Below are 121,896 nucleotides of genomic sequence, written 5' to 3'. Positions count from 1 at the left end.
CATAGCTGAGAAATGATACCCAGTAATGTTTTAAAATGCAAATTTAATGGTCCTGCCCCAGACCTACTGATTGAGAGTGTCTCCATCCAGGGCTCAGTATTCAATCTCAAGCAAGTTCTCGCAGTAATCTTCAAACACCAAAGCTTGAACACCTCTGTGTTTGGAAACATCCAGGTGCCCAGAGTCCACCACAAAGCCTTCTAAGTGTAAAACATGCAATCTGTAGGGGGCAGGGGTGGAGCTTGGTGACAGAATATTTGTCTTGCCTGTGGGAAGGTCTGGCTGGGTTCAACAAGCATGCACTTCCCCACTGAACTACTTAAACCTAGCTAGTCCAAGTTCCTCTGCGTGGGAGTAAGACCGAAAATTGATACACAAAGGCATTCTTCAAAGTGAAGTTCTTTATTAGAGTACTAATAATTGCAGATAAAAAACCGTAGAACACTCCAAAATGTTGTAACAGATTAGGCAAATTAGTCAGAAGAAAAAAATTTCTTCAATGTATACAAAATGTAAACATTTGCCCTGGGATTTCCCACAGATGGCATAGTCCACAAGGACTTATTTGGAACAAAATATGTCTATGGAGTCTCCAGTCTGCAAACATGCTAAGTGAAAGCTCACCCAATTTTAGCACACCCAGAATTGTCAATGCAAAATGCTAAATGGCTCCAATCAAGGCAACTTGTGCATCAACTGCTACAAATGGAACAAGTGGAAACAGAGACACAGGCAAATCAATCTTCCAACTTCTAACTTCCACTCTCTATGCTAATTGTATTTACATTTACCTTGGCAGAGACTATAAAAATATACACGGTATATAAAACCCCTACTTGAGTCTGGATGAAAGATGAAATATTACTCGCATCAGTCACTTGTACCGAGGGAGAGAAGACTAAGAAGAGGCCCGCTTCTGTTCAGAAAATGGGGATTCATAAACTTCCATGGGCGGACAGGTACAAACCAGGTGCTGGTCGCCGTAGATGTCGTCAATACGGGCAATGGTTGGCCAGAATTTGTTCTCCGGTTTCACAAAGGGCTGCAATGGACAAAAAAACGGAGATGTGTTATTATCTAAGAGACTTCTTGAGGATAACATGACGGCAATTCCTCTATCTTATAGTCCAAGATACCATTAGCCCAATTCACACTCAAAAAGTACAAGAAACCAAAACCCACCCTTTCATTATTATTCACAGATAATAAGTTTGGCCGTGTCCTCACCCTGCAAATAGATTGCAGAGTATCTTGTTTCATATGAGAATAAGAAATGGAACCAATGAGATAGTACAGGAGTTAAGGTATATGGCTTGCATGCAGCTGACCCAGTTTTGCAGCCCTCATCACACATGTAACCCTGAGCACAGAGCCAGGAGTATGCCAGTTGATCAGTGGACCAGAAATTCTATTTAGACCCCCAGGCCTGTAGCTGACACTCAGAGCTCTAATAGCCAAACTCTATGCACTGTGTCCCTGGGCATGACCCAGGTTTCACAAGATGTTTTATATACAGCTGTTGTAACAAGACACAGTGGTGACAATGCCACTCTGTACACGTGACCTCACAGGGGACTTGGCACTTCCAGGGAAAACTTACAAGTGGGAATGCTGCCACTTCTCTGGAATATGGCCGATCCCAGTGGGAGGATGTGACACAGGTCAGGGAGTGCGGAGACATCTGAGACAGAGACATGAACAGAAAAGGGATCAGGGCAGAAAACGGCTATCTCCACCATGTCCCCTCAACCAACGAGCTAACCTGTGAGACCTTTTTGTATCCCCAAAATCCCCAGGGCCTGTGCCCCTCTTCCATGAGTAGCTCTATCTTTTATTTTTTCAATCTATTTTTTTTTTAAGCCTTACAAAGCCATTTGTTCATGACTGGATTTCAGTCACACAGTATTCCAACACCCATCCCTCCACCAGACCAGTGTCCCCAGGTTCCCTCCCATCACGCCCCATCTCCTTCTCCTTTCTTCTGCCTGACTTTATGGCAGGCACTTTTCTTCTCTCTCTCTCTCCCTCTCTCTCTCTCACCTCCCTCCCTCCTTTTGACAACCTCGATCTTGAATTTGATTTTAACCATTCTCATGATTTGATATTACTACTATATTAATAAACAGCACAGCATTTGGTTTGACACATTTGTAAACTATAATATTCTACCAATATTATTTTCCACTCTGTAACTGCTTTATGGTCTTTAAATGTCTATTGCCATCTTAACAATAAATAGTTCAGTGGGTAGAGCATTTGTCTTGCACATGCCCAGGTTCCTTTTCCGGCAACCCATATGGTCCCCTGAGCACTGCCAGGAATAAGTCTTGAGCATCACCAGGTGTTGCCTCACCCCCATCCCAATCCCCCCCCAAAACATAGCCTAAATTTTGAGGAAATCAGCATATCCAGAGAAAAGAGAACAATATTAGTCATAAACAGTTGAGTCCTCTTTCTCCATTAGCCTGCCAGACTCAGCAGCCAGTTTAAGCAAGCCATTTCTCTTCTCTGCCCGCCACTGACCCTTGCATTCTGCCTTCAGCTAGTTTTAAAATTTGCCTGAGCTTCCCCAGACATCTCAGACTTGTTTTCTGCCCTGTAACCATGACAACACAATCAAAGTCTTCATGATATTCTTGGTCCTAGCATCATTATGTCTGGATCTAATGAGAAAACTTAACCCTCTAACCAGATATTACAACATTCAGGCCAAGTGCCAATTCAGTTCTTTCAAGAAATAATTGCTCTGATTCAGTGATCCACAATTTATACAGTAAATATATAGACTTTCCCAACTAGACCATCTTTTAGCTTCTGTTCTTTTGGCAATCAGTTCAGTGTAGTGTATGGGGTAGGCATCTCTCTATAACCAGGAATTATCACATTTTTTAAAGGGGGGAGGTGAGGGCTAAAGGGATAGTACAATAGGTAGGTCATCTACTTTGCATGCAGCCAACCCAAGTTCAATCCCCAGAACCCCCTATTGTCACCCAAGTCTTGCCAGGAGTGATCCCTGAGCATTACCAGGCACCCCCCACCCTCCCCAAACAAAGGATAGGGATTAGAGAGAGATAATACAGGGGTTAAGGGGCTGAAGCAATAGCACAGCGGGTAGGGTGTTTGCCTTGCATGCGGCCAACCTGGGTTTGATTCCCAACATCCCATATGGTCCCCTGAGCACTACCAGGGGTAATTCCTGAGTGCAGAGCTGGGAGTGACCCTATGCATTGCTGGGTGTGACCCAAAAAGAAAGAAAAAAAATACAGGGGTTAAGGCTCTTACTTTACATGCGGCCAAACCTGGTTCAGTCTCCAACATCACATATGGTCCCCCAGATACCAGGGATCACTACTAACCAAAGAGCCAGGAATAGCTCCCTGGGTGCCCCAAAGATAGGGAAATTAAACATATACAGAAATCTATTTAAAAAAAAATCTATAACCTATGCACCCTGAAAATGACTCATTAAAGTAGGAAGTATTAGGGAAAGCGAGGCCAAGAGCTAGTGCCATGCTGAAGTAATAACCCTGACAGTCCATTGTCTGAGCCCCATACACTGACTACTCTTAATATATGAGTATATGCTATCATGGTCACTGTATCACTGTCATCTGTTGCTCATCGATTTATTCGAGCAGGCACCAGTAATGTCTCCATTTTGAGACTTGTTGTTACTGTTTTTTTGCATATCCAATACGCCACGGGTAGCTTGCCAGGCTCTGCCGTGTGGCGAGATACTCTTGGTAGCTTGCCAGGCTCTCCGAGAGGAGAGGAGGAATCAAACCCAGGTCAGTCGCATACAAGGTGAACCCGCTACCACTGTGCTATCACTCCAGCCCAAGTATATGCTATACTCATATATATATATATATCATGTACTAATTATGTACTAATAACTCCTGATATGTTGACCAAAAAGAGTCAACCTTTCATACAATAAATGTGCTCGTCTTAGGGAGAATTTCAAAATCTGATGTGTAGGGGTTGTGGCACACCAACCAGACACCAAAATGTGCTGGGAGAAGAATGTCCCGCCACTGCCCACAGACCTTCAGGGGATTGACCCTAGGGTCAATGCGCCCTTCCTCAATGTCTGAGATTTCCTGCCGAATGCTGATCATGGCGTCACAGAATCGATCCAGCTCAGCCTTATCTTCTGACTCCGTGGGTTCCACCATGAGGGTCCCTGCCACGGGCCAGGACATGGTAGGGGCATGAAATCCTGCAAAGCAAATGGGATACCAGTGTCATTCATGTTGTCCTCCCTGCTGTGGAAGGAGAGACCCTCCCCATCCGACACGGGAGGAATCTGAAAATTGATGTTTCTGTTTGGAGATTTAGCTCCACACTATTTGTGGGAGAGAAGCTGAGGAAATCTAACACTCAACAATAGACACATGGTTCCTAAATGCCAAAGCAATACCCATTTTCTTTGGGAATGTTTTATTTTACCAACTTATAGACTCACCCACCCCCGCCCAAGCTCCTGATTGATTCCAGGTACATGATTTAATATCTGGAGGCAGCAATATCTAATGCAGTCAAAAAGGCAAATGTGTCTGTTGCTATTAACATTGCTGCGAACCCTGGGCTCTCTGTGTATCCTGTGGAACAGTTTTCCTCTGGTGACTGGACATTCAGTTTATGCCTCCAGTGTCTCGGCCCAACGGCCAAAGAGTGTCCCTAACCCAAGTCTCCACCCGCATACCACACTCTCCACATCACTCACCATAATCCTGAAGTCTCTTGGCCACATCCACAGCCTCAATGTTTGCAGACTTTTTGAAGGGTCTTGTGTCCAAAATAAATTCATGAGCCACATAACCTGTTCAGGGATATTGTTTCAACACAAAATCAGTATCAGCTTTGTTTTAACCCCAACAAATGAGTAAAGAACCCAGCCTTTTTAAACCTACCAATGAGGAACAAAAAGAACCAAGAGCATGTGGTATGTTTATAGTTGGCAATAAAGACTTTAGCTATTCTTAATAAAAATAAAAACTGTGAGCCAGTGTGACCAATCCTTAGCACCACACACCCAAGGAGCCAGAAAGCAGACCGGAAGAGGAACTTGGATGCCAAGGAACTGCTGAAATGTCATCTAGGCCCAATTCTCTTACAGAAAATACTTCTAAGAAATAAAGATATTTTCACATCTCAGCAGCTTCACAACCACCACCGCCCCCAGCATCAATTTAGTTTCTTTCTATGTATATGTAAATAGTACAAAACATATCCATCAGACACTTTCAATTCTATGTGATGCTTCAAAGAGAATTTTGAGGATTTTTTTTCCTTTGCTTCAGGCTTCTGAGAATGAAGACATTGACAGTGCAGGGTGAAAGACAGAGCTTAAAGGGCCGATGTGAATGGTTGGAACTAACCACAAGTGTGTGTGGGGCTGAGGGTAGGTAAGATAGAGAAGAGACCAGTATGACAATAATAGCTGGGAACGATCACGCTGGACAGGATCTGAGTGTTAAAAGTAGGTAAGGGCTATTTTCCCCCCCTGGGAGGCAATTGTCTTTTTTTATTTTTATTTTTATTAGTGAATCATCATGAGATACAGTAACAAACCTACAAACTTTTGTGTTTCATTTCAGTCATACAATGATCACTTACCCATCCCTCCATCAGTGCCAGTGTTCCCAATATCCCTCCTACTACCCCCACCCTGCCTCTGCGGCAGGGCATTCCCTTTTGTTCTGTCTCCTTTTGGGTGTTGTAGTTTGCAATAGCGGTATTGAGTGTCCATCGTGTTCGGTCTATAGTACACTTTCGTCACGCATCTTTCAACCCGAGTGGGTCCTCTCAACATCCTCTACTTGGTGTTCCCTTCTCTATCTCAGCTGCCTTTTCCCCCAGCATGCGAGGCCAGTTTCCAAGCTATGGAGCAGACCTCCCGGTCCTTATCTCTAGTACTCTTGGGTGCTAGTCTCGGTAAGGAATATTCTTGATAAGATTTCAGTATTAATACTGCAAACCAAATGCCCAAAAGGAAAGAGAAAAAGAGAAGAGGGGGGTGGGGGAAGAAGAAAAGTGCATGCCATAGAGACAGGGGTGGGGATGATGGGAGGGAACCTGGGGACACCAGTGCTGGAAAATATACACTGATGGAAAGATGGGCGTTGGACTACTGTATGACTGAAATCTAATCATGAACAGCTTTGTAATGCTCTATCTCACAATGATTAATAAAACAGTTTTAAAAATAAATAGATAGATAAAGGGCTGAGTGTGGTTTTGCAAGGAGGAGGCAGGTCCATTTCCAGTATAATGTAGTCAGAAGCAACTCCAAGCACAGCAGTGGGGTAGGGTGGGGTTGGAAGGGGAGAAGAGCGCCTAAGCACCCCTCCCAGGTGCAACCCCCAAACATAAACAAAAGCAGACCATGCAACACAGCACACATTAAAAAGTGAGGGGGGGAGGGAGGAATCAGTCACTTTGTTCTGGTCTAAACTGCATTCCAGAGGGTCGCCATTGTCACAGTAAGCACCACTGAACACCCACCATCAAGAACAAAACACCAAGTGTGCATCCGTGAGATGCTAGTGGACCCCTTCTGTGTAGCCCACTTTCCTGACTGAGCAAACAAGGGATCTGCCACCAGGCATAGGGGGAGGAGACAAAGTGCGGGTAGCTAGTGCATCTGGGATGCCCTGCGACCCTCCCCGAGGGTATGTGCGCTAGTGAGCTAGTGAATGCAGGAAGGTAGGCTTTGTTTGACAAAGCAAGAGACAGCAATGTCGCTGCATTGTTTAACAGTGCACTTTCTAACAAATGATGGAGAATTAACGCCTAAGAACTTCGATCCAATAGTAAAATATTAAATCCACAGTCACATAAACTTAAAAAGAAACCAAGAAAAAACAGTAGTGCCCACAATGTTGTGACCTGGGAGAATCTTTCAGGGGAAATTACAAAATGATTATTCACAACCACATTAACTGTTAAACCCAAGAATGCCCAACTATGCCACCCCCATTTTGGGGGTGCAACTTCAACCAGTTACCTTTCTTCTCTGAGCCTCTAGCAGGGGTGCTGAGAATGAGGGGGAGGGGACACAAGAAAAATGGCACTGACTCTCAGGGCCTGAGGGGAGGGGAGAGGAGGAGGGAGAGGAGAGGGTAGGAAAGCAGGGGAGGGGGGAGGGGAAAGAAGGGCAGGAGAGAGCAGTTCCCCAGCCTCAGGCCACAGGGCCTGCTGAGCAGAGGGCAGGGTGCGAGAAAGGCCTTCAGGCCAGCCCAGCACTGCTCCAGCCACACTTCATCTCCCAGGCCCTCGGCACAGCTGGGAAGCGCTCCACTGCGAAATGAAGTGCAGATGTGCAGCTCTAAACCCACATTCTCGAGTGTGTGAAGGGCAGTGGCCCCGCTCTCCACCCTGAAAGAAGTGTGATATAGATGCCTGCCTGTTGGAGACCGATCCCCAAAATATTTGTGCTTGTTCACCGTTTCTAAAGGGCCAAGATAGGTGGACCTTTGGACCTCATGGACACAGGGTGCGTCCTTGCAGCCGGAAGCGGAAACTGTGTAAACTGAGCAGGGCCTGGTCAAAGCTTCACTGTCCGGCTTTTCCTACTGCAACAAATAGTGCCCACAGCTGAGTCTGAAAAGCGAGCAAATCAGGCCCGGCCCTGATCCCCACAACCACAGCCCCCACCTCACTCCCCAGGCCCTAGTACTGACTGACCCATCAGACCAGCACAACGAACGGGCTGAGAATTGCTGGGAGTAGACCTGTGCCTCCAGAGCACTGTATGGGGAGTGCCCCCACTCCAAGGGGGGGGGAGCAAAAAACCAACACAAAGGAGCAATAAGAAAAGAAAGGGTAGGGTTGGAGTGATGGAAAAGCAAAGGAAAGATCTGAGCTTGAAACCTCATCCCTCCCCACCCCCACAGGGCAATTTTCTTCTGGGGCTCTATCTCCGGCTTCCTGTAACTCTGTCTGAGCACAGGGACCAGCCAGACCTTGTTCATCCCACACATTCTCAGGGGCTGCTGAGAAAGAAGGGGACTTGTTAGCGAGCTGCTCGAATTCAGTCCAATCTGGCTGCAATGCTGGGCTCAGGACTAAGAATCAAATCGTCTGGGGCTGGAGCAATAGCACAGCAGGTAGAGCGTTTGCCTTGCACGCGGCCGACCTGGGTTCGATTCCCAGCATCCTACATGGTCCCCTGAGCACTGCCAGGAGTAATTCCTGAGTGCAGAGCCAGGAGTAACCATTGTGCATCCCCAGGTGTGATCCAAAAAGAAAAAAAAAATTAAAAAAAAAAAAAAGAACCAAATTGCCAGCTTCCGTGGGATGAGACCTGGGCCTCTGGGCCTCAGAAAGGTTGCTACCAGGGCAGGTTTTGGAGGTTCAGTTCCAGAGGGGCACATCTACCCATGGAGAACGCTGGGAAACCTCCTTAGAGACAGGGATTTCTAGGCAGAGTTGGATACGGTTGAAGACAAAAAGGAATGCAGGCATCTAAGCAATGAAAATAGGAATGGAACAGGATACCACATGGTACAGACTCCAAGTTACATTTAGATCGCACAGTGCACTTGACTTCCCAGAAGAATGAACACTGGCAGGCTTATTTTTAATTTCTTATTTGGGGGCCATAACCGGCATGGTGTTCAGGGATCAATCCTGGCAGGTTCAGGAGATCATGTGGGGTGCCAAGGCTTGAACCAGGTTGCCTGGGTGCCAGGCAGGTGCCCAACCCACTGTACTATTGCTCCAGTCCCCTAGGTGAAACTTTCTTCTCCCTCAAAAAAGAATAAGGCTCATCAGGAGTGATGCCTAAGCTCAGAGTCAGGAGAAAGCCCTGGGAACCCGGTGCAGAGCCCCTGCGTGGGAGGGAATTACTGAGGCTGGGGAGACGGCTCAGAGGCCTGCAGCATGTGCTCTGAAGGCAAGAGGCCCATTTGCTGCCCAGCACGGCACGATCCATGAGCACTCCAGGGTGAGGGTATCCCTGCCAACAAAGTTTCATCTAGGGTCAGGGATCGGGCTCAGCAGTAGAAATGAAAGACACACCTCAGGTCCTTCTGAATTAGATCCCTGGGTACACTCAAACAACACCCCCTGCCCCATCCGTGCCCCCCCCAAAACCAACTGGGGTTGGAGAGATAATCCAGGGGTTAAGAAGCTTGCTCATATGTAAACCTAGTTTGGTCCCCTGGGAATTACCAGAGCGGGCCCTGGAGAAGACTCAAATAACACTGGGTGAATTCTGATGGTCCCTGGCAGCTCAGGGGCTTTGCATAGGACCATTAACCGTTGCTGAGGACCCCCTGTGCCCTCTGGGCACCACTTGGAAGGCGCCCCCTCCCCCATCTTACCTCTTACCTAAAATATTCCCTTCATGGAGCTTAATCATTACTGCTCCCCCTTCCTTATCCCCCACACCCAGTTCACTTGTCACTTCTCTGCTTTGCAAAAACTAAACTCCGTTGTTCAGCCAGTATTTTCAAGTCTCAACGAACTGGTTTGTGAAGACAAGCCTGGAGTTCATTAAACTGATTGCCTCATAGTTATCTCTAATTCCAGAGGCCTGAAACAAGTAAATATGATTAAGAGGAATAACAGCCTTCTAATATTGGCATTAGAAATTAGGGAGCATAATGTGTTTATTAAGGACATGTCAACTGAGACTGGCCTTTAATAGGAAGCACATCACTGTCGGGAGAGCAGGGAGATAGGACGAGGGTGGGAAGACACTGGGACATGGTGGAGGCATGCTGACACTGCTGGAAGTTGTGCTGTCCTTTCAGGGGTCCTTTTTTAGAGGCCCCAAAACACTAAGCCTCAAGTGATATAATAAATGTGCTTAGTACACCAAGCATGACACAGTTTTTGGTTTTATGAAGTCTAGAATTAGGTAATAAAGTGGAATTGGGCAATAAAGTCTGTACTCACCAATTTAGGCTTGGGATGGGAAATACGAGTCATTATTTAATTCTGGGGTAAAATGTCAAAACAAATGGAAACTCCATCCATCTTTTAGTGCTCAGAATTCCCTAGCAATGGCCTAGAATTTTAGTGCTGAGTGCATGGCAGCCTCCAGAGAAACATGCTTCATCTGCCCTCCTCTATCCTGGAAAGAATTAGACTGACTGGAGTGATGGTACAGTGAAAAGGACACTTGCTTTGCGTGTGACCAACTCTGATTCAATCCCTGATACTGAATAGAGTCCCCTGAATTTCTCCAGGAGTTAGCCCTGAGCACAGTGACAGCAGGAAGCCAGGAGTACCAATGGGTGTGGGCCATAAAAGAAAGAAAGAAAGAAAGAAAGAAAGAAAGAAAGAAAGAAAGAAAGAAAGAAAGAAAGAGAGAGAGAGAGAGAGAGAGAGAGAAAGAAAGAAAGAAAGAAAGAAAGAAAGAAAGAAAGAAAGAAAGAAAGAAAGAAAGAAAGAAAGAAAGAAAGAAAGAAAGAAAGAAAGAAAGAAAGAAAGAAAGAAAGAAATGCCCAAGAGGTGGGGTGGGGGACACCACACAGTGCCTAGAATGGAACCCAGGGATTCTACATACAAAGTGTGAGCTGCAGCCCTGTGTGGCTGTTTCTAGATCTTTCTCCAGAGCCTTTCAAGACCCTCCCCACAGATATATCCACTGAAATAACTATGCAGCTACAAGAAATGATGAAATCATGTCATGCAATTTGCTGCAATGTGCTTGGAACTGGAATATATAATGTTCAGTAAAGTATGCCAGAAAAAAGAAAGACAATCACATGATGATCTCACTTATCTGTGTACTGGATGAGAAAATGTATTGTAATAAAGAGGGGATGCCTAGATCACCCTTGATCCCAGTGTTTAGAGAAGATAATGACAAAAAGGAAAGAAATCAAGGGGATGAAGAGACTGGGAAGCAATGGGTGAACAGGCATCAGGGCTTCATTTACACTGGTGATATGGGTGAGTGGAATAACAATATATACAAAACTGAGACTTTCAACAAAAATGAAAATATGAGATCTAAGCTGCAACCACTGGAATTTTGTATTGTGCCTGTCAAGTTGACAGGCAGGGATGGAGGGTGTTGGGGCTGCGGGTGGAGAGGAAATATGAGAACACTGGTGGAGAGAAGTTGACACTGGCAGTAGGACTGGTGTTGAAATATTATATGCCTAGGGGGCTGGAGCGATAGCACAGCAGGTAGAGCATTTGCCTTGCATGCAGTCAACCCGGGTTCGATTCCCAGCATCCCATATGGTCCCCTGAGCACCGCCAGGAGTAATTCTTGAGTGCATGAGCCAGGAGTAACCTCTGTGCATCGCCGGGTGTGACCCAAAAAGCAAAAAAAAAAAAAAAAAAAAAAAGCCTAAAACTCAACTATCTATAACTTTGTAAATCACAATTCCTTAATTAAAAAATAACAAAAGAATCACTACCATGGAAAAAAAATGGTCCCCGCTCCCCCCAAGCCATGCTACCTCTCTTGCCTCATCCTCCTTGGCATCCTCTTCTCCCAGTGGAGCTGGGAGAAGTGAAGCGTGGAGCGCTTCAACCCAGCCAACTCTAGTCACCCTCATGCTCCTTTCTGACTCGCTCCGTATCTGTGTTTACTGATATGGACACACTTCTCTCTAGGCTCACCTCAGATGGCTCCTCCCCAAAAGACTCTTCAACTCCTCCACCTGCCTGAGCGAGTCCACTCAGGGGACATCCGCACAACACTCTGAGCTGAGGGGCTTGGGGTGTTTATGGGCACATGCCTCAGTGGTGTAGGATTCTTGTGAGCCTTGGGCCGTGCTAACTCAGGATCTCACAAAATGGAGTACCCCCCATTGCTCATTAAAGCTATTTCCAATAAATGCCTTTTTTTCCCTGTCTGTAGTACAAAACAGAAGCTTCTCACCACTTCAAAGACAGAAACTGGTAGATGTCTCAAAACTAAATCTACTAGGTCAAACTTTTGGTTAATAAAAAAGTGAAGTGGGGGGCCAGAGTGGTAGTACAGCAGATAGAGCACTTATTTTGCATGTGGCCAACCCAGATATAACCCCTCCCACACACCCTAGCATCCCATATGGTCCCCAGAGCACTGTCAGGAGTGATTCCTGAGTGCAGAGCCAGGAGTGACCCTTGAATACCACCAGGTGTGGCTCAAAAACAACAACAACAAACAAAAAGTGAAGTGGTAGAAGACTGAAGTTGATACTTACCTCTTGCACCTCTGAAAAGAACTCGGTAGTGTTTTTCTAACCTCTTGGCCATGTAATTGGCATTTAATATAGCAACTTCTGTGGCCTGCTTAAGGCCCTTGCCTCCCATCATCTGCAACAGAGAGAAAAAAAAGAGTCATCAGCTGTAAAACAGCTCACCCCAACTGGTCACTCACCAAAGCCACTTATAGATGAACCCCATCCACAACAGGGAGTTAGTCCACAACCACCATCGTACAGACTGCAGATGACTCAAACACCCAAACAAGGACATCTACCAATCCTCTCTGGAACTGGAAGGGCTTATTATATTTTTCTTGTATCAGTAATTTTACATTTTTTATTGTTGTAACAAATTCCAATATTGGGTGAATTGCTGACTATTACATATCTACATAGGAAAAGGGATCATTCTTGGAACTATTCTACTTTGGAGGTTGTTTTTTTTTTTTGCTCACTTGCTTACTGTGAATCTGAGGTTTGGCTTTGTTTTGTTACCATTGCCAGGAATCCCAGGGGATCTTGGCCAGAACCCCCCTCTCAGTCCTTTGGTGTGATTCACCTTTCAACTGTCCTAATCAAAGCCATTTCTGTTCCAGTGCAAATTCTCTTTTTATTTTTCTCTGGTGGTAATAAGTTCCTATGATCATATGAGTTAAATGTCATCACCAGCAAAGAGCGTAAGATCAAAGTTGCATCCACTTTATTTCTCCCCCAGAATTCCTCATGAATGATGGAGGCTATGACAAATACATAATTACTGCAATACAGTGAGAACACACCAAACAGACCTCAGACACCCAAGTCCCAAGGAGAGGAAATACTGTGTCTCTGTGGTCGAAGCAGAGTTGGTAAGGAAGAACTCTTGAGTAGAAAGTTAAAAGAGGATAGAGCACGGTCAGGTAAAGGGAAAGGGGAAAACTTTCTCTGTGGGAGATAGGGTCCCCTTTGTTGTCAAGTGGGTTGTGACTTTTGCTTACAAGCTTTGACCCTTTATGCTAGGAAGCACCCAGCAAGTGGCACTAAGCAGCTTGATGGTTTAAACTGCGTCCCGTGCGCTGGATATTATTATTATTATTATTATTAATAATTTTGCTTTTTGGGTCACACCCGGAATTGCACAGGGGTTACTCCTGGCTCTGCACTCAGGAATTACTCCTGGCGTTGCTCAGGGACCTATGTGATACTGGGAACTGAACTGAGGTCAGCTGCATGCAAGGCAAACGCCCTACCCTCTGTGCTATTGCTCCAGCCCCAACTGGGCCCTGAATTTGAACCTCCTAGGAGGGAGGCTAGGCATACAAATTGTAGAAAAATTCTATAAATCCTCTAAGGATTGGGCTGGAGCAATAGCACAGTGGGCAGGGCATTTGCTTTGCATGCGGCAGACCTGGGTTCAATTCCCAGCATTCCATATGGTCCCCTGAGCACCGCCAGGAGTGATTCCTGAGTGCAGAGCCAGGGAGTAACTCCTGTGCATCGCCAGGTGTGACCCAAAAAGAAAAAAAAATCCTCTAAGGATTCTGTGAGAATAATGAGTATCTTTCTTGTTTTCTTTGCAGGGCCTTTAGGTAGGTCCTCACTGAGCTATATCCCCAACCTTTACATCTTTAAAAAAAAAAAAAAATCTGGGGGACCAGAGATAGTATAGTGGGTAAGTCCTTGCCTTGCATGTGGCTGCCTGAATTCAGTCCCCAGCCCCATATGGTCCTCTGAACCCCCTCCTTCTTCCCGCCCCACCCCCCACTCCAGCGATCCCTGCACACAGAGCTGGGTATATTCTGAATTTTTTTTATATTTTTAGTTTTTGAGCCACACCAGTGGTATTCAGGGCTTACTCCTGGATCAGGGCTTAGGGGTCACTCCTGAGTGCCTGGGGCTTGGGGAGACCAGATGCTGATATATGTGCCTGAGATCAAACAGGGCCACTGTACTATCTCTCCAATTTATTTAATTTTTACTGAGGCTCTGGGCAAGAGAGATAGTACAGGGCTAAGATGCTTGCCTGACATGTTGCTGACTGATCTGATCCCTGGCACTGCTGAGAGCAGCCTCCAACATGACCAGGTGTGATGCCAATCACTCCCCTCCAGAAAATAAAAGTGATAAAGTAAAAATTTAAACTAAGGCTCTATCTACTCCGTGGCATACAGCAAACTCCATCTGGTGCATTTATTCTTTCAAAGTGGAAACTTTTACTTTCAACCCAAATATGCTCTGAACAAACAACATCTGTTCACAGTGCCTAAAAACCCAATGGGAACTAGGAATAAGATTCTATATACAGTGCCCCAAAACAGATGAATGGATAAAGAAACTATGGCACATCTGCACAATGGAATACTATGAAGCTATTATGAAATATGAAGTCAGGAAATTTGTCTATAAATGAATGGATATGCTGAGTGAAATGAGTCAGAAGGAGAGGGACAGATATAGAATGACTACATTCATTTGTGGTATATATATATATATGTATATATATATGTATGTATATATAAAATATCCAAGGCCAGAAAAAACAGGGGCTAGTAGGACTGACTGGTCAATGGTTGGAATCTACCACAAGAGCATACTGAGCTGAGGATATGTAAGATAGAGAAGGGAGCAGGATGACAATAACAGTTGGAAATGATCACACTGGACAAGGACTGAGTGTTAAGAATAGGTGAAGGAATATACATGATCACCTTTCAGTATACATGATCACCTTTCAGGATCTGTATTGCAAACCGCAGTTCCAAAAGGAGGGCGGGAGGAAGCAAGGGAGCAAGGGAGGGAGGGAAGCAAGGGGGAGAGAGAGAGAGAGAGAGAGAGAGAGAGAGAGAGATCTGCCATAGAGACAGGCTGAGGGTGAGGGGTGATGGAAAGGAAACTGGGGATATTGGTTCTGGGAAATGTACACTGGTAGAGGGGTGAGTGTTGATTGAACTTATGATTGAAACTTAATCATAAACAGCTTTGTGAGAGCCATAGTGATTCAATTAAAAAAAATCTATTTAAAGAAAAGGTTCTATTTACAAAGAAGCAGCCCTTTATTGTACTTGTTTTTGTTACCACTTCTTGCAAAACAATGCATATAATTTTTAAGAGCAGGTTTTGGTCTCTGAGGCCGAGAGTATTTGTTCCAGCTTCCCGGAAAGTTTTCATTCCGAATCATCAACGCTGTATTGTTCAAGACTCAGAGCCAGCCCGGAGAGCCCGCACAGAGCTCTCCAGAGCCCAGCTTTGGTGTCGGCTTGCACCAGCAGCCACCTTTGTTTAAGAGGGAGATTGTTCAGGAAGGCCGCTAATTAGCCGCTAAAAAAAAACCCCTGCATTCCTCTCCACTGCACAGGCCCATCAGGCTCGGAGCTAGCCAGACAGGCCAGTTTGAATAAGAACCGTGTAAAATAAACTCTGGCCCCATTGGCTCCTTAGAGAAACACAAAGGAAGGAAGCCCATTCTCTGACACAGTCTAATCGCCCATGAGAATACAGCTCCTTGGCTGAAAGAATGAAAAGCTTCGGGAACTCAGCCCATAAGCAAATATCCCTGACTTTTTATCTTATCCTCCAGGCCGCTAAGAAAAAGAAAGCGGAGCAAGATGGACTCCGAAAATGCACCACGAGCTCTCAACTAGGAGGAACTTAGGTTAACTTGGGCCCTGGATTTCACTTTTAAGGGCCGTGTAAATCCGACAGGAAACCAAATGACGTGGCTAGAACATCCCCATGACTCATGGGCTTGATCTCTGTCTGGAAAAAATATAGCTGGCGGGTCCATTTTCCTGATGTTAAACCCACAAGGAGACCCCAAAGGAAACAGCCTAACAAAGCAGCAATGAGAAGAAATGAATTTCAGTTGCACACAGGAAGGTGGCTCCACCCCGCCATCCGCAATCCTCTCTGGGTTTCTTCTCTTTGAAGCCAACGAGGCAGGCTGCAGCCTCGATGCCCTCCTGTCAGCCCCCCTGCCCCCCTACCCCCGCCCCCGCCCCTTTCAGGGCCTCACCTTAATGTACGCCCAGGAGATGGGCAGGATGCAGCTGGAGCCCCAGGGGGCGGCGCTGACAGTACCCACAGGTCGGGCATCTTCCTTTGGTGTTAATGACAGGATGGGATGGTTGGGCAGAAAAGGAGCAAGATGCTTCTTCCTGTATTTTTTTAAGGAAATTTTTAGATGTCAAAAAGATAGATTCACAAACACAAGATGCATTCACAAACAAGGCCATCTCAGCAGCTGCTGTTGCCAGCAGAGGAACCCTGGCTATGCGGCACATGTTCCAGAAGCGTTGTTTCTCCTTCCTTTCCAGGAAGCGGGGCTGACTGACCGCCCACCAGCACCCCGGGGCTCGCCCGCGCATGGAGACGGAGGATGTGGCAGAGGCACGCGGCCATGGATCAACATGCCACGGCGTGGGCTCATCAAAATATGGGGACTTCCCACCCCACCCCCGCCCCACCAGGAGTGACCCGTAGGCACAAAGCCAGGAGGAAACCCTGAGCACAGCCAGGGGTGGCCCCAAAACAAAACAAAAAACTGAACATCTATGGGGCATTCCAGACCCTCTCCCCAGTCTCTTTTCCCCAGAATCCAGGGGGATTTATACACATATATTTATTAGAGCCTCATGGAATTACTCATGAACACTATTATTCACCCCTTCCCCTCTCCCCAGGGAAGCACTGGACACCTCCATTTACTGGAAAAGTCTTCCTCAAAAAGAAAATCAGAAAAATGCAAGCAGACCAGCCTCTGGCCAGCTGAGTTAGCTCAGCTGATACTGAGACAAAGCATCATTTTCACACGCTCATTCCATTCTGCAGTGTAAAACATGGCTCACAGCGGCGGCGGCCGGAGATTCCTTTGGTCTTGCTCTGACCTTGAGCTGTAAGGTTAGTTTCTTACTAATTTCAGATGCAGTAGGAATTCCAGCTACAAAGTGTTCAACACTGCCGAGCCAATTCAGTTTTGGTGGAGGGAGGGCTGGTGAGGATATTTAAATCCACCTCTCGGAAAATTTCTGTTATACAAAACAGTGTGACCAATCCTGCGTTGATGCAATCATGTTATAATGAGATTCTCTGATCGGATTCATGTTATAGATGAAAGTTAAATAAGTAAATAAATAACAGCAACAACAAAGAAAGAAGCCTGTTGTTTTCGGCGAGGGAATGAGTTCAGCAGGCTGAGACGCATGCGCCCTGTGAGTCTGATCCCTGGTATCAGATACTCCTTCCTCACCCTCAGCACTGGCAGAAGTAGCACCTGGTGGCTTGGGGACTCACCCGCTAAAAAAAAGTTTAGTTACAAAAAAAAAAAAAAGTTTAGATCCACCAGACTGGCTAAGACTGGCTTAGTATAGGGCTGACCCGGGGTCGATCCCTGCAATGCCATATGTCCCCAGCCTGCCAGGAGTGATCCCCGAGCACAGAGCCAGGAGTAAGCTCTGAGAAACCTCCAGGTTGTAGCCCCCAAGTAGAAAATAAAATAAGTTTAGACCCTTTGTGATATCTTTTTATATGTCCTCAACCCCAGACAACTACTTTTCTACTGAGTCCTTATAGTATTACTCAGTGTCACTGTAACTATATCAGCTTACTTCAAAAAGAAAGACAGGACTGGAGAGAGAGAAGAGTGGGTAAGGCCGCTAAGGTTCAATCCCCGCAAACGGGTAAGGTATCCCCGAGCAATTGCCAAATGTTAATGTTCCAGTTCTTATTCATACTAGTCCTGTGGAGACCCTGTTGATTACTCTGTGAATTAACCAGCTCTATCCAGGCAGGACTGGGAACTCAGTATAACCACACTCTGTGGTTACATATCCAAGGAGAGCTCTCCGTGGACGTCCCTGAAAGGCCTTTCTAAGGCCCCCACATGCAGCCCCACAATACGCTCCACAGGCAGATGCACTCCATGCTGGCAGCAGGGTCTGTGTCCCTGGATGGGAACAGCCGGATTGGGGCTGAGCTTTTATACTTGGGGCAGCCCAGAACTCACACTCCAATGGGCCCCATGCCAGGGCCGCCTCCTCCATGGGGGATGCAGAAGGTCTTATGGAGATTGAGGTGCGAGACATCGGACCCAAAGTCTCCAGGACGACAGAGTCCCACCTGCCACAAGGGGAAGAAACAAAGGCAAACGTCAGGAGCCTGACAGGGGCTCTGGAGAGGCAACAGAGTGGCCAGTGTTCACAGAAGGCACCTCGGGACAAGCGAGTTCCATAGCCCCAGACTGATAGGTAGCATGGCTTCTGCTTTCTATAGAAACAGTGGGGGGAGGGGTCATTTCACCTAATTTAGATATAGATTTGAATATTCCGTCCATTCTTAATTACTACTGCAAAGAGGAAGAAGAGGCAGTGGTACTGTGCTGAATTCTTTTTTTTCTTTTTGGGTCACACCTGGTGATGCACAGGGGTTACTCCTGGCTCTGCACTCACTGGCGGTGCTTAGGAGACCATATGGGATGCTGGAAATCAACCCGGGTTGGCCGTGTGGAAGGCAAATGCCCTACCTGTTGTGCTATCACTCCAAACCCTGCACTGAATTCTTGCCCCATAAGGTCTTACCTTCTCTTGGAACAGCAACTTTTGGACATGCTATGCTTTACCCCTGGTCCAACAGAGTATGAAAGGTGATTGACTTGCAAGAGGCCAACCTGGGTTCAATCCCCCAATCCCATATGGTTTCCCCCAGCACCACCAGGAGTGATTCCTAAGCACACAGTCAGGAGTAAACCCTGAGCATTGCTGGGTGTAACTCCCAAATAGAAAATAAACAATGACCAAGAAGTTTGACCAGTCTCAAAGATAATCTACTGAGTTTTCTCCAAAGGCCCCCCAAGAAGTGCATATCACACTCCTCACCCTAAGGGCTAGAGGGGATGGGCCCTCCAGGAAAAAATTTGCCAGCTGTTTCCCAGGAGGAGGCTGAAGCCAGATTACAGAAGATCCAAGGCCAGAGGATAGCAACAAGCACTGTTTAAGGATCACAGGTGTGAATTCCTGCAGGGTGTCGGGACCTTGCCTGTGGCACCCCAGACAAGACAGGACAGCAGAGATCACTCCCTGCTTCTGTCATCGCCTCTCCAACATCATCTCCCCTAACCCCCATGGCCATGAAAGTGAGGTACAGAATTCAAAGTTGGCATTAATTAAGAAAGGCAGCCTCTGCTCTGATTTCACTCTCATGTTTCAAGACAGCTGCCAAGAAGTCAGAGAGGAATGCTTGTTTCTCAGCGGGAAGCAAGGGAGCTGCTCTTGCTCTGCCCACCTGGGCGTTCATGTTGGCCCCGTCCAAATAGACCTGTCCCCCGTGTTGGTGGATGAGGCCGCACACATCACTGATGTTCTCTTCAAACACCCCGTTTGTGGAGGGGTATGTGAGCATGATCGCCGCCAGATGCTCCTTGTGTTTATCCACCTGTGGAACCAAGAGGCAGGGGGAAGGTAAGGGAGGAAGCCAAACTCTGGCCTTTCAGCTTAAATGGATCATTAGGAAGATAAAGTCTGTTTTGTTTTGTTTTTTCCATTCTTGGCATTGCCCCAAAGTCTGATGACAATAGTAAAGGATTCCCGGAGGCTACAAGTCCATGGTCAAAACCAAAGACTGGAAGGATTACGGTGGTTTGGCCTCAACTCTGAGGGATTTCCCCCGCAATCCCTCAGTCATCTTGATGATCATTTCATAGCTTTTTGTGAGTCATGCCTCTTCTCAAGAGCTAATCTCTTCCTATTCACAATCTATATGCCCATTGCCTTCCATGCTATTAGAAATTAGAATTCCCACAAGGAGTATATCTGCTCTGATTAGAACAATGAATTTTTTAGACTATAGACTGAACATGATGGCTACTTAATACCTCTATTGCAAACCACAACACCCAAAAGGAGAGAGAGAGCAAAAGGGAATGCCCTGCCACAGAGGCGGGGTAAGGTGGAGACGAGGTGAGGATGGTGGAAGGGATGCTGGGACCACTGGTGGTGGAAAATGGGCACTGGTGGAGGGATGGGTACTCGATCATTGTATGACTGAAATGCAAGCATGAAAGTTTTTAAGTCTGTTAACTGTAACTCATGGTGTTCGGTAATAAAAAATTTTTTAAAAAAAGAATTTTTTTACAGAAAGGAAATTATTATTTTACACATAAAAGGCAAATTCAAAGTGTTCTGGCCAGTGTCAGAGCAGACTCATGTGGCAATGGAAACAGAAGAGGGAAGTGGTCCTATCCTTTATTAGAGAGACTTTACAAGGATGGACTAGTGACCCTGAATATTTGTGGAGCAATGGAAGGGTGGTGAGGAGGATGGGAGCAGTGAGCAGCCTTGTGAATTTTCAGCTTTCCTTTGAAGCTGTTACATGAGTTGACTCGATGCCTAATAACCCCGACAAAATCACATTGCTATTCAGCTGATTTCCTTCCCTTTTAAGATGCAGCCTCCAGTCCACCAGTGGAAGCAGATATGGTTGCTAAGCAACCTCTTCCTGGAGGTTGGGAGGTTAGGAGTGGGGGTTGGTGATTCAGGAAAGACAGTGGAAGCCTGCCCAGCGTGCAGCAGGTAATAGCTGGGAAAGTCACTGACATTTGCTAAATTCTACATTTAGATTCTCATTCCCAACACCCAAATTGAGGGTAACTGTGACTGCCAGTTTGGTTATTAATGTGGGGGGCGGGAGGAGGGGGGTTGGGCTGAAAGAAGCAAGCAGGTCCTGTGAGGGAGGACCATTACCTCTGTCATAAATAATTCATTTGGTTTCTTACACATGCATGAATTAGAGGGTGAAATTTTAGTTTAAAGGAACTTCTTCCTCTTGTTGGTGTAGGAAGAGGTAGGTTATGGTTGTATTAATTCTGGACCAAAATTGTGACTATTACTCTTTATATTTTTCCTACAGAGACAGGGTTTTCGGTTGTTCACCATTTCCCCAGACTCTATCAGAGAAGGAATTGCAGTCTCTTCATTAGAATGCAGAAGAAGATAACAAATGCTGATCTAAACCATCTTGTGCCTGACCCCCTCCCCACAATACACACACACAGACACGTCTTCCCAGCCCCTATACATTTGTTAAGTAAAAAATGGGTACCATGGCCTTGAGGTGAGCTACATCGATGCTTCCATATTTATCTACTTCCACGGGCTGAATTTTCATGCCTGCCATGTAGGCACTTGCAGGATTGGTCCCATGTGCTGATTTCGGAATGAGGCAAACCTTAGAAAAGCATTAAGAAGAACCAGTGAAGAACAGAAAACAACCACAACAAAAGAAATCAATTCTTTGATTGAAACAAAAGAAACTAATTCACTGGCAAGTCAGTGAATTAGTTCCAAAGTGTTGAGTCCCAAAACTGAGTCCGGATACCACAGGCCTCCCACCTAGCACGCTGGGTATAATCATGGTGGTTCTGAGTATTCCTGGGGGCTCCCTCCCTAACACCCTGCAGAACAGGAAAAGAACCAATCAAACAAACAGAAACACCCAGCTATACATAGTCACAGACAATTTCTCCACCGGACTTAGAGCCCAAATTAAATAGGCGCCACATACTTTTCTTAAGCTGACCACTAATGCCTTAATATCTGCTGCAATTTAATTATTTTTGTATGACAAAACAATGTGCAAAAGAGGAGATTGCATTTGAATCCTCCAAATACTGTTCCCTAAAGGCCTTCAGAACAAAAAACTTCCCTCCTTTATCCCAGAATATTAAAAATAAGCCTAAACTTATTCCGACTTTGTTTCAGTGAGAACAGATAGCAAAAACATGAGATTGGAAATTAAACTATAGAACCCAATCACCCACATCACAGCTTCAGTTCTCTGCTTCACTTGGTTGAGATCCAAAAGAGATGGTAGATATGATACTCAAATCTCCCGGCACCAGTACACCAATTGTCTTATAATTTATTGAATGCTTGTCCCATGTAATAAATTATACACTGAACACAAAAACATACCAACCTCCAACCTGTATTCACTTGGCCTTAGCTGAGGACAACTAACTGCCGAACTCTTGCTTAATTCTACGGAAATAGTTCTGTATTGTGACTAAACTGATAATGATATTACAATAGTCATAAAAATCTAATACAGGTGCCAGAGACATAGTCCAGCAGGTAAAGCATTTGCCTTGCACGTGGCCGACCCGGGTTTGATCCATGGCATCCATGGTCACCCGAGCCTCACTCAGAGTGATTACTGAGTGCAGAGCCAGGAGTAACCCCTGAGCATTACTGAGAGTGGCCCAAATACCAAAAGAAAAATTTAATATACTTCTGATAAAAGACATAATGAGGGGCCGGAGCGATAGCACAGCGGGTAGGGCGTTTGCCTTGCATGCGGCCGACCCGGGTTCGATCCCCGGCATCCCATATGGTCCCCCAAGCACTGCCAGGAGTAATTCCTGAGTGCAGAACCAGGAGTAACCCCTGAGCATCTCTGGGTGTGACCCAAAAAGCAAAAAAAAAAAAAAAAAAAGACATAATGAAATGAAGATCTCAGTGGTTTTGTTAATGAGATATTTACATGTGGGTGTAAATGTAAACATTCGTATTTCCTTTGTGGACTTAGGGACTCTATCATGGAAATCTTTTCATTGCTTTAAATTGTGGGGCTAAAAAGTTATTAATGTAGCTCAGCTACTCACACTTTATCGTGGTATAACAAAAGAAAATAAATAAAATGTTGTGGTGTTTCAAGAGTCATGGAACTAATAGGATCCAGATGTTATGCTTTAGTTTATCCAATACTAATCCAAGTTGGTACATTTGTGTCCACTAAAGTGGATGCTGGGTTTTTCTAATTCCCAGGGGTGCTTGGTAAAGACCCACATAGATCCTCAGACACTTGCTGTGAAGTATTAAAAAGAACAATGCCCCTTTGCAAGGGCAATCAATTTCTTCTTGACGAATGAAATCTAGAAAAGGATGCAACTTTACCTCAGGCAATTGGAAAGAGAGAGAGAAAAAAAATTTAGGTGTGGGTGCTATTTTAGGTGGTATTTTTACCACCTGAGGTCAATGTTTTCCCCTTGTACAAAAAACTCAGTGCCTGATCCTGATCTATAGGCTCAAATTAATCAATTGACTAGCAAACTGAGTTATTAATTAAAAAGTGCTCAGGATTGTGCCTAGTAGATGTAATTGCTTTATCAGTGCTTGTTTGGATAAATTTGTATTCTCTCAAATTAATCAGATAATCAAGAACTTGGGGTGGGGTGGGGTGGGGTGGGGGGTGCCAGGAGAAGGGGAGTTGGAGAGATAGCAGTGCAGGAGTTGCACATGAGAGGCCTGGGTTCCATCCTTGGCCCTGCCGGGAGTGGCACCCCTACCTCCAGTACAGTCAGGAGTAGCCCCTGAGTGCCAAAAAAAAAAAAAAATAAGACTGTGAGTATTGCAATTTAGGATCCTCTAAAATTTAACTGCATGGGAACGTGACTTCCCAGAGCAGCTTGAACAAGCTGAACAAGAGGAACTCTGAGGCCAGGCGTGGGGGTGGGGCAGGCGGGAGGATGTGCCCCACCCCGCTTTTCATACAAGGATCCACATTCCTGGGTCCCAGCAGAGCCTGGTATGCAGGGGCAGCTGTCTCAGACATCTCCGATGTGGAAAGACTCTCCCTGATTATGTGAATAGTAAAACATTTTCTAACGACAACAACAAAAATTCACTCCTAATGAAGACCTTCAGTATAGACAGGATGTCAGCTTGGCGGCAACTGCATGGCAGCAACTGCATGGCAGCAGCTCGGTGACCAGGCGGCCTTCCCTCCCTCTCCTTCTCCCTCTGTGTCCCCTCCAGAAAATGCAGCATCTGGTGCCCCTGCCTGTCTCGGAGGGGAACAGCCCCCTGTGACATGAGCGGGAAAATCCAGGACAATGGCCTTTCAGGCAAGGGAGCTGGAGAGACACCGGGAGGGGAAGGGACCCGGAAGCTGAACGCTCCTCAGCCCTTCTGGGTCGATTCCCAGCTCCTGGACTCTCCGCAGCCTGCGCAGTGCCAATATCACGAAGTGAGTGGGCCTCGGCGTTAGTTGGCTATTGGCCTTCCACACGCGGCGCCCCTGTACATCTACACAAGGAAGGCAGTGGGGGTAGGAGGTCACAGGGGAGTGACAGTTGCCTTCCTAGGAGCCCCAGGTGAGCAGTCCTGATGAGGAAGGGGACCCCTCACTACATGGAGGTCATGCAGGAAAACCAGGAAAGGGGAGCTCGGTGGGGTTTTGTTTTGTTTTTCAATTTCTTGCAGCGCTGGGGATGAGAGCGCAGGGCTGGCAGGACTGTGCTCAAGCACAGGAGACACTGGGGGTTTGAATGACCGTGAGCTTGCTGTAGGCCAGGGTTCTGTGCATTGTGCTATTCCTCCTCTGGGCCTGGAAAGGGGATAAAGGGACAAGCAGACAGTAGTGTCCAGGAGGAGGGAAGGGGAGAGAGAGGAAGAGAGAGAGAAGGAAAGTGCTTTCCACGGAGCCATAGAGGCAGGCTGGGGGAAGAGGCGGGGCAGGAGGGAAACTGGGGTCACTGGCAGTGTGAAATGGACTCTGGCGGGAGGGTGGGTGTTGGATCATTGTCTGACTGATACCTGATCATGCACAGCTTTGTAACTGCGTATGTCACAGTGAACTCAATTAAAAAAATGAAAATTTAAAAAAAGAAAAATGAAAAGGGTTAAGCGGGTGGGGTTGTTTGGGCCACCCTGGACAGTACTTGGATGGAGGCAATTCCTGTCATGCTCAGGGAACCATGTGATGCCTGGGATTGGACTTGGGTCTCCTGCATGCAAGACACGTGTCTGGCCTATTGAGCCATCTCTGGCCCCCAGGAAAAAATGGAATGTGGGCTTCTGCTCGTTTGTTTATTAGCAGTGCTTAGAGCTTACTGCTGTCTCTGAGCTTCAGGATCACTCGGGGGACCACATGGGATGCCAGGCTTGGGCCTGCACTGGCTGAATGCAAGGCAGCACTCTACCTGCTGTACTATCTTTTCATTCCTGAAAACATAGTTTTTAATGTCAGCCATCTAGCAGCCTTTACTGAGCAACAGGAGACCCTGTATTTCCTTTCTGGTTCCCTGGAAATGTAGGCACTGTGGCAAAGGCCAATTATAGTTATAAAGTCATCTTTCTCAGAAAGTTCAAGTACTCAAAACCATCAGGAAAACCAAGTAGAAAAAAACCCACACACGTTGGCATATCTATCTGATTTTAGCTTGATCTCTTTCTGGCTTGGCACACATGTGCCATGTATGTGGCCGGAAGTCAAAGTTTTCTTCAGTTCATAACTATTCAAGATATCTGAAAATCTAATTCTGTTCCCCAACCACGACACAGACCTGGAAAAACACACCTGTGAGATTCGAATGGACACACCATGACAGGAGAAAAATGTGTGTTCCTCTCCCTTTTTGTGAAAGTGAAAGTTTGAAAATCTATCACAAAATTCAGGCAACTAGCCATACGCTATTCTCTAGTTTCAATAAAACCACAAACGGAAAAGGATTGGGCTATCACCTTCCCCACCCCACGAAACTGAGCAGCCAGGCCATTTGGCACCCTTCTCTCTAACTGCCTGGGTCAAGCAGATGCCTTTGTCCCGCCCCTGAGCCCTGCCGCCTGGCTCCCCATCAGAACTCCATAGCCAGTTCAGTGCAAGCTGGTCATCGCCGAAACGAGCTTCAGAAATACAAACTCCACTCCAACTTAAAGCCTGTGTCAGAACAACTGCCAAGGATGTGCTTTGGGGGATGAGAATCGGGTCAGGACCACTGGTACCTACTGGCACCCACAGGGTATCAAGAGCACTTAGGGTCATGGGGACTAAATTTCCATATCCAGAGAAACTACAAACCAGGACTCTGGATTGTTCTTCATCTCTTCTGTGTTGCTTAGAACTGATGATCCCCTGGTACGGATATATTTATTCAATAAATATTGTTTGAGCAGTCACATGACCAGCACTGTGCTTCGGCACAGTTGGAGTTACAGCAGAATGAAAGTTGCGTCTCTGCCTTTGTCCAGCCCTTCTCTGCCCTTTGCTGAGCCAAGAGCAGGTGGCTCAGAACTACGACATTCCAGCCACCGCCTCCCTTGACCCCCTAGGGAGAGTCTGGCGTTTACAGACTGGCTTTGAGCCTTTGATCTCTGAATGTTTACCCTCAAAGGGATCCACTGAGAGGTGTTGGAGGCAAGGGTTGTAATGAGAAGTTCAGTTTTGGGGATATGTTCTCCCTGCGGCTTCTAAGAAGGCCTGGAGGAAGGAGGGCTGTGGAGCTGGGCCCCTGCGGCCTGTCCATACTCACGGTTCGGTGTCTCTCTCCCTTCCCGTCCAAGTAAGCTCGGATGGTGGTCAGCCCCGCATACTCGCCCTGGGCTCCACTGCAGAGACAAGAAGAGAAGGATCAGGCCTTGGTGACTCCACTTCCCTTTACTCTTTCAGTCTTCTTTGGACATAGGCCAAATGTTCACCAACACGTGGCACACAAAATTGACACAGAGGCACTAAGGGACTCAGATTTCATACGGTCCCTTCCCTATCCATCTCAGGACTGGGGTTCCCAGCCCCATGCACATGGCTGCGGGAGACGGGCCAGACCATCTGCACAGTCCTTGAAGGCACCGAGTTGGAGCACATTTAATGACTAACATTTCAATGAGTCCATCATAAGCAGTTATTGTTCTCAGTGCTCCATGCACAAAGAAAAGGAAAGTGAGTAATAGATTCTAAAATCTCATTCAAAATGTGTGTGTCATCCAAAAGAACAAAAGCAACCGCTGTTGGAGAGGATGTGGGGAGAAAGGGACCCTTCTACACTGCTGGTGGGAATGCCGGCTAGTTCAGCCCTTTTGGAAAACAGTATGGACGATTCTCAAAAAACTAGAGGTTGAGCTCCCATTTGACCCAGCAATACCACTGCTGGGAATATATCCCAGAAAAGCCAAAAAGTATAGTCGAAGTGACATATGCACTTATATGTTCACCGCAGCACTGTTTACAATAGCCAGAATCTGGAAAAAACCCGAGTGCCCTAGAACAGATGACTGGTTGAAGAAACTCTGGTACATCTATACAATGGAATACTATGCAGCTGTTAGAAAAAATGAGGTCATGACGTTTGCATATAAGTGGATCAACATGGAAAGTATCATGCTAAGTGAAATGAGTCAGAAAGAGAGAGACAGACATAGAAAGATTGCACTCATCTGTGGAATATAGAATAATAGACTATAAGACTAACGCCCAAGAATAGTAGAAATAAGTACCAGGAGATTGTTTCCATGGCTTGGAGGCTGGTCTCTCATTCTGGGTAACTCAGGGAAGGGACCACCAAGTAAAATGTGGTTGGAGGTCATGTGGGGGAAGGGTGATGTGGGCGGAATACAGACTAGAGACTGAACACAATGGCCACTCAACACCTTTATTGCAAACCACAACACCTAATCAGAGAGAGAGAACAAAAGGGAATTCCCTGCCATAGTGGCAGGGTGGGGTGGGGGGAGACGGGACTGGGGAGGGGGGGAGGGATGTTGGGTTTACTGGTGGTGGAGAATGGGCACTGGTGAAGGGATGGGTTATCGAACTTTGTATGGGGGAAGCATGAGCACAAAGATGTATGGATCTGTAACTGTACCCTCACGATGACTCTCTAATTAAAAATAAACTAATAAAAAAATTATTTGGAAAAAAAAATGTGTGTGTCCTCCACTTCAAATAAATTACACCATCCTCTGTGTGGGAGACCCCGTGGCACGGGCGCTCATCCCTTCTCCCAATTTGAGATGGGACTCTAAAAGTGTGTGATGGGGCTGGAGTGCTATTACTGTGGATAGGGTGCTTGCCTTGCAAGCAGCTGACCCAGAATCTATCCCTGGCATCCCATACGATCTTCCAAAACTTGCCAGGAGGAATTCCGGAGTGCAATGTCAGGAGTAAGTGCTGAGCACCACCAAGAGTATGGCCCCCAAACAAACAACAAAGAAAGATGATTTCCAGACTCTGGCACTACTGAGCAAGTGAAGAGGCTGGGCAGGCTAACTAATAAGGATGAGGGACTGGAGCAATAGCACAGCGAGTAGGGCGTTTGCCTTGCACGCGGCCGACCCAGGTTCGATTCCCAGCATCCCATATGGTCCCCTGAGCACCGCCAGGAGTAATTCCTGAGTGCAGAGCCAGGAGTAACCCCTGTGCATAGCCGGGTGTGACCCAAAAAGCCAAAAAAAAAAAAAAAGGATGAATGGTTGGCCCAGTATATTTATCTGGCACTCTGTACGGGTAAAGGCAATACATGTGGACACTATAAGCATTTTACATCATCTATATGGTCCTCCAATACCTCCAGGAAGTAGATATCCTCACTGCCACTGCCCGCCCACCCTGCCCCCTTTTCACGTGCCTGAAGGAGGAGTCTGGGGTCCTGGGGACCAATAATGAACAAAATAGCTGGTCATAAGTTGCTTCCTTTGTAAGTTTTGCCTCTTATGGACTGAAACTAGGAGGACACATGAGGTGTTTGGACATCAGATCTTTATCACCTATCTATTCCTGAAAAGGAGGCAAGTGCAGCTCATGGAAAATCACTGACTCGTTAGTTGTTTATTCTTAGAATGTAGAGACCAAGACCCAGCAACTCACTAGGAATTTAAAGAAGCAAACTCTACCAAGAGTACCTCTAGAATACAGAGCAAATAAGCTTGTTCAAAATAAAGTTCTGGGGGCCACAGCGATAGCACAGTGGGTAGGGCGTTTGCCTTGCATGCAGCGAACCTGGGTTCAATTCCCAGCATCCCATATGGTTCCCCTGAGCACTCCCAGGAGTAATTCCTGAGTGCAGAGCCAAGAGTAACCCCTGAGCATTGCCAGGTGTAACCCAAAAAGCAAAAAATATAAAAATTTAAGAAAATAAATGAAGTTCAGTTCTGTTCCCTATCCCAGATAGTCAGTAATAATGTGACTTTGGGATGAAGAGAGACAGTACAGAGGGTAGGCCACTTGCCTTGCATGTGGCCAACTCAGGTTCCATTCCTGGCATCCGATATGGTCCCCCAAGCCCACTAGGAGTGATTTCTGAGTGCAAAAGCTGAAATAGCCTGAGCACTGCCAGATGTGGCCCAGAAACAAAAAAACAAAACCAAAATGGATTATATATTCCCTCTGTGTCTTTCTCAGGACTTTTATTCATGTTTTGTTGAAAGACCAATCAAGGTGTTTATAGAGTAAGAATGAAAGAAGAAACTCAGAGCTTATACGCCAGATATTCTAGAGAAAGGCAGAAGTATGTTAAAGACTTGGCCATAAAACTGGTGGGTATTATTATTTTACCTCGATTGTCTTAAAATCAAATTTTAGGGAGCTGGAGCGATAACACAGTGGGTAGGGTGTTTGCCTTGCACACGGCCAACCAAGGTTCGATTCCCAGCATCCCGTATGGTTCCCTGAACACCACCAGGAGTAATTCCTGAGTGCATAAGCCAGGAGTAACCCCTGTACAATGCTGGGTGTGACCCAAAAAGCAAAATAAATAAATAAATCAGATTTTTTAAAGTGGGTCAGGGTTAGGGAAACAGATTCCTAAGCTCATGCTTCGCCTGCAAGAGTTCGATTCCTAACACAGCATGGTCCCCTGAGCATTGTTGGGTGTGGCCCCAAAACAAAAGAAGAAACAGAAACAAAGAAATCCCACATATATTCAAAAAGTGCAAAAACTATGTTTTGAATACCACATAAGGCATACTTCTGCAGTAATATTTAAATGAAGAGAATTGTTGGTGCCACCTACTGGTGGAAATTTATTATAAAATTATTATAAAAATTGCAGATTATTCGGATAGAAAGCACCAGAAAATGAGAAAATGACCACAATGACCACATTAGAGAGGCATCTAGGATAATGTAGGATAGTGTGTGTGTGTGTGTGTGTGTGTGTGTGTGTGACCAGATATATATGGTTTTGGGGCTATGCTTAGGACTTACTCCTAACAGTACTCAAGGGACCATATAAGGTGCTGGCAATTCATCCAAGGTTAGTGGCATGTAAGGTAAGCACCTTATTCAGTATTATTTCTCCAGCCCTTATTTATTTTTTAATAATTTTTAGTTATTAAAATTATATAACCTCACATGTTAGGTCATACTAATGTTAATGTCAAGGAATTGATGTATAGCATTCCTGTATCTCCCCTGCCAAAGTGCCCTCTGGTAGAAGGTCTGGGATACTTTGGTGGTGAGGGTGGTACAGTGACTGCCCATCAACTCCATAAACACTAACACTGCTATAACCACACACACTTTACTACTGAGGGAATCTCCCCTTTTGTAAGTCTAGGGGAGAGGGAGGGGACTAAATCCCCCAAAACAGGAAACATTCTTAATTACTGCCTGCCCATTAAGCATTTAGACATGGGACCCAGATTTAGCTCACAGAATACCATGAGCAGGGAGGGAAGTGACTCTTGCACTGTCATGGTCTCAATTTGCTCTCCAGTGGCTTCCTTGAGTCTAGCCCTGAAGCTTTTTCCCTCTGCTTTTCCATCAATTCTGAACCACCGGTATCTTCTCCATAGACCCCCTTTCTGAAAGCTTCTAACCCAGAGCATTTACTGTTGCTTTCTACGACGGTGTTAGGAGGCCCCACTACACTGCTGTCCCTTATCTGTGGACAGGTCTAACAAAGGGAGTCATTGTTGCTCACTGGGAGATTCTCCTGCCTCTAAAATCAAAACCCTCTTGATTTACTGCATGCTTTGCAAGAGCTGGCCCTAAGAAAAGTGCTCCTCTGGATCTCACTTGCCTACTCTTTCAGAAGGAGATATGCAACCTAGTTTATTGATGAATTTTTAAAAGTGATTTTAATGAGATAGTGTACTGGAAAGGCACTTGCCTTGCACGTGGCCAACTCCAGTTCAATCCCCAACATGGAGCACAATTCCCCAAGCATTACAGGAGTGACCAGGAGTGGGCAGAGAGCCAAAACTAGACCTAAGATAGGGGCGGCAGATAGAGTCCATGCCCTGCCAAAGGCGCAGTGCTTCACCCACCCATATCCACTCCCACTGCCGATTGCCACAGCTTCAGGACTGATCTCAGAGGCCACAGAGACACCTGCAGTTGATTGTCTCAGCTCCAAAGTCCCTGAAGCATGTGTCTGCATATTAGCTGTTGAAAACCTCCAAACTTCACAGAGCTGACAGCCCAGGAGAAAAGAGAAAATTGGATGGAAAACTGAGTAGAAGTTCCAGTAAGTTCAATGAGTGAAGGCCCAACTCTCACCTAACAGCTTGGTAAACCTTCAGGTCATGCCATTAACAACCCCATTATGAGATATGTAATAATTAGGAACATAAAGTAAATTAATTGGTGCCTGCTAAGGGAGCAGGCTTAGGGCATGCTAGTGGGAAACTAGGGACATAGATGAAGGGAAAGGCACATTGGTAATAAGACTGGTGGTAGAATATTGAGTACTTGAAACAACTATTGCTAAAAATTTTGTAAAACACGGTGTTTAAATGAAGTTAGAAAAAAATTTTTTTTTCTTTTTTGGCCTTTTGGTTCATACCCGGTAATGCACAGGGGTTACTCCTGGCTCATGCACTCAGGAATTAACTCCTGATGGTGCTCAGGGGACCATATGGGATGCTGGGAATCGAACCCAGGTTGGCCGCGTGCAAAGCAAATGCCCTACCTGCTGTGTTATCACTCCAGCCCCTAGGGAAAAAAAAATTTTTTTTAATAGGCCCTTGCATTCCGCCGACTGGGGTTGGATCCCCAGCATCCCATATGGTCCCCCAAATCTGCCAGGTCTGGTCCCTGAGAAAAGAGTCAGGAGTAAGTCCTGAGCATCATGGAGTATGACCCGCAAGACAAGTCAAAAAACAAACAAACAGTTAGGATGGAGACCACCCCTCAGTATTCAGAGAGACAGAGTCCAGCAGGATTGCAAAACACACACTGAGACTTTATTATTCCAGCTAGCCAGGGCCGAGCTGTCCTGCCGAAGCAGGAGGTCAGAGCTCGACCCCGAGGGCTTACAGCCAAGGGTTTATATAGCCATCCTGGGCACTCAGGCCTCAGGAGCAAGCATAAAGATAAACAATTCCAAAGGCAGAAATAACTTCAAACATTTCATAAATGAACAAAAGCATACTAGAACAATATATCAAAAAAACATGTCCAATTAGGAAGATATTCCCAATTCCCATACATGAAGAAAGCAAGGCATTCCCATACGTCAAGAAAGCATCTTATCAGTTAGACACAGGATACAAGACACGGTGTACCGGTTCCTGACGCTCCAGCTCCGTGTCTGTATAAACACCAGGTAGTTCTTTTAGTCCATTAGCTCAGTCATATATCCTTCCTGGCCAGAGCTGCTGCTCACCAAGTGGTACTGTCAACCAATTAGCTCAGCTAAGTCATATATCCTTCCTGGCCAGAGCTGCCCCCCTACAATCTTTACGACCAGGGTGAGAAGAGATGAGCTAACTGCTTCTCACACAAACAAGCAAAAGAACCAAAAAGGGGACCATGGCTGGGGAAAGGTTGAAAAACACTGAACTAAACCTCCTGCATTATTTTTTCTCAGTGGCAAACTCCCTCCCCAAGCCAAGGCTGCACAGGAAAATTCCCTGGAGGCCCAGAGTCCCCCCACCCCCCACCCCCCACCACCCGCCGCCCACAGATCCAGACTCAATCCTGGACCACATGGTTCCCAAAGGACCACCAGGGGTGACTCCTAAGCACTGAGTCAGGAGTAGGCCCTGAACATCATTGGTTGTGACCCAATAACCAAAACACACATGTGCACATGCACCCAAATCACCCAGGGAGCTACTAGTCACCCTCAAGGACATTATGCAGCTTTATAAAAGGGAAAGTACTCTCCAAAGGCTCCCCAGGAATTCTAACATGCAGAAATAACTGAGAACCCCTGCACTGCACCCCTGGGTGTCTTCATTATGTGGGAGCCAAACCAACAAATTAACATCACAGTGAAAACTGTTAGCTAAGCCAGTTCCCAGGCCCCAATTCATATTTACTGATTGAGAACCTCTTGGAAGCAATGATTCAGTGAGCCTCACACATGAGTTTCAAAGACACAATAAACAATAACCAATGATCATGCCCTGTTCACACCTTTTTTTAAGAATCCTCCCAGGAGGGGATTCTGGAGAGCAATTGTCAGCTTTATTTACATTTGGGATCCCAGTTAGCAGCTTTCAAAGGGAAAAACAACATCCACTACTCTTACAAAACAAGTGACCTTAACAATTACAATTTATCTTTCATTTGGATACCCATGGAAGATGTTAATTACTGTTTCTATCTGTTTGAACCTTGCATCATGATTCTAACACAGTAGTTCTGAGCTGGGATTTGTGATTGGCTGAATGATTTTAAGAGAGTGACAGTGCCATGGGGTACACGTCCAAACAAGCCATGCTGGACACAGCAGGAAGCTGAAAGGCAATTATGTCCTACTTGGCTGATTTCTCTGCAAGCTGAAAATGCCTTCCATGTTTGTAAAATGAACATATAAATAGAAGGCATGGTGAAAAGTTGCTTGCTTCAAGTACTCGATTTTTGTAGACTTGTTTGTGGTGCTGGGGATAGAACCCACACTCTACCTCTAAGTCACAGCCAACTCTTTTAAGTTTTTTTTTTTTTTTTTTTGAGCTTTTTGAGTCACACCCTGCGATGCCCAGGGGTTATTCCTGGCTCTGCACTCAGGAACTTCTCCTGGCCATGCTCAGGGGACCATATGGGATGCTGAGAATCAAACCCAGGTCAGCCAAGCACAAGGCAAACGCCCTACCCACTGTGCTATTGCTCCAGCCCCTCTTTTAAGACTTTGAAACAATGTTGGGATTCACACCATAGCTGTGTGTCAGTGCCACAAAAGGCTGTAACCCCCAGAAGCACAGCAAGTTAAAACATTTTTAAATGTGCAAGCGAGCACCACGGCCAGAATGTGCTGCCCCTGAAAGCACATATGAGCATGGCAGGGACCCCCAGACGCAAGCAGAATGCATGGCTTCAGTTACATGTGCCCCTGGGGAGCTGTGTGCAAACATCAGGCTTAGCAATTCTCAGTAAGCGGGAGCACTGCATCCAGGGAGGCACCCCGAAAGCCCCACAGTTGTATGTGGGACCACAGCCAAGTATATATGCATCCCCTAGTCAAAAAGAACAACTTCAATAGGAAGTTTACCATGGTGATGTGCTACAGGGGAGAAGGGGAGCTAGGGCAACTGTGGAGGGAAATGACACTCTAGGTGCTGGAGTGTTTTATGCATGAAACCCTATCATTTGAAGGGACAGGTGTTGGAACATTATATGACTGAAACCCAATCATGAACAACTTTGTAACTGTACATCACTGTGATTCAATTTTTAAAAATTAGAAAAAGAAAAAAGAAACACCTACCATCAACAGTATTGTAAAGCATGGTGCCTAACATCAGTAATTTTTAAAAAATTCTCGAATGGCCAAAAGGCGCATGAAAAAAAATGTTCTTCATCACTAATCATCAGGGAAATGCAGATCAAAACAATGAGATATCATCTCACACCACAGAGATTGGCACACATCTAAAAGAACAAGAGTAACCAGTGCTGGTGTGGACGGGGGGAGAAAGGGACTCTCCTTCATTGTTGGTGGGAACACCGACTGGTCCAACCTTTTTGAAAAACAATACAGACATTCCTCAAAAAAACTAGAAATTGAGCTCCCATTTGACATAGCAATACCACTTCTGGAAATATACCGTGGGGACCCAAAAACACACAGCAGTAACACCATCTGTACTCCTATGTTCATTGCAGCACTATTCATAATAGCCAACATCTAGAAACAACCTGAGTGCCCATGAATGGATAAAGAAACTATGGCACATCCACACAATGGAATTCTACACTGCTATTAGGAAAAATGAAGTCATGAAGGGCTTGAGCAATAGCACCTCGGGTAGGGCGTTTGCCTGGCACGCGGCCGACCCAGGTTCAATTCCTCCGTCCCTCTCGGAGAGTCCAGCAAGCTACCGAGAGTATCCCACCCACCCTCACGCAGAGCCTAGCAAGCTACCCATGGCGTATTCAATATGCCAAAAACAGTAACAAGTCTCACAATAGAGACATTACTGATGCCTGCTCAAGCAAATCGGTGAACAATGGGAGGACAGTGCTAGAGTGCAGTGCTATGAAGTCACAAAATTTGCCTACAAGTGGATGGACATGGAGAGTTAAGTATCATGCTGAGTGAAATTAGTCAGAAGGAGAGGAACAGATATAGAATGACTGCATTCATTTGTGGTATATAAAAAATATATATAGTAGTAAACTATCCATGACTAGAAAAACAGGGTAGGAGGACAGGTCAATGGTTGGAATCTACCACAAGTGTGTATGGGACTGAGTGTAGGTGAGTTAAAGAAGAGACCAGTATGATAATAATAGCTGAGATTGAGAAGAACTGAGTGTTAAAGGATATTTCTGATAATGCTTCAGTGTCAATATTGCAAACCACAATGCCCAAAAGGAGAGAGAGAGAGAGAAAGAAAGAAAGAAAGAGAGAGAGAAGAAAAGTTCCTGCCATAGAGGCAGGTTGAGATTGAGGGTAGGGGGTGGGGGGTGATGGGAGGGAACCTGGGAACACTGGTGCTGGGATATGTACACTGGTGGAGGGATGGGTGTTGGAATACTGTATGACTGAAATCTAATCATGAACAGTTTTGTAAGAGTCACAGTGATTCAATTAAAAAATAGTAACATATTTTTTAAAAACACCAAAATTTCAAGAGTGAATGGGAGTAGAAAGAAAAAGAGGAGAAAAAAGTATAAAAGAATTAGACTAAGAGTTGTGGAGAGCTAGTACAGTGAGTAAAGTATTTACCTTGCACGCAGCTGAATTCAAATATGGGGCACCATATATGGTCACCCCCGCTGCCAGGAGAGGTCCCTGAGCACAGAGGAGTAAGTCCTGAGCCCAGCCAGGTATGGACCCAAAACCAAATCTCCAAACCTGAATTAGACATGGAGGGGTGGCGAGAATGCTTGAATGCATGCGTTAGCATGCAGGAAGCCTAGATTTCATCCCCAGCACTGCATGGTCCCCTGAACTCTGAGCACAGAGTCAGGAGTAGCCTCTGAACTGTGCTTGATAGGTGCGCTCCACACAAAAAATGGTGTTTTGACACTGAATTTTTCAAGTTCATGATGGTGCAACAGTGATAGATATTCAGTAGAAATTATTTTCAATTTGGAATTTGAACATCCTGTTTCCTTGTTTTGCTTTTGTTTCTGGCCCATTCCTGGGGGTGCTCAGGGGTTATTCTAACAGAAACCACTCCTGGCAGGGTCAGGGGACCATATGAGATGCCAGATCACTTCTGGTAGTCAGGGGATATATGGGATGCCAGGTTCGAACCCCGGTGGGCTGCATGGAAGGCAAACACCTTACCCTTTGTACTATCACTCCAGCTTCTAAATGCTCTGGTTTTCACTTTATGTAGAGTAATTAATAAATCACATAAGATAGCCAGTAATTTACCACAAAATATGTTTTTTGCAAGATTACTTTCTCTAAAACCTAAGCTAATACAACCATTCTAAACACATTTAAGTTAGGCCAGACTAAGTTATGATGTTTGGCAAGTTGGATAATATTAAATGAATTTTCAGCTGATCAGGGTGTAACCTGTATCTTGAAGATCTTAATTCTTGATGCTGTATCACTAATAGTTTACAAAGGTGATCCACAATAAACCACAGTTCTCAACATCTACAATCAGTCAGGGCTGGGTACAATTTTTGGTAGCAGAGAAGATGTCGTAGGAATAGCATTGTAAAACAAAATAAGAGATTTGCATCTTATACATCCTTCCATCTCAGAATATTCCATTTTGAACACAGACATCATGGTGCAAGAATACTTAAGCAGCCACAAGGAGAGATCCACAGAAGAACCAAGCCCTTGATCAAGACCCTCAACTGCAGTCTGGTCACCAGTTCATCACTGACTTTCCAGTGAGGTGTATGAAGCCACGTGAAACTGCCACTCAATTCTCTGAATGATGTGATATTACTGCATCAAGCCTCTAAAAGTTGGGCCAAATGTTGTATAATAGATAACTGAACTAAAGAGAAGAAATTGCCTCACCTGTTTGGTTGGAAAGAGAATCGGTCATAGCCTGTAAGTTCACACAAATCCTTCTCAAGCTCTCGGAAAAGCTGCTGGTACCCTTGAGCCTGGTCCAGAGGCACAAATGGGTGGATGTTTGCAAATGCATCCCATGTGATTGGCTGAAGAGCAAGGGGGAGGAAATAGATGTGATTATAATAGTAACAAGAAAAACAATTTAATAATGGTGATGATACCATTAGTTAGTACATAGTACTTTCTAAGTCCCAGTACTGGTCTAAGCATAATAATCTATTTAAATCTCAACATAGTGCTGGAGAGATGGCTAAAGAAGGTGGAGTATATTCCTTGCATGCAGAAAGCCCTGGTTGGATCCCTTACACCACGTGGTCCCTGGAACACCACAGGGAGCAATCCCGAGTGCTGAGCCATGAAGTCCCCTAAGTATGTGTGTCTGTCAAAGAAATGCAGTCTTGTTTTTTGAAGTGTTTCTTTGGCCTTCAGTTTACAAGTGGGTCCAGAGAAAAAGAAAGGGAATGTGTATAAAAATCTCTTCAGAAATGCTAGAGAAAGAGAGGTTACAGCAATTGCCTAGCAAGTGGCGGCAGTTGTGGTAATGGTATCATCCTAGCACCACATATGGTCCCCAAGCACTGCCAAGAGTGACCCCTAGTCACAGAGCCAAGTGTGGTCCCTGAGCACTGCTGGATGTGACTCCAAAATTAAGACAAAAAAAAAAAATAAGGCCAGAGTACATATAGCAGGTAGGGCATTTGCCTCGCAAACAGCCGATCTAGGTTTCTTTCCCAGCATCCCACATGGTGCCCTGAGTACTGCAAAAAGTAAGTCCTGAGCACAGACCCAGAAGGAAACTCTGAGCGTTGTTGGGTATGGCCCCCCAAACAAACAAAATTTTAAAAATAGATAAAATTTTAAAATGTTTAAAATGTTTCAATGAATGGGTATGGCTTCCTCACATTCTCATGCAGTACTTCTGTCACTTTTTTTTTTTCAATTAGCTGAACGAGACACCAACAAAAACTGCTGAAAATGTAAAATTATTCTTTTTCCTGAAGTGATTTTCCACATAAGAATAAACTCAAGAGCAGGAGTGAGGGGCTGGAGCACTAGCACAGCAGGTAGGGAGTTTGCCTTGTATGCAGCCGACACGGGTTTGATTCCCAGCATCCCATATGGTCCCCCAAGCACCACCAGGAGTAGTTCCTTAGTGCATGAGCCAGGAGTAACCCCTGTGTATGGCTGGTGTGACCCAAAAATGAAAAAAAAAAAAAAAGAGCAGGAGTGATAGTACCATGGATAGGATATTTGCCTTACATGCAGAAAACCTAGGGGTCAAATTTTGGCATTCCGCATGATCCCCTGAGCCCTGCTAGGAGGGATCCCCAAGTGCAGAGCCAGGAATAAGTCCTGAGGACCATCAGCTGGGACCAAAATTAAATAAAAACTGAAAATAAATAAACCCAATGGAATAAAAGAAAAATGTAGTTTGCTAAAGTGATTCCTAACCTAGTAGAATTATCAAACCACAAGAGCAAGTTACACAAATCTCCTGTTAGCAGAAACAAATTAAGACTTAAAATCTCTACCCTTCCAGCATAATGAATAGATGTCTAGAAAGGAAATTGAAGGTTCTTAATTCTACCTGAATTTAAACAACTATAAGTGAATCAAAGTAAATCCTTTTAGCACAGCAGGCTTGTGCCCCTGTACCCCCTTTCTTTGGTATTATTGACAGGTAAAGGGTCAGAGATGCCAGTGTGATGTTTGCAACGCTGTGGCACTAGCAGTCACCAGACAGGTGGACAGCTGCTGGGGAGTCAATGAGTGGGGACTGGCTACTAGGGAACCCCGACCCCAGGCCTCTCTCTAGCACTGAGCCACATCACTGGGTGCCAATATGGCAGGTTTGGACAACGGTGTGAGGGAGAGAATGAAAACAAAAAGACCAACTACTAGTAGTATTCCGATGACTCTAGGGCTTCTGCCAGCAATTTTTCATAGATTTAGACAATCAAGTTGTTATAATTAAAACTTTTTCTTATGGCGGGAGGACTTTGCTGGTGGAAAACGTACCTTTGTGAAGGACAGGTGTTGGAACATTGACTAACTGAAACCAGTCATGAACAACTTTGTACCTGTTTCTCACTCACAGTGAAAGAATCTCTTAAATATCAAAGTAAGCAATCATTAAAGTAGTCATAAAACCAGGGTCCAGAGAGGCAAGGGGTAAAGTGCTTGCTTTGCATGTGGCCCATGACTGAGCCAGCTCAATCGACCACAGTTACTCCTGAGCAGATCCAACCCTTGAAGACAGAAAGGTGCGGCCCAACTCCCACGCCCCCGCCCCCAATCTCACACACACACACACACACACACACACACACACAAACCTTTAAGAAGTAAAAAAAAGGAGCAGCCACGACATAGTCCCAGGAGCTTTCTCTAGTTACCTGCTTGAATCTATAAGCTAGAACACTCTAGAACACTGTCCCTACTAAGTTCCATCTTTTTTTTTTTTCTTTTTGGGTCACACCTGGCGATGCTCAGGGGTTATTCCAGGCTCATGCACTCAGGAATTACTCGTGGCAGTGCTCGGGGGACCATTTGGGATGCTGGGAATCGAACCCAGGTCAGCCGTGTGTAAGGCAAACACCCTACCCACTGTGCGATCCAGCCCCCTCTAAGTTCCATCGAAATAGAAGTGAATACTCACTGCGAGTTCAGATGCACTGTTGAGCTTCATGGTGCAGGACCCCTTCAAGAAACATATCGCAAATGAACCGTGTTAGTGATTTTAGTTTCTGTGGCCCATCTCTCAGCCCTCCAGTCTGTCCAAATGGCCACCCACTTCCCTCCTGCAGCCTGTTAGAGATGACTGAAAGAGGAGGCATCAGAATGGGGTTAGAGGTAGAGGCAAGGGGGAAAACCAATCATTACCAGTGGAATCATGCTGTGAACAAGGGAAATGTCTTTGTTTTCCAGTTTCTTCATATATCGAACTATATTTGTTTCTGAGTGATAGCTGTGAACATAAAACACCACTACTGATTAGGACTAACAAAACAGCAGGAGCTCAGCACATCCTTCTGAAGCACAATAATTCATACTGAGAATCACTTCAAGCACACAGGTCAAATGGGGCCATGGGCAACATGTCAACAAGGCACTCGAGGGAGAGTCTGAAATCCCCTTGAACCTCAGGAGGCACCAGGGCAACATCTGCCTGTGGGCATAAGAGGAAGGCCAGGAAGAAGAGGTTGTTGAACCCCTATGAACTTCAGCCTGATAGTAATGCATCCTGTTAGGAAATAAGGTGTCATCTGCCCAGGTCAGGACTGGAATCTCTACCATGCTAAGGCGCAGCACTAAAAGCACAGACATACAAGCCATGCACACCTGTTGAATACTTGATGTGTGAGGAATGGGCTGGTCCTCTTGAAGGCAGTCCCTGGGATCCCTCTCTGCTCCTCACCCATGCTTTCAGCTACCAGCTCCTGAGTGGAGAGAACACAGAAATGAAAGGGCAGGAATCGTGCCTAAATCCACTTGCAGATTCAGGCATCTGCTCAGTGTGCATTCTGTCAGGACCCTACAAATACTTCTCTGATAGTATTTGTTATTTTGTAATGAGGTTCAGTCTCAAAATTAACAGATAAGCAAGACAGACACCAGGCCCAGATTGCTCAGGACTCTGGAAGCTATTTCTGCTTCTATAGGAAATGTTTCCTTCCACTCATTAATTCTAAAACCACTTATCCTGCACCATATCATGGAGAGCATAGTGGTTAACACCATGACACAGGTCTAGGAACCATTCTGTCTTCACTTTCATTCCAAGGAGTCAAAACATTTCCCCTCAAGTCCTTGTTAAATTTCATTGTTTTGAAACCATGTTAGTTACAAAGATCTACTTCCAGCTCTCAGATAGCATCTCTGCTCCTGGTCTCTGTAGATGCTTTTCCAGTATGAAACACCTGTGGCCCCACCCTCCTTCTCAGTTCTGCATCAGTCTAGAGCAGAGCTTCTTAATTTTTTTTCATTCATGACCCCTTTCACACAAGCAATTGTTAGCAACCCTGGGTTCACATGCTTTTGAAATAGCATACCATCATTTTCATAGAATCTATGTAACCAAGACGGCAATGCCAGTAGCGACAGCTTCTGTTAAACACCAGATGTATGTGCTAGACATGGTACAGCAGGTAGGTTGTTTGCCTTCCACACAGCCGACCTGGGTTTAATCCAAAGCACCCTACATGGTTTCCTGAGTACTGCCAGGAATGATCTGAGTGCAGAGCAAGGAATAAGTCCTGAGGACACCAGGTATGGGCCCCCTAACCCCTCAGAAAACACCAGATGTAATCCGTCCAACTAGCTGCTGTGTGGTCCTCACCAGAGTCCTCAGCAGTGACCCCCAGCTTTATCAGCTGTCACAGGGATGATCAGTGGCAGAATTTTGATAAGATACCCAACCTCAAGCCCCCCCCTCTCTCCCTCACACTCAGACCCACAGAGATAAAGCCATTTTTGATACCAGTTTCAATAATTATGATGAAAAGTGCAAATTTTTTGTTTACTTACTGCAGATGACTCGCAGCCAAAGATCCACAGCAAATCATCCAGATCTTTCTCATTGACTGTTTCATCAAGAGAAATACCAAGCTACAGAGACACAGATGAAAGGGAAACCATCAGCTCTAACTCCTAAATCAGTAGAGAAACCCCAAGAGAGGAAAGGAAAGAACTGAAGGAAACTACCACCCCTTCCAAAGTACTAGAGAACCAGCACCCCATAGAGTCCCTTGCCTCCTCCCAGCCCAAGCTCCACCCACCAGAAGTGATTCCTGAGCTCTGGGCCAGAAATAAACCCTGAGCACCACTAGATGTGACTTCCCATAGCAAACAAACAAACAAAAAGAATACATTTGCCTTTATTTGAAATAGTTATGATGTTGCAAACCAGAAATTGTTAAGAAAAAAATAACTAATTGTCCTAAGGGCCAATATTCTTGTTTTAAACCACTAAGAAAACATGACATATATAACGAATTTGTGGTGGAGAAGGACAAAGGAAAGGTGAACTTACTGTGCCATCCTCAAAATGCCGAAAATTGATTTGGCGCTGGGCAGCCCTTTCCAAGACCTCTTTCACGGGGCAGCCGCACTGAACCTTCAGTGTATCAAAGAACAAGTCGTGCTGGAGCTGGTGGCCAGCTCGCTTAAGACCTGGACAAAACACAATAGTCACCGCCAGCACGGGAGCCTCCAGGACTGATGGAGACAAGACACAAAGGCTTCTAAATCTGACTTCAGTTTGTTCCTGGTCGACCCAGGGTCTGGGTGGTCTATCTTATTTTATTTTTTTTTATTACATTATACTTTGAACCACATCTGGAAGAGGCCAGGTGTCTCTCCTGGCACAGCTCAAGGATGGGAAACTGGGTGCCCAGCATGTGTGCCAGCTCTCTCTCGGAACCCCTGTTGGTCGCTTACAAAAAAATCAAAGATTTAGGGGGCCAGAGCAATTATGCAGCAGGTAGGGTGCTTGCCTTGAATGCAGCCAATCCAGGTTTGATCCCCAGCATCCCATATGTTCCCTCGAGCCCCACCAGGAGAAATTCCTGAGTGCAGAACTAGAAGTAAACCCTGAACATAAATGGGTGAGACCCCAAAACAAACAACAAGAAAAAAGTAAACGTTAGGGGACCAGAGAGATAGTACATTGGGTAGGGTGTTTTCCTTGAATGTGGCTCACCTGGGTTTGATCTTCGGCATCCTATATGGGCCCCTGAGCAGTGCCAGGAGTGATCCCTGAGCACAGAGCCAGGAGTAAGCCCTGAGCACCACTCACCATCCAGAAATACTGACTAACTACATTTAGGTGTATATTCCTGCACAAGAGTTATAAAGGTGTGTGTTTAATTACATATATCTCCAAGGGTATCACAAATGGTGTGCTAAAGAGGTCATAAGCCACCCCATCAATGCTCAGGGAACCTCATATTGCCAAGAATCAAACTTGGAATCTTTGCATACCAGGTATGTGCTTCAATCCTTGAGTTATCTCCCTGAACCTACATATGTTTCTTTACTCTTTTAAACAGTAGTTATATGATCATCCTATAATACACCTTTTACAGATTTATACTGATATTTTAATGGCTCTATAATATTGAAAAACATGGATATCCTATATATTTAACAAGTCACTTTCAAGGTTGTGCTATTATAACATTTCAATGGACACTCTTAAATTAAATATATTCCTAATACTAAAAAGTCTTTATCAAATTTTAGGCACATTGTAAAAGCTTTCTTGGGGGCCAGGGAGATAGCTCAAAGGGCTGACCACATATTCTGCATGCAGGAAGTTCAAATTGGAACCCTGGCACTGCACAGTCCCCTCAGCACTGTCAGGAATATCTCTGGCAACAATAGACCCAGAACCAGCTGGATGTGACCCAAAAACAAGCAAAGAATAAACAAAAGAGCCAAAGAGACAGTATAAGGGGCATGGTGCTTGCCTTGCATACAGCCAACCTGGTTAGATTCCTGGCACCACATACGGTTCCCTGAGCCCCACCAAGAGTGATCCTGAGCACAAAGCCAGGACTAAGCCCAAAACTCCAAAATAAAAATCATACCGATATTACACATAAAATCTTTTTTTTTCAATATAATGGGAAAATACTATCTTTCTGTTTTAATTAATATTTCTTGCTTACTGGTCCAAATAAAAGTTCCTATGTTTAAGCCATCTCTTTGCACACTTCCTTTAAAACTACATTTAGGGGATCTGGAGATATAGAAGAGGTGTTAAGATGTTTGCCTTGCATGTGGCAAAACTCAGTACAATCCCCAATACTGCATATGATCTCCCACACATTGCCAGGGGGGTAGCCTGAGCACTGCCAGGTGTAGCCCAAACCACCCTTTCGAAATTATATTTAGGGTAATTTTCTAACTGTGGTCACCCGCATCTAAAATTTGGATATGTACTTCCTTTCTTTCACATTATGGGGTACTTTGACCCCTTACCTGTAGGGAAGCCCACTGTTCTCTGTTAAATGAGTTACTTTATCTATATCTCTCCTCCCTCATATCCTCTAAACCAAACTATTTTAAGGGCTGGAGAGTACAGTGGGTAGGGTACTTGCCTTCCTTGTAGCCAATCTGGGTTTGATCCCTAGCATCCCATATGGTTCCCCCCAAACCCCACCTGTAGTGATTCCTAAGCACAGAGACTAGAATAAATCCTGAGCACTGAGGCTGGAGCGATAGCACAGTGAGTAGGGTATTTGCCTTGCATGTTGGCAACCCAGGTTTGATTCCCAGGATCCAATATGGTCCCCTGAGCACCACCAGGAGTAATTCCTGAGTACAAAGCCAGAAGTAACCTCTGTGCATCAGCAGGTGTGACCCAAAAAGAAAAAAAACTCCTGAGCAGTGCTGGGCATGGCCCAAAACAAAACAAAAATCAAAAAAACAAAGAACTATTTTAATTCAACAAATAAATAAAATTACATGTAAGGGACTGGGAAGCTTGCTTAGTGGTAAAGCACTTGCTTTGTATGTCTGATGCCCTGAGTTTGAATCCAGGTATATTCCTCCCACAAGTAAGTACATAAATGAAGTAAAATCTTCCCCCTCGCCCCAGTAGCATGTGAGGTTACTCAGTTGTGTTCACAGTTTACTCCTGGCTCTGATCAGGGAGCACTCCTGGAAGTGCTTGGGGAACTATACGCAGTGCTGGAGATAATATAACATGATGTAGCATGTTATATTATATCATGTTATAATATAATATATATACATATATAATAATAATATAGCAATATAATATTGCATGAATATAAACCCAAGTTATATTCATGCTAGGTGAGCACTTAATAGGCTGTACTATCTTTTGGCTCTGCTAAGAGCTCTTTATATTAAAAAATATAAACACTCAGCTATCATAGATGTTGAAAATAGTTTCCTTAGTTTATTTTGCTTTTAATATTGTATATAGTATTGGATGGACATCCAGTTTGCTTTCAGTTTTTTTTAGACTTACCAATTTTTTTAAATTTAATTTTGTTTTTGGGTCAGAGTGATAGTACAGTAGGTAGGGAATTTGCCTTGCCTGTGTCTAATCCAGGTTTGAACCCCAATATCCCATATTGTCCCCTGAGCATCTCTGGGAGTGATTCCTGAGCACAAAACCCTGACCACCACTCGCCTTGGGCCAAAACCAGACAAAATTTAGTTGTGTTATGTATTGGGCCACACCCAGAAGAGCTCAGGGGCTACTTTTAACACAGTGCTCAGGGATCCCCCTCAGCAGTATTTGAAAGATCATGTGGTTCCAGAAATAAAACCCATGCACCAGCATGCAAAGTATGCACTCTAGCCCTTTGGGCTATCTCCCCAACCCCAAACAATCAATCTTATTGTGCCCAATTTTAAACTTACCTTCAGACAAAATCAAAGTGGCATTATGGACCCTTCTGGCGATATGCTTCAGCCCACAGGAACCATGGTAGATGGCAAACATGGCAGCCATATTCGCCAGAAGAGCCTAACGGGGCAAAGGGCATTTAAAGGATTATGTGCAAAACTGTGACAAAAGACAATCAATGAAAAGGAAAGTTCCTTATGCGAGACAGGAACAAAGAAAAAAATATCAGGCAGCCTGTATTCTCTAAGTGCGTTGGGAACAATCAAAGCCTGTCTGAAAACAAAAACAACCTGCCTGAGCGCCCATGGAGGAAAGTGCTTCGAAGATACTTGGAACACCTTGTGATTTGAACACCTTGGGGCTTGATCGATAGTATAGTGGCATCCCATATGGTTTCCCCCAAGCCACACCAGTAGTGATGCCTAAGCACAGAGACAGGAATAAATCCTGAGCACTGCTGGGTGTGGCCCCCAAACCAAACAAAAAACTATTTTAATTCAGCAAATAAATAAAATTACATGTAAGGGACTGGGAAGCTTGCTTAGCAGTAAAGCACTTGCTTTGTATGTCTGATGGCCTGAGTTTGATTCCAGGCACACTCTTCCCATGATTAAGTACATAAATGCAATAAAATCTTCCCTGTCCCCTCTGAATCTTCAAATTTGAACACCTTGGGGCCTGAGTGATAGTATAGTGGGGAGAGTGTTTGCCTTGCACACAGCCAACCTGGGTTCAATCCCCAGCATCCCATATGGTTCCCTGAGCACTGCCAGAAGTAATTCCTGAGTGCAGAGACAGGAGTAACCCCCAAACATCGCTGGGTGCGGCCCAAAAAGCCAGAAAGCGCCCCCACCCCCGCCAAATTTTTTTGAACACCTTCTGAACAGTGAACTAATGCTTCAAGTTTAAACACCATAAGAATTTCTCTCCATGCCACATAAATAAGTCACAAAAAGAAGTTTAGAGAAACGGAAACCAAGAAAATTCCCCAACTTTTTAGGAAATTTGGATAAACTAATCATGACACTTAAATACTCAAAAGCTAATGATGAGTCTTTTTTCCTCCAGAGAAGCTCAACTTCTCTGTTGAACTGTATCTCTCTCTCTTTTTCTCTCTCCTTCTTCCAAAAGTTAAGTATGCATATTCTCACTAGGGAATGAGTAAATGAGTGAGCTGATCTCTGAGTTTAAGGCTGTCAGAGGTGCAGTGTGGTCTACCTGAGCTGTGCAGATATTGCTGGTAGCCTTATCTCTCCGAATGTGTTGTTCTCTGGTTTGAAGAGCGAGACGATATACTTCTTTCCCAGTGGCATCTCTGGGCCAAAGAGAAAATACCAGTTAGTCCAGATACTAAAGCATCAAAAGTTGTCACAGATTGATCTGCTTCATTCCTGTCCTGCCAGCAGTGAATTGATTAAATGTATTTGGGTACAAAGTGAAAAATAAATGGTCCTCTTCTAAATAAGGACTACTAATTTTTAGTTCATGCTTTATAAATTTGAGATTATAAGACATATACTTTATAATCCTAGGAACCCTGAAAGGAAAAATTTCAAGAATTATCTAGTCTGAATGATGGTGATCAAAATCAGTTTTTGGGACCAGAGCAATAGTACAGTGGGAGGGTATATGCCTTGCATGCAGCCAACCCAGGTTTAATCCCTGGTATCTTATATGGTCCTCCAGCACCTAAGTGTAGAGACAGGACTAACTACTGAGTATTGCTGGGTGTGACTCAAAAGGAAAAAAAAATTAAAAAGGAGAAAAGGAATAAAATCAGGTTTTGTTTGTGCTTGTTTTGGAGCCATACCTGGCAGTGCTCAGGGTTTACTCCTAGCTTTGTACTCAGAGATTACTCCTGGCAGTATTTGGGGGCCATATGAGATACTGGGGTTGAACCTTCATCAGTCACATGCAAGGCAAGTGTTTTACCTGATGTACTATCTCTCTGGCACTCTTGATCTAAAATTCGATTAACAAGAAGCACTCAAAGTACAACTGGAAATCATGCAAATAGCTATGGTTTAGGTCTCTGGGAAACTACACCACACTTAATATGTTCAGGGAATTCTCAGAGTGCTTGCTTTCATATAACTGTGTGCAATGTTAAATGGTATTTGAGGGGGAAAAAAAACAAGGTAGACATAAAACACACACCAAAAACAGTTTATCCTTTTAACCTTTCATGAGCCTAAATAATTTCACTTATGTGACTCCAATGCAAACATGTTGTCAGTTATATACATGTATTTCCAAATGCATATAAATGTACAGGGTTTGAGAAAAAGTAGTAGATTATACACCAAGCAGAATCTTTAGATTTCTTTAGAATCTATGTTGGGGCACTTCCTTAACCACCCTAACATGGTCTAGTTAAATCCCAGCAGATATCAATGAAATCTGTATCAGAGAAGCAACTGGAAAAACCACACCCACAGTCAAAGGGGAGAAATATTTTTACGAGAAAAATTTACCTCGTCACTCCCACCATCCTTCCAGGCATCATCCTTACTAAGTTTTCTCTGACAGCGAAAAAGGCTGCATGTGGTCCCCCGTAGCCCAGAGGGACTCCAAATCTCTGTGAGCTGCCCAGGGCGATGTCTACGCCAAATTCTCCAGGAGGTCTCAAGATGCACAAGGCTAGCAGGTCAGTAGCACAGCAGACCAAACTCTAGGAAAGAAAGATGAGAGAAGGTCAGACAAAGTGGGAGACGGCAATTTCTCCATGACAGCAGATTGACTGTGCTGGCTGGGATCATGGGAATGGCATTTCTGAATGAATGTGCAACTAAAAAGCAGCAGAAGTCACTGGAACAAAGCAAACTCAAAAAGAAAAGGTAGAAAGGAGACAGCTTTACTGCTCCAGTGATAAAGGTACAAACATTTTAGATTCTCGCACATGTACAAAACAGTAATTCCATGTTGGGACAACCTTCAAAGACCCCACCATAAGAGAGGATTGCCTACTCCAGTCTCGTGGGCTCTCTCCACGAGTTCTGTGAAGTCTTCCACCTTGCCCTCAGTGTCTGGGTACTGGAAGAGTACACCACACACATCTTTCCCGCTGAAGTCCATTTCATGGGGGAACTTCAGCTCAACAAGGACTCCAGTAAATCTGCAAAGACAGAAGACAAAGAGCAATCAAAACTTGGGTTTTCTGAAGCTGAAGTGATAGTACAGCAGGTACAGCAAGGCCAACCAAGGTTCGGGGCTCACTTGAGCCCCAAAGCACAATGCAGGAGTAACCCCAGAGTGCTGTAGTGGGTGCAGTCCAGAAACAAAACCAAAACTATAATTTTCAAAGGAAAATCAAATCACCTTGTGTAGGATAACATTGGTTTGTCCTTTCTCCCTTGCCACAGGGAGCTTAGGTTTATCAGGTTACACCCATCACAGTGCTCCTGAGGCACTTCCATTCCACTATATTTATCTGTAAACTCCTCTCTATGCTCTCTTCTCCAACCAGTTTACCACCTTTTCCCCCTAATCAGACTGTTAACTTGTAAGGTCAGATTCCTCAGAAATCTATGATTTTCTATGTATGAGTGAAATATTGCCTTTCTCCTCTCCTTATGTCTTTTGAATAGTTCACATTAAAGCAATATCCTTTTGTATGGACAAAAGAAGACCGTTAATATTATGCTTTTATAACTTCGGAGTAAATTGTCTGAACAATACGAACTCCGGGGCATTCTGCTTCCTCAAGTTAAGCCACAGTTGCCCTTAGTTCCTAGCACCCCAAAAGCAGGGTCCCAATGAGGGAATGAATGGACCCAGGGCAAGCTGTGAGCTACCCTGGCATCGAAATGGGCCAGGCCAAAGTGCCACGATACTCAACTATAAGTTGAGAGTATGGTCATGAACAAATGCTGTCATGATCCAAAAGTAATGCCAAGATTAGGACCCTGCTAGGGATAGGAAAGACTAATCTGGCCTGAGCACTGTAGTTTGAGATCGAGATGACCCCAGGAGAACAATTCTATAAGCTTAATGTATCTCTCACTCTGTTCATAGAAAATGATTATTATTATGAATGCCTATATGTTTGTTGGACAAGGAGAGGAGAAACACACCCATGGGATTCGGCTCTTGGGCGGGTCATCCTGCTGAATGAGTATCTGTCCTACAAGAAGCATCCCCTGAGGGAAAGACTTTACCTGTACTGATTGTATGACCTTCGTGTAATTATTACCCAAACCCTTCATGCTTTAGGATTTAACTAGACTATAAGAGGGGGCTGGGGAATCCAGAGCAAGAAGGAGAATGAAGTAGCACGGGGAGGAAGAAGCAGGAGGAGTATGGAGATGGGAATGGAATAAATTGCAACTGATACCAACCAGTCAGGCCCTCATTTCCTCCTTTGTCCTCCCTTTATCATCAAACCTCTCCCCCCCCCCCACCCCGGGATGAAAAAAGCAGCCTAAGACTACCGAAGGCAGGCGGTGGTGGAGAGAGAGAGCCTCCGCCCAAGGCCCCTTCTTATTTTATTTTTAGTAAATATACAGCCTCGTTTCTGTTCACTTGCTGTATTTCCTTGATGCTCCCTCCACTAATAAATAAATAGCCCCCTCATACTGTTCACCCCACACCCCACAGACATACTCCATCCCTAGCTAGCCCTTCACATGTTCTGTTTCTCTTTCACTCGTACATCCCCTCCCTCTCTGTAATAACCTGCTGTAGAGAGAGGACTGGAATATCTTTCTAAGACTAAAGACACTGAGCCCTGTAACAAGAAAGCTATCGCCTCTATCCCTGTGGACCAACTTCAGGTGAATGGGAAGCCATGAGCAAAACAAGGAGGAACACTAAGACTTTCCTCACTACACAAACCATCTAATTTCAGACATATGTCAGCAAACCCACTCTGAAGGGAACTGTCTGGAATCAAAGGGAAGAATGCCAAGTTTTACAAGGAGCAAATGAATAAACAAAACTCAAGTGGCATTTGTGCTGTTTATGTTATCTGATTAGCACAATATGCTTCCCTCTACATCGTACAATACCCAGCAATTAGATGGATTCCCTCTGTATTACTTGTGGAAGAAGACGCACAAATCAAATCAATTAATTATATGGGTTTCATTTTTCTCTCTGCTTTACAGATTTTTTAAATGTCTAAAATACTTAAAATTTGGGGGCTGGAGTGACAGTACAGTGGGTAGAGCGCTTGTCTTGCACACAGCCAACCCGGGTTCGATCCCATATGGTCCCCTGGGCACCTGGCTCTGAATGCAGAGCCAGGAATAACCCCTGTGCATCGCTGGGTGTGACCAAAAAATAATAAAATAAAATACTTAAAATTTTATTTATTTATTTATTTATTTTTGCTTTTTGGGTCACACCTGACGATACACAGGGGTCACTCCTGGCTCTGCACTCAGGAATCACTCCTGGCGGTGCTCAGGGGACCATATGGGATGCTGGGAATCGAACCCGGGTCAACCGTGTGCAAGGCAAACACCCTACCCTCTGTGGTATCGCTCCAGACCCTTAAAATTTTATTTTTATAAAAAGTATAGAAAAACAAGGTAACATTCTATAGCAAGGTTAGAACAAAATGCTGAGTACTATCTTCTAAATTTTGACATATTTTATTTAATAGCAAGAATCCAAAAAGACAGTAGGAATGGAAGTAAAGTATAGGGCCAAGGAAATAGTATAGTAGCTTAGGTACTTGCCTTGCACGTAGTAGACTCTGGTTCAATCCCCAATACACTATATTGTACCCTGAGCACCTCCAAGAATGACCCCTGAGCAGAGCCAGGGGTAAGCCCCACAACAAAAATAAGTAAAATTCAACAACCCCAACTTAAACCAGGTTCACTTCCAATCAGTTTTCAAAGTAAGAGTGAAAAACAGAGATGAGAACGATATCCATGAATTAAAAATGCAAAGATAATTAATTACTTGGCTCTAGTCTGGACGACAGCTATTGTCTGTGGATGACAACGGGGATCAACAAAGAATTTCCTTCTCTTGTTGTGTCTGTTGAAAAGGAAAAATAACAAGCAAACATGAACAGTAATGAAATCAGAGATTTTTCTGAGATGCGAAGCAAAGATAGTATTTGCAGAATATCTGAGCACAGTATAAAAATTCCTAAGACAATGGTAATAATGACGTGCCCTTGTTAGTAGTCAGACTGAAATACATTTTTGATCCCGGGTACCACAATATAGTTTCCCATGCACTGCCAGAGACACTTCTGAGTATAGAGCCAGGAATAGCTCCTGACTACCAAAAAACAAAGTAATTTAATTTACATGGGGTGGGGGGGGGCACGGAGGAAGCAATGTGAAAGATGGTGATTAGGAACAAGTGAAAATCAAAAATGAACTAATGAACTTAGGGGGAAGGAGGCCTGATGTTGAGTGGGCTGTATGCCTTTGAGACTGACCATTGGTAACAGGAGGAGAGGCCTGAACCCCCTGCTGTTTGGAGTAATTTTGAAATTATTTGAATTGTTTGAACATGTGGGCACCTAGGATATAGCCAAGACCTCCCACCTGCAAAGTGGGTGAGTCAATACTCTGAGCAATCTCAGTCCTCCTAAGAAATTAATAGTGGCCTAAATAACTCTTACTACTCAATTACTAATAATCCATGTTGTTAATTCCACAGCTATCAATCCAACCTATTGCTGCTAAACCTTTGAGGTCTCCAAATCTGTCCAGTGATTTTGTACCTAACCATCCCAAAGACAATAGGAGCAAAGAGAGAGGCTTACTCTAATAATCAAAAAAATCACAAATAGCACACCATGAATATAGGGCAGATTTCCCAACATGTGAATTCTACCAGGAAGTAAAAGCACAAGGCAAGGAAGCAAAGAGGACCAGGAACCAGGAGACTGCAGAGCAACTGTTAGCTATGCCCTGCAACTCTACTTCTAGAAATGCATACTTAGGTAATAGAACTTTGAACAAATATTTAACAAAAACACCCAAAATTATTGTGAACAGAGGGAGCAAGGAAGGAAAAGGAGGGAGATAGGGGTCGGGGGGAAAGATGTGAATGTGGTTACATTCTCAAAGTCTAATAATAGAGATAAATAAATTATGGTACCTCGACGCAAATTAAGTACTACACAGAGCCAATGAAAGTCATTTTTTTTTTTTTTTTGCTTTTTAGGTCACACCCAGTGATGCTCAGGGGTTACTCCTGGCTTTGCACTCAGGAATTACTCCTGGCGGTGCTTGGGGGACCATATGGGATGCCGGGGATTGAACCCGGGCCGGCTGCGTACAAGGCCCTACCCGCTGTGCTATTGCTCCGGCCCCAAAAGTCATTTTCTATAGAAAGCTGGATCCGAAATGGGGAAATGTTTATAATATATTAAGAAATAGAAAAATAGGACAGAGAGTATGGGGATCAAGGCACTTGCTTTGCATGTGGCCAACCCCGATCTGAATCCCCAGCACCATATACGGTTCGTTTCAATACATTCTGGCTTTATATAGTCTACTATTTCAGTGGCCGCAGTGACAGCTCAGAGAGCTGGAGCATGTGCTCTTCATTAGGAGCCCAAGCTGGAGCCTCAGTAAGGCCAGAAATAAGGGCACCACAACAGGCATGGCTGTGAGCACCACTGGAGTGGTCAAAACGAAAAGGAAGTCACTATTATTCAGTGTTCCAGTTATCGCAGCAAAGAAGCATAATGACATTGATATAAAGCATCTTGCATAGATGCTTCCTATCCAGGAAGCATCTATGCAAGTGTGTGTGTGTGTGTGTGAGAGAGAGAGAGAGAGAGAGAGAGAGAGAGAGAGAGAGAGAGAGAGAGAGAGAGAGAGAGAGAGAGAGAGAGAGAGATACATTGGCCACATCCAGGACAATGATTGCTGCCTGCACAGCAGGGAAGAGCTTCTCTGTGCCGGACTGGACCACTCACCTGTGGCACAGCTGCATGGCCTCCGCAGCTGCCGTGGCCTCATCCAGCAGGGAGGCATTGGCCATGTCCATGCCAGTGATGTCACACACCATGGTCTGGTAGTTGAGCAAACTCTCCAGGCGGCCCTGAGACACCTCCGGCTGGTATGGAGTATACTGGGTGATCCTGCAGGGAACACAAAGGCCAAACTGGGACTCCAGGACTCAGCCCAAGAAATGCCTTCATTTCAGAAGTTGGTGCCTTGCTTGGGAATTACACAACATAGGACAGACAAACTTCCCTATTGGATTTGCAAGAAAATTAGGAATTAATTCATCATAACAACATCCTAACATGTTTAGGAAGGAACATTAGTTACTTAAATTTAATTTTTTTTTCACTCTTACATTTAGTGTGGGGGACTTTTTTTGGGACATACCCAGCTATGCTCAGGGCTTACTCTGTGTTTACTCCTGGTGGTGCTCAGGGAACCACATAGGGTGCCAGGGATCAAACCAATGATCTATCAAAGGTTTGTATTTATTATATCTACTTGATTCAAGGGTTGCTTATTTTTCAAGTGTTAGACCATGGGTTTGATTCTCAGCACCATAACAAAATAAAACAAATAAATCTCTTTCTTTGGTTTTGTTTTGAGGTCACACCCTGCAGTGCTTCGGAGGGACAGGTCAGTGCTCAGGATAGAACCAAGACTCCTACATGCAAAGTGCGTGAGCCAACCCTCTGAGCAATCTCCCAGCCCTCCTGAGAATTATTCTACCCAATTCTACCAATTCTACCGTATTCTACCAATAATACGTAATTATTCTACCCAATTATTAATAATCTGTGTTGCTAATTCCACAGCTATCAAAATTCAAGACACAAATGATTAACAGGCAGCATAGAGAAGAAGGCTTAAGCTCCACCCCCTCGCTCCTGCCATTAGCCCAACTGTTGTCTTGGAGCATATAAATTCACCCACTTGGTTCCTTCATTATTGTCTTCATTCCTTTACTCACTCACTCACTCACTCACTCATCCTTCAAATATTCCCAGTGCACCTTTCTAAGTGTTCAGAGGCTTGATGGGTTCGGGTAACATAGAAACAAGATGATCACAATCCCTGATCTCAAGGAGAATGATCTGAATTAAGGCGAGAAAACATTAATAAATATACAAACTTATTAGGCACAAATGTGTTAAGGGAAACAAAGCAACATGACTGAGCAATGACTGAGAACACAATTCACATCCTTGCACCAGCCTTTCTATCACTATGATCCCCAAGTGGGTCTCATTTCCTGTATGATTGATATTGTTTCTTACCTTCATTGATTTCTACACCTAAGAATACCAGGAAACAGTGGTAAGAATTATGACTTGGTATTTTTTTGGGGGGGCCACACCCAGCATTGCTCAGGGGTTACTCCAGGCTCTTTACTCAGGAATTATTCCTGGCGGTGCTTGGGGGACCATATAAGATACCGGGGATTGAACCTAGGTCAGCCGCATGCAAAGCAAACATCCTACCCTCTGTGCTATCACTCTGGCCACGACTTGGTATTTTTTAAAGCTCTTTCCTTTCTCTCCTATTCTGGTAATTGTCTTCAGAATATTTCTTTCCATCTTCCTTCCCTTCCCCTTTTTGGGGAAGGCTTTGAAATAAATGTCCTCATATCTTTCAGACAGGAGTGTGGTGTTTGCCTTACCAAACAGTGCAAGGCTTTGAAATAATAATTTTCCTGAAGGTTTTATTAACATAGTAACATGTGTAAGTGTGTGTGTGTCTGTATATCAGAGTAAATTTTTGCCCCACTTAACACCTTGAATAGCCTGACTTAACTGTAAATCAGTCTGCCAAATTCTAAATGGGTGGTGAACTGGAATGAATAAATGAATGAACACAACACATGATATAGACAAAGTTGAAGGGAATTTGAGCAGAAACGGGGTCACACAAAAGGCACAACAAGGGGCAATTGTGATAGCAGATCAGATAAGCTCTTCACACAAAGCAATGACTGCCACCATGAAGATATATGCTCAGATTGCCCGTCTAATAAAATACTACTCAGAACCATTGTTTGAGATACACATATGTATGTGTATACGAGATACAAAAATATGTATATGCTAGGGGCTGGAGTGATAGCACAGCGGGTAGGGCGTTTGCCTTGCACGCGGCCGACCCGGGTTCGAATCCCAGCATCCCATATGGTCCCCTGAGCACCGCCAGGGGTAATTCCTGAGTGCATGAGCCAGGAATGACCCCTGTGCATTGCCGGGTGTGACCCAAAAAGAAAAAAAAATGTATATGCTAGCAAGTCCATCTAGTAATGTGTGTAGACACATATATATTATACAACAGGAAGAAAGCAACACTCCAAAGCATTTATCAGAACAGTGAACATATTAAAAATTAACTATGAATTAAGTGTCCACTAAAAGAAGTAGTAAATTTTTCTCTCTCCCCACCAATACTACCACCCTTTTTGAAAGCTTTGAAATAAATTCCCTTGTATACTTGAGGCAGGATAACTCTGCATTTATTGTAAATGTGCAAAGGACTATTTCCTGACATGAAGGTACTCCAATACATTAATATAAAAAGCAAATATACTGGGCAGGAGCTGTACAATTGTACAGTTGGCAGAGTGCTTGTCTTGCACACAACCAGCCAGGGTTTTTGATCCCCTGCATCCCATATGGTCTCCGAAGCACCACAAGGACTAATTCCTGAGTACGGAGTCAGGAGTAACCCCTGAGCATTGACAGTTATGGCCCCAATACAAGAGAACAAAACAATATACCTTGATTCCATTTTTGTATTAAAAAATGTTTTGGTGGGTGGCGCCGGCCCTAATCGCCGCCGAGATGTGATCCTGGGAGCCACAAATGTCTCCAGACTGAGAACTAAGCTGCATCTCTGTCTCTGTCTCTGTCTCTCCTTGCGGGGTGGGGGGGAGAGGGGGGAGGGCGTGGCGACCACCATATTATGAGGACCATAGATAAGAGTTACAAGCTTGCAATGATCCAATATCTGGAAGAAATTTCCCTGGACTTAATTGCTAAAATACAAAAATCCAAAACCGTGCGGCCGAGATCTCTTCACAACAGGTCTGACTCTAGTGGGGAACTCATAACAATAATAGAGAGGTTTTTGTTGAAATATTGAATGTAACCAAAGTAAAGAGAAAGTAAAGTGAAATTTATCAGTTACAGGGCGGGGGGAGCCCGGGATGGGGGGGTATACTGGTTTTTTTTCTTTTTGGTGGTGGAATATAGGCACTGGTGAAGGGATGGTTGTTTCAGCATTGTATAACTGAGACTTAAGCCTGAAAGCATTGTAATTTTCCACATGGAGATTCAATAAAATTAAATTAAAAAAATGTTTTAAGGGGCTGGAGAAATAGCAGAGCAGGTAGGGTGTTTGCCTTGCACGAGGCCGACCCGGGTTCTAGTCCCAGCATTGCATATGGTCCCCTGAGCACTGCCAGGGGGTAATTCCTTAGTGCAGAGCCAGGAGTAACCCCTGAGCTTCACCGGGTAAGACCCAAAGAGCAAAAAATTAAAAAAAAATGTTTTAAGTAAACTGTAATATGAACAGGTTTTCATTGGGTAATAAAATTAACAGTTCTTTTTATTAATTAATTTTTTAAAACTGTATGTTCTAAATGCTAATGATAGTATAACTGAAACACAAGCACAAATAGTTGTAAGTCTGTAACTGTACCTCACGGCGATTCACTAATAAAAAATTTAAAAATAAATAAATAAATAAATAAATGCTAATGATATGAGCCACCATCTATGTGTTGGAAGCACAGTATTTTTTTCTGCTTGTATTATGCAAGTTTATTGCAGAAAGTTGGAAAACTATGATTACTCTTGGGAAATAGAATTGTTCATTAGAAAACTCCAGGATAACAACAGTTAACATTTAAGTGCATTTCTTTCCAAAAATGTACTTTTCTTGGTTTGTTTTTGAGCCACACCCAGCTGTGCTGAGGGCTTACTTCAGGCTCTGCACTCAAGAATTACTCCTGGAGGTGCTTGGGGGAGCATATGGGATGCTGGGATGGAATCCGGGTCAGCAAGCTCCCTACCAGCTGCTATCTCTCTAGCCTCCAAAAGTACTTTTTTCTTTTGATCTTGTGTGATAAGCAAAGTTAAATGTGCTCACCCATTTTTCTGCTGCTCCCTTTGTTCATATTGTGCTGATATTGTTACTTTATTATATTTTTCCTCCAACTCTGAAGTTAGCATATGTAGATAAAAATATATGCAAAGGACAAAATTGCATATATTGAAAGAGTACAATACAATGATGACACATATTTTGAAGTGATTATCACAATCAGGTTCTTTGTTTTTAGTCTCTTTTTTACAGCACAATCAGATTTTTTTGTTTTTGTTTTTTTGTTTTGTGGCCATACTCCGTGGTGCTTAGGGTTCTGACTCAGTGTTTAGTGGTCACTCAGTGCTCAGGGGACCATAGTGCAACAGATTGAACTCAGGGTGGCTGCATGCAAGCAAGTACCCTATCTGCTGTGCTCTCTCCAGCTCAGTGTTTTAATATTTTTAAAGTGTCCATATATCCATAAAAACATTCTTCTAGTTCCAATTGGATGCTTTATAAATTCATAAATTTAGGATATTAACATTTATTCCAAAATGATCAAAATTTTCTATGATTTTCGCTGCATCCTGCATTTTGGAATTGAGAGACGAAGGTAGTGGGCCAAACATTTATGAGATTCTCTCATTTTAACACTGCTGCCAAAGCTAGACAAACAAAAATCACTTCTAAGAAAATGTTAATTTATTTTATACAAGTCACTGATGTTAGCCTTGGAAATTCTGGGGAACTGGACCCCATAAAATAAATGTTCAGCTGGATGTTAAGTTTTTGTCTAGCCTAAAAGTTTGCATTCTTTCGAGGTTATGTAGCTCATTTGTTTTCAGCTCACATCACCGGAACTTGTTCATTCCCTCTCTATGGCAACCATTCAGAAGGGTGATAATGGAGAGTGCACAGCCTCCGTATCAGCGCGGGCGAATGCAGTACCACTGTCTGGTACAAAGCAGCTTTCGGAGAATGAAACCGAACAGTATTTTAAATGCTCTCACAAACTAGACCGAAAAGCAAAGAACACTGTTTCTCTCAAAATGAAAGTAAAGCAACATATTAACTCACTGCCAGGAAGCAATATGATGAATATTCTGTAAGGCCCAGAAGACCAAAGGCCCTGGGCCAGTGCTCAGCTCGAATGCGTGGACTTTTGAGGCTTATTTTCAAAGAGGGTCATGAAACAGGACATTTACTTTTGAAATCAGACTTGAAGTTTACCACTGAAACTTCTATCAATAAGAATCACACAGGGAAAAAAGCCCTCAGCAATGTAAATTAATCTCTCTCTCTGTCTCTGCCTCTCTTTCTCTCTCTCTCTGTCTCTTGCACACACACAGCAGAAAAATGAGTTCATTCATGGTTACATTGCCTCTTTTATTTATAAAGAAATGGGAGGTGGAAGCCAGTCGTTTAGCAGTGATCACAAAATGGTATATATGTGTAGTTGCTGAAATGTAACACTGCACACCTTAAAATTATAGTTTTATATACCAATGTTATTTAAACAATTTTCTTCTGGTGCCAGGGATCAAACACAAGGATTCACACTTGCAAGGCAAGAGCTCAGCCACTGAGCAACATCCCTAACCCAATACAAACTTTACAATAAAGTTTTAAAAACTATTATTAAATAGAATTATCTTTCAAATTTCTACCAAACTGTGCTAAAGTGAACAATAAATGTATTAGACATATTATAACTGAAATGGACAGGAACAGCAAGGAAGTGATTACACCAACTGATGTGCTCTTTAAGATGGATCATAAATCACAGCATCCAGGTCAATGCATTCCCACCAACCGGAATCATATTTGCAGGGAAGGATGAAGCAGACAAAGATGCAAAGTTGCAGTTTTCCCCCAATCTAGCCTATGTCACAACCAAATGCTTTGGTCCTCAAAACTACAGGTCTGAAGGCGGCAGATGGCCAAAAACACATTCTCTCACTCACACACAGAACAACTAGCTATGCTTGTGGGTGGTGTGTGGGTCTGTTCACGGATCATAAATAGGCGCCATAGCATAAGTGCTCCTAGAACTAAGAACACTGTGTTCTTAGCAAAGTTTTTAAAACTTTAGGCTGGAGTGATATGACAGTGGGGGGTGCGGTTTGCCTTGTATGCAGCAGGCCGGGGTTAAATCTCCGGCATTCCATATGGTCCCCTGAGCACCACCAGGAGAAATTCCTGAGTGCAGAACCAGGAGTGACCCCTGGGTATGGCCCCAAAAAACAAACAAAAAAAAACTGCAAATTTTATGTATTTTTTTTTCCTCCCTTTGACTTTTGGGCAACACCTGGCTGTGCTCAGGGCTTACTCCTGGCTCAGAGATCAGTCCTGGTGGTGCTCAGGGCACCATCTGTGGTGCCAGTAATTGAACTGTGGTCAACTTAAGTGCAAGGCAAGCACCTTAATCATCTACTATCTTGCTGGCTCCTAAATTTTAAAGCTTTATTTCTGTGGAACATGAACTTAAGTGTTCCAAAATATCACATGGAGGCTATTTTTTTCATTTTCCATATGAAAGTCCACCTTCCCTTTACTAACGTGGATTTGTTCCCTGTAGAGTGGCTTAAGAGACAACCTCTGCATCTTGCTATCATTACCCCCTAACTGAAAAGTCAATTATTGACTTCGTCCTCATATAATAATCGTTCTCCTTGAAATTAAAATGACCTCCTACATCAAAAACTAAAATAAAAAAAAAAATAACTGGGAATTATCACAGCCTCTCCACATTTGCCTTGTTTCTCTGCTAGAAATGATAAGTGCACACAGAGTTTTGAGACTAAGCCATCAGTTGAGATATTACCATTCAAACTCACGAGTGAGTGACATTAATTCAAAAACAAGTCCCCAGGGTCCCATCTTCCCTCCTCTTCAGTTACCTTGTCCTTTTCAGCGAGCAGAAGAAACAAAGGTCCTGACCTGTTTTCAAACACCTTTGGAGAGAGGGCCTCGGTCTGTCAATAAATAGCCAGGGTGTTTCCTTGTTTTGTACTGAAATGTGAACTTCCCTTTCACTGCAGATACAGCTAGCAGCAATGGAAAACATCAGAAGAGCAAAAAAGTAGGTCCAAGAATATCTACTCAGGGGGCTGGAGTGATAGCACAACAGATAGGGCATTTGCCTTGCACGCAGCTGACCCGGGTTCAATTCCCAGCATCCCGTATGGTCCCTCAGCCCCACCAGGAGTAATTCCTGAGTGTAGAGTCAGGAGTAACCCCTGTGCATCACTGGGTGTGACCCCAAAAAAAAAAAAAAAAAGAATATCTACTCAAGTTTAGGAGAAACTGTTTCCATGTGATGCAACCAGGGCAGCCAGAGTGAACAGGGAAAGGGATACAGGAATTCATCCATGCATGAGCTTGCGCACAAACTGCCTGACTGGGGAGGTGAGGACGCAAGGAACTGAGTACAAGGCACTCAAGCTCTGTTCACAGAAAAATGTTCTCTTTCTCTACAAAATGCTAAGTAATAAAACTGATAAAGTTGATGCTAATAGTTAACCTGATATTAATCTGACCCTAACATTGGCTTCTTTTTCAGTCATGTGTGAACTCAGAATAAGAGGGAGACCCTCATCCACTGCTGATTCAGAAGGTCAACTGGTCCAGTCTATTTGAAAAACAATCTGGGCCTTTTGGAAAACTAAGAATTGAGCTTCCCTTTGACCCAGCAATCCCACTTCTTGACTTCTACCCCAAGGTCCCAAAAACAGTACTCGGAAAAGACATTCGCACTTCTAAGTTCACTGCAGCATTACTCACAATAGCCAGCATCCAGAAACAAACCACATGTCCAGGAATAGATAATTATATAAAGAAACTGTGGTATATATTCACAGTAGAATATTACTCAGCTATAAGAAAAGATCAAATCTTGCAACGTGCTGCTACATGGATAGGTCTGGAGAGTGTCAGGCTGAGTTAAGTTAGTTCAAAGAAGAGGGACAGTCACAGACTATCTCTTTCAGGGGCCAGTGAGATAGTTGAATGGGTAAGGCGCTTGCCTTGTAGTCAGCTGACCCAGGTTCAATCCCTGGCATCTTATATGGTCCTCTGAGCCCACCAGGAGTGATTCCTGAATGCAGAGCTAGGAGTAAGCCCTGAGCATTACCAGGTGTGGCCTAAAACAAACCAGAATGATCTCTCTCAGATGTGGAATATAAAGAACAAAGTAGAGGGAGAACAAATGCCTAGGGGCTGGAGTGACAGCACAGCAGGTAGGGCATTTGCCTTGCACACAGGCAACCTGGGTTTGATTCCCAGCAACCCATATGGTTCCCTGAGCACCGCCAGGAGTAATTCCTGAGTGCAGAGCCAGGAGTAACCTGTGTGCATTGCTGGGTGTGACCCAAAAAGAAAAAAAAAGAAAGAAAAGAAAAAAAAAAGAACAAATGCCCAAAGGCAACTGAAACTGAGACAGGTCTGGAGTAGAAAGCTTAAAGGCAGGTAAATAGGATGGAAGGTGGGGCAGAGGCTAGGGACTCTGAGACAATTGTGAAAGGAAGTGGACTCTCCGGTGGCGGGTGTGGTGCTGGAATGTTGTAACCCTATCATTAACAGTATTATAAACTGCAGTGTCTAAAATAAGATAAAATAAAAGAGGGGAGATAAAGTTAAAAGGGGGGAGGGGGGCTGGAGCCGATAGCACAGTGTGTAGGGTGTTTGCCTTGCAGTGACCCCACAAAACAGCGCGGGGAGGGGGCTCCTATAACACTGATAGAAGACAGTGCAGTAAAATTGTCACCCCTGTCTCCAAAGTATAAACCAGAATCTGAAGCATGCAGTTTTGATATCTTGCTCAAATCTGTTTTTAATGACAAAACAGTCATTAAAACTGGACTACAGAGATAGTACAGAGGGTAGGTGCTTGCCTTGCAAGCAGCTGACCCAGGTTTGATCCTCCTCAGCATGCCATATAGTTTCCTGAGCACCACCAGGAATAACTGAGATGAGTAAACCCTGAGCATCACCAGGTGTGACCCAAAACTAAATTTAAAAAAAAAAAAGAGTCCAGACATTAAGTCATAGAGAAAAAATGAAGAACTGCATTCACAATTTAGAACTTTAGAATTATTTTATGCAAACAAACATGGGAAAAAGCAGGCCCACAGAGTTGACTTGAAGAACTAGAAACATTGCACAGGCTCTTTAGCACCACATGGAATAGTCCCGGGGGTCCCCAGCACCACAAAGGGGCCCCGAAACAAAAAAGTGAGGAGTTCTTAGGCCCCCTAGAATTGAGTAAGGAAAGTTCCCAAGCTGGACAACTTCAGAGGTGGGTTCCAAGAGGTGAGAGACAGCACCAGAGCGGAGGTGTCAGCAGTTGAGATCTGAGGCTCCAAGCAAAGGGAAGGAGGATAAGATGATCTGGGGAGAATCCCGCAGATCATCACAGGGCTCCTAGTTTGATCCAGTGATACATTACCATCCTGAGTTTTCCAGCAAGTTCCGCAAAATTGTCTGTGGCACTGAGCAGTTGTAATAGCCCATACCAATATATGATCTCCAGATCTGGTTTTTGCTGGAAATGGCATGTAGGGTTGCAAGGATTTCATTTTCACCTGGTTGTAGAAAAGGGAGAGATGAGTGTTACAGAGAGAAAATGTCTCAAAAAAGTGATCAAGTATAGCTTTAAACCTTATGTTCGGTGTTTATAAAATAACTTAATGGAAAATATAAAGATCAATTTCCCATCCAATACTGAACACTGTACGTAGATACACAAAATACCAGGGTCAGAGAAATAGTCCAGGAGGTAAGGCACTTGCCTAACATGTGGCTGACCCCAGTTCTATTTCCAACATGGCCTAAGGTCCCCCAAGTACCACCAGGGGTCACTGTTGAGGAAACCCAGGAAAAGCCTTTAAGCACTGCCAGGTATGGTCCAAAGCACCCACCCCACGAACCCCCACCCTCAAAGAAAAACAAATCCTGGAAACAACACTTAATTACTCCTCAAACTTGTTTCCACCTATTTGTTTTCCTGTTGTTTGTTTTGAGGCCACACCTAGCAGTGCTCAGGACTGACTCCTAATCCTATTTACTTCTGTTCAGAGTTCACTCCTGGCTGTGCTTTGGAGAACCATACATGGTCATTTCCTTGCATGCCTTACCTTCTGTACTGTCCTTCCAGCCACTCCGTATCTGTTCTTTAATCCTATTCTTTTGGTATTGTTTGTCAGAACTGTCTATTCTATTTTTTAATTTTTTAATTTTTTTCCTTTTTGGGTCACATCTGGCGATCACAGGGTTTACTCCTGGCTTATGCACTCAGGAATTACTCCTAGCGGTGCTCAGGGGACCATATGGGATGCTGAGAAACGAACCCGGGTTGGCTGCGTGCAAGGCAAATGCCCTACGCGCTGTGCTATCAGTCCAGCACCAAAATTGTCTAATTTTAACCCCTGCTTTAGTCTAGGTCTTCTTCTGTACCCTTTATCTTTCTGTTATGTGAAAACCAATTGAGCATGCTGCATCTTCTCAGCAAAATATAGTCTTCCCTTTTAATTGCCTTATAGCAACTTGGTATAATTCTTTTTTTTTTTTTTTACTTTTTTATTGAATCACGGTAGATAGACCCTCCTTACAAAGTTGTTCATGTTTTTTTTTCTTTTGGGTCACACCCAGCCATGCACAGGGGTTACTCCTGGCTCTGCACTCAGGAATTACTCCTGGCAGTGCTCAGGGAACCAAATGGGATGCTGGGATTTGAACCTGGGTCAGCCACATGCAAGGCAAACACCCTACCCGCTGTGCTATCTCATACAGTATTCCAACACCCATCCCTCCACCAGTGTACATTTCCCAGCACCAGGGTTCCCAGGTTCCCTCCCATGACCCTCCCGGCCCCACCCCTCTATGGCAGGCACTTTTCTTCTGCTTCTGCCTCTCTGTCTCTGCCTGTCTGTCTGTCTGTGTCCGTTTCTCTCTGTCCCTCTCTCTCGTTTGGGCATTGTGATTTGCAATATTGATACTGAAAGATTATCAAGAATATCCCTTCACCTACTTTTAACCCCCAGATCTTGTCCAGCATGATCATTCCCAGCTATTATTGTCATACTGGTCTCTTCTCTATCTTACCTACCCGCTGTCTCCCACATACTTGTAGTTGATTCCAACCACTGACCAGTCATCCTAGCCCCTATTTTCCCCAGCCATGGATATTGGTATTCTACTATATATTTTTTATTTGGTATAATATTTTTTTTCTTTTTGGTCACACCCAGCGATGCACAGGGGTTACTCCTGGCTCATAGCACTCAGGAATTACTCCTGGCAGTGCTGGGGGACCATATGGGATGCTGGGAATCGAACCCAGGTTGGCCGCTTGCAAGGCAAACGCCCTCCTCGCTGTGCTATTGCTCCAGCTCCCTTGGTATGATTTTTAAATAAAAACATGATCTATATTTTTCTGTAAACTGCTCAACTACCTTGAGGACTTTTTTCCACTCTGGCACTGAAATATCTCATAAAATGTAAAAAAATCTTTCTCATAAAATGTAAAAAAAAGACCAAGCTATACTTTATAAATAATCAATTTTGTATGTGAGAGCTACACCTAGCAGTGCTCAACATGTGGAAGTCATTCATGGCAGCAACAGGGGACCATGCTGCAGTGGGCACCAAACCATAGACCCAAGGTCTCTGGCATGCAATGCACATGCTCCAAGTCTGTGAGCCATCTCTGTGGTGCCAGATAGTTAGCATTTAGATAAGTAAGAAAGAATGAATTACAGAAGTGCTTGTACTACCAGATCAATAATACAGGGGGGTAGGGGCTTACATTGCACATGGCTGACTTAGGTTTGATCCCAAGCACTGTATATGGTCTGCCAAGTCTGCCAGGATTCCTAAGCACAGAGCCAGGAGTAATTCCTGAACACTACCAGATGTGGTCAAAAAAGAAGAGGAGAGGAGAGGAGAGGAGAGAGAGGAGGGGAGGGGAGGGGAGGGGAGGGGAGGGGAGGGGAGGGGAGGGGAGGGGAGGGGAGGGGAGGGGAGAGGAGAGGAGAAGGAAACAAAACTTGGATACAAATGAGACATCAAATAATTTTGATGTTTTTCCTATAATAACAAAAATAACAGCACTGACATTTCTCAATGCTTAATATTTTTCAGGAATTGTATTAAGTGCTTTCCATGCATTTTAGAAAACAGAGACGGGGCTGGAGAGATAGCACAGCAGGTAGGGCGTTTGCCTTGCACGCGGCTGACCCGGGTTCAAATCCCAGCATCCCATATGGTCCCCTGAGCACCGCCAGGGGTAATTCCTGAGTGCAGAGGCAGGAGTGACCCCTGTGCATTGCCAGGTGTGACCCAAAAAGCAAAAAAAAAAAACAGAGACTTCCAGAGGATCACTGCTCATAACTTTAAGCCAGTCCATTCACTCCAGTTTCCATTTTCCTCACTGAGCCTGGTGTATATCTGCTACATATACAGCATGTGCACCAAAAGATACCTTCAAGATATGAATAATGTCATAGGGTTCTTTCTCTGCCCCTCTGCATGTAAAGAGATCATGCTTTTAAAACTCCAACTGCACTTTGGCATGCTCCCCCTTGAACACGTATCACAGTTGCTTATATCTATGTATATTTGCTTATTTGCATTTTCCACTCTGGAGAAGTTCATGTTTTCTCTTGAAAAGGTTCCTTTCAAGGGGCTGGAGTGATAGCACAACGGGTAGGGCGTTTGCCTTGCACGTGGCCGACCCGGGTTCAAATCCCAGCATCCCATATGGTCCCCTGAGCACCGCCAGGGATAATTCCTGAGTGCAGAGGCAGGAGTGACCCCTGTGCATTGCCAGGTGTGACCTAAAAAGGAAAAAAAAAAGAAGAAGAAAAGGTTCCTTTCTTTCTCTCTCTCCCCTTATGTCTTTCTAAGTTTCACTCAATAAAAACTCATGCTTCACTTAATAAATAAAATATTAACTGCATTTTAAATACATTAAACTGCATTAACTACCTCTACAAAAAAATTGTAGTCTTTCTAAGATCTTCTTAGGGACTCAGTCATTAAAATCTTGGAACTGATTGTCTCCTGCTAGAGAAAAATCTAGGAACAACCATCTGTGAAATGTCAAATTGGTTAGGAAGATAGTTTAATCCTCAGTCCTTTGTGAATGTTATTCTCATTAATTCTTATCCTTGATGAACATACCCCTTCCACCTGATCATCCCACTCCAAGACTCCCACAGAAAATAAATTCACAAGAGACCTATTACTTTTAATTAGATGTAATTAAAGAAAGAGAAGACATATTATGAGTGTCTGTTTTGTGCATGGCTGGGGGTGGCCACAACTGGCAGTGCTCAGGACTCACTCAAGCTCACTTTTGTTTTTTCCCAGGAGATTATGTAGTGCTATGGGTCAAATCCAGGCCTACTAGACAGAGGGGAAGGAACACATACAGGGGTCTTTTGGTGGGACCAGAGGTGCTGCTGTGAGGGTGTGAGATTTTTAAGTCCAGAGTGATGTTCTTTTCCCCTTGACCTCATAAGAGAAGCATTATGAAAATACACGTGTGAACTCAAATCTAGTATCTGTATAGAAGTATCAGATGCTCACCTTTAAAATTCTATCGCATTGTTGAGGAGGACAGACATAGAAGGACTACACTCACTTGTGGAATAGAAAATAACATAATATGAGACTAACACCCAAGGATAGTAGAGACAAGGGCCAGGAAGATAGCTCCCAGGGTTGGAAGCCTGCCTCATGAGTTGGAGGAGAAGGCAGCTTGGATAGAGAAGGGATCACTAAGTCAGTGATGGTCAAAGGGATGGCTCGGGATGGGAGAAGATATGTGCTGAAAGTAGATGAAGGACCAAACATGAGGGTCTCTCGGTATCTGTATTGCAAACCATAAGGCCCCAAAAATAGAGGGAAAGTAAGAAGAAAATTTTCTGCCATAGAGATGGGGAGGAAGGGAGGGGGGATACTAGGGACATTGGTGGTAGAAAATATACACTGGTGGAGAGATGGGTATTGAATCATTGTATGACTGAAACTCATGATGATTCAATAGAAAAAAGGAAAAAGAAAAGAAAGTTCTATCGAATTGTTAAACTAATTCTTAGTCTATTGAAAGCCTTTACTGCTGGAGAGATGATGCAAAGGCCTAGAGCACACGCCTTGTGTGCTGGGTACTAGTGCTCAGTCCAAAGTATCATAGGTTCACTTAGCACTACTGGAGCAATGCGCAAGCACCACGCTAGGGAAAAGCTTGCCAAGCACTTTTGAGTATCCCCCCAATAAATTACAACATATTTCATGGTTGGTCTAAAGGGAAAACCTAGGGGCTGAGAGCACCTCCTTGCAAAAGTATGATCATGAGTTCAATTCCCCAGTGTCCCGTGTGCACTAGCATGGTCTGGGCATATATGTAACATAAATATTTTTCAAATGGCCCTCGTTTTACAACCTAGTTTTGAAACAACCCATTTTATATTCAATTGAATACAAAGTCAGTTAATAAAACAAACTTTCCTTGCCATCCAGAGTAGGGTAAGTACCTAGCCAAGTTTCTGAAGGTGAGAATGAGAGTGGGTGGCCTTTCCCACTCACTCATCCATTGCTCATCATGATCAGACTTCCCAGCGTGAAGCTAAAACAGGACAGTCTGTAACAGAATTAACCTGTTCTCTACGATAAGTTGAGGATCACGGGCTTTCCTTGACATATTTCAGAAACACTTGGAGGCCAAGTGTAACTCAGAGGTAAAGCACATGCCTGGCATATGTGAGGCCCTGGGTTTGATTCCCAGCACACCACACACACCCCAAACTCACAACAGCTTAGTGAGTGTCCAAATTATTTGAAATTTATATGCATTGGTCACCACCTATCACATCAGCTAATGATTTGGGGAGCCATGCTTGAGTGACTGTGTTGAGTGATGGTGACAGCCAGTGGACAAGGAATAAAGGAGGGGGAAAAAGTCCAGAGATCTACCTGCACAACCTATCAGGAATGGGACCCAGCAAAGCTGAGCCACTAAGGGCAAGTTTCTGGTCATGACTGTCTAATAAATGTCCAAATCCTGATCACAAAATGCACATATTTAGAATCCTTTGGAAAATAAATATTTGGCAGACGTGAGGGGTGGGGAAAGGTGGAGGAAGCACACCAGGTGGTACTCAGGGCTTTCTCCATGCTCTGCACATGAGGATCACTCCTGGAGAAGCTCGGGGGACCATGCAGAGTGCGGGGGACCAAACCAGAGTCAGTTGCACAGAAGGCAAGCACTCACCCTGTTGTACTATCACTCTGGCTCCAACAAAGAAATCTTTTCAAAAGAAAAGCAAAAAAGGGTGTGAGATTTTTAAGTCCAGAGTGATATTCTTTTCTCCTTGACCTCATAAGAGAAGCATTATGAAAATACACGTGTGAACTCAAATCTTGGGCAGTATGAGGCCCAAGAAAGTTGAGCAGGCAGAAACACCATCTGTACTTCTATGTTCACTGCAGCACTATTCACAGTAGCCAGAATCTGGAAACAACCTGAGTGCCCCAGAACAGAAGACTGGATTAAAAAATATGTGGGGGGCTGGAGCAATAGCACAGCAAGTAGGGCGTTTGCCTTGCACGCAGCCGACCCGGGTTTGATTCCCAGCATCCCATATGGTCCCCTGAGCACTGCCAGGGGTGATTCCTGAGTGCAGAGCCAGGAGTAACCTCTGTGCATTGCCAGTGTGACCCAAAAAGCAAATATATATATATATATATATGGTACATCTACACAATGGAATACTATGCAGCTATTAGGAAAAATGAAATCATGTAATTTGCCTATAAATGGATGGATATGGAGAGTATCATGCTGAGTGAAGTGAGTCAGAAGGAGAGGGATAGATATAGAATGACTGCATTCATTTGTGGTATATATATATATTTATATATACATATATATGAAATAATAGCACTGTAGCACTGTCATCTCGTTATTCATCTATTTGCTCGAGCGGGCACCAGTAACATCTCCATTGTGAGACTTGTTGTTACTGTTTTTGGCATATTGAATACCCCACGGGTAACTTGCCAGGCTCTGCCACTCGGGCAGGATACTCTCGGTAGCTTGCCAGGCTCTCTGAGACGAACGGAGGAATCAAACACAGGTCGGCCATGTGCAAGGCAAACGCCCTACCCGCTGTGCTATCGCTCCAGTCCCTTTTAACAAGAGTGCTGGGAAAACTAAATGACTATATGTAGATTTAAAGCTAGATCCATCTTACACCTCACACAAAAGTCAATTCAAAATGGATCAAAGGGGCTGGAGTGATAGCACAGCAGGTTCGATTCCCAGCATCCCATATGGTCTCCTGAGCACCGCCAGGAGTAACCTCTGTGCATCGCCAGGTGTGACCCAAAAAAGAAAAAAAAAGGATCAAAGACTATGTGATTCAACCAGAAACTATAAAGTACACTGATGAGATTAGTATCATAGGCCAAGGAAATATAAGGAATATAAAGTACACTGATGAGATTAATATCATAGGCCTGACCACGGGCCAGGAGAACTGGCCAATGATTGGAATCTACCACAAGTATGTGGTGGGTAGAAGGTAGGTAAGACAGAGAAGGGATCAGTATGACAATAAGAGTTGAAAATAATCACGCTAGATAAGTATTGAAAGCAGGTATATGATAATCTTTTAGTATCTGTATTGCAAATCACAATGCCCAAAAAGTGAGGGGTGGGAGAAGAGAAAAAAAATGCCTGCCATTGAGGCAAGGCAGCTGGGGGAGAGCTGGGCGGGAGGGAAACTGGGAGCATTTGTGCTGGGAATTGTGCACTGGTGGAAGGATAGGTGCTGGAAAACTGTACGACTGACTGAAACCCAACCATGAGCAGCTTTGTAATGCGCTATGTCATGATGATTCAATTTAAAAAAAATTTTTTTAAAGAAAATTAAGATAGAAAGCTGTGTAGACAAAAGGGAGATTGGAAATAGACCAGACTCCACTCAAAGCAAACCCCACAAGCAAGGCACACGCCTCACACTTTTTCTTCTACTCTCTGTGTGAGGCCCTGGATTCAATCCCTAACACTGTAAAAAAGAACCACTTTTTTTCCAATTTAACAAAGAGAGCCTTTTTCTGTGAACAGGTCTGATCTGATAACTATCATCTTGAACATGAACTAATGAAAGTACCAAGGGGGCAATGACACAGAAGGAGAAAGGGACCAACCATTCAAAAACCCTTGGAGACGAGCTGTCACTCTCCAGATTCTGGCCTTCAATCTGGCAGGGCTACCAGACCCCAGGCATTATTTGGCATTCTCAGCCAGGACAGCATTCACGCAATCCTTCAGAAATCTAAGCAGCAAGTTCTTTTCTTGTGGAATAAATGCCGGCTGCTGACCTTGTTTATTCGCCTGCCTGAGAGCATTGCATAACGCCCTGGTCCGAATGAACAAGAACAGAGTTCAGTGGCCTGGGCACCACTTCTTAAGAATCCACAGGTGCGTTTCACTCTGTTTCTGCTTCACAGAATTCATAATGATGCTTCCTCCTTTGCTGTTCTCTGGAACCATCTTTCCATTTGCAACTTCCTTGTCACTTGTGGTGAAAATATCAAGAACTTTGTACCAATGCCAACCACGAAAGCACAGACTGCTTTCTAATGATTGCATTTTTGATTCAAAGATTACATTTTTTGCTGTTTAAAAACTGATGCCATGTGAGACACCAAGGTTTTCATTCCCCATTTTTATGAATTAGTAAAAATAGAGGGGCTGGAATGATAGCACAGCAAAGAGGGTACTAGCCTTGCAGGCAGCCAACCTGTGTTACCTATGGTATCCCATATGGTCCCTCAAGCCTGCCAGGAGTAAATCCTGAATGCAGAACTATATATCATTCATATTAAACACCGAACTGGAGAGATAGTGCAGTGGATAAGGTACTTACCTAAATGCAGTTGAGTTAGGTTCTCATATGTTTCTGGCACCCCATATGTTCCCCTGCACCCCACCAGGGGTGATCCATGAACATAGAACCAAAGGTAATCCCTGAACACCACCAGGTGTGGTCCCAAAAAGCAAACTCTCTATCTCTATCTCTCCCTCTCCCTCTCTCTCTCTCTCTCTTTTTCTCTCTCTCTCTCCCCCTCTCTCTCCCTTTCTCCCCCCTCTCCATATATATATGCATATATGATATACATACATGTATATATGCATGAATAAACTGCTAAATAGAGAGCTGGAGAGACAACAGCAGAGAGTTTGAGGTGCTTGCCTTACTTGCTTGCAGTCAACCCTAGTTCAATACCCAGCACCATCAAGAGTGATCCTTGACAACCCACACTTGTTTTGGGTGAGGCCCCAAAAATAAAATCATATACAGAGCCAGCCCTAGTCGGGCCCGTGCTCGGCTCCGGCCGGCCGGGTTTTCGGCCCGGGCGCCCATGCCCCTGCAGAGCAGGTGGATGTGGAACAAGCGGGAACCAGAGACAGCTTTAGGAATTGGGGTTCCAGCAAGTGCCTGCACCCATGTATGGAGACTGTGAATTAAACCTTTGCCCCACACCGGCTAACGGAGGAAATATGTAATTTCTGGCAGAATTTTCCCAGGACTTTATACAGAAATCCAATACCGCGCGGACGCTGCTGCGTCCGCGCGACTTAACATTTATAATTGTCATCAATGTGAAAGGGTTCCATTTGAACAGGTCAGACTTGGGTGGGAAACTCCAAATAATAACAGTAAGTTTTTGTTGAAATATTGAAGGTTCTTAATGTAACAGCCACCTCTGGACTATGAGCTAAGCAAAAGCCCCACGCTGGCCAACGTGGCGTGGAGTACACCATACTATGAGGCGCAGGAAGGGGGATGAGGGGGAAAAATTAAAAAAAAAAAAATGGAAAAGGAAAAAGAGAAAAAAAAGAGAGAGAGAGAGTTATGTCAACTATAGTGAGTTTTGTGTTGAATTATGGAATGTAATCAAGGTAAAGAAAAAATGAAGTGAAATTCATTAGTTATACAGTAGGGGGTAGGGGGTGGGGGCGGGGGGTAAACTGGGGTTTCTGGTGGTGGAATTTGGGCACTGGTGAAGGGATGGGTGTTTGAATATTGTATAACTGACATATAAACCTGAGAACTTTGTAACTTTCCACATGGTGATTTAATAAAAATTAAAAAAAAATAAAATAAAATAAAATAAAATCATAAAGGAAAAAAAATAAAACTAGTAAGTGGAGCAGCCAGGAGATAGTGCAGAGATTTGGACACATGTCTACCATGCTTCAAACTAGGTCCAATTCCAGGCACCACATGGTCTTCCCAAGCATCACTGGGTGCAGCCCTGAAGGCCCCAGCATTAAATTATTTGGTCCTCATGCTGAACCAAAGGCCCATCCTAATGTGTAGCCTTTCCCTAACACCATCTAACTAATCATGGCATTCATCTCCCTCTCCTGTAGCCTGGTTTACCCCCACCTGTCCAGCCCCTAACATGCATTCCCTCTTACTTGTCAAGTATCCTGACCCAACAAAGGAGAGGTTGATCCCTAGCACAACAAATGGTGCCTTGAGCACCCCCAGAAGTCATCTCTGAGCTCAGACCCAGAGTATAGTGCCAGCCTTGAATGCATGAATGAGGCCCTGGGTTTAACCTCTGATACTGCAAGAAAAAAAAAGGGGGGGGTTGTGGGGAGAGTGGAGGCACCATAGAGCATCTGCAGTACATGCTCTGCAGGCAAATGGCCTAGGTTGCATTCCTGGCACCAAATGCCCCTCTAGATTGCTGGGAGTCAGTCCTGTGCACTCCTGGGAGAGAGGGTGAGAGAGAGAGAGAGAGAGACAGAGACAGGGAGAGAAAACAACAACAACAACAGCAACAACTCCGCACTTGCAATGCATAATCTTTATCTGGGAACACCAACTGACCTATGTCATCAGATCAAATGGTCAGTTTGAAATGAGAATCACAGTGGAGGTGCTGTGTTTGCTTTTCCTCTTTGTTCCCCTCTGGGTACATTGTTATGGCCAGCTGAGCAAGAAGGGTATGTTCTAAAAGTCAAATGCAAGCAAGTTATCATGTGTGAGGGAAGAGATAAATATTTATAGATTAAAAAAAAATGAAGAAGTTTATAGTCCAACCCTGAATCTCACCAACTACATTATAATCTTCTTATGGGCAAAGTAAGTAAATAATGATTAAACAGTAAGTCACTATTTCTTGAGCACCCACTCATTTCTTTAGTGGGTGCACAAGAAATACAGGCAAATCAAGGTGTAACGAAAATTCACCTAAACTCCCACATTCAGCTAGCTTAATGTCTCCTGTAATCCACTCATCATGAGTACATGATGATAAATCAATGCACAACTTTGCTTATATTTACTTCAACTCTGTCCCTAAAGAGCATGGGATTAGAGAAACATATAAAATGAAAATCTGCATCTATTAAGCAAATTTGGTGAAATAATGCAATGCAACAATCAACAAGAGTTTCAGAACTTCAAATTTTCTGTTTCTTTCTGTTTCTTTCTTAATTGAGGCTGTAGACACTGAGAAACCTTACTTAGTTTCTCAGTTTGCGATTCTGTAAAAATACTTTGGAGGATGGGGCTGGAGTGATGGTATAGCAGATCCCCACCTCCCCCCATCCTTTAAGATCCCCTGAGCCCTGACAGGAGTAATCCTTGAGTGTGGAGCCAGGAGCATCCCTGGATGTAACCCCCAAACCAAAAACAACAACAAAAGTAAAACAAGGTGCTGGAGCAATAGCACAGCAGGTAGGGCGTCTGCCGTGCACACAACTGACCCGGGTTCAATTCCCAGCATCCCATATGGTCCCGAGAACCGCCAGGAGTAATTACTTAGTGCAGAGCCAGGAGTAACCCCTGGGCATCACCGAGTGTGACCCCCCACCAAAAAAAAAAAAAAAAAGTAAAACAAGCCCAAGTAGTCAAAATGAAAGCAAAGTGCCATTGGTGGGGCAGAAAGGGGACAAGAGATTGTCAACTAAAATAAATCATTCCTGCAGGAATGAAAAGAGAATATTTTTCAGTCTCAGAAATACTGGGAGAAGAAATTAACAGAGAATCTTTAGAGACTTCCCCACCTCCCCCCAAACAGAAATTTACATTTGAAGCAATGGAAAGAGACAAGCATTTGTCTTTTAATGGACCCATGGCAATCAACAGCATCCTGGCAGAACAAAAACTTGCATTTGGACTAGGGAGAACTGAGGCAGGAAATATTTTAAGTATGTGAGAAAATGCAATTCAAGAGATAATAAGATCTGTTATTTAAAACGGATCCACAGGGCCTGATCTCAGGCTTCTAGTTGCTAACAGGCCAAATCTGAGAATGGTCTCAGCACGGGGCAGGAATTTAGTGGGGGGTGGTCAAAGAAAGTCTTTTCCTTTCTCTTTTCAAGAGACTAAGAAAGAGTAGAAGGTTCACCGCTGGCACAGACTTGCATCAAACTTCTGAAGAGATTCATAGGCAAGTGTCTTGTTCCCAGCCCATAATATGGACAAGTTTCAAAGTGTGGATGGACAAAAAAGCATCAAGACAGCTTGATGGGCTGACCTCATTCTTCACATGATTCCTGACACTTCATGGTCCCCCAGTACTGCCAGGAGAACCCCCAAGCTCAGAGCCTGGTGTGGCCCCCAAAGCCAAAATAAACAAAAGGTGAACAAAACTGCCTCACGTCTCACCCTAACTGGCCTATGCAGACTATCAGACCTTGTCATCCTGTCACTTGCCTTTGCTCAATCTTAACCCCACCAACACTCAGCTTTCTTTTTCTGTCCCAGATTACTAAAAGATATTGAAGTGAGGAAATCTCAACAGAGCTTCCAAATTCCAGTATTCAATCTTATTGGGTCCTCTATGGAGACTGATACAAATTTTTTTGATAATCAAATAATTAAGGCTTTTTACACTTTTGCCCTTTCTTGGCTTTGAGACACACCTGGTGGTTCTTGAGGGCTACTCCCACTTTAATGTTCTGGGATCACTCTCAGAGAAACTTGGGGTGCCAAGGGTTGAACCTGAGTGGGCAAACCATAAGGTAAATGCCTTAACCCCAGTGCTATCTCTGCAGCCAAATTTCTGGAGCTTTTTAGGTTTTGTTTTTGGTTTGGGGGCCACAGCCACCAGTGCTCTATGACTACTCTCGGTTCTGTGCTGGGGGGTTTTCTAGGCAGTGTTGGGGGACAATGTACTGCCAGCAGGCAGTCAGCCCTCTGAGTCATCCATCTCTCTGACCAGACCCTGAAGAAGACTGCTGTACTAATAAGTTGTCCATTGTAGTTTAGTGTATTGTATCTATTTGTGGTGCTAGGGATTAAATACAGCTCCTCTGCATCCAAAATATTCACTTTTACAGAGTCACATCCCAAGTCTTTCTACATGGACACTTATTTTGTTTTTGTTTGTTCTTATTCTTGAGGGCTGGAAGTAGCCCAGCTAGGGCGTTTGCCTTGCACGCGGCTGACCGGGGTTTGATTCCTCCGTCCCTCTCGGAGAGCCCAGCAAGCTACCGACAGTATCCTGCCCGCACGGCAGAGCCTGGCAAGCTACCCGTGGTGTATTCGATATGCCAAAAGCAGTAACAATAAGTCTCACAATGAAATGTTATTGGTGCCTGCTCGAGCAAATCGATGAGCAACGGGATAAGTCTAGCTTATTCTTGGGCCTCACCTGGCAATACTCAAGGGTTACTCCTGGCTCTGTGTTCAGATATTACTCCCGGCAGTGCTCGGGGGACCATGTGGGATGCCGAGGATTGTTTTCATGTCGGCTGCCTGCAAGGCAAATGCCATACGTGCTGTGCTTACTACTGCTCTGGCCCCTCAACATGGACATTTAAAAAACAGTCCCTCTGGAATTGGTGGCTTTGCCTGAAATAACCTTTTTCTTTTTACTAATGACCATGCCCTACACTGCAACTGTATGGCCATTTCTTTTCTTTTTCTTTTTAATTTTATGTTCATAAAGTTGTTCACAATAATTGATTACATTCAATATTTCAATACCAATCCCACCAGCATTATTATTTTGTATAGGTTGATATGAATAGTATGAGATGTCTGTAAGGGTCTAGCTCAGTGATTCAATAAAAAAGTAAAAGAACACTCCTGGAATTCTAAACTTTTAAAGAATTGGGGTCTGGAGACACCTCTGCAACGAGCTGCTCTTTTCAGAGATCCATTTGTGAGTCTCTGGATGTTAGCAGTTAATGTACTTAAATGGCACCCAGAGGCAGTTCATGGGCATGACAACCAGGACTCTGGAAGGTAGAACGCGGGGAAATGGGAAGGGCAGTATTCCCAGCTCCTTGAAGACTGAAGTTGCAGTCACTGGTTGTACAGCCATTTCTATTTCGTACAACGACCCCTTTTTGTAGTTACTAAATGGATATTGCTTGATTCATGAACCATGGAATACTAAATATGATATCTTTTTTTTTCTTTGCTTTTTTTTGGGGGGGTCACACCTGATGATGCTCAGGGGTTACTCCTGGTTTTGCACTCAGGAATCACTCTTGGCAGTGCTCAGGGGACCATATGGGATGCTGGGAATCGAACCCGGGTCAGCCACATGCAAGGCAAATGTCCTACCCTCTGTGCTGGTGCTAAATATAATATCTTAAGTTTGTCTGAATAATTTTTTTCCCTTGTAATGTGCTGACTTTCTGAATACACTTAAAAGGATACTCCTTTCAATGCAGAGGTAAAGAACAGATATTGCTCTAGCACAGAGTTAAAACCAAGGGAACTATAAAGCAAAGTTGGGTGTTTACTATTTCTTAAGAAATCTAAAACTGGGGCTGGAGCGATAGCACAGCGGGTAGGGCGTTTGCCTTGCACGCGGCCGACCCGGGTTCGAATCCCAGCATCCCATATGGTCCCCTGAGCACCGCCAGGGGTAATTCCTGAGTGAAGAGCCAGGAGTAACCCCTGTGCATCGCCGGGTGTGACCCAAAAAAAAAAAACAAAAAACAAAAAACAAAAAAAAAAAAAAAAAGAAATCTAAAACTGCTCTGAAAAAATAGTCTAAGGTCTGGGAGAAAGCTCAAAAGGCTGACGTACACATTTTTCATGTGGGAGGCCTTGGCTCGGGCACTGTATGTCCCCTAAAAAAAAAAAAAAACCTCAAAAATCCCTGTTGTACCACCAATATCACATCATCACTGAACACTGACAGAATTTTATTCATGACACTCATGGTGCCTAAAAAGTTAAGAAGTCTTTTAAACTTTCTGGCTTGATTTTTACTAGAACATTGAGATAATTACTCCTAAACAAACATCTATCCTCAGTGTATTGCACAAAACAAATGTTCAAAAACATTCTCTAGTTTAAAAAAATATATATTCAATAGTTTTAGTCAATGGGTTTACATAAGTATTAAACTGGTAAGATATTTAACAAGAGTAAGAATTCTATTTATTCGGGGGCTGGAGTGATAGCACAGTGGGTAGGGCGCTTGCCTTGCATGCGGCCGACCCGGGTTAAATTCCCAGCATCCCATATGGTCCCCTGAGTACCGCCAGGGGTAATTCCTGAGTGCAGAGCCAGGAGTGACCCCTGTGCATCGCTGGGTGTGACCCAAAAAGCAAAAAAAAAAAAAAAATTTATTCTATTCTAAAGTTTTCCCAGGCCTCTGCCAAACTTGCTACATACAGCATGTTCAGAATAGCCATTAGCCTTACATTTAACTAGTTTCCCTTCATTTCCACACTTCATAATGAAAATCCACTGGCATTATCCTAGTAAATGATATAATAATAATTCATAGATGCTGGACGTGAGGAATTGGGAAGAGTCAAGGTTGTACCTGTCACAGAGACTGAGGAGCCCAGGCAGATTCCTGGTTGAAAGATAACTGACACCCAACATGCTGTCTAGGTGTCCTTGGGGTGAGTTCACTGGGTGGCAGAGTCATCACCTGCAGCTGCAGCTGCATTACACAACAGTCTGCCTCTGCTCACTGCCCTCCATTAACCATTTATTAAAGATCATGCTACGTGGTGTGACTTAGAACACTAAGTTCCCACAAGTGCATCAAAAGATCCCTTTAGACAACTTAGTTGTCTGGTTCTAGCTGAATGAGTGAGATCTTAGAGGTTATCCTTCCCCCACTCTAGTCCTCAGTATGCTCACAATTAAGCAAATGGTACTTCTCTGCAAACTTCAAGTGTGAAAACTTTAACCTCTACAGTTTCTGTGACATTAGGAGCCGAGAGTTCAGTCTGGCTAACCTGAGAATATTTTACTGGAAAGATGAAACAACTATGATTTAGCTGCACATATCATAGCTAAACATGATTGGCTTTGTTTTTTTTTTTTTGTTTTTGCTTTTTGGGTCACACCCAGCGATGCTCAGGGGTTACTCCTGGCTTTGCACTCAGGAATTACTCCTGGCAGTGCTTGGGGGACCATATGGGATGCCAGGGATCGAACCCTGGTCGGCCGCGTGCAAGGCAAACGCCCTACCCGCTGTGCTATCGCTCCGGCCCCGATTGGCTTTGTTAAAATAAAAAAAAGTATTTTAAGGACCAGAGAGAGATGAGCGGGGATGCAGCTCAAAGGGTTTTGCATACAGAGGGGCAGAGTTTCATCCCCGGCACTACACAGTCCCAAGCACTGCTGGGTATAAACCCTTCTCAAAAACAAAATACCAAAATGAATATGTAGTGTTACAGGCAATAATCTCACAACACAAGAACGCTAAATCATCCATAATGGCACCACCCAGAGAAATAAATATTTTCATTGACATTTGTGTTTCTTGCCTCTTACCTTTCCTGCCTGTATGTGGATGGGGAGGGGAGATTCATTTGAACAGGATAAAACTGACCAATGGGGTTTTGAATTGAGTAGCTTTGACTAATTTCTCTGAAGTAAAGCATAATGGTAAGTCCACTAATGGTCACAGCATTCTTCAAGGTGCTTCCTGAAGTGCCCCAGGGAAGGAGAGCATCCACCGTGACAGATGAACCACCTGTCCTTCCCAGGGTCTATCAGGCTGCTCCATCCTTTACCTGCTTGTTCCCAAGTGGGGCACAGCAACCTCCCAGCCTGGCCCAGATATTCCTTCAGACACTGGCCTAGTTCCGTGCCCTTCCCTCCCTCCTCTCCCTTCCCCTTCCCTGCAGCGGGCCCAAGTGCTCCAACACTCATGCTCTTAGCACATTGCCACCTTCCCACCAGGCAGCTGGCACCCACCAGAGTCATTCCAGTGATTGACTTTGTGATGTCTGAAACTGGGGAGTTCAGAACCTTTCTGATGTGGTTGCTGTACCAGAGCTGGCGTAGCAGAGCATATACTTTGCCACTGAGCCTCACTCTACTCCCCAGTCCTGAAACTGGGTACTCTGGAACTTCAGTTAGGTCAAGAGTTTCCTTTTTTGTACATGCAGGCCCTTCCAAGGAACATAATGAAGATAAGGTAGACTAGTGGCCGTACACAGTGGAGCTGGGGTGCCAGAGTTTGAATTCTGTCTACACTGCTGACTAATTCTGAACTTGAGGAAGTCATGTATCTTCATTAAAGCAGAGATATTAAAGATACCTTGTAGGGGGGCCGGAGCGATAGCACAGCGGGTAGGCGTTTGCCTTGCATGCGGCCGACCCGGGTTCGATCCCCGGCATCCCATATGGTCCCCCAAGTACCACCAGGAGTAATTCCTGAGTGCAAAGCCAGGAATAACCCCTGAGCATCGCTGGGTGTGACCCAAAATGCAAAAAAAAAAAAAAAAAAAGATACCTTGTAGGGTTAAATAAATTGATACATGCATAACCTTTGGAAGTGAAAAAAGCACAAGTTATAGAAAGTATGCAACTTACCAAAAGACAACAGACCCCGCTATCTCTGTGCTGCTTTAAGTTCTCTCAATAGTCTTTTCTATTCAGCAATGTGGACATTTAAGATGTATGTAACTTGGGGCTAGAGTGATAGCACAGTGGGTAGGGCATTTGCCCTGCATGTGGCCGACCTGGGTTCGATTCCCAGCATCCCATAAGGTCCCCGGAGCACTGCCAGGTGTAATTCCTGAGTGCATGAGCCAGGAGTAACCCCTGTGCAACGTGGGTGTGACTCAAAAAGCAAAAAAAAAAAAGTATGTAACTCAAATACAAATGAAATAATAATGATGAAAAAGAAAAAAGTAAAAATTTTCATTTTTATTTTTTTTATTTATTTATTTTTGCTTTTTGGGTCACACCTGGCGATGCACAGGGGTTACTCCTGGCTCTTTACTCAGGAATTACCCCCTGGTGGTACTCAGGGGACCATATGGGATGCTGGGATTCGAACCCAGGTCGGCCACGTGCAAGGCAAACGCCCTACCCGCTGTGCTATCGCTCCAGCCCCAAAAAATATTTTTAAAAGGGAAAAAAGATTCATATCTATTCCTTATCAGAATTTTCTTGGTACATAACAGACATTTGGTCCTGAATTCTTCTCTCTGACTACTAGGAGCCTAAAAGCTTATTTGAAACCAGGTTTGGCTAACGATGTCCCAGTATTAAGTGGAAATGCTAAGCTGGCGAGGTGTCTGCCTGGCATCCTGGCACTGCCAGGATCCCTAGTGTCACAGCAAAATGTGTTCTCTGGTGTACTGACACAGGACCCCAGTAAATCCTACAAGTATGAAGTGTGTGAAAAAGCAACCAAGTGTGTGAATTCAACAAAAACAGTAACAAAAGGAAAAGAAAAAAAGTAAATACGATTTTAAAAGAATAAAATACATGGAAATGCTAGTACTAAAAGTTATGTGTATGGCCTTGCATTGCCTCTGAAACACTCATTAACCATGAAAAATACCACCTCAGAGTAAAACATTGATGCGTTTCTGACGCATTTGCACACAGACTACACACATCCCCACCCCACCCCCGCTGAAGCTCACTCTTCAATCTTTGAGTCCACATTAGGGCAAGAGGGGAGGAGGAGTCTCCTGACTAGGCAATACTTTCTGTGTCATCTCAGATTAACTAGATGGAACCAACCCAAAAGTTCACATATGCTGCTAGGTCAAAAGTTTATGTGCCAGGGGCCCGGAGTGATAGTACATCAGGTAGGGTTCTTGCCTTGCACACAACCTGGGTTCAATCCCCAGCATCCCATATGTCACCTTAGCAGAACCAGGAGTAACCCCTTAGCACTTCAGGGTAGGAACCTGCAATACCCCCCCCAAGTTTATATGTCTAAAAAGTTCATACTCCAGTTGCAACTTACTTATTAGGACTCCACGACCAATGAAGAGAGAGAGATGAGGAGAGGAGAGGAGGGAAGAGGAAGAGGAAGGGGGGAAGTGAGGGAGGGGAAGAGACTAAGGGAGAAAAAGAGGGAAATTATTTTTATTTTAATTATTCATGCAGAACTAACCAACTAGTTGAACTCAAAAAATATAGAGACTTTGACACGTTTCCCAAGCTCTAATGCATACAGAACATCTTATTTTAGAGTATACTGTGAACGGGGCTGACCCAAACACTCTCTAACTTTGAAACTCTGAGGAAGGAAGGCATGTAATGTGTAACAAATATTCAACTAAGAATTTCTTTTAAAATACTCAACATGGGTTAGACAAAAAGCCAGAAAGTACAGAGGGTGAGGCATATGTGACCTACTGCAGCTTGATTCTGCAGTGAATATTAGGTCTTCTCTGAGCACTGCCAGAGAGAGCTTAAAGGGCTGGATCACAAGCCTGTCATGTGTGAGCTAGAATTCAATTTCCAGCACGAAGCTTCCCCAAGCACAGCTGGGGTGGCCCTGCAGACCCACAGCAACCCAACAGCTCCCAGGTAAATGTTCCCAGGTGTGGCCCCCTGAACACAACTTGGGAGATTCATAAAAATTCTCTTGAGGCTGGAACAATAGCACAGCGGGTAGGGCATTTGCCTTGCAAGTGGCCAACCCGGGTTTGATTCCCAGTATCCCATATGGTCCTCTGAGCACCGCCAGGAGTAATTCCTGAGTGTGGAGCCAGGAGTAACCCCTGAGCATCGATGGGTGTGACCCAAAAAGAAAAAAAAAATCTTCTCTTAAGGGCTGGAGTGATAGCACAGTGGGTAGGGCGTTTGCCTTGCAGTCATGCAGTCAACCCAGGTTCGATTCCCAGCATCCCATATAGTCCCCGAGCACCGCCAGGAGTAATTCCTGAGTGCAGAACTGGGAGTAATCCCTGAGCATTGCCGGGTTGTGACCCAAAAAGCAAAAAAAAATTCTTCTCATAAGAAAAACGTCCAATACAAGCCAGTATTGTGGTTCAAGTAGAGAACCACATGCCTTGCACTGGTGAACTCCTGCCCTACCTTCAATTCCCAGCAAATGCCACTGGGTGTAGCACCTAGTACCACTAGAATCCACAACAGAATAGACAGCACTTCATTCTTTTAACAACCATACATAAAAAGAACAAAGCAACAACAACCAGTGTTGGGTAGATGAAAAGAACTCTCATCAGGAATGCAAGAACTCTCATCAGGAATGAGATTGGTTCGGTCATTTTAGAAAACAATATAGCCATTTCTCAAGACTAAGAATTCCACTTTTTTGACATCTGTCCCACAGGCCAAAAAACTACATTTAGAAATTGCAGCACTATTTACAATAACCAAAATATGAAAACAAATCAAGTGTCCAAGATGGGTGATTGAATATATCCTCAATGGTAAGCTGCTGGGATATAATAAAGACAAACTCATGCAATTTTTGTCTCAATAATCCCTCCAATTATCGAACAAATCTGAAAAGCATCATGCTGAGTGATTGGCCAAAGACAATGATTCTGAGAGCAGCAGATCCAGATTTGATCCCCAGCATCCTGAGCCCTGCTCAAGAATAATTCATGAGTGCAGAGTCAGGCAAGAATAACCCCTGAGGGGCTGGAGTGATAGCACAGTGGGTAGGGCATTTGCCTTGCATGCGGCCAACCCGGGTTCGATTCCCAGCATCCCATATGGTCCCCTGAGCACCGCCAGGGGTAATTCCTGAGTGCAGAGCCAGAAGTGATCCCTGTGCATCACAGGGTGTGACCCCCCCCAAAAAAAGCAAAGAATAACCCCTGAACATTGTCAGATGCACCACCCACCCCAACCTCTCCCCTCCCCTGACCCTAATCTCTATCATTAAGTTTATAAAGCATGTTGCCTAAAATAAAATAAAAATTTTTATCTATAATTAAATTCTGATTTGCTAGCACTATCATCCCATTGCTCATCGATTTGTTCGAGTGGGCACCAGTAATGGCTCTCATTGAGAGACTTATCGTTACTGTTTTTGGCATATCGAATATGCACGAGCAGCTTGCCAGGCTCTGCCGTGAGGGCGGGATACTCTCAGTAGCTTGCCGGACTCTCCGAGAGGGGCAGAGAAATCGAACTCGGGTGGGCTGCGTGAAAGGCGAACGCCCAACCGCTTTGCTATCGCTCCAGCTCCTTTTAAAAGGCTAAGACTAGAGCACATGTTTTACACTTGGAAGGCCTGGGTTCAATCCTCAAAATGCATGGTATCCCAAACACTTTCAACTGGAACAGTCAGAAGTAAACCATAAACCCTGAGCACTGAGCTAAGAGGTGCCCCCGTACACCACCATGGGAGGTGACCCACCCTGTTCCCCTCAAAAAGATTAAATGACTGGATGGGTAAATCTCTGAGCTCCTCTTGCATCTCAATCTACTTGATTAAGCGGATTTTGCAGATTTTCTTCTGTGAGCACGGTCCCTCACATGGTTTGGATTTGAAATCCTGGAGCAAACTCAGCGAAGTTGAAGGAATAGCATTAATCACTTAATTAGACTAACTCCTACCTCAATCTGTCTGTTTTAAAATAAAGCTCGTCAGGCAGGAGAGATAGTACAGTGGGTGGGCCTTTGCCCCGCACGAAGTAGCAGATCCGGGTGAAATAAATCCCTGACATCCCATAAGGTTCCCAGAGCATCCCGGGGAGTGATTCCTGAACACAGAACCAGGAGTAAACCCGGAGCACAACTGGGTGTGGGCCAAAAATAAATAAATAAATAAAGCTTGCAATCCATATATCCTTTATATTTTAAAACCTAAAACAAACAAAATGGCCGTAGCCTTCACTTAACTCCAGAAGAAAAAAAAAAACATGGTATCTAGAGTTGAACAGATGGTAGAGGGGGGTAAGGCGCTTGCCTCTTCCAGCACTGCCTAAGGTCTCCTGAGCACAGCCAGGAGTGAGCACTGAGCACCACATGTAATCCCAAAACAGAAAGAAACAGAGACAGAGAGACAGAGAGAGACAGAGATTGCAATATGAAGTTACCAGAGCACAAAAATTCCCTATAGGAGTCCAGATGTCTCCTGATCTGTTTGTCAGGAGTCTCCTGGAATGCTAGTCCTTTCCCTGTTTACAAGCCCTGGGCAACTTCTCTTTTCATTATTCAATATCCAGATCTGCAAGTGTGGTGACACCTCTCACTCCAAGCATGAGAGAACCATGGTTGAGAATGAGGCTTGGGGAATGGGGAGCCCTCTACACGTGCTTGTGCTCTGCCCAGTCCCCACCCCTCCCCCCCAAGGAAACTCGCCCCGGGAGCCCTGAGACACAGCCCTGCAAAGACGCTGATAACTCTGGGTGGGTGGCGGGGGTGGGGGGGGATAGAGTCCAACCTTTTCCTCCCCCGAGTTTCCCATAACAATTTTCGAATAATAAATATTCTCCCAGTCCTGGGGACGGAGCGACAGACAGTGCAGTAGGCAGGGAGCCCAGCTGGGTTCCCGAAACCACATAAGGCTCCCCAGCGCTGCCAGCAGTGATCTCTGAGCACAGAGCCAGGAGTAAGCCCTAAGCACCAATGAGTAAGGCCCCCCAAACAAACAAATAAACAAACAAAAACCATACTCCCTGGCCAGAGCAATCCCGCCCCCAAGCTGGACCTTCAGAGAACACAGAACGTAAATAGGCCAAGGCAAGTGGAGTGTAGGGGAGCCCGGCTGGGACACTTACACACAGGATCTTCCATTTTCAAGGGTCTTTTCAGGCGGATGCTGGCGGGGACAGTCTTCTCGATCAGTTCATCAATGCTCTAAAATTAAAACGCAAGTCGTGGAACCCCAGAGGCAGAGGAAAGTAAAGTTACAAGAATCACCTCTGTGTTTTGCATCTACAAAGGCTTGCGGGAACCGTCTTTTTAAAAATTGGTAATTTTTTTTTCTAATTTAATGAAAAGAATTTGAGCAAAGCAGAAATCACTTGGAGTTAAGAAAATGGAACAAAGTGAGATAAGGATTTGACCGCTCCCGGTCGATTTCAGGTAGATAAATCGAATAAACCAGGACGACCCCCTCTTGCTAAGATAAAGGCTCATCTGTCCGCAAAGTTGGAATGAAGAAAATCTACGAATTGGAGACGCGGGGTCCAAGGAGAGCGCAGAGGGAGCGGGTGCGAGAAGGCACCGGGTCCGGCTCCAGCGCACGGCCAGGGCCGGGGGACCCCGGGCGCGGGTCGCCGCGGAAGAGCCGCAGGGCCGCGGGGCTGGGGGACGCGAGACGCGCGCAGCAGAGAGGCCCGGAGCGCCGGGCCACGGTCCTTACCGCCAGCCCCAGGGCCTGGAGCATCTCCCTCTGGTCTTTGTCCCCGGGGCCGATGTGCCTCCGAGCGAAGTCGTCGTGCCGGGGCAGGAGGCGCTCGAGGAGGCGCCCCCCGCTGTCCCCGCCGCCGCCGCCGCCGCTGCTGTGACAGCTCCGAGGCACCCAGCGCAGCCCCGCGCCTCCGGCCGGGCGGCGGCGGCCCCCGAGTCCGCCGGCCAGACGCATCCCGCAGGCTCGGGCGCACGTCTGCATGGTCGCCGACCCCGTCCGAGCCCCTGCCCGAGAGTCCGCCGCGCTCCCGGCCCCCTTCTCTGCGGCCCGCGGGGGGCTCCCGGGGTCGCTTCGCGCCGCAAGGATGAATGGATGCCGGGACGCGCTGAACGGGCGCCGAGCCCGCGCAGGACACTCGTGCAAAGTTGGTGCTCCACGCCAGGCACCTGTTCCGCACACTTTAAGCGTCGCCTGGAGGGGCGGGCGGTGGGATGAGGCCAGCAAACGTTGGTCCAATGGGCTAGGGAGGAGGGGCGGGGCCGACCCCGCCTCGGTCCCCACTCCCTACCCGCCTCTCCCGCCCTCGGAGCCCGGAGCCTGCCGTCCGGTGACTCCCGTTCCTGCTCCCCACTCCGAGGCCGGCGCCCTGCGCACTTGCACTCGCGCGGAACCGCCAGGAACGGCCACGGCCTAAATGCCTGCAGGAGTCCGATGAGAAGGAAGACGATTTTCTAGAAGCTGGAGAGCGTACAAGCGTAGGGGACTTGCCTTGTACGCGGCGGACCAAGTTCAACCCCCGGCACCCCGAGTGGTCAACTGAGTATATCGCCAGGACTAATTCCTGGGGGCAGAGTCAGGAATCAGGAGTAACCCTTGAGCATTGCTGGGTGTGCCCCCACCCCCTGCTACTTCCATCCCTCTGAAAAAGGAGATTCCCCGGGGAGGCGAACCTTCGAGAGTTCGCTGGTTTCCATTAACTTCATTCAAATAGGCTCCCTCCCCTCACACAACCAAGATGAAAGGACACCTCTTGAGAGCATGGACAGCTTGAAAGGCACTTGCTATGCACGCGACCAACCCAGTTCCATCCCAGGCACCACATCCCAGGCACCTGAAACCACTGCCAGCAGTGATTCCCTGAACGCGCCAAAAATAAACCAAAATAGACATTTCTCTTTCTCTGTACCAATGAGTAAAGGCCACCAGAAGCACTTTACTTCACTATCAGCAGAAGCAGTACCTGTCATCTCTTCCACTCTGTCAGGATACCCACTGCCCTGACCTTGATTGTTTCCTCTCCCCAAGAACTCCAAGCTTGAAGGACCTGGGAGCAGTAAATAGCAAGTTTCCTTGATGCCTTGCTAAGACACATGCCGGCCAGTGGGACAAAACCTCACGAAAGGGGCTGCAGAAATAGTGTAGCAGGTAAAGTACTTGCGTTGCACACTGCCAAATCAGGATTGATCCTCTGCATCCCAGATGATCTTCTAAGCACCACCAGGAGTGATCCCTGAGCACAGAACCAGGAGTAAGTCCTGAGCACTGCTGGATGTGACTCATAAATCAAAAATAAAATAAAAATAACCTCATAGAAGAGTCAAGCTCAGCTACCATCTCAGTGGGTTCCTAGCAGACAGTGATGGCTGGCTTACTTAACCAACTATTTCAAAGACAGTTGTGTGGCCTTGAACCCCTACCACTAAGAAAAAGTCATTCTGTTGGGTGGACCTCTTTGGATGCTGCACAAAAATGTGGCAAATGTGTGACATATTTCTCCAGCCCAATTGCCCATTAAAGGCATTACTTTGAGTGGAGCCAATATGAAAGGATATAAAAGTTGATTTAACCACTGAGGGATTAAATCAGGACCCAGTAAGTAAGTCCAATGACAGTCTGTCTGCTACACACAAAGATGCCATATTGAGCCTCTAGCAAACACAAAAGGGAGACTCACAAAGCAGACTCTTTCAGAAGCAAAACTATGACCATTTCTGCAACTAATTGCTCTTTTTAACAAAGAGCTTCTATTAAGATACTAGACCATAAAACAAAACATTGTTGTTTGTATTTGTATTTTGGCAACATCTGGAGATGCTCATATGTGTTCAGGGTTACTCCCAGCAGCGTTTAGAAGACCTTGTAGTGACAGGGGTTAATTCCAGAGCTCCAGCATGCAAAGCCTGCACTCTAGCTCTTTGTACTATGTCTTCAGTCCTGAACAAAAACATCTTACCAGTCACTAAGAGATGAGGTCATCTATAATACCTCTATCGTGCACTGCCATGTGAATGTAGCACCCATCATCTAGAGGAAGATGGGCTTAAACAGCTTATAAAAGCTCTCGTACGTAGTGCCAAAAAATATTCAGACTGTGTCACCTGCTTTTACTGCATTGCTACCTATCCTTCAGTCCACATGCATTGAATCTTCTCTTCTTTGAGGAGAGAAGCAGGGAGGGCTGTAAATGCCTATTGTGCTCATGGTTTACTCCTAGCTTTGTGTTTAAGGATAACTTCTGAGGTGCTCAAGGGAACATATATGGTGCCAGAGATCAAACTTGGCCATGTAGAAGGCAAGTGCCTAACATCCCTATATTAAATTCTTAAGGAAGAAAGAATTTAGGTTTGATATATAACTGGTTCTTCATGATAGTTAATACAACCAAAAGGAACAACTGTAAAATTATAGCCCACTTGGAATGGAGTACAAGGGTTTAGGCATATGCCTTGTATGAAACCGACCCCAGTTCACACCCAGAGCACTACACATTATCCCCTGAGCACTCCCAGGAATAATCACTAAGCACAAAGACAGGAGCAACCCAACTGCTGAGCACTGCTGGGTGTGGTCAAAAAAAAAAAAAACAGGACTATAGTCCACTCCAATATTTCCTGAAGAATATCAAGAAAGAAAAACTCCCCAAGTGGGCAACACTTGAGGGCCAGAGAGATAGTTCAGTGGGTAGAATGCTTGTCTTGCATGCAGCAGACAGGGATTTGATCCCAGAACTTTTACTGATCCCCAACTCACCTGGAGTGATTCCTAGCACACAGCCAGGAGTAATTCCTGAGCACATCCAGGTGTTGCAAAAAAAATAAATATATATATATTTATTCAATATTACTGATTTGTAGAAGTCACTGAGGACAAAAAAATTACAGTTAATTGTTACAGGGGTTAAGGCATTTGCCTTGCATTCTCCTGACTTGGGTTCAAATCCCCAGTACTACACTGGATCCCTTGAGCAGTGCCAAAAGTCACTCCTGAGCATAGAACCAGGAATAATCCCTGAGCAACACCAGGATGAGACCAATTCCACTCCCACAGTTTACTATTGATTATGTCAGGAGAAGCAGAGCTAAAATGTATGTCTCCTTGTCCTCACTCTGAGATCCTCACCATTAAGCAGGTTGCTTGATCAGTATGGCTAGCACAGCCAGTCTCAGAGAAAAGATTCCCTTATTTGTACAGTGACTATCTGAAATTCCTACCTAGCTCAGGAATTCTCCCTGCAAATGCACAATTATTTCTATTGAGGAAACAATAGAATTTCTTTCACACCATCAGGCCAGAGATTTGATGGCTGTGCTTATTCAAAGTCACAGGTCTGGGTATGGAAGGCAAGTCTTACAAAAAAGAACAATAAATCTCCCTGGTTACCATCTCTGGTACCAATCTTTTTTATTTTTACTTTGGGTCACACCCGGCATTGCACAGGGGTTACTCCTGATGCATGCACTCAGGAATTACTCCTGGCAATGCTCAGAGGACCATATGGGATGCTGGTAATTGAACCCAGGTTGGCCGCGTGCAAGGCAAACGCCCTATCCACTGTGTTATTGCTCTAGTCCCAATGGTACCATTCTTTACTCACCTTCTCAAATTAAGTTAAAGTAGGCTAAGCAGGCAGGCTCCTAAATGATGCTTCATTTATTTATTTATTTATTTATTTATTTATTTATTTATTTATTTTTGCTTTTTGGGTCACACCCGGAGATGCACAGGGGTCACTACTGGCTCATGCACTCAGGAATCACCCCTGGCGGTGCTCAGGGGACCATATGGGATGCTGGGATTTGAACCTGGGTTGGCCGCGTGCAAGGCAAACGCCCTACCCGCTGTGCTATTGTTCCAGCCCCAGGATGCTTCATTTTTCCAAGAGAAGCAATTTGATATTCAACTGTTTCCTGGTTAAGGGTTTAGTGAGAGGAATATTACTGTCCCCTGTAGAAAAATATTCCTTCCCCTCTCATCAATTAGAGATACATGTGTGTTTAACAGTTTCTTTTTGCAGAGAACTACTGCCTGCTACCCAACCCTCATTAACAACTTAGGAAAGATTCCTCTAAATAGGCTCTGAATTTGCCCAGCTTGAGACCTTGGTTTATCAAATAGCAAATTAATTTATAAAATTTATGCAGTAATGCCTCCATGTTTTACATGTATGAGTATTCAGAATGATGACACCAAGTTCCTGAGCAGAGCAAATCAGACTGAGGAAGTCCCAAGGCAGGCAGGGTCTATGGTAACTCTGCCCAAGGCTCCACCAGCTGGTGTTTTTGTTTTTTGTTGTTTTTTGAAAAAAAAAATCCAGGGCAAGCTGTGTTCCATAGCAGGGAACTTTTGGCAGACTTCCTATTATTTGCAGTAGATTTTGGATAAACAAGATCTATTGGAGGAGTTCCAAAACAAGAAAAACAAAACCTTTAAAGTTTTTCAGAAAAAGACTGTTAGGAGTTAGATATATGTATTTAAACTAATATTATCCAAACATTAGATGAACCCCATAAGATGTATTATCATTGCCACTTTTACGGTCTATTTCAAGAGAATCCATGCCAGGGATTCTCTGTAAGTATAGATTCTGTGAAATTGCAATCATGGCTCCTACATGTGAGTTTTAAGTATCCAAAGTAAAGCCATTCGGAGTAATGTTAAATGCAGAATTTATTTTGGCTACTTTTATATTAAAAACTAGATTTTCATATCCTTTCCAAAGGAACTTCCTTATAGGGTGAATCATATCCTTTCCAAAGGAACTTCCTTATAGGATGAATCATATCAGAATGTAAATTCTGTCCTTAAAAACAAATGAAAGACATTACTACTTGGTATTATACCTATACTACCCTTAAAGAACTTTGTTGGACTACAGATATGGCTCAGTGGGTAGAGTATATGCTTTCATGTGTGAAGGCCTGGGTTTGACCTTTTGAAGAAATGGAGTAGGCAGAGAGATAGTGCAGGGTTTATGGTTGCTATGGTTCAAGAATCACCACCAGAAGGGATTCCTAAGCACAGAGCCAGGATTAAGCCCTGAGCATCATTGGGTATAGCCCGAAACCCATCCAAAATCCACCCCCAAAATAAAGGAAGAAAGAGTCAGTCGGATTGCCTCTTCTGATAAATCTAATCTGGAAATTTTCAAGCCAGGGAATTAGCTCCATGAGCTGAGTAAATGCTTTGCAGTGGGAGGACTATAAGGAACTGAAGAAAAACTCATGTGAAGGATGCAGCCTGCTAAAATATCTGTCTAGTCCAATTTCTTTTCTTTTCTTCCTTTTTTTTTTGGTTTTTGTTTGGGGCCAGATATGGCAGTGCTCAGGGCTTACTCCTGGTTCTGTGCTCAGGGATCACTCCTGGTGGGTTCAGGGAACCATATGAAGTGCTAGGTTTCAAATCTGGGTTGACCACTTGCAAGGCAAACCCCTACCCACAGAACTATATCTCCACTCACCCAAAACTGAAATTTTTAAAATCCATGATACATAAATTTGTTTGTAATTCTCTTTCATCATTGTCAGGGCCAAGAAAGAACATAAAACCCAATATGTGGGCATTTTGCTCCATTCTTAAGTTAAGTTTTAATACTGTAATTTAGTCTGTAATAAAAAGTAAAAAGAGAGGGGGGGAAGTTGGCAGATGTAATGGTACACAGGTAAGGTACATGACTTGCAGCACCAGCCCCTGGTTCAAATTCCCAGCACTATGTATGGTTCTCAGAACCAGGAGTGGTCCCTGAGTACAGAGCTAGGATTAAGCCCTGAGCATAGCCAGGTATGGCCCAAAAACAAACAAGATGAAAAAAAAGGTTTGATCTTTATTATCCAAATTAACAAACATTGGGGCCAAAGGGCAGCCAGGTGTCACTTTTGGGCAGAGAGCTAGGAACAGCTTCTGAGCACTTGCAGGGGCTTACCATGCCCATTAAAAAATACAGTATTTGGGGTTGGGGAGATAGCTCAAAGCTTTGCAGAGGGAGCCCTGGGTTCATTTAAATTAATTATTCTTTCTTGGTTTGGGGGTCACACCCAGCAGTGTTCAGGGCTTACTCCTTGCTCTGCTCTCAGGGATCACTCCTATTTAGGCTGGAGGATCATGTGAGGTGCCGGGGATCGAACACATGTCAGACATACACAAGACAAGTACATATCTGCTGTACTATTGCTCTGGCCCAGGAGCCGTGAGTTTAATCTCAGTACTACATGGTCCCATGAGTATTACTAGGAGTGCTTCCCGAGCACTGAGCTAGAAATAACTAGACTTTGAGCGCCAATAGTAATACATTTTTTTAAAAAATCAGTGAAAATATGGGATAGAGGGGGCCTGAGAGATAGCATAGTGGGAATGGTGTTTGCCTTATACACGGATGACCTGGGTTTGGTCCTTGGCATCCATATGGTCCCCTGAGCCCTGCCAGGAATGATCCCTGAGCACAGAGCTAGGAGCAGGTACATCTGGGTGTCCCCCCCCCCCAAAAAAAAGACATACCATTTGATAGTAATAGTAGAATATTATGAATGCCTTACTATTTATACATAAGCAACAAGTGGAATCATCAAAGTTTTATCCTGAGTTTTGAAAATGGCTGGAGAGATAGCTTGACAGGCTGAGCACATGCTTTTTATATGCTGGAGGTCCCAAATTTAATCTCTGGTACTGTTTAGTCCCCTAAACACTGCAGAGAGCAACAGCTAAGCTCTGAGTCAGGAGTAGCCTTCAGCACTAAATAGCGAAAAATAAAAAGTAAAAAGGGGGTGGGGGGGAGTTGGCAGATGTAATTAAAAGTAAAGAAGGAATGCAAGTTCCAGCAATAGGAAATTGACTTTGACTCTACATGGTTGAGTCTGAGGTTATTCAAGAATATAGAGCAAGACAGTGAAAACATGGGGTAAGGTCAGAGACCAAACTATGGGTTAGTATCTGAGAGCCAGCTACTCTCAGGGGAAAGAAGAGGAGCAAGTAGTATACCTTGCCTGTGCTTCTGCTCTGAGCAGAGCTTTAGCTACATATATCCAACCAAACCTTGAGGCCCACGTTGACTGAGTGGGAGAAAGAAAAAAACACATAGAAGCAAGGAAATGTCAAGAAAAAGAGGAGGCACTGGATGCTCTAGAACACTGTTTTCTCAGCCTTTGGCTGCCAGTACTCCTTCTCACTCGGTTTCCTTCCTGTGTCCTCTGCCAATCCTGCCAGTTGACCCCTAATCCTACACCATGGGCCTCATTTACATAATTTTCACCTGTCACCCCTTTGGAATATCCTGGAGGCCTAAGGGGGTCATGTGGTCGCCAGCTGAGAAAAGCTGGTCTTGGGACCTGGGGAGAAAAGTCATGAACAGATGCGAGCAACATGCACAGATACTGCAGAAGGGTCAGAGGAAAGGGAAACAGAAAAAGGTTCACCGGAGTTGGCACCTTGGAAACCCTTGTCACCTCTAGGGCCATCACCTCTCGCTGAAACTTTCATACAGTACTGGACTAGTGAGAGCAGCAAAGAAAGGGCTGTGGGAGCTTATAATTCTTACAATTTTTGAGGTGTCTGTTAAAAAAAGAAGGGAGGGATATTCCACAATGTCTTGAGAGAACAGCAACAGAGCAACTCTTCCCAGTGGGCAGGCCTGCTCCTGGCAGCATGGGGTGACCCATTCACAGAGGGTTTCGGGCTGCAGCTGGTTTTGCTGATGTAACCGGGCACTCTCTGGTCAGAGTTTGACACCAACAGGTATCAATTCTGGAGAGTCAATTCCAAAGTTCACTCAGTGGCCAACTTGTGAAAAAAGCAAATAAATCAGGAGATTTCCCCCCTCCCCACTCCCCTCCCAACCTGCCCCCTCCCCCCCACACCAGTTCTCTTTACGAAAAATGACTTATAGCATTTTTGCATATGGAGCTTCCTTTACCTATTCTGGAAAGGGAGTGGATATGGACATAATAATATCTCAGAAGATGAATAGTTAATCCACATGTTTGGGGAAGTTGTAGGCTAGACAGAATCAGGTTTTATAATTTGGGAGAGTTTTTTTGTTTTGTTTTTGGGGGAGGGTTTTTTGTTTGATTTTTTTTAGGGATCACTCTTGGAGGGCTCAGGGGAACATAAGTGGTGCTAGGGATCAAACCTAAGTCGGCCATGTGCAGGACAAGCACCCTTCCCACTATACTGTTTCTCCAATCCCTCGCCCAGGCTTTTTAAAAATTTGTTTGTGGGCCACACCCAGCAGGGCTGAGAGCTTATACTGGGTCTGTGCTCAGGGAGCATTCCTTTCAATGCTCAGGAAAACATAGGGTCATGAGGATCAAATTTGCAAGGCAAGTAAGTGCCCTTACTTCTTGCTCTGGCCCAACAAAACCAGTCTTTGCTCAAAATCAAAACACTAAAGAAAATGCACTTAGTAGATGCAGGAGAAACACAAGTGTAAGCAGTTTCCTCAGGCTAGAGCTGCTGCTGCAAGATTAATGTGGTGGCGCGGGGGGTGGGGAATGGGGGTCTCCTAGGAGAGTCTTTAAGATTGTGAAAGCAATGGAACCACTGCACACTTCAGGGTTGGCATAAGGGTGGGGGGCATCCTTTAGGAGACTGACATCTACGAGGTTTAGTTGTTAGCAAAAAGCACTGTAGGCTGGGGGAGGATCTTTCATCAACAGCGGCCAGTTTGTTCTCAGACACCTACGCAGAAATTCGAACAAGAAATAACTCTAAAGAGAGGTTCAAGATACTTAAAATTGGGTATAAAGGGTGAGAGTGATAGTACAGTGGGGAGGGCAAAGCCTTGCATGTGGCTGACCTGGGTTCAATCCCCAGCAGCACGTGTGGTCTCCTGAGCCCCACCAGGAATGATCCCTGGGTGCAGAGTCAGGAGTAAGCCTTGAGCACAGCTGGGTATGCCCTTAAACAAAAAATTGGAGGACTGAAGTTTTTAAAAAATAAAATGTTTTTATTTGTTTGGGGGGTCACACCAGGCAGTGCTTAGGACTTACTCCTGGTACTGCACTCAGGTTTCACTCCTGGCAGACTCAAAGGACAATATTGGGTGCAGGAAATCGAACCCAGGTCAGACACAAACGAGGCAAACACCCTACCTCCTGTAGTATCCCTCTGCCCCTAAAGTGCAATATTTAAAGAGACTGTTGATAGGCTGGAATGATAGTTACAAGGCTGGTGCATGCTCGCATGAGGGAGCCCTGGGGACCATCCCATATGGTTCCCGAGTCACTGTGGAAGCTACCCCTCAAAGTGTCTACTGGGAGTAGGCACTGAGCACTGTCAGATGTGGCCCCAAAACTTAAATAAGGAATAAAAAATAAAGAAATTGGTGAGGTCCACAGATAATGGGCTAACAAAGCAACTTCATTTAAATTGTTGATAATTTGAGTGGTAGGCTCATTGGAGGGTACACAGTGATTATTACTAAAAACCAGCAAAATCCCAGGTAATGGAATTGGGGAGTAAAACCCAGGTGGATTGCCACCCGTTCTACCACTTTCTAAACAGGAAAACTAGCTCCTACAAATCTCCCCTGCTTAGAAACCAAAATCATGGATTTATTTCAGAACTCTGTGGTAGGTCAAGGTTGGGAGAGCTGGGATCTGGGATTAGAACCAGTCAGTCACTGCCAAGACTACGTGTCTGTTCAGCCTTGGGCATCAACCCCTGGGATGTTTTCCTACAGCAAGTGATTCCAACTCTCCATTGAAACCATTAGTGTGTTCTGCAAGTTCATTAAAATCTCACACTACCTAGAGACAGCAGCCGATCCTAAGGTTAAGGGTTCACACTCACAAGAATGTTCCCACTTCAGTCATCAGTAGCAAGTCTGGGTTGTCTACTGTGCTTCTGACAGACTTGTTATAAATTAGAATTTCGAGGACCTCTTCCTCAGGTTCAGTTGATTTTCCAAAGCAGCTCAGTGAACTCAGAGGAACACTATATCACTGTCATCCCGTTGTTTGTCGATTTACTTAAGCGGGCACCAGTAACGTCTCTATTTCTCCCAGCAATAAGATTCTAGCAGCCTCTCCTTACTCATCTTTCCCAATGATTGGAGGCTCTTTCAGGGTTAGGGGAATAAGACCTATCGATGCTGTTTTTGGCATATCGAATATACCATGGGTAGCTTGTCGGGCTCTGCACGTGTGGGCGGGATACTCTTGGTAGCTTGCTGGGCTCTCCAAGACATATATATATATATATATATGTATCTATATACATATATATATTTATGTATATATACACACACACATATATATACATATATTTCTGTCTGAACTCCATCAAATATGGTGTGGTAATTATGAAAAATGGGTAGGAAGTATCTTATAATGTGTCCAGGCCAGAAAGCAGCCTGGATCGTGGCAGCGGTTGGGTAGTGGAGGTCGGCTGCCAGAGCTGGGTCCTTTGGAGAGGGAGGGTTCTCACCCAGAGGGTTCTCTGGGGCACCCTGAGTGAAAAGAGCCTGGTGCGGAGTCCGGTGGCATGGCTATGGGGCCTCATTTTATACTCCTGTGGGGAGGAGCAACTGTTGAGACCTGGAGGGTGGCCAATGAGGAGATTATCTGGTGCCTGCAGGGTGTGGCAGGGTGTGGCTTATGGGTGTGATCCTTGGGTCACCTCGAATTAGGGGATAGCAGGCAGGGGATCTCTGTTTCTGGTTCCTTTGAGTCCAGAGTCCAAGGTCACAAAGTTCCAATTATCTGGGTTCCCTGGGACTTCATTCATGCGTGAGGCTCTGCGAAGCATCCAGAAAGTGGCCTGGAAGGTGGGGGCGGTTAGGTGGTAGAGGTCGGCTGCCGGGGCTGGGTCCCTTGGGATGGGGAGGGGTCTCACCCATCCCCCTCTGGGGCGCCCTGAGTAAAAACAGCCTGGCGCAGAGTCCGGTAGCATGGCTATGGGGGCCTCATTTTATAGTCTCCTCAAGAGGAGTAGCCAGGAGGAACACTACCTTATGGAAAGGTGTAGGTTAACATGCAGGGTCAATGTCCAGAGTGTCAGTCCTTCTGTCCCAGGGGCTTTTTGTTCCTGGAGAACAAACTGGCCACCTTCCCAGTCATTCCAGGAGCCCATACAATGTCAATACTTCAATGTTATGGGGGGGGTGGCGGGGGGGAGGTAGTGTCACTCCTGACCATAAAGTGTCAGGTATGGGACCTGGGTCATCCCCCAGACATTTGAGCTAATCTTCTTTGAGCTAAACTCTTTATAGAGCTATTCTATAGGCCACCAGCTTCCCCTTCCTGGAGGTCTTTGTCTCCTTTACTCCCCGCCCCCCCCGCCCCCGCCACCTTCCATGAGGTTCACATCCAGCCATTCTGGGCTAGACTCCAGGCTCTGTGCTCAATAGGTTGCCCCTGGAGGCACTGAGGGAACCAAATATCAGGGATCTTAAGGTGAGTCTATACATAAGTTTCAAGCCTTGTGAAAGTTACTCTTTCATGAGCCCAGCCTTAATCTGAGGTTATTCAGGAGCCCCACTCTATATCCTATCATTAGCATTAACTTAAGTTTATTCAAAAGGGCTTCCCACAAGACACTAGTTATCTAACAAAATGAAAACAAACCAAAAATATCAACACTTCTGTTACTTTGGAACATCCAGATGTCATGTGCCATGACAGGGACAAAGATCAAATATATTTCTTATTATACCATGACTCTCACAAAAAGTCTGAGTGGGCTGTGCCTCTGCTGCATTGTCTTCTGCACAGCCAGTGGATAATTCACAGAACCCTCTGACTCTGATCTCACTGCAGGATTCAGGTTCTCAATAGGTCAGAGGGTCACTGTGCTTGCTTTGCATGCTGGTGACTGGGCTCAATCCTAGTATCACATGAGTACTACAGTAGTCACCTTTGAGAAATGTACCAGAAGTATCTCCTAGGGTCACCAAGAGTGACCCAAAATAAACAAAACAATTCTCATCCAGTTTCAGGCAATGGATCCCCAAAATCAAAGCAGGGTTGGAGAACTGGCCTGGGTTCTGTTGCCTTACCTCCAAAGGGCTACAACTGAGAGCTAGCCTCTCATCTGAACACAAAATTACCAGGTAGACTGCACACTGCAGACCATATACTGCCTTTCTAATGAAACTTTCCACTTGGCTGCAGCCTGATTTTATTCACTCCCCTGCAAGGTCCTGCTCTTTGAACACCTTGAACTGCCAATTATTCATTACTTCCTTTCTAAGGGAATGCAGTGTTCACCCGCTCTATCTCCTCTGTTAACCAACCCTGCAGAAAACCAAAGTATCTAAGAGTCAGAGAAGCTCGGGTCAAGGAAAGGTTAGAGGCTGAGACAACCTGGACTTGTAAGCAGAGACTGTGCATGTAGAAGCTTCTGCAGCTAGAGTTTAAGCCATACATGAACGAAAGCACAGAGTGACTGCAAGAACATAGTATTGTTATCAATCTGAGTGAAGCTTCTTCAGGGCTAGGGATGCAGCTCAAGGAAAAGTATACCTACAAGGTCCTGGGCCTAATAAAGAGAAGAAAGAGAGGAAGGGAAGGAGGGAAAGAAAGGGAGAAAGAAAAAAAGGAAAGAGGGAAAGCAAGCCAACAAGAAACAGGAAAGAGGGGACTGGAGTGATAGCACAGCGGGTAGGGCGTTTGCCTTGCACGTGGCTGACCCGGGTTCAACTCTCAGCATCCCATATGGTCCCCCAGCACTGCCAGGAGTAATTCCTGAGTGCAGAGCCAGGAGTACCCCTGTGCAATGCCAGGTGTGACCCAAAAAGAAAAGAAAAAAAAAAAGAAACAGGAAAGAATAGAAGGAAGGAAGAATGGAGCAGCAGAAAAAGGGACGAGAGAAAGGGAGAAAGAAAAAGACAAAGGATAAGGGTGAAGAGATAGTAGGATGATTGTCTTGAACATGGCTGACACTGGTTTGACCTCTGGCATCCCATATGGTCCAACACTGACAGGAGTAATTCCTGGGTGTAGAGCTAGGAGTAAGACCTATGCAGTCTTACTCCTAAGAGGGAGGGAGGGAGGGAGGGAGGGAGGGAGGGAGGAAGGAAGGAAGGAAGGAAGGAAGGAAGGAAGGAAGGAAGGAAGGAAGGAAGGAAGGAAGGAAGGAAGGAAGGAAGAAAGGAGGGAGGGAGGGAGGGAGGGAGGGAAGAAGGGAAGGAGGGAGGGAAGGAAGGAAGGAATGGGAGGAGGAAGGAAGGAGGGAAGGAAGGAAGGGAAGAATTGGGAGATATAGTAAAGTAGGTAAGGTGCTTGCCTTGTATGTGGCCCACCCAGGTTGGATACCTGGCATCCCATATATTACTTGAGCCTGCCAGGAGTAATCCCTGAGCCCCTGAGCACAGAACCAGGAGTAAGCCCTGAGCACCTCTGGGCGTGGACCCAAAAACAAACAAAGTAAGAAACCAATTAAGACAGAAAGGAGAGAGAGAGAGAGAGAGAGAGAGAGAGAGAGAGAGAGAGAGAGAGAGAGAGAGAGAGAGAGAGAGAGAAAGGGATAGAGGGATAAAGAGGGAAAAAGAAAAGAGAAAAGAAGGGAGGAAGAGGAGCCCAAGCAAGAGTACAATATTTGTCTTGCATGTGGCCAATCCAGGTTCGACCCCCATCACGCCATATGATCCCCTGAGCCCACCAGGAGTGAGCCCTGAGCACTGACTTATGCCCTGCCCCCCCCCAAAAAAAAAAGAAAGAAGGAGGAAGAAAAGGAGAAAGCTGGGATATTCTCTCTCTCCCTTCTTCATTATTTCTGGCTTGGTTCTTGAGGGTCATTCTTAATGATGCATTGGAAACATGTATGTGCTTTAGTCTTTGAGTCATCTCCCCCACCCACATTTTCTTTACCTTATTTCCTTGAATGTCTGTCAACTATTTTGCATATGCAAGAAAATATGAGTATCACTATCCCAAACTATGCTCTAAAATTCTAAGTATTACTTCCATCTCTCCAAAGGGGATTTCTTTCACTTAAGCCCCTGGCAACCTCATTTGCAAATACTGTCCTTGAATTTCTGTTTTTTGCTTTTTTGGGACACACCCGGCGATGCACAGGAGTTACTCCTGGTTCTGCACTCAGGAATTATTCCTGGTGGTGCGCGGGGGACCGTATGGGATGCTGGGTCGTGCTAGGCAAAGGCCCTCCCCATTGTGCTATCACTCCAGCCCCCTACTGTCCTTGAATTTCTATTCCAACAGAGACAAGCAGGACCATGGAGATGTGGGTGCCCCGTATTTGATCCCCAGCTCACATTGCTCTCAGAGTACCACACTCAAGCACCACGGAATGGGCAGAGAATTTATTTGCTCTGATACAGAAAACCCTACATGAATGCTGCCATCTAGTGTTTATTTTAGACAACGGACACATCTTAATCATCCTTTTTTGTTTTGGGCCACACCCAGCTGTGTGCAGGGTTTTGAGTTTAGGGATGACTCTTGGTGGTGCTCAGGGAACCATATAGGGTGCTGGGGATTAAATCTGATCATTGCATGCAAGAGAGTCAGTCCCCTACTAGTTCAAGGCGAAGGTCCAAGGATTACAGCACTGCTCAAGCGTTGCAGTACAGGAGATTACCTGGGTTACCCTGGCAGGGCTCGAAGGCCTCAGAGCTGCACTTCTATGATGCTCAGAGACGATGAGGTGCCAGGGATCACACAGTGGGGTGAGCTGCATGAAGACATGCACCTTAATCCTGGAACTCTCCAGCCCTACTCAGGCACACACTAATTCAGACATCCCCATTTCCCTGAGTTATTATTGCTCTTCCCATTTTGTGGGAGTGGGCACTCTTAGGGGAGCCAGAGGGACCTTTCAGTGCCAGACATCAAACCCCAGGCTCCAGCATGAAAAGCACATGCTCTAGCCCTCTGAGCTATCTCCTTGAAATATGTGTATATGGATGTAGGTTTTTAAGAGGCAACATATTTAATATGCAGAGGTTTGTTTTTTTACTTGCTTTCAAATATTTTTAGGTGTCATTCTTGGTGACACCTAAAAAATGACACCCACAAAATTTGGTGGACTGGAGCGATAACACGGCGATTTCACATGGCCGACCCGGGTTCGATTCCTCCGTTCCTCTTGGAGAGCCAGGCAAGCTACCAGAGTATCCCGCCCGCACGGCAGAACCTGGCAAGCTACCTGTGGTATATTCGATATGCCAAAAACAGTAAAAGTCTCACAATGGAGACATTACTGGTGCCCGCTCGAGCAAATCGATGAACAACGGGAGGACAGTGCTACACTACTACATTTTCTTTGGAAGTTGAAGATATTTTCATCTTTCTTACCTTACAGGTAGAAAAATGAAAAAAAATGAGACTTATTGTAGCATACCACAGCATATCATCTGAATCTAATTCTGAGAAAAGTAGTTTACCCACATAAGAAGAGCATCCCAACTAAAAGGCATGGGGAAGTCAACTAGCAAACTTTGTATCAAAATTCAATGCTAGATGGAAGAATGACCTACAAACTTCACAAAGGAAAAAAAGTACAATGGAAAACAGTTGTGATAGAAAAGCAAAAGACTTAATAAAACACATGAAATCTCATTCTTTTACTTCCAGTTTTCTGTTTTGTTCTGGGGCCACACTTGGCTGTGTTCAAGGCTTACACCTGACCGCATTTAGAGATCACTCCTAAAGGGGCGTCGATGACCATAAGGGGTTGTCAAGGATTGAACTCAACCTGCTGTACTCTCAGACCTTCTATTTCAGTTTTGGTGAATTAGGTTACCCACACAAATGTCCATTCACAATGGCTAAAGACACAGGATTAACGTTCTGATGTGTGTGTGTGTGTGTGTGTGTGTGACAGACATCAAACCCAGGCGTTCACACATGCAAAACAAGTGCTCCATCACTGAGCCGCAGCCCAGCCCCAATCCAAATTTTTAAAAATTTATTGTTTTGGGGTCACACCGGCAATGCTCAGGAATCAGTCCCAGTGGGGTTTGGAGAACCGTACAGGATGCTGAAGATCAAACCCACGGCGAAAGTTAGGGTATTCGAGGAATTTTCTCCTCAGCCTGTGAGGAGACTGTTGCATTTTGCCTGTGGACTTCTTTGCACATATACTGATGAGCAAAACTGACATTTGATTTTCCTCCATTTGCTATCCTTCTTGTCAGATTTGCAGATCAGAAAATAGTCAAACTCCAAACATAAAAAGACTTTTTGGGAGGTGGTGGTGGTCTACCCATTCCAACTTTTATAGAATTATACGATTAAGGTGGGAATTGTGATGTAATTTTCTCCCCGGGGGTTTGTGCTTATCCATCGGTGCTCAGAGTTCACACCTGGTGGGGCTCAGGCGACCATATGGGATGCCAAGGATTGAACCCGGGTCGGCCGCGTGCAAGGCAAGCATCCTACCCGCTGTACTATTGCTCCGGGCCCCAGGCTTTGCTTTCACGCTCGAGTCAATTTCCCAGGGAAACCAGGGTGGCCTGGACATTGTGGTGGGCACTTCTATCGGGGCCTCTTAGTTTCCTTCCCACGAACGAAAGGGCCCTCAACCCTGGAAGCAGAGACGCTGCTGAAGCACACGGTGGCAGGCTTCTCCCCCGGAAGTGGGGCTATGACTTCCCCCACCCTCGCCCCCAAATCGTGACGGAGCCCAACGGGGGTCGTACGTCGCCGGCGGCGGCTCCTCTCGACATCCATGGGGGTCTCTGCACACTGTCCCAAGCACCGGTTACTCCCGCCTGCTCACACATCTGTCCCCTCTATGAACGGGGACTGCGCTTTTGTCCCCAGAGGGGCCAAGAAGATACCAAGGATGGCGCCGGTGTCGGTGCCGCCAAAGGTAAAGAAAGGAACCTAACTCGCGCCTCGGTGCCACCACAGCTCCGGGCTTCCGAATTAAGTGTTTCTGGCCCCGCCTGCTGGCCGCTTCGTCTGGCGGGGTCACATGACTTTTTTCTTGACCTAGCTCTCACGTGACGTGACCCGGCGTTCCTGTGGGCGTGGCCTTGCGACTACCTCCGCGCGGAACTATTCCCGGGGGTGCTCTCCCCCGCAATCCCCTTCCGCCCTTCTTGGGTTCTGGGGAGAGAAAGTAGTCCGGGAACTGGCGGCGGGCGGCGGGCGGCGGGCACACCGTAGGTTTTCGTGCGCTCCCGCTGCGGCTCTGGCTGCTCCCGCCAAGAGGCGGCGCGCCGGCGGGCTTCGGGCCCCGCCGCTCTAAGCTCTCGCGAGAGCTGGGGCTTAGCGCGGAAGCCGCGGAAAAGCCGCGGAAACGTGCTACGCGCCCCTTTTTCCCCCTCCCGCGCCCACTTGCTCTCTGCCCTTCCTCTTAGCGGGAGGTAGCCGGGCTCGCAGACCTCGTGGGTAATAATTGACCGTCCTACATTTGTTTCATATTTAGGCAGGTGCAATTTTAAGTAATTGGTAACAAACACCCATTCAGGAGAAGAATTCCAGGAATTGGGGCCGGCCAGATAGTACAGAGATAACTAGTTTTGAACGCGGCTGGTCTGCATTTGATCCCCCTCTGCACATGTGGCCCCCAGAGCACCACCGAGTGTGGCCTTCCATCCCTTCAGCCTCTCCTCACTGGCCCGCCCCCCCCCCCCGCCCCAACAGTTAGAGTAATTAAAAAATTTTTAAGCAGGGGAGAAGGAGCGGAAGTTCCGGAGTGTGTGCTTAGCATGCTGGTGTCCTGTGTTCCATACCCAGCATCTCCTTGTGGTCTCCTATGCACCTGGTGTGGCCCCCAAACAAAAGGAAATAAAACTTCTAATTCAATTAAAAATCGCTGGATAGATAGTAATGGAGCAATGTGCTCGCCTTGCACACTGATCCAGTGAATCCCCTGAAGCGCACGTGTGTCCCAAGCACCACCACTACAGATCCAGGAGTACGTAAGCCCCAAGTACAGCCTGGTGTACCCCACACCACACACAAATACTGTCACTGTCATCCCATTGCTCATCGATTTGTTAGATCGGGCACCAGTGACGTCTCTCATTGTGAGACTTATTGTTAACTTTAGGCATATCGAATACACCACAGCTAGCTTGCCAGGCTCTGCCATGCGGGCGCGATACTCTTGGTAGCTTGCCAGGCTCTCCAAGAGGGATAGAGGAATCGAACACAGGTTGGTTGTGTGAAAGGCGAACGCCCTACCGCTGTGCTATCGCTCCAGCCACACAAATACAAGTTTTAAAAAATCCAATTTTGTCAACTAAGTTTGATAACATTTCAATCTTCTTTTCTCCTTTCTTTTTTTGTTTCTGGGCCACACCTGGCTGTGCTCAGGGCTCACTTGTAGCCTGTGCTCAGGAATTACACCTGTTAGTGCTCAGGGGACCATATGGGGTTCCAGGGATGGAACCTGGACCAATAGACAGCAAGGAAAGTGCCTTCCCTCTCGCTACTTACAATTTGTGTTATACACTGTCAAACTGTATGGTTGCGGATATGACTCTGCAGTAGAGCACTTAACCTTGCATATCTAAGAGCCTCAGTTCTAGTCCCAGCACTATAAAAAAAAAAGTGAGGACAGGAAAATGACTGAACAACTAGGGCATGTACTTTGCATGTGCTGGTGGGCATCACAGGTTCTCTCTGCACTGCTAGGAGCACCCCCTGAGTGTCACACCAAGAATAGTGCTCTCATATCACCAGCTGTGGTAAAAACAAACAAACAAGAACTCCAGAAATTGTGTGGAGGGCTGGAGCGATAGTACAGCAGGTAGGGCATTGCTTTGCACGTGGACGACCTGAGTTTGATCCCCGGCATCCCGCAGGAGTAATTCCTGAGTGCAGAGTCAGAAATAACCCTGAGCACTGCTGGGTGTGACCCAAAGAGCAAAGTTAAAAAAAAAAAAAAGAAAGAAAAACAACCCCCCCACTCCAAATTGGATGGATATGGGATCTGAGTACAGTGGTAGGATACTTGCCTTGTATGCTGCCCACCTGAGTTTGATCTCCAGCATCACATCTGGTGCCTTGAGCGCTGCCAGGAGTGATCCCTGAGTGCAGAGCCAGAGTCTAGCCCTGAGATTGTGGCCCCCAAATGATAAATAACGTTATGTGGGTTTCAGATGTTTATAGGTAAGTGCCAAATTGCATTATGAAGGGGACATACTAATTTCCCTTTCACCATAATGGTTGTTTCCACACAGCCTCATAAAATACCAGCATAATGTTTTCCATTGAAGGTTTGATTAGATTGTCATTGTATCACATATATTTCAGGGCCAGGGATGTAGCTCAGTTGTAGACCACTTACTCGCATGAGTGAAACCTGGGTTTCATCCCCAGCACATTGTCCCCTGTACTGTCTCCAGTCCCTACTTAGTAGAAAGTTCCTTTCTATAAAATGAAGAGACAGAGGCCGGAACAATAATACAGCTGCTTTTTGCATTTGATAGCAGGAACTCTGGGTGGTTCCCCTGATGTCGGTGGACCCCGTGGGTGGTTCACATGGGTCGTGAAGAGAGGAAGATGGTCATCTTCTCCCACTTCGCCTCTGGGAAAGTCTGCGATGAGGCCCTGCTCGGCACAGACCTAAGCCCCGCCAGCCCCACCAGGTGGCCGTCAGGACACACCTGAAGTCCTCTTGGTCTGCCAGGTAAGGGAGTTGATTCCGGCCACCCGATTTCTCGGGGAGCCACGGACTCAGGCTGGAGCGAGGATTTGCTCTTTGCAGGAAAGGAGAGGCCAGTCCCAGGCCTTACCCAGGGTTTTTGGGGTTCTTTTCTCGCTCACAGAAAAGAATTTCAGGAGTAGACAAGCAGTGAAGCAAACAGATTTTATTTGGAGGGTTTTTGGAGGGAAGGAGGAAGAGAAAAGTGGGAGAGAGTGGAGAGTAAGAGACACAGAGTAACGTGCTCAAGAGAGAACGAAGGATTCTCCAAGGGCAGAGAGAGCCCCTATACACATCCTAGCGTTAGACAAGAAAGCAGGAAAGTACACCTCAAGAGGGGAGATGCAGGTGATACACATGCTCTGGCGACACATGTGCTCGACCACATGGGCACAAACAGCACATGGGCTCAGGCAGCATATGCATGCCCTTCCTTTGTTCAAGGTGGCTTTTATAGGGTTTCTCCAACCTGCCCCCATGTGGGGCTTCTTCCTAGGTAAAAGTCCATTGCTAAGGCGATTACCAGGGAGGTTGGGAGTGGTGATGTTCTTTTTGGGGCAGAATCACTAAAGTTAGGGTATTCGAGGAATTTTCTTCACGGGAAGGGTTAATCTTCTTAGGTCATTGCTCCTCGAGGTCTTATCAGGCCTTGTTAGCTCCTGTTTTTCCCGTTTTCTGCAAGGTTGGCTTTTGCCATTGCCTTGGGGGTGGGGGGGGCTTCCCTATCCTACATCACCCCAAATCTCTGAATGCTGAGCCAGAAGTAAGCCCTGCACACATCTGGTTCTGGCTCAAAAAAAAAAAAAAGAGAGAGAGAGAGAGAGAACATATAAAAATACTAAGCCACACATGCTTGAAAATAAAGTTCATTTGAGAAAGAAACAAATTCCTGAAAATCTCCCAAGCAACATCAACAGAAGATGATAGAAAGTAAAAGATCTTTTGCTTCATGTCACTTCAGAATACAATTTGCTGCTAGTTTGCTTCAGTTTCCTGCTGCACTGTGCAGTGTTCAGGGACTGCCCCGGGGATTTTAGGAGTCCCTTGGGAGACCATGTGATGGTGTCAGGCTCCCCCCCCCCCCATTCAGCGCACGTTTTCCTGCCTCTTGGTGTTGGGCGGTTGGCCCCACAGCTTGCTATTAGGAAGGTTTAGGCCTTTCTGAAGAGATAGATCTAGTTGCTGCTCTTTCTTCTGCCGTCTTCTCTGCAAACCTTTGCAACTATAATTAATTTTCTTATAGAATCCTCAACTCAGAAAATGTGTAAAAAGCATTAACTTCCTAATGCAAGACTTGTAAAGCACCCATAGAGCTGCCTGTCCCAGTAAGTATTTCCGTTGATTTGGGTCAGTGTTCCACTTACTCCAGTCTAAGATGATAGAATGTTACTTGATAAGACTTAATGCTGTGCTATGCTAGAAATGTGCATGCTAGAAAATTCTGTTACTCTGCCATTTACTTTACTGTTTTTTTTTCTCCCCAATCAATCAGATTGCAGTAGGGTAGAGGTTTGACCTTATTCAAATGTATTTTCCTTTTTATAATTAAAAATTTTATTTACTTTTATCTTTATTATAAAATTTTAATTTTATTTTTAATTTTAATTTTTTAATTGAATCACTGTGAGATACACAGTTAAAAAGTTGTTCATGTTTGGGTTTCAGTGACACAATGTCCCAACACCTGTTCCTTCACCAATGTCACTACCAATGTTCCCAATTTCCCTCCCTTTACCCCCTCTCAAATGTTATTTTCTAATTTCCTACTCTCAGAGTCTTATAGTTATATTTATAGTTATATGTACCAGTGCTGTGCACTGTAAATATTTGTTTAGGGCACATGAGAAAACTAGGAAATAAAGAATATAAAAACAAGAACATAAAAAAAGGAAAGAAAGTATTTGTTATAATGCCTAATATATGAGGTTTCTACAATTGATGTAGGGAAAAATATCCCACTGCTCCACCTTTGCCATCACCATTAGGATAAATCCTGTGATTATTCTTTCACTTTATTTATGTAATTTTTGTGACACCAAAGATTGAACCCAGGGTTTCACACATTCAGCGTGAGCACTCTTGGGCTGGAGTGATAGTTCAGTGGGTAGGGTGTTTGCCTTGCACGCAGCCAACCCAGGTTCAATTCCCAGCATCCCATATGGTCCCCTGAGCACCGACAGTAGTGATTCCTGAGGGCAGAGTAACCCCTGAACATCACCAGGTGTGACCCTCCCCCACCCACACCCCCAATAAAGCAAAACAACAACAACGACAAAAACATGACAGCACTCTTCATCTCTGGCCTGTGGTTATTTTTTTAAAAAGTGGAAGTAAGTTAAAACGGCATAAGAGATTTGCAGCTTAGGGTTTTTTTCTTTTGGTTTCTGATTTTCATGTAAATCTCTCCACAGAGGTCTCTAGAGACGTAGCATTTTCCTGATAAGTAAATGCTGCCCTGAAAGAAGCAGCGGAAGGCTCCCTGCAGGAGTGTATTCTCCTAGGTAGGAAAGACTGATTCCACATTTGAAAATAATGTGCGCTGAGTCTTGTCAGGAAGGGAAAAAAGAAAATTGGGTCAATGACCAGACAGTATTGTTTAAAGAGCTGCCACCTAGTGTTTATTTCTGAAAATACTTCTTCATTCACTCATCCTGTATTTTTCTAACTCAAAGATGATGATTTTTCTGTTTTTCTTAGTTTATTGTTATGTATGCATCAGACTTTTAGGACAATTTGTTTGCAAAAACCCCACAATTTTGGGGCTAGCGAAATAGTACAGAAGGTAAGGCACTTGCCTTACACATGGCTTACCCAGGGTTGATCCCAGACACCACACATGGTCCCAAGTCCTGACCCTTCACTAACAGAACCAGGAGTAAGCTGTAAGCACAGCCAGTGTACCCACTAACCCATTTTTTTTAAAAGAAAATATTGTTTTGGGGGCCACACCCATTGGTGCTAGGATGAGGACTGTTTCTGACTTGGCATTTGGGGGACATTTTTGGTGCTGCTAAGGGGATTTTGTGCTGGGCATTGAACCTAGGGTTCTCATAAGCAGAGCAGCCCTTTGAGTTGTCTCTCTTGCAAAAATTGTTCATTTTTTTGAGGGGCTAGAGAGATAACAAAGGGCTTAAGGTGCTTGTCTTGCATGTGACTGACCCCCAGTTTGTTGTTGTTTTTTGCCCACACTTGGTGAAACTCAGAGGTTACTCTTGGCTCTGCATTCCGGAATTACTCCTAGTGGTGGTTGGGGGACCATATGGGATTCTGGGATCAAATGTGGATTGGCCACGTGCAAGGCAAGCAAACATCTTAGCCCTTGTACTATCACTCCTGCTCCCCATGTGTGGCTCTAGCACTCCTAGTAGTAGCGAGTGCAGCTAGGTGGGGCCCCAAAACAAAACAAATGAATAAAAAATATTTTTAAACAAAAGCTCTTAAATTTGTTTTAATTGCCGACATGTAATATTACTACATAATAATACTGGTCTTTGTGTTAACAGGTAGCCACTTTTTTCCCCCTGGTTTTTGGGTCACACAAGCTATGCTCAGGGGTTACTCCTGACTCTGCATTCAAGAATTATTCCTGGTGGTGTGTGGGGGGAACATAAAGGGTATGAGGGATTGGATCTGGGGAGGCTATGTGCAAGGCAAGCGCCCTACACTCTGTGCTATCACTCTGCCCTTCCTGACCCCCACCTAATTTGGGTGTTAGTAAACATAAACTGTAGGTTTTGTTGGAGAGAGTGCAAGGAAATAATCTTGAATTTTACTACAAATGAATAGAATACTTAATTCTATTTTCTTTTTATTATTATTATTATTTTAGTGTTTGAGCCACAAACAGCGATGCTTAGGATTTACAGGAATCACTCCTGGTGGTGCTCAAGGAACCACATGGAATGCCAGGGATTGAACCCAGGTTGGCAAGTGCCCTACGCTCTGTACTATCTCTCCAGTCCCTCTTCATATTTTTCTTCTCCTTTCCTCTTCTCTTTGTTTATTTATTTATTTATTGGCCACACCTCGCAGTGCTGATGGCTTCCTCCTGGCTCTGAGCTCAGGGATCACTTGTGGCAGGGCTCAGGGGAAGTACCCGGGATCAAACCTAGTTTGGCTATGAGTAAGGTAAGTGCCCCCTACTCACTGTACAAGTGCTCCAACGCTTCCCTTTGTTGTTGCAGTGACTAACTGCAACACACTGTAGGTTGCACACACTGTACTGGCTGTGGTGTTTATACCTATTTAGTTGTGATGCTCGCTGAGATTGTACATTAGACTGCTGTGTTCACACTCAGCCACAGCACTCACCTTGTTTGTGGTCCTTTAGTTTTTTTGCGGTGGAGGGGGAGTGGGATAAGAGGAGCACCTGGGGTCAGTTAGGAGCTTTTCTGGCTCTGTGCTCACAAGTGACCCCATTTGTGGTGGTGCTTAGGGAACCTTGTGCTGGCAGTGCTCTAAGGAGGTACCAGGGATTTGAACTGGGACCAGCCACATGCAGAGCAAGTGCCTTGTCCTATCTCTCTGGTCCAGTGTTCCTTCAGCATTATTCCTTGCCCAAGCTCACCCCAACCTTACACTCTTTAGTTGAAGCACGGAATTGATGGTGCAGTGCTTGCTGGAGTTTGTTGTAGTGTTCACACAAGTGATTCCTGAGCTAGCTTGGAAGTGAAATTCTAGAAAACCAATATGATTTGTTCATGTGTTTTTGAAAATTTATTTATTTGAGTTTGGGCCATACGTGGTAGTGCTCAGGGACTACTCATGGCAAATTAATTGTGGGTCATTCTTGGTAGTACTAAGGGGACCATGAGGCAATAATAATCATACACAGGCCTCTCTCATGCAAACTTTGCGCTCCTTTAAGTTATCTCACTGGCCTGTAATATGATCTGTTGATTTATTATTTAACCAAAGTAAATCAGAATAATTGATTTGATACTGATCTTTTTAGAATCTAAGCTTTTGTTTTAAGTCTGGATTATATCCTTTTTTTGGGGGGGGATTTTTAGGTCACACTCCGAGATGCTCAGGAATTACTTCTGGCTCTGTACTCAGGAATTAGTCCTGGGGTTGCTCAAAGGACCATATGGGATGCCTAGGATCGAACCCGGTCTGCCATGTGTGAGGCAAGTACCCTTACTGCTACACTATTGCTCCGGCCTCCTATATCTTTAGTCCTATGACAATTCTGTAAAGCTTTAATAATTGTGTGACATTCAGGCAAAGCATGGTTGCAGATAGCCACAAATTTGGGGTAACTCATGCAATAAAGGTTTAATTATAGTTCACTTCATTTTCTAAGCCATCAGAGGCATAGATTGGTTGGTACTGTGTTCCACACATTTGTTTAAGGAATAAGACTCCTTACTCCTCCATCAACTTCAAAGTAGATAATGTTTTTAAGTACTGAGGCTGGAGTGATAGGTTGAACATTTGTCTTGCATGTGGCTTACTGAGGCTGGATCCCTGGCATCCCATGTAGTCCCCTTGTTTAGTAGGAGTGATCCCTGAGCACAGAGCCAAGAGTAAGCCCTGAGCATCACTGGGTATGTGCTCCCCCCACCCCATTATTTTTTAAAAAGCAAATTTTCCCCTTTAAGAATATGCCTTCATGTCCAAGCTCCTCAGTCATTCCTTATCTATGGTTTGTTCCTATCAACCCAGAATTAGATTTCTCTTTTTGATCCTAACATGAGCTTTTATTTTTATTTTTTTGCATGGTGGTGAGGTGGGTGGAGGTGGGGAAGGGTTGGGCTACACTCAGTGGTACTCAGGGGTTATTCCTGGCTCTGTACTCAGTCCTGACCCCTGGAAGTGCTCTGGGGATCATCTGTGGTACTGGGGATTCAAACCTGGTTCACAGTTGCTGCAGCAGCATGCCAGAGGAGCACCTTACTTTCTGTACTAGCTTCATAGCCCTTTATGGACCACAACCTATAGTACCTAGTGCTTACTCTTGCCTCTGTGCTCAGGGATCACTCCCCATGGTGCTCAGCAGGTCCTGTGTGGTGCTGGGGATCAAACCTGGGTCAGCTGCACGACAGGCAAGTGCCTTATCTAATGTACTTTCTGGCTTCTGGAGTTTTTTTTCTTTTTTTTTTGGATCACACCCAGTGACCTCAGGGTTCCTTCTTCTTTTTTTATTTGAAATTTTTTTGGGGGTGGGGTGGGGTCACATGTGGTGATGCTCCGGGGTTACTTCTAGTTCTGCACTCAGGAATTACTCTTGGCGATGCTCAGGGGACCATATGGGATACCGTGGATCGTACCTGGGTCGGCCGAGTGCAAGGCAAATGCCCTATCTGTTGAACTATCTCTCCGGCCCCTCAGGATTTATTCTTGGCTCTATGCTCAGGATTCCTTCTGATGGGGCTTGGGGAATTGTAGTGGTTGTTGGGAATTGAACCTGGGTCAGCTGCATGCAAGGCAAGCACCATGCCCGCTGTACTGTTGCTCAGACTCATCTAGAGTTCATTTTTAATAATTTACTAGTAGCAAGGCTGGTTTGATAATACTGAAGTTGCATCTGCCCAACCCTATTTCAGATCTACGGCATGACATATGCCCTGAACTCTACCAGGATCACTCTTGAGCACTAAGCCAGGAATAGCTCCCCGAGTGTTGACAGGTGTGGCCCCCAAACAAATGAAAATAAAAGTTTTTAATTAATAGAATAGCATCAAGCACAGTCATTCACACTATTATCTTTCTAGATAATTATCCAGGAAAATATATTTACTCATTTAGAAACAAATTATTCACATTTAACACAACTTTATGAACTTAAAGTTATGAAAGAAAAAATTTTTGTATGGAGTTTTTGGGACACACCCAGCAGTGCTTCTGGTTTGGTGATTGTGGGTCTCTCCTAGCAGTACTCATGGAGCCATGTTGTGCCATGGATTAAACCTGGGACTCCTGCATGTAAAGCATGTACTCCTGCCTTTTGAGCGAACTGTATGTCTATGAATTTAATTTTGAAAGTACTTATCATTAGGTGTATCTATGTATAAGTATGTTAATTGCTTGGGAAATTGTGCTCTATCTTTTTTATTGATGTAAAATAGTTTTATTTAAAGAAATTCACTCAGGACCTGGAGTGATAATTCAGTGGGTAGAGCATTTGCCTTGCAGGTCGCTGACGGAGGTTCTATCCCTGATATTCCATATGGTTCCTCAAACACCACCAGGAGTAATTCCTGAGTGTTGAGTTTAGTGTGACCCCTGAGCATTGCCGGATATGGCTCAAAACAAAACAAAACAAAACAAAACAAAATTTACTCAGAGGCTTGAGATATAGTACAGTGAGTATGGCACACATGAGGCCCACCTAGTTTTGATTCCTGGCATCCCATATGTTGGCCCTCTGAGCCTGTCAGGAGTAATTCCTGAGTTCAGAGCCAGGAGTGACCCCTGAGCACTGCCAGGTGGGTGGCCCCCAAGCAAAGCAAAAATCAGCAAAAAGCAAAAATAAAACAAATAAATAAAGAAATTTACTCAAAGAAATGTGAGAGGTGAGGGAGAGATATGTGTTCAAGAGAAAACTTGGGCTTCTCCAGAGTGGGGAAAGAAAATCCCATAATGCTTTCTTTTTAAAAAAAATTATTTATTTATTTATTTTTTATTGAATCACCATGTGGAAAGTTACAAAGCTTTCAGGCTTAAGTCTCAGTTACACAATACTTGAACACCCATCCCTTCACCAGTGCACATATTACACCACCAAGAACCACAGTAAACCTCTCCCCCCCCTCATAATGCTTTCTTTGGTGTTGGTGTACACTCAATAGTGCCAGGTACTTGGGCTTGTACCCGGTCTTCCCACATGTAAAGCAAGCATTCAGTCCTTTGAATCATCTCTCAGATTCGGAATCTTGTTCTTGAAATCTACCAATATGTATTTGTTTTGTATAAAAACACATATATTTGTATATGTATACAGATATAATGCATACATATATATATAAATATATATGCACACACATAATGGGTGTGGCCTCCAAACAAAACAAAATGAAACAAAAAGAAAAAGAAAAAAAAGTTGTCCTTAGAGCAGTCCTCAAAATCCAAAAAACACTCCCTGTGTTTAAACTTCATTATTCATGCTTTATAAACTATATAATTTAGTGGGCCAATGGCTAATTTGATGTGTTAACTAGGTAAGGGATGTGCAGGTAGGTGGTCAACCATTTCTAGGAGTTTGCAAGGGTGTTTCTCAAGAAATTAGCATCTGACTAAGTAAAGATAACCCACTTTTATCAGCATACGTGGGCATCATCCAGTGCACTGAACACAAAGGAAGAGGAAGGGAAAATTTGCTGTTTGCTTGAGTTATGACCTCCATCTTGTCCTTCCCTTGATTATTATGAGTCCTTGTTCTTGGGCTTTTGGTTCAGATCCATATTTTTTTTTTGAGGGGGGCATACCTGTAAGTGCTTAGGACTTTCTCCTAGCTCAGTGTTCACTCCTGGTGGGCTCAGGGAACAATATGGGGTGTTGAGGATCAAACCCCAGGTCACTTGAGTGCGAAGTATGCAAACTACCTGCTGTACTATTGCTCCAGCCCCAGGTTCAGACTCATATTTACACTATCAGTCCCCTGGTTTTCAGGTGGTCAGGCTGACTGCAACACACCACTGGTTTTCCCACTTCTTCCATTTGTAGTTGTCAAATGATGGGACCTCAGTCTTTGAATGACAGGAACCAATTCCTCTAGTACATGTCCTTATGTATATCCATATTTAAATGTTCCACCCTGTTATAATAGGTGAGCTCTCTGTGTATAGATACATATCTATATGTGTATATGTAGGTATCTGTATATGTCTATTTATCTGTATCTGTATATGTCTTATTGGTTGTTTTTCTGGAGAACTCTAATTTACACAATATACTTTGCCTTCTTTTTATCAACCAGATACTTAAAATTCAAATTCCTTTTGTGTTAAAATCTACCTAGGTCATATTTCTGAAAGCATCTATTTCGATTTTGTTCAATGAATTTTCATATTTTCATCCATAAGTTTCTCCTCTTGGCACTATTTTTTTTTTTAGATAAAAGTGAATGGAAATGAATCTTTATTTAAGCAACAGTATTAGATGTTCACATTTCTTCTATCTGGACCACATTGAAGAGCCTGATACTTTTGTCTTTGCTAGTGTAAGAGTGTGTGCGACTGTCCGTCTGTTGGGCGTGTATGCAATGCACACGTGTGTGTTTGTGTGTGTGTTATTGTAGTCTGGTATTGGAAGAAAAAGCCTGTTTCCTTTTGCCAATGGCTGTGAGCAGTCCCATTTTGACTGCCCCCTCCTACATTTGTTGAACTCCTGTGAATACTTGGGCTCTTTCTAATAAACACAAATTTAACAATTGTCAACATAAAGTTCTGCCCCCAGAGCTTAGGCTGGGGTGGGAGGGGGGTGCAGGGAGGCTAGGATAAGGGACAAATGACCAGACAATGATCTGTTTGATCCTTATAACATTCTAGTCAATCCACAAAAAATGGATAACCCAATTTTCATTTAAAAGAATTGGCACTATTTTTGAATCTTGATGACACTCCCCAAAATGAAATGTATTCTTACAACAATATTCAATGAATAAAAACAATTTTTAAATACAGAAGTAGGGCTGGAGAGATAGTACAGTGGTAGGGCATTTGCCTTGCTTACAACTGACTTTAGTCCTGACACCTTTTATGGTCCCCTGAGCCTGCCAGGAATACTCTCTGAGCATAGAGCCAGGAGTGAGCCCTAAGCACAGTCAGGCATGGCTCCCTAACAAAACAAAACAAAAAGATAAAAAGATACAGGGAGGTGTGGGACCCATGGCTCAGATCTTCAAGCCTGCTCGGATTGGGGCTGGGCCTCCTCCACCCAGCACCCCAGTTTTCCAGTAGCTTAGCAGCCATACCCACAAACTGTCCCTGGTGCCATGTAATCTCATCAACAGCCAAGATCCAGAGACTATAAAACAAAGCTCCCAGAAGAGAGCTGCAGTTCTCTAACCCACTAAAGTAGCACACGTGTGTTTGGTTTTAACATACTTGCTTGTATGTTTGCATATACGGGCTTAAATGGCCCCAGAATGAAATACAATAACTTTCACACACTTCCCTTTTATTGTGGTAGGAAGATGCTTGATGGCTGGGTGGGTGGGTGGGTGTTTGAATATTACGGGTAATGAACTATTGTGAACTACTTTATGAAAATAAAATTATAAAAATTATAAAAAAGAGATAACAGGGAGAATTGATAATAGGTGCCATGATTGCTGCAGAACTGATACTCAATACTTGACTACAGTAGCATGACAACAGTCTTGACTGCTGGGCAAGATAGGGATTGGAAAGGACCAGTTCTTGTTTCAGTTCTTAAATGCACAAGGAACATCTGGCTAATTGAATGTAGGTACCCACCACTACTACCACCTACCACTTGATGGATACCAATGAGAAGTTCTTAATCTAAGAACTCTCAAAAATCCCCCAGCAGGGGCTGGAGCAATAGCACAGCGGATAGGGCATTTGCCTTGCAAGTGGCCGACCCGGGTTCTAATCCCAGCATCCCATATGGTCTCCTGAGCACCGCCAGGAGTAATTCCTGAGTGAGGAGCCAGGAGAAACCCCTGTGCATTGCCGGGTGTGACCCAAAAACAAAAAAAAACCAAAACAACAAAAAAATCGCCCAGCAGCTGATGACTTTATTAGTCAACAATATTCACTTGAAACAGCAGACAATTTCAAATTTCTGAACATTGATCTGATTTTTTTTTTGCTTCCTTCTGTTCAAAGAGTATAGCAACTGTTTTACAGTTTGCTAAGACAGAGGTTAAAGGTTAAAGTGATAGTACTTGCCTCGCATGCAACAGACCCGGGTTTAATTTCCAGCACCCGATATGGTCCCCCAAGCGCATTAGGAGTGATCCCTAAGGGCAGAGCCAGGAGTAAGCCCTGAGCACTGCCAGGTGTACCCATCGCCTCAAATTTAATGAATATGAAAAGGATTTGCACAACAAGATCTGATGTTACTAAAAAGGAATCTTGATTGTGATGTGAAAGACTAGGGGAAGGAGTTGGAGGGAAACTGCTCTGCGCAGGTGTCCAAACATGTATCTGTACAGACTGCACATAGAGATAAGGCTGAGTTGGTCTCATTTATGTTTTACAGTAAAATGTCCTGTAATCCTCTCAGAATGTCAGAGAGTGTGAAGACTTTTGAGGAGATGCTCCAAGACCATTTCTCCACCACCTCTTTATCTTCCCCAGAGGCTGTCATGAGACAGATTTTTTGCCTCCTGACTTCTGGTACAATATAGGGTATCTGGCTTAAAACTCCTCTCTCCCCTATGCATTAGCATGCAGCTGCATGCTCTAAGCTGCTTAGCATGAAATATTCAAACTGCTGAGATTAGCTCTTCAAAAACAGAACTCCTCTTTGCCCATGTTGCATTTTTTTTTTATCTGACTTCTTTTGCTTGGGGTTGTCTGGTAAAGCGGGGTACACTGGGAACTGAAATCTTTGCGAATTTTACTATTGCTGTCTCTGTAGCAAACTGGTGTAAGATGGGCTCATTGGGGCTGGAGTGATCGTACAGTGGGTAAGGGCATTTGCTTTGCATATGGCCAACTTGGGTTTAGTCCCCAGCACCTGATACGGTCTTTCGAGCCCACAAGGATGATTCTTGGGTGCAGAGCCACTGAGCACTGCTGGGTTGGCCCAAACCCCAGTTCCCCTTGCCCTGCAAAAGGAGAGTTCATTGTTCCCTTACTAGCTGAAAATTTTAGTCTTGTTTGATAACAATAACGATAGTCTGTTATCTGCACCTATTCGGTTGCACAAGTTCCAGAGACCTTAAATATCTTCTTCCCTTCATTCCCCCAACCAGTTTAAATGATAGAGTAATTCTCTCTGTTTTTTTTTGTTTGTTTTTGTTTTAAGGCCATGCTCAGGGGTCCTCAAGGCTTATTATTATTTAAAAATAGGACAGGGGTTGGGGATGTATCTCAGTGTAATGTACATGCCTTGCATGCATGGAACTTGGGTTCATGGTCAGACAGGTAACTCAGTGGGCTGAACACATGATTTGCATGCAGGAGGTTCAGGTTCTATCCCCATTACTGCATTGGTCCCTGAGCACTATAGGGAACACTACTTGTCAGGTAAAATCCCAGCATTATTCGATGTGACCAACTGTCCCCAAACCCACACCAAACATACTTAAAAATACTTGGGTTTAATTCCAGGTACACAGAAAAAAAAAGAGTTAAAATAAGGCATTCCTATTCATGATGACTTTATTACAGTGTAATTCTAGGTTTGAGTTATTGACGCTGCTCACTGGTTGCTCTTTGGGGACTAATCTGGAAAATGTCATATTTTGTTTTATTTTTGGAAGTGTAGGTGAGATTTTTGTTGTTGATTTTCAGTCCTGTTTTTTAATTAATCAGCAGTGAACAATCTTTGAGGTAAGATGACAGATTGAGCCTGCTTTCTACTTCCTAGACTGACTCTAGAAAATGTAGTTCCCATATGGTGCTCTTGGAATGGAGTGTCGCAAATGCCTTGGCTAACAACAAATATTCCTTTTTAATATTGAACTTTTCTTTCCACCTTTTAATAGTATTTGATGGAACTTGTGACAGTGTATGGAACCTGACTTGCTATTGTTTCCATGATGCAATGTGTTTTACTATGACTTTCACGGTAATTTGTTTATCATATCATTCTTTGGTTTTTGTTTGTTTGTTTGTTTTGGGGTCACACCTGGCAATGCTTACTCTTAACTCTGCACTCAGTAATTATTCCTGGTGGTAATTACTCTGAAGACCATATGGATGCTGGACATCAAATCCCGGTTGGCTGCATGCAAGGCAAATGCCCTACCTGTTGTTCTATCACTCCGGTCCCTGAAATTAATTTCTAACTCCTTTCACTAATGAAGAAAATTATTGCCTCTTTTAAAGTACATTAAATAAATTCAGCTTGAAATTTGTGTGTGTGTGTTTGTGTGTGAAATAAAATTGTTTTATTTAAAGAAATTGACTTAGAGGAATATGAAGTAGAGAAAGAGAGATATGTGTTCAAAAGAGAAAACAGGCTTCATCAGAATGGGGCGGGTGGGTGGGTGGAAGCCAAGCGTACACATCTCAGATTGCATGTGATGGGATGGGGGCTGATCTCCAGGGTGGAGAATGAACTGTAAAGTAAAGGAAATAAATTATATATCTCAGGTTGACATATGGGCCAGTCTCCATGGTGGAGAATGAGTTCAGTTTGTAATTTTAAAAGTTTTGCTTAGGGTTGGCGTGATAGTATGGTGGGTAGGGTGTTTGTTTTCTTGCATGTGACCTATCCAGGTTCAGTTCCTGGCATCCTATATGGTCTCTTGAGCACTGCCAGGAGTAATTCATGAGTGCAGAGCCAGGAGTTACCCCTGAGCATCACCGAGTGTAGCCCTAAAACAAAACAAAAAAAAGGTCTCTTTTTTTTTGTCAAACAGATGTAATTAGCATCTATTCTATCTTTCCCATAATATACAAGTATATTATATGTATACACACGTATATATGTATATATATCCTCTCGGAGAGCCCGGCAAGCTACAGTGAGTATCAAGCTTGCGCGGCAGAGCCTGGCAAGCTACCCGTGTGTATTGGATATGCCAAAAACAGTAACAATAAGTCTCTCAATGAGAGACGTTACTGGGCCTGCTTGAACAAATCGATGAGCAACGGGATGACAGTGACAGTGACAGTGAGATATATATATATATATACATATATATATATATACACACACACACACATTTTTTTTGTTTTGGTTTTTTGGCCATACCTGTCAGTGCTCAGGATTTTACCTGGATCTGTGCTCAAAGATCACTGCTGGTGGTACTGAAAGGACTATATGGGGTGCTGGGCAGCAAAACTAAGTCAGCCACATGCAAGGCAGGTGTCATAATTGCTGTACTATCTCTCTGGCCCTCCAATGTATTAAGATTTTGGAAGGACATGCTAAAAACCAGTAATAGAGAGGGAATTGACCATTGAGTTTGAAGACGGTATTATGAATCTGTTAAAAAAAGATCAGAGTTTAGAGGATACTACCAACCTGGATAATACTATGTATATCAGTTCATAGTTTTGATATTTTATCCTGTGAGTAATTTGTTTTGTTTTGTTTTTGGGCCACACCTGGATGTGTTCAGACTTACTCCTGGCTCTGAGTTCAGGGATCATTCTTGGCAGAGTTTAGGGGACCACATAGGTGCCATGGATTGAACCTGGGTTGGGCGTGTGAAAGGCAAGCGCCCTAGCCACTGTACTGTTGCTCAGACCTCTATCATGCGAGTGTTTAATACTAAATTTAAAAATAAACGAATTATATTACTTTTTGTGGCGTGGGGGCACACCCAGCTGTGCTTGTGGCTTGCTTCTGGTTCTGTGCTGGGGAGATCACTCTGGCTGGCTCAGGGGACCATATAAGGATCAAACCAGTGTCAGCTGTATGTATGTCAAGAGCTTTACCCACTGTGCTATCTCCTGACCCCATGATTTTCAACTTTTTACATAATATTTAATAACCTGATAAATGTAACTCTTTCCTAAAAATGGCTGGAGAATTGGGACTAAGAAATAGTACAGTAATTAGGGTGCTTCCAGGCCTGCACCCAACCCAGGTTCAATTCCCAGCACCCCATATACCCCTGACATCACTGGATGCAGCCTTGGAGGCTGCCAGCATGCCAGGGTGATTGGGTATCCCCAATACTAGATATCCTGAATGGCATCACATCCCTGGGCTCTTCTTATGCTGAACTGAAGGACCAGCTGGCTGAAAATCGCCTGTGGGCCTCCTGTGCTTCCTATACCAGTTGGAAGATCAAACAAACATAAAGATTTGGGGACTGGAGAGATAATACAGCAGGTAAGATGTTTGACCAAGGCCAGCTGAGGTCAGCTGTGTGCAAAGCGAGAGCCCTGCTTGCTATACTGCCTCTTAGACTCCTTGCCCGAATATTCTTTTCTGAAAAAAATTTTTGGATTCAATCAATGTGAATGACAATGTTACAGGATATTCTTCTCTTTGGTGGAGAAATTAAATATTCAAATACATTATATCACCTTGGGCAAAGGAGATGGCTCAATTGCTGGAGCACAGGGGGTCCTACTTTAATTCCCATCACCACATGACCTCCTGGGCACCATCAGGGACAAACACTGAGCACCACCAGGAGTGGTGCTCAAACAAAATACAAGAAGGCCAAGGCTTTCTCTCTTTTCTTTGGCCCAGCTCATCATCTTTTAGTTGCTGGCTTCCTCTTGTAGAGCTCATAGTAGATGCTATGCACCATGCTAAGCACTCAATTTGCCTTGTCTCATTAAATCAGTATAGGTTCTTAGGAAGCTGAAGAGATAGTACAGCAGGTAGGGTGCTTGTCTTGCATACTGTGGACCTAGGTTTGATCTCCAGCACTGGATATGGACCCCTGAACCCACCAGGGGTGATCCATGAGGGCAGAGCCTGGAGTAAACCCTGAGCAATACTTGGTGTACTCAAAACTTTTGGTTTGTCAGCTAATTAGAGAGAGAGAACAGAAGGGAATGCCCTGCCACAGTGGCAGGGTGGGGTGGGGGGGAGATGGGATTGGGGAGGGTGGGAGGGACGCCGGGTTTACGGGTGGTGGAGAATGGGCACTGGTGAAGGGATGGGTTTCCGAACTTTGTATGAGGGAAGTATAAGCACAAAAGTGTATAAATCTGTAACTGTACCCTCACGGTGATTCTCTAA

At 44.7% G+C, this 121,896-nt stretch overlaps 1 protein-coding gene and 1 non-coding gene across 2 annotated transcripts; both read right to left on the bottom strand.

Moving 5' to 3' along the window:
- Positions 1 to 383: 383 nt before the first annotated feature.
- Positions 384 to 86,723, bottom strand: GLDC (glycine decarboxylase). The gene is made up of 25 exons (XM_055134388.1): positions 86,287 to 86,723; positions 85,700 to 85,778; positions 63,176 to 63,311; positions 53,628 to 53,792; positions 51,644 to 51,721; positions 48,701 to 48,848; positions 48,208 to 48,404; positions 46,952 to 47,048; positions 45,748 to 45,853; positions 42,380 to 42,519; positions 41,875 to 41,955; positions 40,690 to 40,787; positions 40,231 to 40,315; positions 40,007 to 40,048; positions 37,291 to 37,433; positions 26,443 to 26,518; positions 21,234 to 21,359; positions 19,419 to 19,568; positions 18,145 to 18,257; positions 16,156 to 16,297; positions 12,162 to 12,273; positions 4,730 to 4,825; positions 4,050 to 4,222; positions 1,601 to 1,681; positions 384 to 1,042 (listed from the first exon to the last, which is right to left on the bottom strand). Exons 1-25 carry the CDS (start codon positions 86,533 to 86,535, stop codon positions 899 to 901), a joined length of 3,057 nt encoding a protein of 1,018 aa, XP_054990363.1. The 5' UTR covers positions 86,536 to 86,723; the 3' UTR covers positions 384 to 898.
- LOC129400957 (small nucleolar RNA SNORA22) lies at positions 77,393 to 77,522 on the bottom strand. Its single transcript, XR_008628002.1, has one exon. It is a non-coding gene; the product is annotated as a small nucleolar RNA SNORA22 (small nucleolar RNA).
- Positions 86,724 to 121,896: the final 35,173 nt, after the last annotated feature.

This window comes from Sorex araneus, chromosome 1, assembly GCF_027595985.1.
Source record: "Sorex araneus isolate mSorAra2 chromosome 1, mSorAra2.pri, whole genome shotgun sequence".
Classification (NCBI taxonomy): Eukaryota; Metazoa; Chordata; class Mammalia; order Eulipotyphla; family Soricidae; genus Sorex; species Sorex araneus.
The sequence above is the reverse complement of the archived record's forward strand: the minus strand, read 5'-3'. Positions and strand labels throughout refer to the sequence as shown.

Bases quoted from the DNA above. Each gene is read 5' to 3' on its own strand.
- GLDC (XM_055134388.1), bottom strand. From the start codon at position 86,535: ATGCAGACGTGCGCCCGAGCCTGCGGGATGCGTCTGGCCGGCGGACTC. The intron at 40,788-41,874 runs GTAAGTAAACAA...CTCTCCACTCAG, and splicing joins TTGGCTGCGAGTCATCTGCA to GAGCTGGTAGCTGAAAGCAT. The intron at 19,569-21,233 runs GTACCCATTTTT...TTGGTTCCACAG, and splicing joins TAGCTCACCTCAAGGCCATG to GTGGATAAACACAAGGAGCA.